Raw genomic sequence first — 144,179 nt, 5'->3', positions numbered from 1 at the left:
GTCTTCCCTCCCACTTAGTTGTGACAATCAAACAAGTCTCCAGATGCTGACAAATGTTCACTGAAGAGGCAGAAGTGCCCTGGTTGAGAACCACTGGTTAAAAGTTGTTACATCTAGGAAAGGAGAGTGGAAGGGACAGGGAGACAGAGACTGCAGTTTTTTGTAATAAACTCTAGAACTAATACATGTTTAACTTGGAAAAAAAAAAGTGTGTATTTCTGACATAGCTGACTGTACAAAAAAGTAAAACATATAGCAAAAACAACAGCACAATGAAATACCATTTTTCATACTCACTAAGAACAGATATAATAAAAAAGATGGAAAAAAAAAAAAGAGTAGGTAAAGATGTTGAGAAACTGGAACTATCATACATTGCTGGTGGGACTGCCAAATGGTACACAATTCTGGAAAACAATATGTCTCTTCTTATACCAAACGTGAACCAAAGTAATTATAGCTAACTATTAAGTCTAAATTAACAATTTTAACATCTACAGTTTTGATTATTACCGGTTTTGTGCAGTGAATGTTTCCCTCTGAGGATGAAGATCACTGTAAACAACCCTGATGAGATCATGCTGACATAATGCCCCTTCTGTCAAGGCCATGGATCCAATCGTGGAGGGCTATAAAAATAAGGTAAAGTATGAGATTGTGTCTTTAAAATAAAATAAAAATCTGTAACGTGAGAACATTTAATTCTGCTTCAACAAAAGGCAGTTTCAGACCATTTCTTCTTCTCTTTCAAAACCTCTTCAATTTTTCAATTATATATGTTCTATAGCTCCTTTTAAAACATATATACAATATATAAAACTAAAAATACACTGCTTTGGTTTTTGATATATTATGGAATGAATCTATATTTAGGACACAGAATAAGAAAAGTTGCTTAAAAGAATAATAATTAATTTGTTTGTTTCCAGAACTCAGAGCACTCTTGGGGACTATACATTCAAACCCAGAGGTTTGTCTAACTTCAGGGAGGCTGGTACTCTCATTAATCTTACATTAAGAAAGCAAGGTGTTGGAAGTTATAATTGTGTAATACAAACAAGAATAAATACTATGATCAAAAGTCTCTTTAACAGTGACATAATTGATTTCATGTTTCTACAGTTCAGTTCAATTCAGTTGCTCAGTCGTGTCCGACTCTTTGCGACCCCATGAATCGCAGCACGCCAGGCCTCCCTGTCCATCACCAACTCCCAGAGTTCATCCAGACTCACGTCCATCGAGTCAGTGATGCCATCCAGCCATCTCATCCTCTGTCGTCCCCTTCTCCTCCTGTCCCCAATCCCTCCCAGCATCAGAGTCTTTCAATTTGTAAATGTCTCACTATCCTCCATTTTATTTTATAACTTGATACACAGAACACTGTTAAAATCTAATGTTTAGAAATGTTCTATGCTAAAATCAGCCTTGGTTAAGTAAGAGGCATTCTAATGAAAAACAAAGTCCCAGGGGAATTAATTAAAAAATAAACAGCTGCATTGAGCTATGAAGCAACTAGATACTGCTTGCTGTTAAGAAAAGTGAATCTAATTTTTAGACTACTAGTGAATTAGTTAATTTAAATGCTTTCCTCACAACTTAATGCACTAAAGGGCCAACAGACAAGAAGCTTGATTTATGACATATATCCTTAAAGAGAGCAGGCAGGAGTTCAGGTCAATAGGAGCCATCTACCTACATAATTATCAGTGTTCTCACAATCTTCAACCAAATAAATACTGGAAAAATCAGAAGTGTAAGGTTATTGAATATCTAGAATGCATCAATCAGACTACTTTAAATGGAAATAAAATAATTACTGTGTTAATATTCTTCTAAGTAGTTATTTTCCTAAAAAATAATAAAAAGTAAATCAATCTAACATAGATCATTTCTAATTAATATAGATGACTTAAAAAATTTAAAGGAACATTTCTAAAAATTCATATAATAAAAAAGACCAGCGATGATATTGGTAGAAGAATAAAAAATAAACCAGAACTAGAGGAAAACTGTCCAATAATTAATTTCTATCTCTCCTGACAACAGCTCAGCTTTATATCACTAATAACAAACATCTACATTTAAAGAAACAAATCCGTAAAGATGTGTTAGGAATAATTTATCTCTAGTAAGAAACTGACTTTTGCTCAATATATTGATAATTTTTAAAAATTTTACCTCTCCAATCTTACTTACCTCATGATATATTGACGGCTTGGATAAGGAAGGGATGGTAAAAGACAGAACTTTATTGTTTCCATCTTTATCAGCAATTTCCTATGGTAGGAAAATGAAATAGTCACACAACTCTATTAAAAGAAATAATAATTGCTTTCTTAATTTAACAAATATATAATTGGCAATTGAGGAAGACTTTTAGAAATGGTAATAAAAATATTATTACCCTTCTGTATCTTTAACCAATTAGCCAATTTGTACACTTTGGTAGTTGAAGTCCTTTGGGAGACATTGAGAGATATAATAATACAGTTAATCAAAAATACCATGACAGTAAAGATATGAAATAGGCACACATATAAATCCTCATGATAAATTTGCAGGACAGCCATGGAGATTACAAGTAATCACATCTTTTAGTAGAAACTAGGTGAGTGGCAACCCACTCCAGTATTCTTGCCTGGAGAATCCCAGGGACAGAGGAGCCTAGTGGGCTGCCGTCTATGGGGTCGCACAGAGTCAGACACTACTGAAGCGACTTAGCAGGAGCAGCAGCAGCTGAGTTTAAAAGATTAATGGAAAGATAACACAGACGATTAGCATAGCCCTGGCCCTAGGATGACATGCAAATTTGTGAAGTGTTCCACATTTTTGGAATAGGAGAAAATATTTGCAAATGATGTTACAGATAAAATATACAAAAGCTCATACAACTCAAGAACAAAAAAACAAACAACCCAATTGAAAAAAGGGAAGACCTTAATAGACATGTCTCCAGTGAAGACATACAGATGGCCAGTAGGCACATGAAAAGATGCTGGAAGTGCAAGTGAAAGTGCAAGTCACTCAGTTGTATCTGACTCTTTGCGACTCCATGGACTGCAGTCCATGGAATTCTTCAGGCCAGAATACTCAAGTAGGTAGCCTTTCCCTTCTCCAGGGGATCTTCCCAATCCAGGGATCGAACCCAGGTCTCCGGCATTGCAGGCAGATTCTTTATCAGCTGAGCCACAAGGGAAGCCAAAGAATACTGGAGTGGGTAGCCTATTCCTTCTCCAGCAGATCTTCACAACCCAGGAATCAAACCAGGGTCTCCTGCATTGCAGGTGGATTCTTTACCAACTGAGCTATCAGGGAAGCCTCAACATCATTAATTTTAGAGAAACGCAAATCAAAACTACAATGAGGTACTACCTCACACCAGTCAGAATGGTCATCATTAAAAAGTCTACAAATAACAAATGCTGGAGAGGGTATGGAGAAAATGGAACCCTTCTACACTGTTGGTGGGAATGTAAGTTAGTAAAGCCACTACAGAAAATAGTATAGAGGTTCCTCAGAAAACTAAAAATAGAATTCCCATATAAAAGATTAAAATTAAAGGTCTTAGCCAAGACAGCTACACTTATTAAAAGAAAATCTTACAATTATTCAGTAATAAATTAATGACCTGAAATAAGCTACATATTAACATAATTATATGGTACTAGTCCAAGTGATTAATCATAAGTTCATACTTAATAGTTTTTACTGAACTACAGAAACATCCCTGTGGTTTTTAAAAAGCATTTTATCTTTCACTGAAAAAGTCATGGCATTCATTTCTACAGTCGTTGGCACCTCCAGTCTTCTACAGCTATCAGTAAAAACCTGCCTACAGACACCAGCAATTAAGAGGGGTGAAATGCCCCTCCTGCACCAATCCTTTTGTCTATTGTCTTATTTTAATCTGTTTCTTTTAAAACCATATTAGTATACATGACTGGCATAAAATCCAGAGAGAGACTACCCTTAGTAGACCTAGAAGGAAGGTGGTCAGAGAGATGAGTGGTTGTACAGCATAAAAGGAAGAAACAACAATAAAAAACAACTATCATCACCAAAACACAAACCCAAAAGAACTTTTTTCCTTGAGAACCAGTTTCTGAGTTTAACATGTCACAGGAGAGTATCAGTCACATGTGAACAAAGGCTATACCTCTAATTTTGGCAGGAAAGTGGTTTAAAAATCCCTAGAGAAATCATTTACCCACTCTGTAGTCAAACTAGTTACCACATCTGAGCCACAGTGTCTCAGAGAAAGTCTATACTAAGATCAATGGGCCTGATTTAAGTTAGGTGATAAAATTTTAATTTTTATCCCTAAATTTCAAATTAAGTCAAATACTTTTGATTTTTATCCATGTATATCTGTGGAGAAGGTGTTGGCTACTGTAGCAAGGGAGAAGTGCTGGGGTGAGAAAAGAAGAAAAAAGAGAAATGAATACACGAAAGAAATCCAGGGTGGTAAGAAAAACTGAGAACCACAGAGATGAAAGAACAAAGATATTAAGGGAATTAAAAGATGACAGAAACCCGAGGTTACATTTATGATACATAATTGAGTGTTTTTAAAATAGTACACTATTTTTAAGATACCAAAAGATAATTAAATCATAGCACCAACAAGTACTGTCAAGAACTTGTTAGGCATCCCCAAATTTTTTGCTTCATTTGTTCCACCACTGAAGTTTATTATACCAAACAATACAAATAACTTACATCAATAAACATTTACTAAGTGCCTGTGCTAAGCACTAGAGACATGATGATAGATAAAACAAAATTTCCTATTTTCAAAGAAAAATCAGGCAAGGTAGCAAAGTAATTTTATACCTACACCAGCTTTTCATTAAAACAACTCACCTTTAATTATGAGACCACTTCTATTACTACTACTACTTATAATAATAGTGGTAAACATTCAATAAACACCTCAGGCAACACACTGGGTACTTCTAATCGCTTTTAATACTACTATCAATGTTTTATTTGTTTTACAAATGAGGCAACTGAAATCAAGGTATGAATTAACTTGCTTAAATTTAAAATAGCCAGCAAGTGGCAGGGCCTATTTTTAAACAAAATACAAGTGACTTCAAAGGCCAGGTTTCTTCCTTCAGATTTCAATGATGGAAATGCTCTTTAATGATTTTTAAAGAGATAATGCTTAAGAGAAATGGGTACTGGTGCAAAAGAATATTTTTTGTAGACTCAAATGTTTTGTGAGGTACTTTAGTTGAGGTACCTCTCATCTACAAACATAGTTTTATTATGCAAAGTGTTTGTTTACAGGGAATACACAGAATACTAGGATTCAAGGGGCTGGAATTTCAACACCAATGTTCTAAACGGGACACCATGAGAAAAAAAACAACCAGAATGTTTAAGGTACCTAAGAATTCCTTAAAAGAAAACAATTTCATGAACAATACAGTATCAGATACATAATGTTTTATCAAATGATTATTAAAAATAAATTTAAAAATTTTTAATGTAAGGCATTACAAATATTAGTCAATTTAAAAATCAGAAAAATAAGCCATAAGTAATTTTATCAATTATAATAGTTTCACCTACTTTATAAAACGCATTACTAGCATACACTGAACACCTATGTACTCAATTTAATTAATTCAAATAAGTTATTCAACAGACATTTAAATTTCTTTTCCTCTAACTATTCTGTATTATTTCAGAAGACTTAAAAAAATATATTTGACATTTTCCAAACTATTACTTTCCACTTACCAAATTGTAAATTCCTAACAGAAGTGCTTCAATGCAACCATTACTCTGTCTGTCTCGGCTAACTGTAAGCCGTAAATAAACCCACATCAATTCTGGCAAGAACTGCAGTGTGAACCTCTTAAGTCGAACTTCAGAGCTACGATAGAGCTCAAACAGCTGGTGGCAGACAGGCTCCAGGAGCTAAAAAGAAAATAAAGTGCATCAGCTATTTCTATTCTTTTGGCTGTATTTTTTTACACATATATTTGTATTTTAAAAATAAATTATATGTTAATTTTTGCTTATTCGAAATCAGTGCAACCAAAACCTCAATCTCTATTTACACAGAGACGACACATTGAACTGACCAATTCTGTAACTATAAGAAGTCCTTCATGCCCATATAATATCAACATCTCTTTCAACACACTGTACTATTTAACTTCTTAGATAATCAGTCCTTTAATATACTAGTTTACAGTTAGTGAGTTTCTTTTTCTGTTCTTACCAACCCTTACAATCTTCCATTTTTAAATTCTGATTGGAAGAAAAGAATGTCAAATGATATTGTCGGAAATAAACTTAAAATTTCAACTTTCAGTTCAGTTCAGTTGTTCAGTCGTGTCCAACTCTTTGCGACCCCATGGACTGCAGCATACCAGGCTTCCCTGTCCATCACCAACTCCCAGAGCTTGCTCAAATTCATGTCCATCAAGTTGGTGATGCCATCCAACCATCTCATCCTCTGTCGTCCCCTTCTCCTCCTGCCTTCAATCTTTCCCAGCATCAGGGTCTTTTCAAATGAGTCAGTTCTTTGCATCAGGTGGCCAAAGTACTGGAACTTCAGTTTCAGCATCAGACCTTCCGAAGAATATTCAGGACTGATTTCTTTTAGTATTTACTGGTTTGATCTCCTTGCTGTTCGAAGGATTCTCAAGAGTCTTTTTCAACACCATAGCTCAAAAGCATCAATTCTTCAGAGCTCAGCTTTCTTTATGGTCCAACTCTCACACACATACATGACTATGGGAAAAACTATCTTTGACTAGATAGACCTTTGTTGGCAAAGTAATGTCTCTGTTTTTTAATATGTTGTCTAGGTTGGTCATAGCTTGTCTTCCAAGGAGCAAGCATCTTTTAATTTCATGGCTGCAGTCACCATCTGCAGTGATTTTGGAGCCCAAGAAAATAAAGTCTGTCATTGTTTCCACTGTTCCCCCATCTATTTGCCATGAAGTGATGGGACCAGATGCCATGATCTTAGTTTTTGAATGATGAATTTTAAACCAGCTTTTCCACTCTCCTCTTTCAGTTTAATCAAGAGGCTCTTTAGTTCTCCTTTGCTTTCTACCATAAGGGTGGTGTCATCTGCATCTCTGAGGTTATTGATATTTCTCCCTGAAATACTGAATCTCAACTTTAGATTATGATTTAAACAAATTATATACCACTTAGTAGATAAAGGCACTTTGCAATACATAATATTTGGACATCTAAAATGCTAGTGAATATTTTAAATCAGTTCAGTTCAGTCGCTCAGCCGTGTCCCACTCTTTGTGACCCCATGATCTGCAGCACGCCAGGCTTCCCTGTCCAACGCCAACTCCCGGAGCTTACTCAAACTCATGTCCATTGAGTTGGTGATGCCATCCAACCATCTCATCCTCTGTTGTCCCCTTCTCCTCCTGCCCTCAATCTTTCCCAGCATCAGGGTCTTTTCAAATGAGTCAGCTCTTCACATCAGGTGGCCAAAGTATTGGAGTTTCAGCTTCAACATCAGTCCTGCCAATGAACACCCAGGACTGATCTCCTTTAGGATGGACTGGTTGGATCTCCTTGTAGTCCAAGGGACTCTCAAGGTTGTCTCCAACACCATAGTTCAAAAGCATCAATTCTTCTGCGCTCAGCTTTCTTTATAGTCCAACTCTCACATCCATACATGACTACTGGAAAAACCATAGCCTTGACTAGACGGACCTTTGTTGGCAAAGTAACGTCTCTGCTTTTTAATATGCTGTCTAGGTTGGTCATCTGCATATCTGAGGTTATTGATATTTCTCCTGGCAATCTTGATTCCAGCTTGTGCTTCTTTCAGCCCAGCATTTCTCATGATGTACTCTGCACAGAAGTTAAATAAACAGGGCGACAATATACAGCCTTGACGTACTCCTTTTCCTATTTGGAACCAGTCATTGTTCCATGTCCAGTTCTAACTGTTGCTTCCTGACCTGCATATAGGTTTCTCAAGAGGCAGGTCAGGTGGTCTGGTATTCCCATCTCTTTCAGAATTTTCCAGTTTCTTGTGATCCACACAAAGGCTTTGGCATAGTCAATAAAGCAGAAATAGATGTTTTTCTGGAACTCTCTTGCTTTTTCCATGATCCAGCGGGTGCTGGCAATTTGATCTCTAGTTCCTCTGCCTTTTCTAAAACCAGCTTCAACATGTGGAAGTTTGTGGTTCATGTATTACTGAAGCCTGGCTTGGAGAATTTTGAGCATTACTTTACTAGCATGTGAGATGAGTGCAACTGTGTGGTAGTCTGAGCATTTTTTGGCATTGCCTTTCTTTGGGATTGGAATGAAAACTGACCTTTTCATTTAAAGACATATAAGTAAAATAGATTACTTTTATATTTTAAGACTGACTTAAGTCTTGCTAATTGTATTTACTGGAAAGACTTTGAAACGGAGGAAATATATAGAAATAGCTTTTCCAATGTTTAACTTGATAATTTTTCATATAATATCACAAAATATGACATAAGGAACTTTATAATCTTAAGAAGAAAATGAGCAGTTTAAATAAACCTCTTCCTTCCTCCTAAACTTGTACTGTTAATTTAGAATGGTGTTGCTTGAATAACTTCACAAAACTGCTAGACTATACAAAACTGCCTATGATCTTAAAATGCAGATAAAACACTGAGAGGAAACTATAAAATAATGTTTAAATTGAAATTTAACACCAGTTTTTGTTTTTTAAAAAATTTTTATTGGAGTATAGCTGATTTACAAGGTTGTATTAGTTTGAGGTATATAGCACAGTGAATCAGTTACACATATATATATACCCACTCTTTTTATTTTGCTGAATCCTTTTCTTGTATTTATTAACCATCTAAAATTTAAAGAGGGCCTACATCATTCAAACTGTAAGATTTAGGAAGTAGCTTCATGGTTTAAGAAGGATGAAACATACGATCTTGGCCCTTGGAAGTTCTCACAGAACTGTATTTAAATCAATTTGTTAAAGTTTGACAGACCTAAGGGATAAGCTTTGGCTTCCTTGGTGGCTCGGAAGGTAAAGAATCTGCCTGCAGTGTGGGAGACCCAATCCCTGGGTTAGGAAGGTCCCCTGGAGAAGGGAGTGGCTACCCACTCCAGTATTCTGGAGTTTTGTAAGACAGAGGAGCCAGGTGGGCTATAGTCCATGGGGTCACAAAGAGTCAGACATGACTGACTGACATGACTGAGTGACTGACTAAAGGATGAGCTTAGGTGTAATAGTGGAAAAAAATTACTGGACTAAGTCAAAGGTATCATTTAACATACTAAAGGAGGAGTATTCACTGTTAATGGTTGTCATGAGAGACATTCTTCAAATTAGACATTTTAACAAAATATCCACTATTTTTTAGATTCTTTTCTCATATTGGTCATTACAGAATTATTGAGTAGGGTTCCCTGTGTTATACAGTAAGTCCATATTAGTTATCTATTTTACATATAATAATGTAATAGTAGCTTTAAAAAAAGGAATAATTCAATAATTTATACACTTCTATTCTAAATGATAATATATATACACCCTTGTAAAACTGCTTGAATGTAGATATATATGTTTCTAATAATCTAACATTTCAGAATAAAGTCATTACTTTCACAATAGTAAATTCAAGTCAACAAATCCTATATTGATTGTACAGTTAATATTATTCAGATGACTTAAGCTTAACTCTTAAGAACTCTAAAGCTAAAAAAAATTTACATACTTTATAGTCTACTAACCACCAAATGCTTTATATGAAATCACTATCACAGGATTTAACATCTTAAAAAAATGCCAACTCTCCCCTTACACTGAAGTCTAGACCAGTCAGACAATTTGTCCAAGGTCACAGAAATTAGTGGTGGAGAAAGACACCAGAATTCAGATCTTTTGACACAGATGATGTTTTCACTATACGACTCTTCTTATACCAGAAAGGAGGTGGAGGAAGAGGTGAGGATTGCTTAATTTCAAGCAGTACAGTCTATGCAGTGCCAATAATGAAGTAATGAACTTTTGAAAATGGCCAACTGCTGGTAACTTTTTAAAGTACTGAATACATTCAGCTCTTTAGGGGAATTAAACATTGTTGCCTTCATAAATTTATGTATTAAAAATATATGTCCATGTTTTAAATCTACTTTCCTCTTTAGTAAGACTCTAAAATTGCCTTCTGTAAATTTCATTGGCTGTGGTACTATTATGATTTGTCTATGTTATAAAGACCTTATTTCCTGTCCTCAGTAGCAAGTACATTAGCATGTAGAGACTGTATTTTAATAAGCACTGCAAAGAAATATAGATTAACCAAAATTAGTACTTTTTTGTTTAAAAGGAGGGCAGGGGAGTGACTGGCAATCCAGTAAATTTTCAGATACCACTGCAAATAAGACTATTAAAAACTTGCCAATGTACTGTTAAAATCTTTAATTCCAAGCATATGTATCATGCTATCATGTTCTCAGTTTCTCAGAATCAGAAATGACCTCCCCACAGAATTTGAAAAAGAGAAAGGTGCTTCCCTGGCAGTTCCCGTGGTCAGGACTCTATGCTTTCACTGCCAAGGGCCTGGGTTTAATCTGTGGCTGGGGAACTAAGATCCCACATGCCATGTGGCACAGCATATAAATACGTAAATAAATAGACAGAAATATAGGTAGATAGGGTTTCCCTGGTGGCTCAGATGGTAAAGAATCCTCTTGCCAATATAGGAGATGCAGGTTCAATCCATGGGTTAGGAAGATCCCCTGGAGAAGGGGATGACAACCCACTCCAGTATTCTTTCCTGGAGAACCCCATGGACAGAGGAGCCTGGTGGGCTATAGTCCATGGGGTTGCAAAGAGTCAGACACAACTGAGCAACTAACACATACTTAAATGGTGCTATCACCTACAGCAAAAGATGTTAAGAATAATTTACACTTTCCTCAAACTTAGCAAATAGTTTTGACATGATAATTACTAAGAGGCATGCCATAGGATGAATGCATTGAGAGCCGTTTGGGTGGAATAATGGAGACTGAATCCAAATATGAGTGGGTAATGAAAAAATATGAGGAGAGGAAATGAGCACAAGTAGGCAGAGGCTGAACAGGAATACTATAAAGTTCACTGGGAAGGAGGACAGAAAAATGGTGTAGATAATAAAATAGGAGGCAAATCAAGGAAGGTTTTTTAAAAATAGAATATTGTCGTTTATCATATTCCTTTCATCAAGAAAGGAAAAAAAATCGACAGAAGAAAAAGAGCTGGCAATTGCAGGAGCAATCTTTGAGGTGGTTAGAGAAGATGAGATCCAGGCCCAAGTGGAAGAGATAGTTTTTGATACAATCTGAGACACTTCATCCACTAAATAGCAGAAATAGCAGGAGAGTCTGACTAGAGATGCTGGCAGAGCGGCAGAGTTGAGTAGGAAAATAGTTTCCAACTATTTCCTTCTTTTATAACGACATAGAAAGTAAACTGAAAATGAGGAAGGGTGATAAGTGTGAGGAAAAAGAAGGAATAAAATGAACAGTGGGAAAGTGTACAATGAAATATGCTCATTTTTAATTTTCAGTCCTGCCTTTAAGTGGAGAAAGTCAACAAAACTGTTTTCTCCAGGTACGCTGAGTTGCTCAGGTACAGGCATGAAGTAGATGGATGGGTAGATTTTATCCAGTGTTGAGATTTTGCCCAAAAAAAATGAATTAAGGGAATGAGAAGCAAAGAAGCTGAGAATGTGTGCAAGGAAATGACTATAATGATGGACCATGAAAATGTAGCTAAGAAAAGAGGGAAGTGAGACATCTGCAGGGAGGCAGAAGAATAATTAAATCATAAAGAAGCAGTAGGGTCAATGGTTTTCTGGAAGCAGAAGAAGCAGAACTGCTGCAGTGACTAAGGGATCTGGAAGGAGGGAAAGCAGAAAAAGTAACATGTTGGTCTAGAGATTAAACAAGTTATAGTACAGGTTGGCCATGATATGGAATATTAAACTTCTACAGGAATTTCCTGGCAGTCCAGTGATTAGAACTTGGCCAAGGAATTCCCTCCATGTATTTCACTATTCTTCTAATCAATATTTACTAGTGATAAAATACTACATTCTAGGGAATTAACATACATACATATATATATATATAAACAGGTATAAAAATATATAACCCCTGCCCATGAAGAACTTACAATTTAAAAATAAAGCATAAAACAAATATATTTTAATAAGCAAAGCTTCATGTTAAGACAAAACAAGGGAATACATACATTCAATATTCACACAGAATTCTGAAAACTCCTGACCAAGAAAGATATGCATATGTGTCCCTTATCATACCTAAAGTTACAAAACATTCAAAAATACACAGCAAGAGAAAAAGAAGCAAATGAGTCCTGCGGTTGCTGCTACAAATAGCAACAGATGCAAGCCCAACTGAGAGCCAATCCAAGTTTAGGAGATAGGAAAGAAAGAGGTCAATAAGCAAGCTTTTAGTGATAGGACAAAAATGAAGATGCACTTTAAGTTAAGCTGCTGGTTAGGAGATGATTACCTGAACTTCTTCAAACTCACTCCAGTACACAGCAGAGGCACTCTTGGAGGCTGTATCTGGGAAGATAAGAAGCTACTTTCCTGTGTGTTCCTTTCATTTCATTTTAAAGCATACATGAATCCAGTGGTGATAAAACTGTATGTCATACTATTATGTTAATGGAAAGGTAATGTGTGTATTTTGCATAAGTTAACATATAGAGTCAATAGCTGCACTTTTTTCCCCCTTCTAGCACAAGGCTAAACAACAGCAAACTCTTTTTCTAAGTTTATTTATTGTGATTATTTAGGCTTTCTCTGGTCATTTTCAAGCTAAGTTTACTAGCAGCAGCATTTCACATTACCAGTTTGACTGAATTCTCTAATTAGAGTGATTACACAGAGTTCTATATTGTCAATAGAAGGACTGCAAACAAATAAATCTCAAACCGTGTATGGCTAAAATTTAGATTCCAGGAAAGGAAACATTCCAAAATAGGAAACAGAGTAAAGTTTCAAATTAAATAAATACTCTCCTAAGATGGTGGTCACTCAAACCAAGAATCAAAATGTATTGTCCTCAACCATAACAAATTTAATCAAAACATTAAAAAACATGGAGAGGGGGGTCATGGGGAAAGCCAAAGCAACTATCAGAATGAAAAACAGCAGAAAGAAAGTTTTCCAGTCCCATTGGAAGGATTAAACAAAACTTAAAGAAAACTACAAAACTTACATATATGTGTTTTAGTACACGTATTTCTTATGTAGTACAATAAAATCATTTTTCTTATAAACTGTCCTACCTCATTATTTGAGTCTTGAATAACTTTATAGAGGGCTGGTACCAGTGTTTTTTTCCGGTGTAAAGTTGCCGCATAATTGGTGATCTGAGTGTCAGGTAATGCCTAAAACAAAAATCAAAGGAAACTTAAAGTGAACTTAATATTTGAGAAGTCAAAAACTTAAATTTATGAGTCCTTCTCAAAAAGATTTATAACAGAGTCAACTAAGTAAAAAATAATTAATACATGAAATAACCATGAGCTAATAAAACAAATAAATTAGGATGTTATACAATTCTTCTAACTAGTCAACCATGAGAAATGATTAGAAATCACGTATTACACAAGCTTTGCTGAAATGAATCACTTTAGTCTAAAAAAAAACAGTGTGGGATAACTTCAATTCCTGTATTTTATTTTCACAAAACACATATATCTATAGTGTTAATAAATTATACAGTTTTTAGTCAAATTAATGAGTGATTTTTAATCACAGGAAATAAAAATATAAGGCACAAATTTGATTTCTGTGCCTTATTAAAGCTTGGAGGCTTCCCTTCTTTTATTGAATATATCTTAAAATTTATATATTACCTTATCAATCCTAACAACTAGATTCATTTTTACATATTATCTTCTGGCCATAATTCACATTTGTTGTTGTTGCTGAGTTGCTAAGTCATGTCTGACTGTTTGTGACCCCATGTACTCTGCAGCACAGCAGGCTTCCCTGTCCTTCACTATCTCCCACATTTGTTCAAACTCATGTCCACTGAGTCGGTAAAGTCATCCAACCATCTCTGTTGCTCCTTTCTCCTCTTGCCCTCCATCTTTCCCAGCATCAGGGTCTTTTGCAATTATTCACATTAGTGTCTTTTTAAAGAGGTTTAATTACAGAAACAAGTTATTTCATATATTGCCATTCCCACTTTATAACTTTTGTTTCAGTTTCTCCATGAACATATATACACTGAATTACAACATACAAATCATATAACACATTCTCATCCTCAATGCAATTTACCTTGAATTCTGATAACCATTCTTCCACAACACCACGTTCAGATCCCAGCATCTTCTTCTACCTTCTATTCCTCTTTTCTGGAAGAAAAAAAAAAAAGCACTGAATTTGAGGACAGTGTTACTTACAGAAACTATCAAAGTAAATGATGTGTGCCTTTCATTTAAGGAGAAACTCATCTAGTGCATATTTTAGATAAGGAGGCTTACTTTTAGACTGCCTTCCTGGAAGTAGCTTCAGTCATGTCTGACTCTTTGCAACCCATGGACTGAAGTCTGCCAGACTCCTCTGTCCATGGAATTCTCCAGGCAAGAATACTCGAGTGGGTTGCCATGCCCCACTCCAGGGGACCTTCCCGTCCCAAAGACCGACCTGTGTCTCCTGCAGCTCCTGCATCGCAGGTGGATTCTTTACTGCTGAGCCACTGGGCAAGCTCCAGTTTCAGACTAGTGTTCAATTAAAACAAAACTGTTTATAAAGAAATAAGTTCTATCTTTAACGATATGTTTGAAACCTAATTTCCTAATGCTTTTATATTTTCCCCAACAACTATATTCCAAAGTAACAAAAGCTAGTTTACTAAGTAAAATCAAACTGCATATTACCCAAGACAAATGTACAGTCCATGCCTAGTGTGTGTGTTTAGTCGTTCAGTTGTGTCCGACTCTTGTGACCCCACAGACTGTAACCTTCCAGGCTCCTGTGTCCATGGGATTCTCCAGGCAAGAATACTGGAGTCGGTTGCCATTTCCTTTTCCAGGGGATCTTCCCAACCCAGGAATCGAACCCAGGTCTCCTGCATTACAGGCAGATTCTTTACTGACTGAACTAAAGGGAAGCCTTGCTTTTACCAAATATACAACTGGAATAAGTTATACATAATAGAATAAACAATGGGACAGATTTTTACAAAGGTAAAAAAGTTAGAAATCAAGGGTCATATATGTACAGCAAAATGATGATAAACATACACATATATACACACTATACAAAATAAGGCCATTGAAGAAGGTAGATTTATGTTTTCTAAAATGGAAAAATGTCCAGGTAGAAAAAGCAAGTTGTATAATAGTATATAAGTTATAATTCCATCAAAAATTATATAAATGTGAAAAGCTGGGAGGAAAAATATATAAACTACTCAGTGTTTACCTCTGAGGGAAGGATTAACTGAGGATATTCTAGTTGTCTAATTCTGAATTACAAAAATGTAACAATACATATGTATTATTTTTTAAGTGAGGCAGACAACAAAGATTTGGGGTTTTTAATTTATGACTCAAAAGGGTAACCAAAAGAAAAAAGAAATTTCTTGAGCAGGGAGGGAAATGTCTCCAAAGCAACTGAAATGAAAGTTCCTTTACTAAAAAGAAAATATTTCCTGAATGTGTAACATTTCATAATAAATTTCTATCCAAAAAAAGAAACTGGATTTTCTAATCCCCCCAACATTCCCTAAATACCCATATATAATGCACTGTAACAAGGAGTACAAAAAGGAATAAGAAATGCTCCTTATTTTCAAGTAGCAAATGCTTTTAAGATAGGCTGACAGATTTATTCAAATAAACTACAAAAGGAAAATGAGTGGATTAAAAGGGATGTTAAAAAAAATCAATAACCAAAATATGAATCTTATTTGGATTCTGATTCAAACATTAAAAAAGAGCTTAACATAATTGGAAAAGGTTAAACATGACTTATTGTATGACTTATTACTTAATACTGGATGATACTAAATCAAGGAATGATCAATTATTTTATATTTAATAATGGTATTTCAGTTAGGAAATTTCCCATACCCTTATGGCATCACCAAGTTAATGGACATGAGTTTGAGCAGACGACGGGAGATAGTGAAGCACAGGGAAGCCTGGCGTGCTACAGTCCCTGGGGTCACAAAGAGTCGGACACGACTTAGCGACTGAACAACAACAAAAAGTCCCACATATATTTGGAACTATTTATGAGCTGCTATTCCCAATTTTGTACCAGGACTATAGTATTTTAATTACTGTGGCTTTATAATGCACTTTATACACTCTATGGACAGGGAGGCCTGGCGTGCTGCAATTCATGGGGTTGCAAAGAGTCAGACACGACTGAGCGACTGATCTGATCTGATACACTCTATGGGGTCACAAAGAGTTGGACACAACTGAATGACTAACACTTTATAATAGTACATGTCCCATATTTTTTCCTAAAAATGTATTTCATTATTATTGCCTGCTTTATTCTTCCAGTTAAATATTAGACTTGTACTGTAAGTTTTTTTTTCTATACTCCATCCTCATAGGAATTAAATTTACAAATTAATTTCAAATGACATCCTCACATCATCGAGTCATCCAATACAGAAGCATAGCATTGCTCTTTATTAAAAATCTTCTTTTTTATGCCTGTATAAATTCTGTGTTTTCTTCATACAGATCAGAACATTCAAATTAAGTTGATTCCTAAGTAAAATCTTCTCTGTTGGTTGGTTCCAGATCCACTGTGAAAACCAAAATCCAAGGATACTCAATTCCCACAGCTGGCCCTCCCTATCAGCATATTCAACCAACCATGTACCATGTAGCACTGCATCTATTTACTGAAAAAATCTGAGTATAAGTGGATTTGCTGAGTTCAAACCAGTGTTGTTTAAGGGTCAACAGTTTATAGTTTCTTGCTGCAACTGTGATTCTTTTTCATCATTTCAAACTAGCTATAGTTACACACACACAAATAAATACTTAAAAAAACAAAATGAACAAGTTTTTAGATAAATATTTAAAATACTGAAAATGACTTAAATTATGATTATTTATATGTTTTAGGAAATATCTATACTTTGACTACACTGACTTCTTTATAGAAAAGGAAAACAAAAAGCAACTACAATTAATCAAAAAATTTTCAAATTCTTTACAAAGAACATCAACAGCTTTTAAAAATTAAAAAGAAAATCAAACATTATTTTTTGAAAGAAACACAAAACTTTTTAATCTGATATATACTGCACTGGAATCCCTAACTGATACAGGGCCCGGAATATACAGTTTGAAAAAGTTCCCCAAGTAATCCTGATGACTACCTTCAGTTTAAAAAAAAAAAGTATTACATCCAAGTTAAATTTCTCATTTTAAATTTCTATATGATATCTCCCATAAAAACAAATTTGCAATGTCAAATCACTTTGATTTCTATCAATACTGTTTTTTTTTTAATGTGACTGCAAGTTAATTAACTTTAGACAGAAGAATATAGTGGTGTTAATAATAATTATAACCAAAACATCATACTTACCTGATTTTATGATACTAATTTTAAGACAGTAGTTTATTAACAAATATAAGTAGAAAATAAGAAATAACCCTTTATTAAAATGAAACAAAATGCTTAACTAAAGGATAAGAGCACAAGCTTATCCATATAATCCCATAAGACTTTTAAAAATTATCCTTTACATTTCTGGCCACCTTTAGTCTCTTTACACTTGCCACATTCTCCTAGTTCTTTGTATATGGCTGTTCAATGTTAACCTCTTCATAGAAGTCCCCTGTGTCTATTTATACTGGCTGCCTCTATACGCTCTTCCCTCCAACCCTTAACACTCTGTCCTTTCCTTCATATCATTTTAGCAAAATCTGTAAATAATCTTTTTTTTTAATGAGGCATAGTTAACATACAATATTCCAATTATTTACTTATTATTGGCTTTCCCACTAGAATTTGTACGTCACAAGGACAGGCACTGTGCACATAGCAGGCACTCAAACATCTGATTTAATTATCTGTGCTTATGAACTCAATTTACTTAGCACCTTTGTAATGACACTTATTTTTGGTCATAACAAAACCTGAAATATCTTCTGCATTTTCTGTTTAATTAAGCTTAATAATTTTATTTTTTCCAAATTAAATACAGATGGAAGCTAAGAGCCTCTTTCAAAATCATCCAGAAACTTCTGACAGGCAGATATTCTCCCAGATGTAGGAGTCATTCATAGTAACCTTGCTCAGGTGTGAAATTAGAGACAGAGATCTGGCAATTTTGCCGTCTTTGAATTAACTGCCATGCGTCAGGCAATCTTCTACTGAGAAAATTATTACTGCAAAACTGTATTATACTGTGATATTTTGTAGACATTTTAAGTAACAATTAGGGGCAAAAATTCAGTTAACAATTCAACCCTATGTGGTTTACCTAAGATCAACTGAAATGATAACTGAATAAATGATTACACAAAGCTAAATTCCCAAAACACCAAATATGAATGATTACTGCTATTTCAAAATTACTTGCCTGGCTGATGAAAAGCATATTTGGACAATATACATCTTGATTTCAAAAATGTGAAAAAATGTGTCTTGAAAGTGAGAAAAAAGAAAGTTATCAGCAAGCCTTTTAAGTATAAACACTGTATCAGCTACTTTTTGGACTTTATCTGATTTAATGACAGGAAATAGAATGTAGTGGTTTAGACTCAATTTTTTGTCTCAGTAGACACTGTTTCACTCCTACATTTTATAAGCTTATTAATTCATTAAATTCAAGTTTATTACATAAATCCATTAAATTCAAGTTTATTATATAAGTCCATTACATGTTAACAAATAACATTTTAAAAAGAAACTTTATTTTTCCAAAACAAAAACAACTCTAGTGACAAGAACAGTGCTGTTTTACAATTTCTGCAAATTTTATACTTGCCTCTGCATCCAATCTGTTGCTGGAAATCTTCAAGGTATATTCACCAGAGAATGATGGTGAAGAAGTCAAATACTATCTTAGTATTAATATGAAAAATAGTTTTAACTCCACAGATCCACTTAAAGGATTCCCAGGACACATACTGAGCACAGACTCTGGAGCCAGATTAGGCTTTAGGTCACTAACTCTAGCTATGTTTATTTTTTTAAATTGAGTTATAATTAACATACAATATTATACTAGTTTCAGGTTTATGTCAGCAATTTGATATTTTTATACATTATGAAAAGATCATTGAAATAAAACCAGTTACCAACCCTCACCACACAAATTTGCTACGATATTATTGACTATGTTCCCTATGTGTGCATTACATACCTATGACCTATTTATCTTTGAACTGAAAGTTTGGACATCATTCTAACTATGTTTAAATCATCGTACCCCCTTACCAGCTATACTTAAACCTTGTGTTTCATTTCTTGCACTTCAAAAAGACAGGTAATAGATGTCTTAAGGTAAACACTGTATAAGTATCTACTACGAGCAGTACATAATTAATCTTCAGAATACTATATACTATAAAATAGCTGTTATCCCTATCTAACAGATAAGAAAATTAAAGTGTAAAGTTTGAGTGATCCACACATGGCAACACAATTTAAGTGGCAGAGCTGGAATTTGAATTTAATACCTACTAAAATCTATAGTTGAAAAATGTAATTGTCCCTTTCTTACAGCTCATACTTCTCCCCCCAGGGCTTTCTGTTCTGATCATATTCACTTCTCAGTGTCTCTATCACTTCATGCACACCTTCACACCAGGGATTCTGTTCCAGCCTGTAGTGCTGTCCTACAATAACTATTCCAATCCTGTTAGTCTCAGCAGGCCTTTCTTGACCACTTATCTAGACAGTATTCCCCTTCTCCAGTATTTTCCATTCAAACAAATACAGTTCATTTTCTTCCTATGGACATGGATTTTATACCTTGCTTACTAAACCTTACTACTTGTTGTCTATCTTTCCTAACAGATTACAAATCCCATGAGAATAGAAGGGTCATTTTCTGTTCTGCTCGCAATTAAGTGCTCACTATGAACTCCAAGCTAACAAGTATTTTATGGTATCCAGACATATAACAGGTACTTAATGTCTATTTAGAACTTCCCTGGTGGCTCAGACGGTGAAGCGTCTGCCTGCAGTGCAGGAGACCTGGGTTCAATTCCTGGGTCGGAAGATCCCCTGGAGAAGGAAATGGCAATCCACTCCAGCACTCTTGCCTAGAAAATCCCATGGACAGAGGAGCCTGATAGGCTACGGTCCATGGGGTCGCAAAGAGTTAGACACGACTGAGCGACTTCACTTTCACTTTAATGTCTATTTGCTGAATCAATGAACCACAAAGCTTATACGATCTTGGACAAATAACTTAAACCCTTTGGGCTTCAGGTTGCTACAATAATAAGTTACTTTCTAAATCTAAAATCCTATAAATATATTTTAGTACCTTCTTTTGTAACCAGTCGGTTACAAAGAAAAAATTTAAATATATGTCTTCTAACTAGAATCAGCATCTTTTAGCATTTAGAGGTGGCTATGAACATAGTTATTAACATACTGCAAGTACTCTTTTTATTTAAACAGACAATACAGAATTCTGAAAATAATTTCTTCTGCTGCATATTATACTCATCCCATCACCTGGTATATAAAAGCTATATTTAAAAGCAAAAATCAAGCTGATATTCTAGCATGCAGATCAATTCAGGCCCATACTGCCTCACTTTCAGAGTATGAAACAAATTAAAAAGTCTATCACAGAAAATGATTATCTTTTTGGTGACCATGGAAATGGCAACCTTTATTAGCAAGATCTGAATAAAACAAAATAAAAAAAAATAAAGTGCTGAAATATGATCTTAAAGAGGTCAATAACTACTTGTCAGAAAGCAAACTCACAATATTTGTACAAGTACAGTAAGTTCTTCACTACCTAGACAGATATATATTGTGTCTTAGCTGATCATCAGTATATGTATTCTTCTTTAGAAACTGACAATTTAGAGAGAACTAGGCTTCCCTGGTAGCTCAGATGATAAAGAATCCACCTGCAATGCAGGAGACCCCGGTTCGTATCCCTGGGTCAGGAAGATCAGGAGAAGAGAATGACTACCCACTCCAGTATTCTTGCCTGGAGAATTCCATGGACAGAGCCCCCTGATGGACTACTGTCCACAGGGTCACAAAGAGTCGGGCACAACTGAGTGACTTGTTAGTCACTCAGTTAACAGGCAGTATGGCCTACTGGTTATGAAGAGTACAGGCTTTTGCTCTAGACTGCCTGAGTTTGAATTCCAGCTCCATGACCTTCAAGTTATATTGAGAAAGTTACTTAACTAATCTGTGGTCTCAAATCCCTCATTTATAAAATGGGAATTACCTATGTCAAATAATTTTTTTTAAAGATTAAATAAGTTAACAGACAGCAGTGAGCTAAACGATGATAACTGCTCTCAAGAATTTCTAATGGACCAAAATTATTGGATAAACAAAGCTATACAATTATCAGGGTGACATATGACAGTAAAAAATGGTTTTGTTATTGCAAATTTTCAAACAAGGTCAACAATTATCTATATATTTCAAGGTGTAAGTATGAAACAAAGCACTTAATGCATGCTACTATTGTAAATACCAAATTCTAAGTAAAACATTAAAACTACACTGTCCGGTTTTAATTAATTAAAATAAAATAAAATTTAAAAATCAATTCCTGAGAATTTCCTGGCTGTCCAGTGGTTAGGACTCAGAGCTTTCACAGAAGAGGGTCTCAGTTTGATCCCTGGTCACAGAACTAAGATCCTACAAGCCACATGGCATGGCCCAAAAAATTAGGAAAAAAAAAAAAAAAACACAAAACTGTACTATTAAAAAAAAACCCACCAATTCCTTACTTGCACTAGCCACATTTCAAGCACTTAATAGCTGCATGTAGCTAGTGTCTCCTGTATTAGAAGCACAGATGTAGAACACAGACATTATCAAAGAAATTTCATAAACAGCATTGATCTAGATGTAGTTAGAAAATACAATTATGCTGAGTAAATTCAATAATTTAAGAGCTGCAAAGTTTAGGAAACAAAACATTTTAAAGACAACAATTAAAAAGGAAACACTTTCAAAAAGTAAAATTAAAAGGCAATAATTAAGATGTGATTATTTCAAGTCTCCTAGGTAAAAACTCCTTACAAATAGCTGTGAAAAGAAGGGAAGGGAAAAGCAAAGGAGAAAAGGAAAGATATACCCATTTGAATGCAGAGTTTCAAAGAAGACATAAGAAAGCCTTCCTCAGTGGTCAATGCAAATACAGGAAAACAATAGAATGGGAAAGACTAGAGATCTCTTTAAGATAATTGGAGATACCAAGGGAACATTTTGTAAACAGAAGCTACCCACCAAAAATTACCAAAAATTCCAACATGTCTAACTATGGGAACTTCATTCTTTATCCTTTAAAAAGTTAAATTCTATGATTTTACCTCTGTTGTAAGATCAGTGTTCTAATGGAGGAGGTGGCACAGGAATGCAGCAGAGTTCAAGTATGGAATTCATTTGTTGAGACTTAAATATTTTCCAACTCTACAAAAAATGAAAATGAAAAACTGTAAAATACTGAGAGAAAATATTATCAAGAATGTAAAATAAAGGAGAAAGAATAATTTTGAAAATACATTTATAATACAGTGTACCCAATTTAAAAAATAATTAGGATTATTTTTAAGTTTTCTATAAGAACCAGGAGATACTCAAATACCATTATCAAACTTATTTTAAAAACATCAGATTTGGAGAAAAGTCTGAGTTTTAGTTTCAAATTTACCATTAAATATCTGTAAAGACTTCGAGTAAGCTATTTAAAATTTCTGGAGCTGAACCTGAATAATCTACAAAAATAAGTTACTTCCTAGTCAAAAAGCCTATAAATCCAATTTTTGAAACATTACAGTGATCTCACACACACACACACGTAACAATCAATAAAATTTTAACATGCAGCATAAAATAGAGCTTAAATAATAAATATAAATAGCTACATTACAATTTTGCATGGATTTCACAGACTGAAAAGTTTATCGTTTTGAGAAAGAATACAGAAAATGCTATTACTTGAAGTTCTGGCACAAAACCATTAAAAGTTATTTTCAAACTGCTTAAAGTATACTTTTCTCATGAAGTCATAACTACTATCATGCAGTTGCTGACCACATTATACTCTACTTCTTTGATTCAAAATTCATCACAACTTCAGAATCTAAAACATCAAAAGTAAATTAACATTTTAAAATAGTTCATCACAAAATACTTTTTTAATATAAGGAATACTGCAATAAAATTCTCTTGGAGTTAAATGATGTTATCACTTTAAAGTCCCCAAAGTTTTTCAAACTGAAGACGCATCAGGAAACCTCCTACTCCAAGAATGGCAGCTGACTTTTCATCTCTTACACACTGGGCTATCGCATTAAATTTTTTATTTCATGACAAGTTTTGCCATGGGGAAAAAACTTGAAAAGGACTAACAGAATGTCTCTGGAAAGATATACAAGAAATTGGTAACCCTTTGGGAAGAGACATTTGATGTTAAGGAGACTGTCTTTTTAACTTTGGGAATTTGGAACCACCGAGACATTTGCCAGATTTTGAAGCAGTGCAGGCAGGCAGACTTGATAGCTATGCTGGGAAGCTCTGTGGAGATAGGTCTCTGACAGACTTTCAAGGTTAAGGGTACAGATACTAGGCTCTCTATTGAGGAAAACAAAACCAAACAAGAAAACACAACAGGGCAAATGATAGGAAAACTAAGTAATTCAGAGTATGTTCTTTAACTACAGTAAATAATTCAGAGAATGTTCTTTAACTACAGTAATTAATAAATAACAATAATCGCTCAGTCATGTCTGACTCTTTGTGACCTCACAGACTGTAGGCTGCCAGGCTCCTCTGTCTCAGAATTCTTCAGTCTAGAATACTGGAGTGGGTAGCTGTTCCCCTCTCCAGGGATCTTCCCAACCCAAGGACAGAACCCAGGTCTCCCTCATTGCAGGCGAATTCTTTATCAACTGAGGCACCAGGGAAGCCCATAATTAACAATAACTAATGATAATTAAAATAACAATAATAAATAAAAGGGCTTCCCTCGTGGCTCAGCTGGTAAAGAATCTGCCTGCAATGCGGGAAACCTGGGTTTGATCCCTGGGTTGGGAAGATCTGCTGGAGATACCATGGGAACATTTCATGCAAAGATGGACTCGATAAAGGACAGAAATGGTATGGACCTAACAGAAGCAGAAGATATTAAGAAGAGGTGGCAAGAATACACAGAAGAACAATATAAAAAAGATCTTCATGACCCAGTTAACCACAATGGTGTGATCACTCACCTAGAACCAGGCATCCTGGAATGCAAAGTCAAGGGGGCCTTAGGAAGCATCACTACGAACAAATCTAGGAGGTAATGGAATTCCAGTCGAGCCATTTCAAATCCTAAAAGATGATGCTGTGCAAGTGCTGCACTCAATATGCCAGCAAATCTGGAAAACTCAGCAGTGGCCACAGGACTGGAAAAGGTCAGTTTTCATTCCAATCCCAAAGAAAGGAAATACCAAAGAATGTTCAAACTACCACACAATTGCACTTATCTCACACACTAGCAAAGTAATGCTCAAAATTCTCCAAGGCAGGCTTCAACAGTATGTGAACCGTGAACTTCCAGATGTTCAAGCTGGATTTAGAAAAGGCAGAGGAACCAGAGATCAAATTGCTAACACCCACTGGATCATCCAAAAAGCAAGAGAGTTCCAGAAAAACATCTATTTCTACTTTATTGACTACGTCAAAACTTTTGACTGTGTAGGATCACAACGAACTGTGGAAAATTCTTCAAGAGTTGGGAGTACCAGACCACCTGACCTGCCTCTTAAGAAATCTGTATGCAGGTCAAGAAGCAACAGTTAGAACTGGACATGGAACAACAGACTGGTTCCAAATTGGGAAAGGTGTATGTCAAGGCTGTATACTGTCACCTCCTTATTTAACTTACATGCAGAGTACATTATGTGAAAAGCTGGGCTGGATGAAGCACAAGCTGGAATCAAGACTGCTGCGAGAAATACCATAGCTCAATTGGTAAAGAATCTGCCTGCAATGCAGGAGACCTGGGTTCTATTCCTGGGTCGGGAAGATCCCCTGGAGGAGGAAATGGCAACCCACTCCAATATTCTTGCCTGGAGAATTCCATGGACAGAGGATCCTGGCAGGCCACAGTCCATGGGGTCACAAGAATTGGGCACGACTTAGCAACTAAATGACGACGATGATGCAGATGACACCACCTTACAGCAGAAATCAAAGAAGAACTAAGGGGCCTCTTGATGAAAGTCAAACAGGAAAGCAAAAAAGTTGGCTTAAAACTCAACATTCAGAAAACAAAGATCATGGCATCCAGTCCCATCATTTCACAGAAAATAGATGGGGAAACAATGGGAACAGTGAGAGACTTTATTTTTGGGGGCTCCAAAATCACTGCAGATGGTGTCTGCAGCCATGAAATTAAAAGATACTTGCTCCTTGGAAGAAAAGCTATGACCAACCTAGACAGCATATTAAAAAGTAGAGATATTACTTTGTAAACAAAGGTCCGTCTAGTCAAAGCTATGGTTTTTCCAGTAGTCATGTATGGATGTGAGAGTTGGACCATAAGAAAGCTGAGCACCAAAGAATTGATGCTTTTGAACTGTGGTGTTGGAGAAGACTCTTGAGAGTCCCCTGGACTGCAAGATCAAACCAGTCCATTCTGAAGGAAATCAGTCCTAAATATTCATTGGAAGGACTGATGCTGATGCTGAAACTCCAATACTTTGGCTACCTGATTGCACCTCATCTGAAAAGACCCTGATGCTGGAGAAGGGGACGACAGAGGATGAGACAGCTGGATGGCATCACCAGCTCAATGGACATGAGTTCAGAGTAAGCTCTGGGAGTTGGTGATGGACAGGGAAGCCTGGCGTGCTGCAGTCCATGGGGTTGCAAAGACTCAGACACGACTGAGCGATTGAACTGAACTGAACTGAACTGAAACATCTATGGGTCAAAGAAGATATTAAAGCCAAAATCAGGGACTTCTCTGTCGGTCCAGTGGTTAAGACTCCATGCTCTAAATGCAGGGGACATGGGTTTGATCCCTGGTTGGGAAACTAAGATCCCATACACCATAAAGCATGGCTAAAAAACTTAAAAAAAAAAAAAAAAAGAAACTAAACAAATAAATAAAAATGCAACTCCCAATAGCATTAAAAAAAGAGAGAGAGAGAAAAATCTAACAGAAGATATGCAAGACCAGTATACTGAAAACAAGAAGACATTTCTGAGAGATAAACTGAAGGCCATATCACGTTCACAGTTTGGCAGCTCACAGTAAAAACATCAGTTCTCCCCTAACTGATTTCTAGTTTCAAAGCAATCTTAATCAAAATCCCACTGCTCTCCTTTAAAAGACAGATTGACAAGCTGATTCTGAAATCCCTATGGAAATACAAGGAGCCAAGAATAACCAAGGCAACCTTTAAAAACAAAAATTGGAGGACTCCACTCCAAAATATTAAAACCTACTGTAAAGCCACAGTAATTAACTGTACAAGTATAGTAACTAAAACTTACCAATGAAAAAGTAAAGCCTAGACAGTCACATACAAGTAAGATTGTCTGATTTATGACAAAGGCAAATTGCAGTGCATTTGGGAAAAGAGTCTTTTAAATAAAAGATGCAGGGTCAACTGGATATCCCTATAGAAAATATTGTATCATGATCTCTAACCTTACACAATTCACAAAAATAAGTTCCAAATAGAATGTAGATCTAAAAATGAAAGTAAACAAACCAAAAAAACCCATAGCAAAATATCTTTGTGTCTTTGAAGCAGGCAATTTTTTTTTTTTTACAATGTTGTGATAGTGAAGGTGAACAGCAAAGGGACCCAACTATACATATACATGTATCCATTCTCCCCCAAATTTCAATTCCATCCACTGCTAAGTCACTTCAGTCATGTCCGACTCTGTGCGACCCCACAGACGGCAGCCCACCAGGCTCCCCCATCTCCGGGATTCTCCAGGCAATAACACTGGAATGGGTTGCCATTTCCTTCTCCAATTCATGAAAGTGAAAAGTGAAAGTGAAGTCGCTCAGTCATGTCCGACTCTTTGTGATCCCTTGGACTGTAGCCCGCCAGGCTCCTTTGTCCATGGGATTCTCCAGTAAGAAAACTGGAATGGGCTGCGATTCCCTTCTCCAGGGGATCTTCCCAACTCAGGGTTCGAACCCAGGTCTCCTGCATTGCAAACAGATACTTTACCATCAGAGCCACCTGGGAAGCCCTTCAGGAGAGGAGACAGGGAGGCAAGTATAAAGATTTACTAGTTCCCATCTGATACAGATCCACACTCCATTTGCAATGATCTAGTCTATACTGTCAGCTAAAGCTATTTCTGAATCTTATTTACAGCTATATATGGCCAAATGACTAAGTTTTGGTCATCAAGATCAGAGTTACAGAAATGTTTCTCTCTTTCCTTTTTTCCCCCCTTGGCCACGCCACATGATTTGCAGGATCTTAGTCCTCCAATCAGGGATTTAACCCGGGTCCATGGCAGTGAAAGCACCGAGTCCTAACTACTGGCCTACCAGGGAAATCCCTAGAAAGGTTTCTTAAAAGATGAAAGGTATGCCCCTTTTATCTTCTGCTTTTTTCCTCCTTTCTTCTGCCTAGATCATGGATATGACAGCTGGATATACAGCAACCATTCTGTGATCTTGAAAACAGAAGCCACATGCTAAGGATGGCAAAGGAAAAAGACAATGAGACTGGTCCTTGACAAGCCTATGGTGCTGCTCTATCAGTCTTAGATTGTTATTTTTGAATTTGTTTTTACAAGACAAAGAAATTAACTACTATCTTATTTAAGCAATGGTTATTTCTTGTCTCTCTCTCTAGCAGCCCAAACAATTCCTATCTGGTAAGGTAAGAAAGAGATTCCAGCAACACATCTATGGTCTAAGATACCAATAAGCCATCTCAGTTATGCTTCAATGCTAATAAAGTGTTCATCTCCACTGAAATGGGGGGTGGGGTGGGCAGTTGTGGGGGGAGTATAGGAAGCAAGACTGACTAAAGAATCCACTCTGTGAAAGTACACCACTATTATAGCTCAGATGGAGGGTGTTTATAATAGTTTAGTACACTTTAAAGACTGCCTAGTACAGTACTATAATTTCTTGCCAACATTTAGGAGTTATGTTCTAGAAAAGTAATGTGACTTATGGTGACTGGCCAAAACCAAATTATATGAAAATAAGAGGTTAGGAAAAATAAGCATTTTAACAGAAAATGTTAAATCAGCTATTTAAAACCTGTTCAAATAAAAACCAGTGAATTTTCTACATATTAACCCCTTCAAATTTCCAAGAAATACTACTGTAGCACAACAGTTTGATAAGGCTGATTCTCTCATATTACGATCAATATTCTACTTCATAAAGATTTTGAACCTGTTCTTCTTGGCTTGCCATTTTATGTCACTGGTAATTGTGTTTTTATTTTTGTTAAAGCTACAAAAATTTTCACATTTTTATAGTGACTGTATAATTTTTGGGGTTGTTTTTCATCCATACATTAAGAAAATAGAAAATAACTGGTTTCTCTGTGGACTATTATAGACTGAATTTTTGTGTCGCAAACCACTTCAGTATTCTTACCTTGAGAACCCCAAGAATAGTATGAAAAGGCAAAATGATAGAATACTGTAAGAGGAACTCCCCAGGTCAGTAGCTGCCCAATTGGCTACTGGAGATCAGTGGAGAAATAACTCCAGAAAGAATGAAAGCATGGAGCCAAAGCAAAAACAATACCCAGGTGTGGATGTGACTGGTGATAGAAGCAAGGTCCGATACTGTAAAGAGCAATATTGCATAGGAACCTGGAATGTCAGGTCCATGAATCAAGGCAAACTGGAAGTGGTCAAATAGGAGATGGCAAGAGTGAAAGTCGACATTCTAGGAATCAGCGAACTAAAATGGACTGGAATGGGTGAATTTAACTCAGATGACCATTATATCTACTACTGCAGGAATCCCTTAGAAGAAATGGAGTCACCATCACGGTCACCAAGAGAGTCTGAAATGCAGTACTTGGATGCTATCTCAAAAACGACAGAATGATTTCTGTTCGTTTCCAAGGCAAACCATTCAATATCACAGTAATCCAAGTCTATGTCCCAACCAGTAACACTGAAGAAGCTGAAGTTGAACGGTTCTATGAAGACCTACAAGACCTTTTAGAACTAACACCCCAAAAAGATGTTCTTTTCATTATAGGGGACTGGAATGCAAAAGTAGGAAGTCAAGAAACAACTGGAGTAACGGGAAATTTGGCCTTGGAATATGGAATGAAGCAGGGCAAAGGCTAATACAGTTCTGCCAAGAGAACGCACTGGTCATAGCAAACACCCTCTTCCAACAACACAAGAGAAGACTCTACACATGGACATCACCAGATGGCCAACACAGAAATCAGATTGATTATATTCTTTGCAGCCAAAGATGGAGAAGCTCTATACAGTCAGCAAAAACAAGACCAGGAGCTGACTGTGGTTTGGATCATGAACTCCTTATTGCCAAATTCAGACTTAAATTGAAGAAAGTAGGGAAAACCACTAGACCATTCAGGTATGACCTAAATCAAATCCCTTATGTTTATACAGTGGAAGTGAGAAATAGATTTAAGGAACTAGATCTGAAGATAGAGTGCCTGATAAACTATCGACAGAGGTTTGTGACACTGTACAAGAGCCAGGGATCAAGACCATCCCCATAGAAAAGAAATGCAAAAAGGCAAAATAGCTGTCTGAGGAGGCCTTACAAATAGCTGTGAAAAGAAGAGAAGCAAAAAGCAAAAGAGAAAAGGAAAGATATAACCATCTGAAAGCAGAGTTCCAAAGAATAGCAAGAAGAGATAAGAAAGCCTTCCTCAGTGATCAATGCAAAGAAACAGAGGAAAACAACAGAATGGGAAAGACTAGAGACCTCTTCAAGAAAATTAGAGATACCAAGGGAATATTTCATGCAAAGATGGGCTTGATAAAGGACAGAAATGGTATGGACCCAACAGAAGCAGAAGATATTAAGATGAGGTGGAAAGAATACACAGAAGAACTGTACAAAAAAGAGCTTCACAACCAAGATAATCACGATGGTGTGATCACTCACCTAGAGCCAGACATCCTGGAATGTGAAGTCAAGAGGGCTTTAGAAAGCATCACTACGAACAAAGCTAGTGGACGTGATAGAATTCCATCTAAACTACTTCAAATCCTGAAAGATAATGCTGTGAAAGTGCGGCACTCAACATGCCAGCAAATTTGGAAAACTCAGCAGTGGCCACAGGACTGGAAAAGGTCAGTTTTCATTCCAATCCCAAAGAAAGGCAATGCCAAAAAATGCTCAAACTACTGCAGAATTGCACTCATCTCACATGCTAGTAAAGTAATGCTCAAAATTCTCCAAGCCAGGCTTCAGTAATACATGAACCGTGAACTTCCAGATGTTCAAGCTGGTTTTAGAAAAGGCAGAGGAACCAGGGATCAAACTGCCAACATCCGCTGGATCATGGAAAAAGCAAGAGAGTTCCAGAAAAACATCTATTTTTGCTTTATTGACTATGCCAAAGCCTTTGACTGTGTGGATCACAATAAACTGTGGAAAATTCTAAAAGAGATGGGAATACCAGACCACCTGACCTGCCTCTTGAGAAACCTATATGCAGGTCAGGAAGCAACAGTTAGAACTGGACATGGAACAACAGACTGGTTCCAAATAGGAAAAGGAGTACGTCAAGGCTGTATATTGTCACCCTGCTTATTTAACTTCTATGCAGAGTACATCATGAGAAACGCTGGGCTGGAAGAAGCACAAGCTGGAATCAAGATTGCCGGGATAAATATCAATAACCTCAGGTATGCAGATGACACCATCCTTATGGCAGAAAGTGAAGAGGAACTAAAAAGCCTCTTGATGAAAGTGAAAGTGGAGAGTGAAAAGTTGGCTTAAAGCTCAACATTCAGAAAACTAAGATCATGGCATCCAGTCCCATCACTTCATGGGAAATAGATGGGGAAACAGTGAAAACAGTCTCAGACTTTATTTTTGGGGGCTCCAAAATGACTGCAGATGGTGACTACAGCCATGAAATTAAAAGACGCTTACTCCTTGGAAGGAAAGTTATGACCAACCTAGATAGCATACTGAAAAACAGAGACATTACTTTGCCAACAAAGGTCTGTCTAGTCAAGGCTGTGGTTTTTCCAGTGGTCGTGTATGGATGTGAGAGTTGGACTGTGAAGAAAGCTGAGCGCCGAAGAATTGATGCTTCTGAAGTGTGGTGTTGGAGAAGACTCTTGAGAGTCCTTTGGACTGCAAGGAGATCCAACCAGTCCCTCCTAAAGGAGATAAGTCCTGGGTGTTCTTTGGAAGGAATGATGCTAAAGCAGAAACTCCAATACTTTGGCCACCTCATGCGAAGAGTTGACTCATTGGAAAAGACTCTGATGCTGGGAGGGATTGGGGGCAGGAGAAGGGGACGACAGAGGATGAGATGGCTGGATGGCATCACCGACTTGATGGACGTGAGTTTGAGTGAACTCCGGGAGTTGGTGATGGACAGGGAGGCCTGGCCTACTGCAATTCACGGGGTCGCAAAGAGTCGGACACGACTGAGCGACTGAACTGAACTGAAAATTCATATACTGAAATACTAACCCCCAATGTGATTAGGAGGTGGGGCCTTTGGTGGGGGGGCGATTAGCTCATGGGGTAGCATCTCATGAATGGGATTAGTGCCCTTATAAGAAAGATCCCCAGTGAGCTCTCTCACATGTTAAAACACAATGAGAAGGCAGCCATCTCAGATATAGGAAATGGGTCATTAAATTTTCTGACAGTCTGCCAGCTGCCGTAAATTTTCTGGCACCTTGATCTTGGACTTCCCAAGTTCAAGAACTGTAAGAAATAAATGTTTGTTGTTTAAACCACCCAGTCTGTGGTACTTTATTATAGCAGCCTAAACTGATGGAGAGAAAGGTCCTTTTCTATTTCTCCACTCCCTTGAATTTGGTCTAGCTTAGTGAACTTCTTCGACCAATAGAATATGGTGGAAGGGCTATTAAATAAGTTCCAAAGCCTAATCCTCAAAGAGGCCTTGCAGCCTTACAGATTCCACCTTTACCTTATTAGAAGGCTACCTTAAGAATGCCCTGTAAGGATGCCAAACTAGCCTTCCAGAGGATGAGAAGCCACACTGAGAAGAAATGAAGCCCTTTAACGAACAGCCAGCACCATGTGCAAACATGCGAGTGCAAACATTTGCAGGTTGGCTAAACAGTTCCTTGGTTTCACTTGGCTCTCTCATGCAGCTGAATCCACCTGAAAGGTTGACTGAGTTAGAAGGTCCAAGATGTTTGCACTCATATGTTTGAAAAACATTTGGGTTGTTTCCAATTTTTGGAGATTAGGAATAAAATTGCTATGAACATTCAGGTACAGGTTTTTATATGAGTTTACGCTTCAATTTCCCTGGAATAAATGTTCAGTAGTGCAGTTTCTGGGTTGTACAACTCTGTTTTTTCAAAGAAATTGAAGCTATAAATGGTGAAGCTGGGATTCTAATCTAGATAATCTGCCTCTAGGTCCTAACTCTTCACACTGTTTCCAGCGGTTGTAGAAACTGAGAGAAATAAATGGAATCAAAGAAACAGTATGGAGGTAGAGTCAACAGAACCTAGCATTGCTCAGATGAGGGGTATATGAATAAAGTGTCAAGACTAACACTAGGTTCCAGCTTCAGCACATTAGATAGATGATAAAATATGAATCGAACTTTAGATATGCTGTATTTAGGGGATATGCAGGGTTTCCTAGGTGCCACAGCAGTAAAGAATCCACCTGCCAATGTAGGAGATGCAGGTTTGATCCCTGGGTCGGGAAGATTTCCTGGAGGAGGAAATGGCAACCCACTCCAGTATTCTTGCCTGGAGAATCCTAGGGACAGAGGAGCCTGGCAGGCTACAGTCCATGGGGTCTCAAACAGTCAGACATGACTGAGCACACGTGCACAGTCTGATCTGCATGATCATTCCCATCTTGCAGGCAATTAGATTACAAAACAGAACTAGGTATCAAGAAAAACTCTGGTTAGAGACAGAGATTTGAGAATCATCACATTTATATGCTGAGTAACATCAGAGAGACAGGGTAGAAAATGACAAGAGATCTGACAACAGAACCCAGAAGAACAGAAATAATCATTCCCTTTAGTTTTTCTCCCCACAAACAATAAAACAGTAGGTACTGTGACAGACCGCAAATTCATATTAACTTTAGATCTTACAGCACTTCATGTCCACTTTATCAGTTTTACAATGCTATTATAAAGTATAAGGTATAGAGTAATATACTTTCCCCTCCCCCACTCTCTGTCTCATTTAAAAAGAAATATAAAAGGAATACAAGCTGATTAAAAAGTCTTAATATGTCAGTATACATTTGTCCAAACCCATACAGTGTACAACACCCAAACTGAACCCTAGTGTAAACCATGGACTTTGGGTGATGTCAATGTGGGCTCATCAACTGTGACAAATGCACCACTCTGTGGGGTGTATTGGAAGCCATGCATGTGTGAAAGGGTGTATAGGAAATCTCTGTATTTTATACTCAATTTTGCTATGAACCTAAAACTACTCTAAAAAGTCAATTAAAAAATAAAATTAAGCCTCAGTACAAAAGAATACGTAAAAAGCATAAATTTCACTCCTCTCTCAGCATCCAACTCCCTCCACCCATTTTACCAAAAAAAGATATGTAGAAAGGAATTTAAAGAGGTAAACTGACAAATCTTAGGAGCTAAATAAGAATCAAGCAATACCAAGGGTCAATGGATAATGTCAATTATACCCCAATAAAAAAAGCCAAGGATTCATAATGATAAAAGTGATAGATAAGTTTGATTCAAACCTTTTTGGAAGTTCAGTATTTTGCAATAGAATAAAATAACTATTATGGAATTCATGCTTTGCCATTTAACAATTTAAGTGCCACATACCATTATTTTATGACTACATTTTTTGCAGTTGTATCTCAAACTGAGAAAGAATTATAATTTTATAAACAAAGTCACACCTCTTAATATATTACATAATTGAGTTTTTTACTCCTTTCTCCAAAAACAAAGTCCACACATTTATTTTTTCTCATACCTGTCATACCTGTTAGGAAGACAAACACCTAAATAGAACATCTAGGATTTATAAGGATGAATCATGAATTTCTAAACATATCCTGTGTCAAAGTCAACACATTCACAATTTCAAGTTTTTATATATATATATATATATTTTTTTTTTTACCAAAAGATAAGTCTATATCTTCATCATATCATAGCAATATTGCAAGAAAATCCCTTTCATCAAGAAAACTTCCAGGCTTCCCTGGTAGCTCAGTGGTAAAGTATCCACCTGCCGATTCCAGAGACAAGGGTTCGATCCCTGATCTGGGAGGATCCCACATTCCGCAGAGCAACTAAGCCCTTGCACCACAACTATTGAGCCTGTGCTCTACAGCCTGGGAGCCACAACTACTGAAGCCCTAGAGCCCACACTCCAAAACAAGAGAAGGCACTGTAATGAGAAGCCCTCGCACTAAAATTAGAGAGTAGCTCCTGATCTCCACAACTAAAGAGCCTGTGCAGCAACAAAGACCCAGCACAACCAAAAAGAAGAAACTTCAAATTCTTATTTCTCAATTCTAGTTTTAGAACTAGATAGCCTTCAGAGACATTAAGAGAACAGGTTTGAATAATGCAAGAAATTAGATTGGTTTATGTAAAGGAGCTAAGTGCCAAGTAAAAACTAATTCCAACCAAAACATTCAGCACAATTTTTATTTCCGGCAACTTTAGCTCCTGGCTAGAAAATCCATCCCAGTTATGACAATAAGTGGTAAAAATTTATTGAGCTATAATATATTGATAGATTTAGAAGCCCTTTGTCTCAAGCTAAAACTACTGTTCTGGTTCACACCACATTGGGAGAGCCTTAAATGAGATAAATGATTCTCAAGTGGAAGCCTGTGGTAAACTGTATTATCTAGGGGATTTATTTTTCCTTCAAAATATATCTACCTTCCTCATATTCTACCTACTACTAAGATTCTTCAGCAAAGTGGAGATGATATAATGGATATGCATGTGTACCTTTTTTTCTTTTAACTCTTAAGATTATTCTGATATATATGTAACTCCTCACTTTCATGGAGAATTCCTGAATTAGGTCCAACTCTGCTTTTTAAAATTTTTTGAATATTTTCCAATCGTGTTTTTAAACATTGTATCAATAGCAAACAAAAGAAGCAGAGCTACAAAGCGGCAAGAGCACAGCAGAAAGCATAGCAGGTAAGGGGCTGTACTAACAGCAGCCCTAAGCAGCCTAGAGTTTTCTGTGCCAGCTCCCTTCAGAACCCATTATATTACATTTTAGATGAATGTTCAGCCCATCATCCTGAGAAAAACACACAGTCTACTAGTCAGATAAAAATGTAAAAAGAAGCTATTTTGGACATCAAAATAAACTAAGCCATAGAAAAAGAAAGACAAAAATTCCTCTGTTCCTGCATTAAAAGAACAATAACAAAGTATTATTTTGTGCAACTGATAACCTGTTTGGAGACTTCCTGCTCATATTTTATTATTTTAGTTTTTCATTATGTAGCATTATTTTTCTATTATAAAACCCAGTCAAGCTAAAAACCTTAATCGTTCTAAAACCTAATAAACTACTACAGAACACCAAAACTGTATGAAAAAAAAAAACAATCCTAATCCATATTGCTTGTCAAGACAGTTTAAGAGCTGGATTAGAAAAACAGGCTTTCAAGGTCCATTTTCGAGCAAACAATTATACTTCTTCACGGCCTTTGTTTCAAATCCCTTACAAACAGCTTCAATACTGAAATGTACTAGAAAAGATAATTTCTAATCACATATAAATAATCAGCCAGTTATTATTATATTCTAATTTGGATTAGTGTCCCTTAAATCACTTGCTTTTTTCCTATTCAATGTTCAACTTTATTGCATTCAACAATGACACCTACTGGCCATTTAGAATCAGCCATTCTCTAAGACATCTCTAGTAGGCTGGTTACATAATAAGAAGAAACACATACATATACACACAAGATACACATAACCTGCATGAAAGCAGAGATTTGTTCATAGGTACTCACACTACAGAACTGCACCTAAAATAGAAGCAGAACTGTTCTTTGTGACTGAGTATTATTCCTGCCAAATGATAAAGAAGAATGAAATACCAAGTATCAAAATTTTATCTGAAATACTGATAAATATCCTTAAACATTTCGGAACAAACTCTTAATGATCCAACACTCTTTACCAAATGACAATTAGAGAAAAAAAGTTTCTAATTTAGTTTCTGGGATATACTAATATAAATCATCAATAATAGGAAAAAAAAGAATTTTGGAAAGTTCTTCTGACGTGCAGTATTAAAAAAAGCTCAGGAAAATTATATACTTGCTAATAAATACATTAGTCTTTATAGTCTTAAGCTAAAAGCAACATTTCAATCAGCTTACATTTTAGAAATGTACAATGCCTCTTTTAAAACTGCTTTCCAATAAGCTATAAAAAATCAAGTTTTTAACATAGTGTGTCATTCCATAATACACAGTGAATGGAATTCCATTTTAATTCTACATTTCAAAGTGCAAATGAGTGACAGAAACTTAGAATTATATCTGTAAACACAGTTTACCTCTATCGGAGAGGGTCAAAGGACATACTTTTTAAACCTAATAAATAAATAATTCCTAACTAGTTTCCCAGACTTACGGAGCAAAGTACTTAAAATAACTTCCCCTTCTCCCCCAACCCCCCACCAAAATCAGACCACCATCTCATTTTCAGTCTCTAACGTCCACAATATTTAGGGAGTAAAAAAAAAAAATTACCAACTAATTTTCTAGTCATTTTCCAAGTTGCACTTACCTTCTGCTATAGATTTTTGAGCGTCTCCACTTCCCTTAAGATTTGGGGAAAAAAAAAAAAATTGTAGTCAGTCCTGACCCTTAAAACAAATTCACGAACTACAAAACGTGAACCTGGCCACGCTCATCTCAAACTAACACATCTCTCAACCCAAGTCCATATTTGGGATAAGCTCTTCGTGACTACTCTATCCTTCATGGTTCTTCGCCCACAGAGCCTGCCGGGATAGAAAACAGTCAAACCAACGGGAAAAAAAAAAAGAAAAAAGAAAAAACTACTCAGACACATTAATAGGTTGCAAGACCTCCTCTTCCCAGGAGGGACAACCTAGTTGTTTGGGTAAATAACAGCCAAGGGTTACATAATGTATAGCTATAAAGAGTCTCAAGTATCTCACCGTCAATATATCTTTCTTCACCGCTACCCCCGTTTCCACTCTGAGAAATGGCCCTAGTAGAAGCAAACCCTAGGATTTCTCTCAGGTGTCTGCAATGCCGCGTCCTCTTCTCTCTCTGAGCTCCATACAAGAAATTCCTCCAGCCTTCACAACACCGTCTTGCTCCCGCCTCTCTCCGGTCTCCGCCAGCGCCACCGCAGCCCCCCACGCCCGAGGCTCCCACGTCGCCCCGCAGGGCTCAGCCTCCACCCGCCTCGGCTGCTTCTCCTCGCGACCCTTCCAAGCGGCTACCTATCTCCTAGTGGTTCCGGAACCACCAAAACTAGGGCTAACGCCTTCCCAGACCACTCTCGGCAGATCCCGTCTATAGCTCCTGTGGCCGGAGAAGAAGAAAATCCTCCCTATCTGGCACTCCGCGTCCCCCAAAGACAGCGCCGCCGCCTACCTGTCACCCCGCTGCCTCCGGCTTCTTACCGCCACCGCCTCCCGCAGCAGCCTGCCAACTGCAGCGCAACAACCCGCCCTCTCATTAGGTGATTCCACGCTCCAACAACGGTGCCGCTGATTGGTAGCAGAATGCCTGCGGCCCTCCCCCTGTGCAGCGTCTAAAGATTCCGGCCTCCTAGCAAGGACGACGTCGCGTCTTCCCCACCCTCTGTCCTCCACAGTTTCCCTTACCTCGGACAAACTACAGATACACAGATATGCGGGGGAAATGTCCACTTCAGGCCTGCTTCATGTCACCTCCACTGGTCCAGGAATCAGTGACCCAGGGCAAGAATGTTTAATTTATCCTCTGGTTTCCTGCCGTAAGTAACTCGAGGTGACAACTTCCGTTTCCGGTTGCCTCTGGCTAGAGGGGTGAATCTTGAGTGTCCTGAGAGGTCAGATTGCTGTCAGGTAAATTGGGGAGCTGTTGGGAGATCTCTCGCTCGGGAATAAGAACGAGACTCTATTCTGAGGATTGTCAAAAGGGAGAGACTAAATGGAGGATGATGAGAGTGCTCAAGAGGGAAAGAATCGAAGAACTAGCAGGAGAGAACTATGAAGTCCTGGAGTAGTGAGGGGTGGCTGTAGAAGGATGCAGTGAGAAATCAGTGTAGTTAAGTCCAGACCCTTTTTTCCCTCCTCTGCCACCCTCAACATCCCTCACCCCGTGTTTTTTGGTTTACCTTTGAATCGAATGATGGCACAACCATCCTCGAATTGAAAGTTTGTAAATTTACAATGCCTGCCTCACGAACCTGTGTTTGTTGTTCTTTAGTCGCTAACTCGTGTCCGGCTCTTTTGCGACTCCATGGACAGTTGCCACCAGGCTTCTCTGTCCATGGAATTTCCCAGACAAGAATACTGGAGTGAGTAGCCATTTCCTTCTCCAGAGGATCTTCCCGACCCAGGACCCGCATCTCCTGCATTGCAGGAGCCGCTGAGCCACATGGCAGTTGCTCAATTGTCTCTGGCTCTTTGCGACCCCATGAACTGTAGCCCACCAGGCTCCTCTATCCGTGGGAGATTTTCCTGACAAGATTACTGGACTGGATTGCCATTTCCTCCTCCAAGGGGTCTTCCTGACCCAGGGCTCCAACACGCATCTCCTGCATTGCAGGCGGAGTCTTTACAGCTGAGCCACCTGGGATGTATAGTATAATTTGATTTATTTGGTTTTTTTTGAAGATTTAATATTTATTTATCTGGTTGCAGTCGGGCCTTAGTTGCAGCACATGGGATCTTTGTTGTGTCATGCGTGACCTTTCGTTGCAGTGTTTGGGGTCAGTGTTGTGGCAGTCAGCAGTTGTGGCACACCAGGCTTAGTTGCTCTGCATTGCATGGCAGATTCTAAACCACTGGACCACCAGGGAGGTCCCTGTAGTAACTTTTAAATAAGATTTTTCTGGCATGAATGTTTATGATACAGAGTTAAAGTGAAAAGGCGATACAAAGTCATCACATTAATGTTTAGTGTGATTACACTTTTTAAATGCCTATACACAGATGCAGGGACTGGAAGGGACACTAAAGGTGAAACCAGTTCATTTGTCTTTAATTTTCTAATTTTCCTATGGTAACCACAATTTTTTAAATGAGGAGAAATTGAAACATATACTTCAAAGTCTTTAGTAAACTGTGAAATTATGTATATTGTAAGTGGCATTACCCATTTATTTCCTTCTTAGGGAAAGTATGCCTGCACTCTTCCTGTACTAGAGCCAGCTCCCTTTAGTGGAGGTTGATCTTCACCAAACTTATAGGTTCACTTCATACATAGATAGAATGAGGTGGGGAAAAAAAATTAGTGATTACATGTTCTTTCCTTGTTGAACTAATTTCCATGCTGTTCTTATTTGAGCAGCTCTGAAATGGAAATTAATCACTTCTTACTGACTCCTTGACACAGTTTAAGTCACTTTATCTAATTTTAATTTTTATTGTGACATATACATAGCAGATGGTGAAGGAAATGGCAACCCACTCCAGTGTTCTTGCCTGGAAAATCCCATGGACAGAGGAGCCTAATACATATAAGAAGGCTATATAAAGCATAAGTACATGTAAACATTATAATCAAGCAAACAATTGATCCCGTTCAGTTCAGTCGCTCGGTCGTGTCCAACTCTTTGCGACCTCATGGACTGCAATACACCAGGCTTCCCTGTCCATCACCAACTCCCGGAGCTTGCTCAAACTCATGTCCATCGAGTCGGTGATGGCATCCAACCATCTAATCCTCTGTCGTCCCCTTCTCCTCCTGCCCTCAATCTTTCCCAGCATCAGGGTCTTTTCCAGGGAGTCAGTTCTTTGCATCAGGTGGCCAAAATATTGGAGTTTGAGATTCAGCATCAGTCCTTCCAGTGAATGTTCAGGACTGATTTCCTTTAGGATGGACTGGTTTGATCTCCTTGCAGTCCAAGGGACTCTCAAGAGTCTTCTCCAACACCACAGTTCAAAAGCATCAGTTCTTTGGCGCTCAGCTTTCTTTATGGTCCAACTCTCATATCCATACATGACTACTGGAAAAACCATAGCTTTGACTAGACGGACCTTTGTTGGCAAAGTAATGTCTCTGCTTTTTAATATGCTGTCTACATTTGTCATAGCTTTTCTTCCAAGGAGCAAGCATCTTTTAATTTCATGGCTGCAGTCACCATCTGCAGTGATTTTGAAGCCCAAGAAAATAAAGTCTGTCACTGTTTCCATTGTTTCCCCAGCTATTTACCAACCTTCAGGTTAAAAAATAAAGCATTGCCAAAAGTTTAAAATATGCATTCTCAACAGAGATGATTGTCTTTAAGTCAGTGAAAATTGGTTCTTGTTGGGTAGGGGGGAGAGGGAAAAAAAACCCCTTAGAGATATTAACAATACAGTGGTTTATGGCCCTCCAAAAAGCCATAGTACATAAATTGGAGTATTAAAATTTCATGTGGAGGGGTAAGGTGAGAACATGATTAACAGGGACAAAAAGGTCTAAAAAAGCTCTTTTAGGGTACAGTAATTACAATACTTTGAAAAACACTGCCTTAGAAGTTCTGTGAATGAGTTTCTGTGATTCCATCTCCACCAGGAGGTAACCACTCTCCTAACTTATAATAATCATGTACTTGTTTCACTTAAATTTTTTCCATGATGCATTCCTAAAAAATGAATTGTTAGGTTTTTTTTTCATTTATATAAATGACATTAAAAGTTATATATATTTTTTCTGACTCACTTCTTGCTCATTGTTTGTGAAATTCATTCATACTCTTCTATGGTTGTAAATTTGAGTTGTTCACAGTTTGGGGCAAGCATAAATAATATGACTAGAAAGATTCTTATAATATAAAACTGTTATACAGATGCAAGAGGTTCTCTAGAGCAGTGCTGTCTAATGCAGATATAATACTGTGGTTATTTTAAGTACCACGTACTTAAAATTTTCTAATAGCCATATTAAAAAAGTATAAAAAAACAAAATTAATTTTTAAAATTTATTTGCTTTTAATTTGAGGGTAATAGCTTTACAATGTTGTGTTGGTTAAGAAACATAAAATTATTTTTAATAGTATATTTTATGTAGCCCAGTATATATATTCAAAATACTATCATTTTAAGATGTACTCAGTATTAAAAGCTACTAATGAAATGCATTTTCTTCATGCTGTCTTCAAAATTGATGTATTTTATTTTATCCTTACAGAATATGCTGTTTATATATATAAAAACACAGTGCCTATGACTGGAATTGCTAGGCCATAAGATATTCAAGGGACTTCCCATGGGGCTCAGTTGTTAAAAAAAAACAAAACAAAACAAAAATCAACCTGCCAGTGCAGGACATGCAGATTCTATCTCTAGGTTGGGAAGATCCCCTGAGGGAGGAGGAAATGGCAACCCACAGTATTCTTGCCTGGAGAGTTCCATCGACAGAGGAGCCTGGCAGGCTACAGTCCATGGGGTCGCACAGAGTCAACACAGCTGAGCGTGCACACATGCACGATATTCAAATGTTTACTTTTCTGGTCATACCAAATTTTTTTACAGTGGTTGTGTTAAATTGCATTCTCACTACCTGAGTGTGAAAGTGTAAGTCACATCATCACAGTGTGTTCTTACAGTCTTGCAAGGTTGGTTCTAACTTCATGTTATATGAAGAAACTAAAGTTCAGCAAGATTAAAATGATTTGACCAGGATTTTGCAGCTGTTAATGGTGCACTCAGGGTTTAATACCAGATCTGTACAGCACCAAAGTCTGCATTTCAGTAGAATTCCAAGATCAGGATATCATTGTTTGATTTATGGCTATTGTGAAGTAGAAATAATTTTTAAGAGTAAATGAAGCTTCCCTAAAAATATTGTTCAACTTTTTGTTCTTTTTGAAAATTTGTTGAAATATTTAGTAAATCCCTATGAAGGGACTCTTTCTGAAGTATTTTAATTCGATAGAAGAGAAAATACATTGAATTTATTAGAGGAAATTAGTTTAGGAGAATGAGTGTTCATGTATACTTACTTTTTTTTCAAAGATTTATCTTCCAAATTAATATTTTGAGCATAGTAGTATTATAACTTTGAGATAGCCTTCATACCATAGTAATATTTCAATTTTTATTTTAAAAATCAAGTTTTTTAATAAAAAATTAACCTTTGGTTTTGTATTTTCTTCTAAAGTACATTGATACTTTAGTAGGTTTAATGTTCTAGAATTGGTATTTCCAAAAAAAGAATTTGCCTTGTAATCCAGAGATTTTTGGAATGAAACATTATTTAAATTTTTTTTTTTTTTACTCAGGGAACTCAAACCAGGGCTCTTTGACAACCTAGAGTGGTGGGATGGGGTGGGAGGTGGGAGGGAGGCTCATGTATATGTAAAAGGGAGGGGACATATGTATCCCTATGGCTGATTCATGTTCATATGTGGCAGAAACCAACACAATATTGTAATTATCCTTTCAATTAAAAATAAATTTAAAAACTTTTTTAAAACATAATCTGAAGAAGCCAACATTTTATCATTATAATTAAATGCTTCTAAAAGTATTTCTTTTGTGATAATGTATTGAATCTCAAAAGTCAGACTGAAATCTGAAACCATAATTTGTTTCCTTTATATTATTGAATCCACCGAAAGGTAATGAAATAATGGATTAAATGTTTTATTCAAAGCTGTGAATGTTGTAGTTTTAACTTGTGTTTGTTGGGTATTGGTTTTTATTCTCCTTTAAGTGAAATCATCAACATAACGTTTTAAATAAATTTAAATAATGTTTTAAACCAATTTAATGTCTATAAAAATATTAAGTGTTGGCTGATTTGTAAAAATTACTTTGTACAATTTTGTCCCCCATATTCTGGGAACTATTGTTTAATGAAATGAGTGCTTCACATAATATGTCTTTAGTATACACTATCTAATAATTACCTGTCTTCTAAAATGCAGTGTAGGAATCCTGCCTTATTATTGGGCTTGTTTATAGTTATAAATGCAGACAAAACGGTAATAATTATTTGGTTTGGTTTTATTTCTGGAAAGCAGTGATTATAGAATTGCTACTGCTAATCTTACACAAATTACAGTATAGCATTATTAATTTATACCTTCGTAATTTGAAATTCATAACAATATAGCTGGGGACTGAGCTCAAGTTTATTTCTGTATTATTTTTTAAAATAACACTAGAAAACTGAAATCTTTATATACCTATTGGGGGCAATTTTATTTAAGCAAACTTATCAATTAAAAGGGGGTCCTAAGGACTCTGTTAATGGAAGAGAATATAAAATAGAGAATACTTAACGGAGGAGCCTGATAGGCTGCAGTCCATGGGGTCGCTAAGAGTCGGACACGACTGAGCGACTTCACTTTCACTTTTCACTTTCATGCATTGGAGAAGGAAATGGCAACCCACTCCAGTGTTCTTGCCTGGAGAATCCCAGGGACGGGGGAGCCTGGTGGGCTACTGTGTATGGGGTCGCACAGAGTCGGACACGACTGAAGCGACTTAGCAGCAGTAGCAGCAGCATGTATGTATATATCTGAATCACTTTGCTGCACACGTGAAACTAACACAACATAGTGTGTGTGTGTGCGTGTGTTTAGTCGCTAAGTCATGTATGACTCTGCGACCCCATGGACTATAGCCTGCCAGACTCTTCTGTCCTTGGGATTTCCCAGGCAGAAAGACTGGAGTGGGTTGCCATTTCCTTCTCCAGGGAATCTCCCCAACCCAGGGATTGAAGCCACATCTCCTGCATTGCAGGTGGATTCTTTACCACTGAGCCACTGGGGAAGCCCAACACATGTAGGTCAACTATATTTCAATAAAAATTGTTTTTAAAAGTCTCTGTTAATCCACTACAAGAGTCAGCAAACTACAGCCTGCTGGCCAAACTCAGCCCATTGCCTGTTTTTATGTGGCCAGTGAGCTAAGAAGAATTTTTACAGATGAACATTTACAATCAATTTGATACTAAGGAACACTAAACTTTGAGCCCCAGTTAAACAAAATGTTACCCACTGAAAGGGAATTGCATTTTTTTTTTCATCAGAAGACTTGTATTACAAAAATTATACTCAGCTGTTATATTTTGAATTATATCAGTAAGATATTTATGGAAATTTGTTCTCTCCTGTTATATAAGTATCTACATAATATCCTTGATTTTATCTCGTGACCAACATAGCCTAAAATATTTACCGTGTGGCTCTTCACAGAAAAAGTTCATGTGATCTGTATATATTAACCATAGTAATACTGCAGTTTTAAAAAATTGTCTGAAGAAAGCAAGTAACGAAACAGTATGTACGATATTTTATTATACATATTCATGCACTGTGAAAGACTAAAAAAAAAAGTAGACAGGATTGCTTAAAAGTTAGGTGTGAGGGCTCTGAAATGAAGCTTTAAGGTTCAAAGCCCAGCTGTACCATTGACTGTTTTTGTTTCCCTCAGGAAGGTACTTAGCTTCTTGGAGCCTCTTTGGCTTCACCTATAAAATGAAGATAATAATAGTAATCTAAGTTCAAAGAGTTGTTTTAGGAAGACTGTAACAGAGTCGACACTTAGATCGCTTTAACATAGTGCACCTGGCACATAGGGCATGGTAAGTGTTTGCTATTATTATAATTAAGAAAGAAACCAAATAGTAAATGTTTTCTTTTAGTGATGGGCTCTTTTTATATCTCGTGTATGTACATTTCCAAACAGTGAACATTTACTAGTTATGTAATAAGACACTTTAATAAAATTTCTTAACTTCAAGTTTTCAAGTATTGGCTGTCTTTTTAAAAGTCACTTTAAATGTTTTGCCTTAAAAAAAAAAGTAAACTTGAGTACTTGATATCTGTAATGTATGTATTTCTCCCTTAAATTAACTTTTTCTATAGACATGGCCCACGGACATGGACATGAACATGGTCCTAGTAAAATGGAACTTCCAGATTATAAACAATGGAAGATAGAAGGGACACCATTAGAAACTGTCCAAGAGAAACTGGCCGCACGAGGACTAAGGGATCCATGGGGCCGGTAAGAACAGTCAAATGATTTAGATAGAATTTATCCTAGAGAAAGACTATCTATGTTCCTTTTCAATATATTCTTTAAAAAAAAAAATCAGTGAAAATGTCTTTTTACATTTAAGTTTTAAGATCAGCTTTATTAAAATATCACTTACAGTAAAATTGACCCTATTTTAAACGTATCATTCCGTGCGTTTTGACAGATATGTACGGTTATGTGACCACTACCACAGTCATGATACAGAATACTTCTAGCATACCAAAAAGCTCCCTCATGATCCTTTGTACTCAGTGCAATCCTGCCCCTGGATCCTGGCAACCCTTGATCTGCTTTTTCCAGAATTTCATGCAATTGGAATTATACAATCTATAACCTTTTGTTCTGGCCACCTTTACTTAGCATAGTGCTTTTGAGACTCAGGTACATTGTTAACTTATAGCATAGTTTCTTCCTTTTTTATTGCTGAGTACTGCTCCACTTATGCATATACGTCATTTTGTGTACTGTTCACCAGTTCCATCTGGGTTATCAGTTTTGGGCTATTATGAGTAAAGTTGCTCTAAACATTCAAGTACAAATCTGTGTGAGCATACGCTTTTATTTCTCTTGGATAAATACCTAACAGTGGGATTTCGGAATCATTTGAAAAGTGTTTTTTTGTTTTGTTTTGTTTTTTAAATGAAAAACTGCCAAACTGTTTTACAAAATGGTTGTACCATTTTGCATTCTCAACCAGCAATGTATGAGAATTTCAATTGTTCAGTGTCCTCATTAATAATTGGTATCGGGTCTTTCCTGACTGTCCAGTGGTTAAGACTCCATGCTTCTGCTTCTGTGCTTCCATTGTAGGGGGTGTGGGTTCAATCCCTGGCTGGGGAACTAAGATCCAGCATGCCCTGTGGTGTGGCCAAAAAAAAATACTTGGTATTATCAGCCTTTTAATTTTAACCATTCTAGTGAATGTGATAGTAACATCTCTTTGGTTTTAATTTGCATTTCCATGAAGAATGAAGATCATGAGAATCTTTTCATATGCTTATTTTCCATTTGTATTTTTTCTTTGGTGCAATGTCTATTCAGATCTTTTGCCCATTTTATTTATCAGAATGTTTTTCTTTTGTTGAATTATAAGAGTATATATATGTTGCTTTAAATGATTTTATTTATTTATTTATTTATTTTTGGTCCCACTGAATGTGGGAATCTTAGTTCCCCAACCAGGGATCAAACCCAAGCCTTCTGTGTTGAAGCACAGAGCCTTAACCACTGGGCCACCAGGGAAGTCCCCAAGTCCTTTATCAGATAAAAGTTTTGTAGATTTTTTCCCAGAGTATGACTTATCTTTTCATTTTCTTAATAATGTCTTTAAGACAGTTTTAAATATTGATGAAGTCCCAATTTAACATTTTTTTCTTTTATGGTTTGTGCTTTTTGCATCCCAAGATTTTCCTAATCTTTATTCTGGAAGCTTTTATAGTGTTCTTTCTTCCATTTAGGTATATGATCCATTTTGAGTTAATTTTTAATGTCATATGAGATAAGGATGAAGGTTAAAGTTTTTGCACATAAACATCCAGTTCTAGCACTGTATATTAAAAGACTGTCTTTCCCCATTAGTTGACCTTGACACCATTGTCAAAAATCTATTGACAATATCTGTGTGGACTATTTCTGGATTCTTCTTGTTACCTTGATCAATATGTCTAACTTTTGTCAATATGACACTATCTTCAGATCAGATAGTATAAAATGAGATGTCTGATTTTTAAAAAAAGGTTATGTTAGCTATTCTAGGTTCATTGTATTTATATTTACATTTTAGAATGAGCTTTTCAGTTTCTGCAAAAAACCCTGCTTGGATTTTAATTGGAATTGCCTTGCATCTTTCAGCTCGATTGAGGATGATTTATGTCTTAACAATATTGAATCATCTAGTCCATGGACAATTTAGATCCCCTTTAATTTTCTTAGCAGTTTTTATACAGTCTTGTACATATTTTGTTAAGTTTATCCTGAATTATTCCATATTTTTATGCTATGATAAATAGTATTTTTAAACTTCTGTTTCCAGGTGTTCATTGCTGGTATATAAAAATATAATTTCTTTTTATATATTGACTTTATCTTGTTACCTTGCTAAATTGAATTTTTAGTTCTAGCAGATGTTTCTCAGAGATTTCTTAGAATTTACTTCATAGAAAATGATTTCATCTACAAAGACCACACTTTTCTTTCAATTTTTTTTCTTGAGTTATTGCACTGTCTAACACTGCTAATATAATATTGAATACAAGTGGTGTATGTGGACATCCTAGTTTGTTCCTAACTGGGGAAAGCATGCAGTCTTGCATCATTAAGTAGGATGATTTATCCTTACTTGTGATAGACCTTTTTTCTCAGTAGAGCTTTCTGATTTGTTTCTCTCTGTGTTCTGTATACTCAAAAGAACTGTTGCCAGAGCAAGAAATTAATCTTCTAAAGTCAGACTTATATGACAGGGGAAAGCAATGATTCATTGAATAGTAATAGTAGTATCTAGTAGTACTTTTTGTGCCAAAATACATCATATATTACTCTGTTTAATCTTTATAATGACACTATAAGGTTGATAGTAATCATTACTGAGTAGAAGAAACAGGCCCTGACAGATTAAGTAATTTATTGAGCCTAAAAGGTGTGTATCTCGTAAAGTGGCAGAGCTAAGATTAATACCTAAGTCTCTTAACTTCCTCTTTGCATGGGCAAAGCTACACAACTGACCTGTGATGGATAGGCCAAGGTGAGTCTTGCATTTGACAATTCTGTAACATTCTGAGTATTATGACTGAAATATGAAACCATCAAGTGCTTTTTCTTGTATTTCATATATGAAATGTGAGCATATAGAGCTACTTACCTTATACCACAGAACAATTCCTGTTGTGATCCACTTGAATTATCTTATATAAGGTAGCATTTAAGTCTGTTAGAAAGGTGAAAATCAAATTTATTTTACTTAATGAATAAGTCATATGTGATTATAATTTCCCCCTTTTTTTTCCCCTCTAGCAATGAAGCTTGGAGATACATGGGTGGCTTTGCAAATAATGTTTCCTTTGTTGGAGCATTATTAAAAGGATTCAAGTGGGGATTTGCTGCATTTGTGGTAGCTGTAGGGGCTGAATATTACCTGGAGTCCCAGAAAAAAGATAAGAAACATCACTGAAGATAATACCTGGAAATATCTTTTAATGTCTTAACTTTCTTATAAAAAGATTTCTTCACTGTAGCCTACTCACCTGTGTGTTTATTCCTTAAGGAATACTAGTAAGATTTAATAAAATAAGAAAACATGTACCAGTCTGCTTTTTCATTCTTAAAAAAAGTGTGTCGAGCCATATCAGGTTTGGCTTGGAGAATACATAAGAGGTTGAGTACTGGCAGCAGTACATTCTGCAAATAACTGACAGCCAGCATATATTTGAACAAATGGATATGTTCTAATAGGTTTCTTTTTTAAATTGTTTAAAATTGTGATAAAATTTGCCATCTTGTTTTTTTTAAGTGAACAGTCAGTGACATTAAATACATTCATAATATTGTGCTACCATTACCACCATCCATCTCTATAACTCTTTTCATCTTTTAAAATTGAAAATCTATGCCAATTAATTAATAACCCCCATCCCCCCCTCAGCCTCTGGCAACCATCATTCTACTTTCTTTCTCTATGATTTTTGACTACTCTATGTAGAAACATGTGGAATTTGTCTTTTTATGACTGGCTTATTTTATTTTGTATAATGTCCTCAAAGTTCATCTATGTTACATATGTCAGAATTTCCTTTCTTTTTAAGGCTGAATAATAATTCTGTTTTATGTATATACCACATTTTGCTTATCCATTCATTAATCGATGAACACTTGGATTGCTGATGGACACTTGAGTTGCTGCCACATTTTAGCCATTATAAATAATAGTGCTATGAACATAGGTGTACTCTTTTTTTTTTTTTTTTTTAATGTGGGATCTTAGTTTCCTGACCAGGGATTGAACCCATGTCCCTTGCCATGGAAGCATGGAGTTTTAACCACTGGACCACCAAGGAAGTCCCCAGATTTTTTTTTTTTTTTTAAAGAAAAGACATTTATTCAGCGTCATAATCAGACTATTACATTTAGCAATCAACAGCATGGGTGCAAAAAATCTACATTAAAACCCTTTGTTGGAATGCTTTACACTTTCCACAGAACAGAAACTAAAATAACCTGTTACACAATTAGTCACAAGTACAGTGCAAGTTTTTTGCTCATACACATGAGTATTGTCTAAAACATGTCTTTGTAGCAGCTAGGCCCTGCCACCACTGTGCTTAGTTGAATTCACAAATCTGTTGAAAGCTGTAGCTTCCCTGTTACTTCTCTGGCTCTCCTTTCCTGCTAAGCTTTGTTTTCTGTCAGTAATTAAAACCTGCCACTGCCGTTGCTGCTGCCATAGCTACCGCCACTGCTGGAACCACCATAGCCACCTTGGTTTCATGGTTTGGCAAAGTATTGGCCTCCGCCACCATAGGGACCAGAACTTCTGCTCCGAAGTTTCCTCCTTTCATGGGTCCAAAATTTGAAAATTGATCATTGTAATTGCCAAAATCATTGTAGCTTCCACCACCTCCAAAATTGCTTCCACTACCACCACCAAAGCCACCTCCACGTCCACAATTGTTATAGCTGTCATAGCTTCCACTCCCACCATAGCCACTGCCCTGGTTTCCATAACTCTGTCCACCACTTCCATAGCCTCTGTGCTTCCTCCAGAGTAACAGGGCTGCCTCCTCCATAACCACTATCATTACCAAATCCATTATAACCACCCCCACTGCCACCATATCCGCCACCACTATGGCAGTCACAAAAGCCACCTCGACCACTGGCGTTTCCTCCACAACCAAAGTTGTTATTCCCGCGGAAATCACCTCCATGACCACCACCAAAGTTTCCAGAACCACTTCGACGTCTCGGCTGGATGAAGCACTAGCCATCTCTTGCTTAGACAGGGCTTCTCTCACTTCACAGTTGTGGCCATTCACAGTGTGGTATTTCTGAATGACAATCTTGTCTACGGAGTCATGGTCATCAAAAGTTTCAAAAGCAAAGCCTCTCTTTTTGTCACTGCCTTGATCAGTCATGATTTCAATCACATCAATTTTCCCATACTGTTCAAAATTATTTCTCAGGTGATGTTCTTCAGTGCCTTCTTTAATGCCACCAACAAAAATCTTTTTCACAGTTAAGTGGGCATGAGGTCTTTGAGAATCTCCTCTTGAGACGTCCCTCTTTGGTTCCACAACTCTTTCGTCCACTTTGTGTGGCCTTGCATTCATGGCTGCAAGGCTTCTCCACCATGACTTATGTGACAAACCCAAAGCCTCTGGAGTGCCTGGTGTTTGGATCCCTCATTACCACAAGTCTGTGAGCCTTCCCCATTACTCAAAATGGCTGCTCAGACTCTCATTGATTGTTTCAAAGCTCAATCCTCTGATGAAGAGCTTCCGCAGCTCTTCAGGGCTTTTGGAAGACTCTGACTTAGACATGACGGCAGGGCAGGGTTGGGGAGTGGAGACTTCCAACAATGCTTTCTCCGTGGCATCCACGGGCAGAAAGAAGTCCCCAGATTTTTAAGAGTTGACTTTGCTACTTTTACCATCCTCTGTAAGGGACCTAGCTTATACTATAAAATACTTGACTGCCTTGTTTATGATAACATGTGCAGCTATCGTGTTAGTTTTTCTTATGATACTTTCTACTCTTTCTTTAGTCCTAATTCTTTCACATAGTGAGAAGTTTGACATTTTTTCCTGTATTTTCTAACAATAGACATTCTCCCCATGTCATTGAATTTCCAAATTTTAATTAAATCCCTAATTAAAGTTTAGACTTAAAACTCAGCTTGCTGAAGATGGGTAATAATTCTGCTTGAAAAATAAAGCTAATATAAAACTCCAAGGTGATTTTTTTTTCTTTGTAAATTTCTTGTTTATAAATACAAACTTGGGAAATCACTAAATAAATGAAACAGATGAACTCCTAATAAGGTGTCAATGGTAAGTGGAATGTGCTAAAATGGAGTCATAAACAAGACTGCAAAAGAGGATAAGGAATGCATTTAACAGGGAACAAAGAGCAGTGGGACAAATAGAAATAGCAGAATGTTAGATTTAAGCTTAATCAAATTAGTACTTATACCAGGTATAAATGGTCTAAAAGTTAAACTAAAACATTCCAATTACAAGATAGATTGGCATCTTGGGAAAGATGCAAGACCCAACTATAAGCTGTGTATGTGAAAACCCCTTTAAAGACATAGGGTAAAAGTAAAAGAATGGAAAAAGATATTCTGTGCAAATGCTAATGAATTCAGTTGTAGTGCAAAGAACATTGAAGTGGCTACCTAATATCACACAACAGATATTACTAAGAGGAGTGTTTTATGATTCTAAAAGTCAGTTCATTAAGATGACATAAAAATTTAAATATGTACAGAACTTCATCAAGGCAAATTGGAAGTGGTCAAACAGGAGATGACGAGAGTGAATATCAACATTCTAGGAATCAGTGAAATAAGATGGACTGGAATGGGTGAATTTAACTCAAGTGACCATTATATCTACTACTGTGGGCAGGAATCCCTTAGAAGAAATGGAGTAGCCATCATAGTCAACAAAAGAGTCTGAAATGCAGTACCTGGATGCAATCTCAAAAACAACAGAATGATCTCTGTTCGTTTCCAAGACAAACCATTCAATATCACAGTAATACAAGTCTATGCCCAGACCAGTAACACTGAAGAAGCTGAAGTTGAACAGTTATATGAAGACCTACAAGACCTTCTAGAACTAACACCCAAAAAAGATGTCCTTTTCATTATAGGGGACTGGAATGCAAAAGTAGGAAGTCAAGAAACAACTGGAGTAACAGGCAAATTTGGCCTTGGAATACACAATGAAGCAGGGCAAAGGCTAACAGAGTTCTGCCAAGAGAACGCACTGGTCGTAGCAAACACCCTCTTCCAACAACACAAGAGAAGGCTTCACATGGACATCACCAGATGGCCAACACAGAAATCAGATTGATTATATTCTTTGCAGCCAAAGATGGAGAAGCTCTATACAGTCAGCAAAAACAAGACCAGGAGCTGACTGTGGCTTGGATCATGAACTCCTTATTGCCAAATTCAGACAAATTGAAAAAGTGGAGAAAACCACTAGACCATTCAGGTATGACCTAAATCAAATCCCTTATGATTATACAGTGGAAGTGAGAAATAGATTTAAGGGACTAGATCTGATAGACAGAGTGCCTGATGAACTATGGATGGAGCTTCATGACATTGTACAGGAGATAGGAATCAAGACCATCCCAAAGAGAAAGAAATGCAAAAAAGCAAAATGGCTGTCTGAGGAGGCCTTACAAATAGTTGTGAAAAGAAGGGAGGCGAAAAGCAAAGGAGAAAAGGAAAGAATGCAGAGTTCCAAAGAATAGCAAGAAGAGATAAGAAAGCCTTCCTCAGTGATCAATGCAAAGAAATAGAGGAAAACAACAGAATGGGAAAGACTAGAGACCTCTTCAAGAAAATGAAAGATACCAAGGGAACATTTCATGCAAAGATGGGCTCAGTAAAGGACAGAAATGGTAGGGACCTAACAGAAGCAGAAGATATTAAGAAGAGGTGGCAAGAATACACAGAACTGTACAAAAAAGATCTTCACGACCCAGATAATCACGATGGTGTGATCACTCACCTAGAGCCAGACATCTTGGAATGTGAAGTCAAGTGGGCCTTGGGAAGCATCACTACGAACAAAGCTAGTGGAGGTGATGGAATTCCAGTTGAGTTATTTCAAATCCTGAAAGATGATTCTGTGAAAGTGCTGCACTCAATATGTTAGCCAATTTGAAAAACTCAGCAGTGGCCACAGGACTGGAAAAGGTCAGTTTTCATTTCAATCCCCAAGAAAGGCAATGCCAAAGAATGCTCAAACTACTGCACAACTGCATTCATCTCACACGCTAGTAAAGTAATGCTCAAAATTCTCCAAGCCAGGCTTCAGCAATACGTGAACCATGAACTTCCAGATGTTCAAGCTGGTTTTAGAAAAGGCAGAAGAACCAGAGATCAAATTGCCAACATCCGCTGGATCATGGAAAAAGCAAGAGAGTTCCAGAAAAACATCTCTTTCTGCTTTATTGACTATGCCAAAGCCTTTGACTGTGTGGATCACAATAAACTATGGAAAATTCTGAAAGAGATGGGAATACCAGACCACCTGACCTGCCTCTTGAGAAACCTATATGCAGGTCAGGAAGCAACAGTTAGAACTGGACATGGAACAACAGACTGGTTCCAAATAGGAAAAGGAGTACGTCAAAGCTGTATATTGTCACCCTGCTTATTTAACTTCTACCCAGAGTACATCATGAGAAACACTGGGCTGGATGAAGCACAAGCTGGAATCAAGATTGCTGGGAGAAATATCAATCACCTCAGATATGCAGATGACACCACCCTTATGGCAGAAAGTGAAGAACTAAAGAGCCTCTTGATGAAAGTGAAAGAGGAGAGTGAAAAAGTTGGCTTAAAGCTCAACATTCAGAAAACTAAGATCATGGCATCCGGTCCCATCACTTCATGGGAAATAGATGGGGAAAGAGTGGAAACAGTGTCAGACTTTATTTTTTGGGGCTCCAAAATCACTGCAGATGGTGACTGCAGCCATGAAATTAAAAGACACTTACTCCTTGTAAGGAAAGTTATGACCAACCTAGATAGCACATTCAAAAGCAGAGTCATTACTTTGTCAACAAAGGTCCATCTAGTCAAAGCTGTGATTTTTCCAGTGGTCATGTATAGTTGTGAGAATTGGACTATGAAGAAAGATGAGCACTGAAGGACTGATGCTTTTGAACTGTGGTGTTAGAGAAGACTCTTGAGAGTCCTTTGGACTGCAAGGAGATCCAACCAATCCATCCTAAAGTAGATCAGTCCTGGGTGTTCATTGGAAGGACTGATGTTTAATCTGAAACTCCAATACTTTGGCCACCTGATGCAAAGAGCTGACCCATTGGAAAAGACCCTGATGCTGGGAAAGATTGAGGGCAGGAGGAGAAGGGGACGACAGAGGATGAGATGGTTGGATGGCATCACCAACTCACCAGACATGGGTTTGGGTGGACTCTTGGAGTTCGTGATGGATAGGGAGGCCTGGCGTGCTGCGGTTCATGGGGTCGCAAAGAGTAGGATACAACTGAGCGACTGAACTGAACTGAACTTCAAAGAGTATAAAGCAGAAGCAGAACTGACAGAGAAATACACAAGTCTCTAGTTAGAAATTTCAACAGTGCTTTCTTAGTAATTGAACTTCTTAAGTAGATAGAAAATTAGTAAGGTTCTAAAAAACTTGAACAACACTAACATCTTTTTTTTTTTAATTTTTATTTGGCTGCACCAGGTCTTGGTTGCAGCACACAGTGTAGTGTGCATGCAAGCTCTTTTAGCTGCAGCATGTGCAATCTTTACTTGGAAAGTTCCATGGACAGAGGAGCCTGGCATCGATAGTCCTTGGGTTTGAAAAGAGTTTGACACAACTTGAGTGATGAATTTGTGTGTGTGTGTGTGTGTGTTTGTAATCTTTAGTTACAGCTTGCAGGATCTAGTTCCCTGACCAGGGATCGAACCTGGGCCCCCTGTATTTGGGAGCTTAGAGCCACTGGACCACCAGTGAAATCCCTTAAATATCTTGATACAATATTTATAGACCACACCACCCAGTGGCAACCTACTTCAGTATTAGTGCATAGAGAATCCCATGGACAGAGGAGCCCAGGAGGCTACAGTCTATGGGGTCCCAAGAGTTGGACATGATTTAGCAACTAAACACCACCCACCCAAAAAGAGTAGAGCACTCTTTTCAAATGCTCATGAAACATTTACCACAATAGACTATATTCTGGGCCATAAAATAATATATTTAAGAGGATTGAAACCAAACAAAATATATTCTCAGGCTATGAAGAAATTAGCATAAAAATAGCATCTGAAATCTACAAATATATGGAAATTGGACGGCACACTTATAAATAACTCCCTGCTCAAAAAAGTCTAGGGAAATTGGAAAATATCTTTAATTGAATGAAATGAAAACACAAATAGCAAAATTCATGGCATACAGCTGAAAAGATTGATCTCTAGCTCTGCAGGGTTGGAAAGAATCAGACATGACTGAGCCACTGAGCACGCATGCACTAGTTAGAATGATAAGGGGAAAGAAAGACACGGGTCAGGAATGTTAGTAAGGAAAGAAGAGACACCACTACAGATCCCATAGGGACATTAAAACAACAATAATATTTATTGGCAACTTTATGCCAATAAATTTTTATGAAACTGACTATGTCCTTAAGAGACAAACTGCCAAAGCTCACTCAAGAAGAAGATAACCTAAATAGCCATATCTATATTAAAGAAACTGAATTTCTTGTTAATTATAAATTCATTTGCTCTGTTAGGTAGAGAAAAAAATGGAAAATTCAGTGCTTGATACATTTATGGTAGAGAATAACAGTTTTGTTCTCCAGTCTTAGAATTGATTTCCCTTGTCCATCATAATTTTTGCTGGAAGCAAGAAGTTTTCTTTATACTTTAATTTCAAAATTATTGCCTGAATTTCTAAGGAGTTGCAAAGCTTACAAGCCACTGTCATCTTAGCTGTTACCGTTACTTGAACTAGAGCCAATTAAATGTGATTCTTGTTCTTAAAATGAAAGTACATTTGAGAATAATGCTAATTATATGTTTACTAGCCTCACAGGTAAGCACTGTTGTTGTTGTTGTTCAGTCCCTCAGTCGTGTCTGACTCTGCAACCCCATGAACTGCAGCACTCCAGGCTTCTCCGTCCTTCAGTATCTCCTGGAGCTTGCTCAAACTCATGTCCACTGAGACAGTGATGCCATCCAACCATCTCATCCTCTGTCGCTCCCTTCTCCTTTGCCCTCAATCTTTTCCAGCATCAGGGTCTTTTCCAATAATCAGCTCTTCGCATCAGGTGGCCAAAGTATTGGAGCTTCAGCTTCAGCATCAGTCCTTCCAGTGAATATTCAGGGTTGATTTCCTTTAGGATTCATTGGTTTGATCTTGCTGTCCAAAGGACTCTGAAGAATCTTCTCCAGCACCACAGTTTGAAAGCATCAGTTCTTCGGTGCTCAGCCTTCTTTATGGTCTAACTCTCACATCCATACATGACTACTGTAGATGATTATTAAAAGTATTATTATCCCTTTTTGTATGTTGGCCAAGTCCATAGTAAAGTAACAAAACCCAAGATGACATAGCTAGTAAGTTCTAGTGTTAGATTTTGAATCCAGGTCGGACTCCATAATCCAAAGTTACGACTAAATTATGTTACCTATCATGTATCTGATAAGTACTATAAAATGCCATTAAAGTATCCTTTTGGATCTTTTCTCAGAGCTACTTTCTAATTATGCTTGAAGTAAACAGTAGGGATTTTTAAAAATCTAAAGTATGGAATGTAATATTTCATTGAAAAAGGAAATAATGAATATAGTCATTTTACCATATACTTGTACTTTGAATGGAACTGTTTTGATACACCTAATGAAACAGATTCAGACATTTTTTTTAAAGTAACATGAGGATGCTGGGGGACCATAGAAAATGTATACAAAGACAAAAACATGAAAAGAATAGGAGTTTATCCAAGTGGACAGTTACTATAATGGAAGAAACAGGAGAAAATAAAAAAAGGAAAAGAAGGGATTGCAGAATATAGACAAGATGGAACAGCAGAAATGAACACTACTTGTGTAATAGGATGTATTTACAATTATCAACTTGCTACTTCAATCAAATATAGACCTTAATGATACTTGGAAAAAGAAGGTGCTTTATATATATATTTAATTGTACTATTTGCTTTATTGCAATGATCTTGAACATTACTTTACAGGAACCGTGAACTTCCTGATGTTCAAGCTGGTTTTAGAAAAGGCAGAGGAACCAGAGATCAAATTGCCAACATCTGCTGGATCATGGAAAAAGCAAGAAAGTTCCAGAAAAACATCTATTTCTGCTTTATTGACTACGCCAAAGCCTTTGACTGTGTAGATCACAAGAAACTGTGGAAAATTCTGAAAGAGATGGGAATACCAGACCACCTGACCTGCCTCTTGAGAAATCTGTATGCAGGTCAGGAAGCAACAGTTAGAACTGGACATGGAACAACAGACTGGTTCCAAATAGGAAAAGGAGAACGTCAAGGCTGTATATTGTCACCCTGCTTATTTAACTTCTATGCAGAGTACATCATGAGAAACGCTGGGCTGGAAGAAGCACAAGCTGGAATCAAGATTGCCGGGAGAAATATCAATCACCTCAGATATGCAGATGACACCACCCTTATGGCAGAAAGTGAAGAGGAACTAAAAAGCCTCTTGATGAAAGTGAAAGTGGAGAGTGAAAAAGTTGGCTTAAAACTCAACATTCAGAAAACTAAGATCATGGCATCTGGTCCCATCACTTCATGGGAAATAGATGGGGAAACAGTGGAAACAGTGTCAGACTTTATTTTTTGGGGCTCCAAAATGATTGCAGATGGTGACTGCAGCCATGAAATTAAAAGACGCTTACTCCTTGGAAGGAAAGTTATGACCAACCTAGATAGCACATTCAAAAGCAGAGTCATTACTTTGTCAACAAAGGTCCATCTAGTCAAAGCTATGATTTTTCCAGTGGTCATGTATGGATGTGAGAGTTGGACTGTGAAGAAAGCTGAGCGCTGAAGAATTGATGCTTTTGAACTGTGGTGTTGGAGAAGACTCTTGAGAGTCCGTTGGACTGCAAGGAGATCCAACCAGTCCATTCTGAAGGAGATCAGCCCTGGGATTTCTTTGGAAGGAATGATGCTGAAGTGAAACTCCAGTACTTTGGCCACCTCATGCAAAGAGTTGACTCATTGGAAAAGACTCTGATGCTGGGAGGGATTGGGGGCAGGAGGAGAAGGGGACGACAGAGGATGAGATGGCTGGATGGCATCACTGACTCGATGGACATGAGTCTGAGTGAACTCCAGGAATTGGTGATGGACAGGGAGGCCTGGCGTGCTGCCATTCATGGGGTTGCAGAGTCGGACACGACTGAGCGACTGAACTGAAGAGTATATAAATCTGATATATTAACTAATGATGGCATGTAGTCATCATGATTAGGAAAACACTTAAAATTATGTTTTACAAAAATTACTAAAATTGACTGTGGTGAAGGTACAAATATCTGTGAATATAATAAAAAATCACTGAATTAAACACTTAAAAATAGGTTTAATTTTTGTATTACCCTTAATTTCTATATTTTTGTATTCCTAATGCAGGTGATATTACATACTGTATATAAAATGTTAGGACAAAGATGGGGGATTTACTGTACTTTCTCCTCAGAGTATTCAGCTATCACTAGAAAACAGCATTCAGAGGACTCATCAGATTAAGTTTTTGTTTTTAATGTATTGTTGAGGCACAGAGTCAGACACGACTGAAGCAACTTAGTAGCAGCAGCAGCAGCAGCTTATTATATAAAAGCTTAGTAGTTTAGCAACAAAAATTAAATGTTATTTCATGATGACCTCTCACTCATTTGGTAAGATGAGTTTCAAATTTTGAAATAATCCTCATAGGTCCTCAGAATTTCTAGAATTTCAAGATATTTAAATTAAACAGCTGTACTATTGAGATTACAGTCCTCCATGTGAATCCTGATTTACCTCAATATCAGTTAGCAACAAGGAAATGGTTTCTTTGTTTTTTTGCTTGTGTTTTTATTTTTCTTTTGGGCAGAAAATCAGCTTTAGGAATTTAGAAACTAGACCACATAATGGAAATTGCATTACCTGCCAATAGTTCTATTAGAAAGGGTCTACTGTAAAGAGTTTTATTTTAACATGTTATGTTATATATAAAATATGTAATGTATTTTATTTTTATATAGTATTACATTTATCATATATTATAAATATAATTAACTATTCAAAATGCTAACTCATTAAATTATTAAATATCACTTATTAGATTGAATTACCTTTGATACATATAAACAATTTAAAACAAGCAAATTTAGCTATTTAAAAAAACAAGCAAAATCTTGTCTCAAGGTCTGCATATTTTTCTGGTAAATATCACATACAGAATTTTTAAAAAAGTAACTCTTTTGAAATGTGGCCCCAAAACTGACTAAAAAGGATTTTTGTTATGGCTAAAGACTTAGGTTTCTGGAACTCCCATGTGAAATAAGAACATTGAGTACACTTAAGAAGTAAATCAAGGGAAAAAAGAGATGTAAATCTGAAGATTTTGTGTCATTTGGAAAAGTCTTATATTTTCAATTTTTGTTTTAAAACTGAAAGAGTAATTCTTAATCATGTTTCAAACAGTGCTCTGCAAAGCAAATTATGTCTTGAAAGAAATATTTTTCATTTGGATTCTTACCAATTATAGTATCTGTAATTTATTAGTTAAATCTAATTATAAATAAAACATTTAATACCCTCTGCAAATGTTTCACCTGCTTTAATTACTCAGTTCCCAAACTGAATTTGGAAATAACAGCATTTAACTTGCATTTTCCTGCTGACTTGATAATTAATCAAATATCTTTGTAAATGTACTTATTTTAAATACATTGGTCAGAATTTTTTATGTTATCGTAGAAGAGCGAAGAGATTTTTTAAAAATCTTTGCATTATATATTTAAATGCTGACAATTAAGTGCATGTTTTCTGATTATAGCTTTTCTTGTGTTAAATGTATGATATATTTCATTTCATTTATTCTCTCGCTACACAATTTCTGTGGGAAATACTAGCTGTTCAGAGACATAGTACTGAAGGCCAACTCTTCAGTACTATGGTTCACAGTAACCATAGCAATAACTGTCCTAAAAATAGAGAGTCCCTATATCAGCACAGATGGAATCATCTTACTGAGGAAGAATCAGGTTCACAGGCAGTGGTATCACCTGGACCCAGGAATCCCATGTGATAGTAACATAATCCAAGAGCATGAAGGTTTAATAAAGATATAAAAGCTTAAAATTAGATTTTATATTTAGACCAGGCTTTATAGTGAAACATAACTTAAAACTAAAACTGTATCTGTAGATGCTAAATGATTTTCCAACAAGGAAACATCACAATTCATATTTTTAGCCACACAAGGATTAAACTCAAGGTATTAATTCCTTCATTCATGGCTTGTAAATGTTTCCTTATATTTGGAACTGATTCTGAAGTTTGAGTCAGTGAGATTGATTCCTGACAGTGATCTTTCACTCCTGAAAATTGCACAGAACTTTGTACCCTCCTAGTAAAAATATATCTTGCCTTATCTTGTAACTCAGGTATTTTTATACTTGCTTTATTCTCTAGCAGGTTATAAATCCTTGAAAAACTTGCCTTATTTATTCTTTTATCTCCTACACAGTGCCTTACACATGATATAAGTTCAACAAATGTTTGATTTGGACTTAATTTGAGTTTTTTTAAATTGAAGCATAATTAACACATTCATTTCAGGTGTGTAACACAATAATTTGATATTTGTATTTATTGTGATATGATCCACAATCTTTAGTTCATACCCATCATCATACATAGACACAGAAGTTTTTTCTTATGATGAGAAAGAACGTTTAAGACTTACTCTCTGGTAAACTTTCAAATATACAATACAGTATAGCAGCTATAGTCACCGTGCTGTACATTACTTCCCCATGACTTGTCTATTTTATAACTGGAAGTTTGTCCTTTCGACTCCCATCACCCATTTCACCCATCCTCCACCCTATACCTTGGCACCCACAGATCTGTTCGCTGTTATCTATGAGATTGGCTGCCTTTTTTTTTTTTGGTCTTTTTGAATTGCACATATAAGTGGGATTGCACATTTGATATTTTTGTTTCTCTGTCTGACTTGTTTCACTTAGCATAAAACTCTCTCTCTCAAGGTCCATTTTTGTTGTCACAAATGACAAGATTTTTGTTTTTTGTAACTGAATACTGTTTCATTTTATACATATATATACCACACTTTATTCATTCATCTGTCAATCTTTCACGTACCTTTTGGCCATTTGTATGTCTTCTTTTAAAAAAAATGTCCATTCATTAATTCTGTTTTTTAACAGATTTTATCACAATTCTTATAATGAGTATAAATCCTCATTTAAACTATTTATACACAATTACACTTCTTCTTTCACAGTACTTTGTGAAAAGGAAACCCTCAATATTTGCTGAATTGAACTGAACATATTTAAAGTAGTTTTACTTAAAATTTTTTCAAAATCAGTTTTTATGAGGACTATAAATTTCTCTTTTTGCCTAACCACCTAAAATATATCCTTTAAAGGGGGAAGGAATAAAAGTAAGTGAGGGGACTTCCCTAGTGGCCCAGTGGCTGACTCCATGTTCCCAATGTAGGGGACCCAGGTTTCACCCCTGGTCAGGGAACCAGATCCTATATGCTGCAACTAAGTGTTCACATGTCACAAGTACAGATCCTGCATGCTGCAACGAAGACCTGGCACGGGCCAAAAAAAAGAGTACATGAGGAAATAAAAACATAACCATCAGATTTTGAGAGTTTCATAATATGTCAGAAATCTTCATCTTGATCAAGCTAGAGAATTTCACCCAATTTATATATTGATCTCTTCTCTTTTTTATCTTCATAAAAGCATTTACCATACTTACTTCATATATTACATCATTTCTTCCCCCTTTCTACTATCCTGCAAAGTCAATTGATTATTCTTGCTAAGGTTAATGAATAGCATAATAAAACGTATGATTCCAAAGAGTTACAAAAGCTAAAATCACCTAGTGGCTTACTTTTGCAGCTATGTAGTGGGTTTGTGTGGCAGCCTGGGCTGTGTGAGAGAGTTGTGAATGCTAGAGTGGGACTGACCTGGTCTTACAGATTAACAGGAAGCATTCTTGTCTGTGCTCAGGGTCCTGTGGTCTCCACAGGCCACAGGAGACACTGAGACATGATCTGTTTGCTCAGGAGACATGATCTGTTTGCTCAGCCATGAACCACATCCATTTGGCTGCAGTGCCACAAGAGTTTCAAAGCTCAACATCTAGCCAACTCCTTGAAGCCCCAGGCTGTTTTCTCTGATGTCCCACACTCCTTTTCACTCTGTCTTACTTACTGAAACCTAACTCCTGCCACATATATAATAAGCCCCATTTCTTCAAGCCCTCAGCACAATGCTTATACTCAATTTACAATTTACCTCATTCCATTTTTGTTGTTGTTCAGTCACTAAGTCATGTCCAACTCTTTGGACCACATGATTGCAGCACACCAAACTACCCTATCTTTTGGAGTCTGCTCAAATTCATGTCCATTGAGTGTGTGATGCTATCTAATCATCTCATCTTCTGCTGTCCCCTTCTCCTTTTGCCCTCAATCTTTCCCAGCATCAGGAGCATTTCCAGTGAGCTGGCTCACTGCATCAGGTCGCCAAAATATTGGAGCTTCAGCTTCAGCATCTGTTCTTCCAATGAATATTCAGTATTCATTTAGGATTGACTGGTTTGACCTCCTTGCAGTCCAAGGGGCTCTCAAGAGTCTTCTCCAGCACCACGATTTGAAAGCATTGATTCTTCAGCACTCAGCCTTCCTTATAGTCCACCTCTCATATCCATACATGACTACTGGAAAAATCATAGCTTTGCCTAGACGGACCTTTGTCAGTAAAGCAATGGCTTTCTAATACACTGTCTAGGTTTGTCATAGCTTTTCTTCCAAGGAGCAAGCATCTTTTAATTTCATGGTTGCAGTCACCATCCACAGTGATTTTGGAGCTCAAGAAAATAAAATCTGTCACTGCTTCCACTTTCCCCCCATCTATTTGCTATGAAGTGATGGGACTGGATGACATGATCTTATATATGTTTTTTATATTGAGTTTTAAGCAAACTTTTTCACTCTCCTTTTTCATCTTCATCAAAAGGCTCTTTAGTTACTCTTCACTTTCTGCCATTAGAATGGTATCATCTGCGTATCTGAAGTTGTTGATATTTCTCCTGGCAATCTTGATTCTAGCTTGCGATTCATCCAGCCTGGTATTTCGCATGATGTACTCTGCATATAAGTTAAATAAAGAAGGTGACAATATACAGCCTTATTGTACTCCTTTCCCAATTTTGAACTAGTCTGCTGTTCCATGTCTGGTCTAACTATTGCTTCCTGATCTGCATAAAGATTTCTCAGGAGACAGGTAAGGTGGTCTGGTATTCCCAACTCTTTAAGAATTTTCCACAGTTTATTGTGATCCACACAGTCATGGGCTTTTTGGCATAGTCAGTGAGGCAGAAGTAGATGTTTCTCTTCTGGAATTCCCTTGCTTTTTCTATGATCCAACAGATGTTGGCAATTTGATCTCTGGTTCCTCTGCCTGTTCTAAACCCAGCTTGTACATCTGAAAGTTCTTGATTCACATACTGCAGAAGCCTAGCTTGAAGGATTTTGAGCATAACCTTACTAGCATGTGAAATGAGCACAACTGTATGGTAGTTTGAACATTCTTTGGCATTGCCCTTCTTTGGGACTGGAATGAAAGCTGGCTTTTTGGCTCAGCAGTAAAGAATCTGCCTGCAATGCAGGAGTCACAGGAGACACAGGTTTGAACCTTGGGTCAGGAAGATCCTCTGGAGGAGGAAATAGCAAACCACTCCAGTATTCTTGCCTGTAAAATCCCATCGACAGAGGAGCTTGGTGTGCTACAGTCCAAAGGGTTGCACAGAGTCAGACATGACTGAGCATGAGCAGCCTAATTCTACTTTGCCTGACTGTTATCTTGCCTCTACCTTGTTAATTCCTTGAGACTAAGACCAGGTATTTTCATCTTTATCTTCTCACTATTGCCTTGTCATCCCATTCTTGGTCCAGATGGATCCAAAGGTTCACCAAAATAAAAATGAAGTTGTGTTTCAAAACTTCTTTGGTTTTAGCCTCCTTTGGGACCAGTGAAGCTGCACCACCCATTCTGACTTATTTTAGGATTGAACACATAAGCTACATGTGACTACAGGTAAGCATTTTTTATACAGCAGAAGTGTGACCAGGTGTTTTTAACAAAGAGCAACATGATTAGAAATTCACTGTGAGAAGGAAAATTTTTTAGTAACAACTATAAAAGCCATCAATTCCAAAAACTTAATCCTTTCAGTAATGTAAAAGCTGCCCAAATACTTTCTTCAACTTTATTTATACAAAAATGCCCTATTGTAGGGTTAGTATTTGTGCCAATAGCATTAGCATTTATTGCTCAATTATGATATCAGCAGCAAGAATACAGGTATTTCTCTTAAGGCATATTTGATGTGAGGACATATTTCAATTCATTCTCCAAATTTATATAACAAATGCTATTGAAATTCCCAATTTTCAACCTGCTGAAATTTTCATAACACCCAGGTGGATCCCAACATTGCTTGCTTAGCATTTGGTCACATGATTAGAAGGTTTAAATTATTTATGGAAATATTTTTATTGAGATATGATGGATATATAACTTTGTATTTGTTTTAGGTATACATTATAATGATTTGGTTGTTGTCATTGTTCAGTCACTCAGTTGTGTCTGTCTCTTTGTGACCCCACGGACTGCAGCACGCCAGGCTTTCCTGTCCATCACCATCTCCCTGAATTTACCCAAACTCATATCCATTAAGTTGGTGATGCCATCCAACCATCTCATCCTGTGTCATCCCCTTCTCCTCCTGCCCTCAATCTTTCCCAGAATCAGGGTCTTTTCAAATGAGTCAGCTCTTTGCATCAGGTGGCCAAAGTATTGGAGTTTGAGATTCAGCATCAGTCCTTCCAGTGAATATTCAGGGTTGATTTCCTTTAGGATAGATTGGTTTGATTTCCTTGCAGTCCAAGGGACTCTCAGAGTCTTCTCCAACACCACAGTTCAAAAGCATCAATTCTTTGAAACTCAGCCTTCTTTATGGTCCAATTCTAACACCCATACATGACTACTGGAAAATCATAGCTTTGACTATATGGACCCTGGTTGGCAAAGTAATGTCTCTGCTTTTTAATATGCTGTCTAGGCTTGTCATAGCTTTTCTTCCAAGGAGCAAGCGTCTTTTAATTTCATGGCTGCATTCACCATCTGCAGTGATTTTGGAGCCCTAGAAAATAAAGTTTGTCACTGTTTCCATAGTTTCCCCACCTATTTGCCATGAAGTGATGGGACCAGATGCCATGATCTTAGTTTTTTGAATGTTGAGTTTTAAGCCAGCCTTTTCACTCTCTTCTTTCACCTTCATCAAGAGACTCTTCAGGTCCTCTTCACTTTCTGCCATAATGCTGGTGTCATTTATATATCTGAGGTTATTTATATTTATCCCAGAAATCTTGATTCTAGCTTCTGCTTCATCCAGCCCAGCATTTCACATGATGTACTCTGTATATAAGTTAAATAAGCAGGGTGACAATATACAGCCTTGATGTATTCCTTTCCCAATTTTGAACCAGTCTGTTGTTCCATGTCCAGTTCTAACTGTTGCTTCTTGACCTGCATACAGGTTTCTCAGGAGGCAGGTCAGGTGGTCTGGTATTCCTACCTCTAAGAATTTTCCACAGTTGGTTGTGATCCATATAGTCAAAGGCTTTAGCGTAGTCAATGAAGCAGAAGTAGATGTTTTTCGGGAATTCCCTTGCTTTTTCTATGATCCAACAGATGCTGGCAATTTGATCTCTGGTTCCTCTGCCTTTTCTAATTCCAGTTTGAGCATCTGGGAGTTTTGGGTTCACATACTTTTGAAGCCTAGGTTGGAGAATTTTGAGCATTACTCTGCTAGAATGTGAAATGAGTGCAATTGTGCTATAGTTTGAACACTCTTTGGCATTGCTCTTCTTAGAGATTGGAATGAAAACTGACTTTTCTAGTCCTGTGGCCTCAGCTGAGTTTTCCAAATTTGCTGGCATATTGAGTGTAGCACTTTAACAGCATCAACTTTTATGATTTGGTGTATGTATATATTACAGTAAGTTTAGTTAACATCCATCATTCACAGTTAAACACTTTTTTTCTTTGCTATAAGAACTTTTAAGACCTATTCTCTTAAAAATTTCCCAGAAACTTTTCATAGAAAAACTGGTAAAAATGGTCGTGGCCTGTCTGGTTTAGCTCCTGAAGACTGGGGTAGGGGACATTTCCAAGTCAGGTCTGAACAGAGTGCTGAGAGCCAGAAATAGGAAATCCTTTCCAAATGGATTGTGTAATTACAAAGAGAGTGTACATAGATTAAAATTCAAGGGGACTGTCAATCCAGGAAGGCAAAGAACACAAATAGGACAATTCTGGACAGTAAATGACAGACCATCTGAATGAGAGCTGGAGACAGCTGGTATTGCCTGAGACTGGATCTCATGTTTTAGGGCTGATCTGATTCATTTAAAGAGTCTGGAATGGAGCAGACCCTAAACTTCATATTTTGTCAAAGTTACAGGAATACCATGTCTATTGTTCAGTCAGTTTTGGTCCAAAAGGAAAGTTGTGGGATAGGGTGATCAGTCAGTCATTTCATATCACTGGTTTAAAGCAACTTTTCATGTTATTTGGTACCATTTTATTCATGTTTCCTGTATTTGTGTTTCATTGAGTTTCTTTGGTCTATGGGTTTATAGTTTTTATCTAATTTGAAGTTTTCAGTCACTGTTTATTCCAGTGTTTTTTTCTGCCCCAATTGCCTATATTTTAGGTTGTTTAAAGTTTTATTAAACTTCCCTGATAGTTTTTTTTTTCCTTCATGTGTTTCATTTTGGATAGTTCTGTTGTTTTGCCTTCAGATTCACTAATGTTTTCTTTTTGCATATTTCATCTGCTGCTAACCTCATGCAATATATTTTTCACCTCAGACATTGTAGTTTGCATCTAGGATTTTAATATGGGTCTTTTAAATCTTTCATATCTTGATTGAACATGCTCAATATTTCCTCTACCTTCTTAAACATATAGAATAGTATCTGTTTTAATATCCCTGTCCTCTACTTCTATAAGCTATGGTTTTTCTGAGTCTGATTTTATTGATTGATTGTTGTCTTCCTTATGGTTTGTATTTTCCTGTTTCCTTGCATTTTCTTGTAATTTTTGAGTTAAGTGCTAGACATTGTGAACTTTACATTTCTAGGTGCTGGATATTCCTGTATTTTTGAGTTTTGGTCTGGAAATGCAGTTAAATTATTTATAAATAGTTAACTCTTTAAAAAATATTTATTTATTTATTGGGCTGACTCAGGTCTTAGTTGCAGCATGCAGGGTCTTTGTTGTGGTGTGCAGACTTTCTAGTTGCAGACATTGCAGAGCTGCATAGGCTTATTTCCCTGACCAGGGATTGAACCCACATTCCCTAAATGGCAAAGCAGAGTCTTAAGCACTGGCCCACCAAGGAAGTCCCAAAGAGATAAATCTTTCTGAGGCTTGCTCTTCAGCTTTGTTTTATGGAACTGTTAGTCTAGGACTAATTTTTCCCTACTACTTAATGAAACACAAATTAAAAGATTTTCCATTTTGTGTGATATGAATTTGAACTATTTTTGTCCCTGTATGAGCTTTGAGAATTGTTTCCTTTGTTCCTGTCAGGTAGTTCTTCCCCAGAATTGGATGATTTCTTTCCTCATATGCACTAATTCATATTCAGCTGAAAACTTGAGGGACACTCTCATCTCTGGGACTTTGCCCTGTGAACTCTAGCCACTCTGTCTCCTCAATTTAAAGAGACTACCAGTAGAGGGATATATGACCATTAAAACAAAAGATAATTAAATTCTAGTTGACAAAAAGAAGAGAGTCAAAGACAGAACCATTATTTAAGGGACAAACGAAAGAAAGTCTGTAAAGAGATTGAGAAGGAAAGATCAGAGAGGTGGGAGATATATCTGGAGAGAGTTGGTTCCTAGAAGTGAAGAAAGAAAGGGTTGTTTCTGGTTTCTTCCCCTGACGGATGAGGTTGGTTTGGTGGCTTCTGAAGGCTTTGTGCCTGCATCCTGGTGGGAGGGGAGTTTTTTCCCTCTGATGGGCAGGGCCATGTGAGGTGATATGTTTTGGGGTGTCTGTGGGTAGCCCTGTCTGCTGGTGGTTGGGTGTGTGTTCCTGTCTTGCTTGTTGTTTAGGTGAGGTGTCCAGTGCTGCAGTACTGCAGGCAGTTGAGTGGTGCCAGGTCTTGGATTTGGGTGGAGGTCTTCGTGGGAGTTCTCTCTGAGTAATACTCCCTGGGGTCAGAAGTTCTCTGGTGATCTAACATCCTGGACTCAGCGCTCCCATCCCAGAGGCTCAGGCCCAACTTCTGGTCAGGGAACCAAGACCCCAGAAGCCGTCATGGCAATAAAAGGGATTAAAACAAACAGACCCCGCCTCCCACCCCCCCCCCAAAAAAAAGCAAAATACAAAACCCAGACGAAGGGTAAAAGAAAAACCAGGCAGATAGAAACAAAAACAAAGGAACATACATACACACACACCCATATATACACAAAAGAAATCAAAACAGACCAAGGAAAACAAAACCCAAGAGTCCAACAAAGTCAGGTCAGTTCTTTTGACCCGATGAACAAAAGAAACAAAAATTAAATCAATCAGTTAAAAACAAAACTAACTAAAACAGAAAACAAAACCAAAGCAGAGTGCCAACTGAACAATAAAGCAAAGAAAACAAAACAAACAAAAATGGTGGGGGTAAAAAAGAAAAAATAGAAATGCAAAGTTAAACAGAAGTATGTAAAAAAGATCCACATATATTAAAGAAAAACAACAACAACAAAAAGAACCCCCAGAAAACAAACAAAACAAGCCAAAAAAGCACAGAACAGCAGAAAGCTAAACAGAAATAAAATATATAAAATAAAAAGTAAGATTTAAAAAAATCTCAAAAACCTAAATAGAAATAATAATAGTAATAAAAATAACAACCACAACAGAGAAAATAGAGAGAGAGAGAAACAAAAACAAAAACAACAAAAAAGGAAAAAAACCAGAACCCACAACAGAAGGAATCGAAACATAAGAATAATAATAAATATTTTCTCAGGTCTCAGCTGTCAGCATCCTTTCCCCTCACTGTGAGCCACAGCCCATCTCCACTTCCCTAGGAGGCCCTCCAGTGCCCGGGGAAAGCTGGTCGACCTGCTGTGAGGACAGACTCTGATCTGGCCCTACTGCTGGGTATGCTTGTCCCCAATGTCTGCAGCTGCCAGAGCTAGAGGGTTTTCTTTTCAGGGAACATTCTGTGTCTTCAAATATTCCACAGACACAGAGTCTACCTAGTTGATTGTATGGATTTAATCTGCAGCTTGTGCGGCTGATGAAAAGGTTTTTGATCTTCTTCCTTAGGCACTCTGCCCCTGGAGCTCAATTGTGGTTTTATCCCCACATCTACCTGCTGGCCATCCATAAGAGTCTACTCCCAAGGCTGCCCTGGAGGACTTGGGTCCGCCCGAGTGATGACCAGAAGTGGAGATGGCATGGCTGCCTGGATCGTGGAGACTCCCATAGCACCAAGCGCACAGGGAAGCCGGTGGCCATGGGCACAAGAGATATGACTCTATTAGGAGTCTTTTCTAGCTTCTGGCAGCTGGTGTTTGAAGGGCTGCCCTCGCTGGGATCCTTCTCTATTGCTCAGGGGCCAGTGCTGGGGAAGAGAGAGCTACATTGATGGCTCCTCCCCCTGCATGTGAGTCAGCAGTAGCGCCCTGCTTCCAGAGCCGCCCTGTTTCCCTTAAAAGGCATTCCCTGCTGCAGAGTTCCTCCTTTTCTTCAGGTCATCTCCTCGCAATCAGCAGCAGTCCTCACCCTGGGTTTGCTCTCCAGTCTGGCAACCCACTCCACTACTCTTGCCTGGCAAATCCCATGGACGGAGGAGCCAGGTAGGCTGCAGTCCATGGGGTCGCTAGGAGTCGGACACGACTGAGTGACTTCACCTTCACGCATTGGAGAAGGAAATGGCAACCCACTCCAGTGTTCTTGCCTGGAGAATCCCAGGGACGGGAGAGCCTAGTGGGCTGCCGTCTATGGGGTCGCACAGAGTTGGACACGACTGAAGCGACTTAGCAGCAGCAGCAGCTACATGCTCCAGCTCCCAGCTGCCATGTGCCATCGGTGGACGTGCATCCTGGGACAGGTTATGTAGGGCCGCGGCTCGGATTGTCTGTGTGGTTTTCACTTTATTCAGGCTGTCATGGATCAGCTCCTTCACCCTCTGACAGCCTCAAATGCTTTCCTTTCTGTCCCAACTGATTCCTCTGGATGTGGGAATCTCTCCTCTGCTTCAGCTCGCCCAGTACTGACTCTCCTCTTCCTTCTTTCTTTCTTTTGTCCTACCCAGATATGCAAGTATCCATATAATTCTTTCCAGTGGTCAGGGACTCCTGCTAGTATTCAGGTCGTATTCTGTGAGAACTGTTGCATCTATAGATGTATTCTTGATACATCCATGGAGAGAGATGTACTCCATGTCCACCTACTCCTCCACCTTCTTGAGCCCCTTCTGTTTCTTCCTTTTTTACTGCTGACTACTGTTCCATTTTATAGATATACTCACATGGTTTATCCATTTGCCTTTAGGCGAGTATTTAAGTTATTCCTAGTTTTGGATTATTATTAGAGGAGCTGCTATAAAAATTAATATGCAAGCCTTTGTATATATATTACATATTATTTCTCTTGAGTAGTGCTTAGGAGGGCTTTTGTTTTATTATATGCTAAGTGCAGCCATGAAATTAAAAGACGCTTACTCCTTGGAAGGAATGTTATGACCAACCTAGATAGCATATTCAAAAGCAGAGACATTACTTTGCCAACAAAGGTCCGTCTAGTCAAGGCTATGGTTTTTCCAGTGGTCATGTATGGATGTGAGAGTTGGACTGTGAAGGAGGCTGAGCGCCAAAGAATTGATGCTTTTGAACTGTGGTTTTGGAGAAGACTCTTGAGAGTCCCTTGGACTGCAAGGAGATCCAACCAGTCCATTCTAAAAGAGATCAGTCTTGGGTGTTCTTTGGAAGGACTGATGCTAAAGCTGAAACTCCAATACTTTGGCCACCTCATGTGAAGAGTTGACTCATTGGAAAAGACTCTGATGCTGGGAGGGACTGGGGGCAGGAGGAGAAGGGGACGACAGAGGATGAGATGGCTGGATGGCATCACCGACTCGACGGACGTGAGTCTGAGTGAACTCCGGGAGATGGTGATGGACAGGGAGGCCTGGCGTGCTGTGGTTCATGGGGTCGCAAAGAGTCGGACAGGACTGAGCGACTGAACTGAACTGAACTGAAGTGTACTTTATAACAAATAGCTAAACTGTTTCCCAAGTTTTATTATGTTACATTTCTGCCAGTAACGTATGTTGTAGTTATTTCACATTCTTACTGATTCTTCGTATTGTCAACTGTTTGGATTTTAGCCATTCCTGTAGGCTTTTAATTTTCATTTCTCTGATAACTAATGATATTGAGTAGTTTCTCATACACTTATTGGCCATTGTGTATCCTATTTTGTGAGGTGTCTGGGCAAAGTTTTTGCCCATTTAAAAAATGAGTCATTTGATTTATTATTCAGAGTAAGAATTCTTCATATATTCAGGCTTTATGTCCTTTGAAGATATATATTGAAGCCCAAATCTATGGTTTGCCTTTTCATTTCTTTAAATAAAACAAAACAAAACATTTATTTATGTATTTGGCTGCTCCAGGCCTTAGTTGTGGCACCCAGGATCTTTAGTTGTAGCATGCAAACTTTTAGTTTTGGTGTTTGAGATCTAGTTCTCCGATCAGGGATCCAAATCCACGCTCCTCAGTGGAAGTGCAGAGTCTTAACCACTGGGCTGCCAGGGAAGTCCTATTTTTATTTTTTTTCAATGAGGATATTTTCAAGGAAAGATTTAAAATTTTTGATTTGTAAATGTTTTCTGCTATGAGTTTGTGCTTGTTTGTGCTCTAAGAAATCTCTGCCTACTCCAAAGTTTCAAAGATTTTTCTACTCTGTTTTCTTCTAAGAATTTTATAGAATACAGCAATGAAAATCAATTGAGCATAAAAAGAAAGGCACAAATGAATATGGTTTGTTTTCATCTGTATAGAGCGCAAAAATAGTAAAAACTAAGCTATATTGTTTAGAGATGCATATGTAAATGGTAAAACTTATAAAGTCAAGAAAATTCTTATCTCCAAATTTGAGATAGTGGTTACCTCTTAGGGGAGAACGTGGGTTATGATAAAGGATGGGCACACAGGGGGCTCTGAAATGATCCTATTTTGCGCCTTTGGGTGGCAGTTACATGGATGTTTGATTTACCATTCTTTATTAATGTATGTATTTATGTTTAGTGCACATTTCTGAATTCTTTTGCATTTCACAGTCTTCAAACATTCAAGGAGCCTTAACTACATTATTATTCTTAACTCTGGGATTAAAACAAAAGAAAAGAAAACCTTAATAGAAGGGTTGGAAAATAGAAAAACAGAAAAATAGAGATGAAAGACAAAGAAAAAATAGGACAAAAAGCACAGAGCAAGTTCAGGAGGGGCAATGTAAAAAAGAAGGAAAAAATGAAAGGAAGGAAGGAAAATAAAAGAAACAGAGAAAAATGGATAGGACAGATCACCAGCTAAATATTTAAAGTCTCCTAGAACTTAAGGATGTATTTCCAGATTGAAGACTCTGAGTGTGAAGCACAGTGAAGTCAAATAGTGGATGTACAGCATGTACTGTGAAATTTCAGAGTACCTAAGAATAATGAAAAGATGCTACATACTTCTTATACTAGTCATAGTCCTCCAGAAAAATAGGACCAATGATGTATAAAGAGATTTAAAGTGATTTATTTTGAGGAATCACCTCATTGGTTATGGAAACTACATCCTATGATTTGCAAGCTAAAAACCCAGGAAAGCCGGTGGTATAAGTCCCAGTCCAAGTCTGAAGGCCCAAGAATTGGGAACACTAACATTCGAAGGCAGTAGAGGATGGGAGAAAATAGTTGCAAGTGAAAGTGAAAGTGTTAGTCATTCAGTCATGTCCAGCTTTTTTCGACCCCATGGACTAGCCCATCAAGCTCCTCTGTCCATGGAATTTTCCAGGCAAGAATACTGGAGTGGGTTGCCATTCCCTTCTCCAGGGAATCTTCCTGACTCAGGGATCAAGCCAGAGTCTCCCACATTGCAGGCAAATTCTTTACCGTTTTCAATAAGGGACTTGTATCCAGAAAATATAAAAAATTCTGACAACTCAATAATAAAGAGACAAATAATTTTTAAATGGGTAAAGGATCTGAATAGATATTCCTCCAAGAAAAATATACAACTGACCAATAAGCTCATGAAAAAATGTTCAACATCATTAGTCATCAAGGAAATGCAAACTAAAACGACAATGAGATACCATTTAATACTCACTAGGTTGGCTAGAATCAAAAAGTCAGATAATAACAAGTGTTGGTATGGATGTGGAGAAATTGGAAACTTCATATACTGTTAGTGGGGATGAGAAATGGAGTGGTCACTTTAGAAAACAGCCTGGAACTTCCACAAATGATTAAATTAGAGTTACTGTATAAACCAGCAATTCTACTCCTAGGTATAAACTCAAAAGAAATGAACGTATGTCCATGAAAATACTTATACACAAATGTTTATAGCAGTATTCTAGCCAAAAACAACCCAAATTCCATCTACTAATGAATGTCTAAACAAAATGTGTTATATTCATACAAAGAAATATTACCCAGCCATAAAAAAGAACAGAGTTACTGATACATGACATAATATGGATGAATCTTGAAAAATCCTACTAATTTTATGGGTGTGTTAAACCTACCTTGCACCCCTGGGATAAATCCCACTTGGTTGTGGTGGAAACCACACTTATTTTTAAATGTTACTGGATTCAGTTTGCTATTATTTTGTTGAGGACTTTTGCATCCATATACATAAGATATTGCCTGCAGTTTCCTTTGCCGTGATGTCTTTGTCTGGTTTGGGTATTATAGTAATAATGGTCTCATAAACTGAGTTGGAGAGTGTTCCTTTCTTTTTATTGGTTAAATTGTGTCCTACACCCTTGTCCCTACCCCAGAGCATATATTAAAGCCCTAACTCACATTCTGTAGGTTGTCTTTTCATTTTCCTGATTGTATCATTTGAAGCATGAAAGGTTTTAATTTTGAGGACGTCACATTTATCTATTTTTTCCTTTGTTGCTAAGTCTTTGGGGTCATATCTAAGAATCCTTTGCCAAATCTAAGATCATTAAGTTTTACCCCTATGTTTTTCCTAAAAATGTATAGTTTTAACTCTAATGCTTAAGTCTTTGATTAATTTCACATTGATTTTTATATATGGTGTGAAATAGTGGTCCAACTTTATTCTTTGACCCATGGAAATATATTTGTCCCAGCACTATTTGTGGGAAAGACTATTTCTCCCATTGGATAATCTCAGCACTCTTGTCTAAAATCAATTGACCATACACATATGGGTTTATTTCTGGGCTCTTCATTTTGTTTCATTGATCTATGTATCTATCCTTCTGCCAGTACCACACTATTTTATAATTCTTTTTTTTAAACTTATTCCTAAGTTTAGATGCCCTTTATAAAGTTGTGGATTCCCTGGTATCCATAGCCCTAATTCCTAGGACCTCGCAATGTTACTGTAGTCACAGATAAGGTCTTTAAAGAGGTAAAGTTAAAATGAGGCTTTTAGGATGGCCCTAATCCCTAATCTTATAATTCCTTATAAGAAAACATGCAGAAAGACACCGGCATACAGAGGAAACAGCTTGTTGGGACACAGCGAGAAGACTGCTATCTAAAGTCCAGGACAGAGGCCTCAGAAGTAGCCAACCTTACTGATGTCTTGGCTTCAAATTTCTAACCTCTACAACAGTGAGAAATAATTTTCTGTTGTTTATGTTTCCTAGTCTGTGGTGTTTTTGTTATAGCAACTTGTTTTGCAGTGCATCCACTCCATGTGTGAGACTTCAGATTGTGGGGGGCTCCCACGTATAATCCCAAGCTGCAAATTGATATCATAGTCAGTTTGCATGAAAAAACGCAGTTCTGGCTTTTCTGTAACTTTTACAATGCTGTTTGTTTCACCTTGTGAGCCACAAGATTTTCCAGACCCCAGAGGCTTAGACAGGTCCACAGGGCTCAAGAAATTCCAGAACCCACTCCTTTTCTTATCTAAAGTGCCACTTGATTTGGTGGTAACAGTTGGTATGCTTGCAGGCAGGTATGTAGTCCAGGAAGGGTCAGAAGTCGGTCAGAGGCCTGCTCTCCTACTTCTGAAGCCTGAACAAAACTGTTTCCATTTTAATTTGTCTAACACAACCCCAGCAAACTAATACACTCCTCTTCTGCTTTTTGGAAGAGTTTGTAAAGATTATTCTTCCTTAAGAGTTTGGTAGAATTTACAAATGAAACTGAGTCTGAGCTTTTCTTTGTGGGTAGATTTTTAAATTTCTTCACCTTTTAAAAATTAATTAATTATTTTTTTATTTTTGGCAGTACTGAGTCTTCATTGCTGCACAAGGGCTTTCTCTACCTGTGGAGAATGAGGGCTACTCTCTAGTTGTATAGATCTACAAAGTGACAATCTGAGTAGTTGTCTATTTCTTCTTGAGTCAGTTTTGATAATTTGTGTCTTTCTAGGAATTTGTCTATCTAGGTTGTCTAATTTGTTGTAGTACAATTATTCATAGTGTTCCTTTATAATCCTTTTGATTTCTGTTGGATCAGTAGTAATGTACCCTATTTCATTTCTGAGTAATTTGAAATTTCTTTTCCTCTTGGTCAATGTAGCCAAAGATTTGCAATTTTTTTCACCTTTTCAAAAAATTATTTTTGGGAACTTCCTTGGTGGTCCATTGGTTAAGAATCCACCTGCCAATGCAGTGGACATGGGTTTGAGCCCTCCTCTGGGCTCCACGTGCTTCAGGGCAACTAAGCCCAAGAGCAGCAACTACCGAAGCCCAGGCTCTAGAGCGCGTGCTCGGCAACAAGAGAAACCACTTCAGTGAGAAGTCCACACAACACAGCTAAAGAGTAGCCCCCACTCGCTGCAACTAGAGAAAGCCTGAGCACAGCAATGAAGACCCAGCACAGTTAAAAAATTAATAACTAAATTATTAAAAATCAGCTTTTTGCTTGTTTAATTGATTTTCTCTATTGTTTTTCTATTCCACTTTAATCTGTATTATTTTCTTGCTTCTGGCTGCTTTAGGTTTTGTTTGCTCTTCTTTTACCCATATCTTAAAGTCGAAGTTTAGGTTATTGATTTGAGATCTTTCTTTTTGCTTAATATGGACATTTAAAGTTATAAATGTCTCTCTAAGCACTGCTTTAGCTCTACTTCAAAAGTTTTGAAATGTTGTGCTTGATTTTCATTCACCTCAAAGTATTTTCAGATTTTCCTTTTGATTTCCTTTTTGACCCACTGGTTACTTAGGAGTGTGTTATTTATTTTCCACAGATTTGTTATTTATTTTCCACAGACTTGTAAGTTTTACCCATTTTCCCTGTTATTGGCTTCTAATTTCATTTCACTGTGGCCAGAAAACATACTTTATATTATTTCTGTTCCTTTAAATTTATTGAGGTGTGTTTTAGAGCCTGGCAGATGGTATAGCCTGGATAATATTCCATGTACACTTGAATATATATTCCTATATGGTGATAATGTACATTCTATTGCTGGGTGGAGTGTTCTATGGCTGTCAGTTAGGTCTAGCTGGTTTATGGCATTGCTCAAGCCTTCTATTTTTCTTTTTGACTATCTGTCTCATTCTGTCCATTATTGAAAGTAGAATGTCAAAGTTTTCAACTGTCATTGTTGATTCTTCTATGTCTTATTTATTGTTGTAAGAACTGTTGGACCTATGGAAGTCTCCATAGATTTTTTATTTTTTTAAATCCAGCCTAGCAAACTTTCCTTTTGGTTGGATCATTTAATCTATTTTAATTTAATGTTATTATTGTTACTGGATTTGCATGGCTCATTTTTCTTTTGGTTTTCTATTTGTCATATGTCTTTCTTGTCCCTCTGTTCCTCTTTTGTTGCTTTCTTTTACATTAAGGAAATATATTCTAATAAAGCATCTTAATTTCTTTAATTATTTTTCACTATATATTTTTCAAATTGTTTCAGAGGTTGCTCTGAGGTTTACCATATATAGCTTAATTTATCAGAAGCAGCTTTGGATTTACACCAGTTAATTCCAGTTTTATATAGAAACATTACTCGTGTATAGCTGTACTCCCTTCTTCCTGCGTGACCACCACTTTGTGGCATTTTATTATATATATATATATAAAGCATCAATTAATGTTATACAACCAACAATGCATTGTTATTATACTACTTTACAGTCTGTAATCATTTCTTTATCCCAATGTAGCTTTTCTCCCACCCACCTCTTTTGTGCTGTTATTAGCAAATACATTACACGTATTAATTTTATGTTACAGGCACAATCATTCACTATTTTTTTTAAATAAAAATTCATTTATACTGTCTCTTCTTATTATACAATTGCCTTTTCTGATGTTTTGTTTTTCTTTTGGTATAAATTTGAATTACTGTCTGGGATTATTGCTTTCAACCTGTTATTTGCTTTTGTCCTTTAGTATTCTTGTAAGACACATCTGCTAGCAAAAATTCTCTCAGTTTTTGTTTGTTTGGGAAACCATTTAACCTTATTTCACCAACTTATTTTCATAAGATTGTTTCTTGGAGCACTTTGAGTATGTTATGATATTGCCTTCTGGTTTCTCTTGTTTTTCCTTAAAAGTCAGTTATTAATCTTACTGGCATTAACTTGTAGGTCATGAGTCATTTTTCTCTTGCTGATTTCAAGATTTCTTCCTTTGACTTTCAGCATTTTTGCTATGTTGTGTTTGTAGATCTCTTGCATTCATCCCATTTGGAATTTGTTGAGTTTCCTAGATATGTGAGATAGTTTTTCAATAAATTTAGAAAGCTTTTAGCCATTAATTTTTGAATATTTTTTCTGTTGCTTCTTCACTCCCCTGTCCTTCTAGTACTCCTACTATGCACATGCTGGTGTTCTTAATGATGTCCACATTTCTCTGAGGCTCTTTTTATTTTTCTCTGTTCTTGGGAACATAATCTCTATCTATCTATCTTCAAGATAGCTTATTCTTTCTTCTGCCAGTTTGAGTTTCCTGTTAAGCCTCTAATAAAGTTATTTTAGTTATTGTACTTTTCAAATTCAGAAATTTGTTTGCTTCATTTCTATAATTATAAAGTCACATCCCTGCTCTAGGGGCTAAATATATCTCTATTGATATTTCTATTTGGTATGACATTATTGTCATATTTTAATCATGCTTTTCTTTAGTTTTGTGAACATGCTTATAATAGCTACTTTGAATTATTTTTCTGATAAATCCAACATCCTGTTGCTCTCAAAGGCATTTCCTGTTCCCTATTTTCCCGATGGTTGGATCGTACTTTCCTGGTTCCTTGCATGCCTCATAATTTTTGTTAGAAACTGGACATTTTATTTTATATTTAAAAAAATTTAAACAGTTTATTTTCTATTGGGATATAGCCAATTAACAGTTTTGTGATAGTTTCAGTTGAAAAGCAAAGGGACACAGGCATACATATACATGTATCCATTCTCCCCCAAACTCCCCTCACATCCAGACTGCCACATAACTTTGATCCACATGCTATACAATAAGTCCTTGCTGGTTATAAGTTTTAGATACAGAAGGGTGTACAGAAAACTGGACATTTTAGATAATATAGCAACTCTGGGTACTTGTTTACTCCTCACTCACCAGCCTCCAGCAACCTCTTTTATTTATTATAAGCGTGCATGCTTATTTGTTTAGTGCGTGACTGGATTACTTTAGTGAAGTTTATCCCCTCCCACCTCCAACCCCCACCCCTTAAATTTTGCTAAACCTCTTCTGATGTTGTTATCTGGTATTATAGAAATCCAAGTAGGGCTCTGGGAAATGGAATATTTCCATTTGCAGTTATTTTTGCAACTTTCCTGTAAGTTTAAATATTTTTCAAGAAAAGTTCAGAAACTTAAAAAAAAAATCAGAAGAAAGTAGTTGTGAGCATTAAAGCATATAGCGCTTTTACATTTGCTATTTATTATTTTCCAGTACATCAGCAACAAAACTGCTAGTGCTTGTTGCTAGAGACAACTAGAACTGCTTGGTAAGCAACCGCCCAGAGTTCATAGCAAACACGTAGAGAAGTAAAAACAGGAACTAGACGACAAGGGGGCTGTGGCCTGGCACCGGTTCTACTGGAAGGGCGGGTGAGTGGGGTCTAACACAGTGAATGTCGGACCATCAGACTTTCATAAAGTGAAAAGTTTTTATAGGATCAGAGACAAGTCCAGGGAGAGGAAGCCCAGAGCGCTTGCGGACTGGACAGGAAAGCCACGTCTGCTTTCAGACTTTCGGTTTCTTTTTCTCCATCTTGCCTGCGGATTTTCAGGCGTCGGAGTGAAGTCTGGGCTGCAGCCAGAGGAGAGCCTCACCGCAGGCTGGACGGTAGGTGCACCCCCCCACCCCCACCCCCGACCCTCCCACGTTGCCTCTCGAGTTCACCCGGACTGGCGCTTCCTGGCACTGCGCCTGGGCGGGGGTGTGGGGCAGGGGGCAGGGGAGGGGTGGGACTTCTAGCAGGTGACTCAGTCCTGTAGAGAGAGAGAGAGAGATATATATATTATGTTCATGAATTTTTAAGTTTTTAATTGGAGGACAGTTGCTTTACAGCGTTGTGTTGGTTTCTGCGGAACAACAACCAAGAATCAGCCATAAGTATAGAACATCCGCTCCCTCTTGAACTTCCCTCCCACCCTCCAGGCCCCCATCCCACCCCTCTAGGTCCTCACGGAGCGTGGGGCTGAGCTCCCTGTGCTATACAGCAGCTTCCCACTAGCTGTTTTACACATCGTAGGGTATAAATGGCAATGCTACTCTCTCAGTTCCTCCCACCCTCTCCTTCCCCTCGTAGATCTGTTATCTTCGGTTTGCCCCCTGGGCCCTAGACCAGCTGGAGCTGCCCCAATTCTCTGGAGGGCCGCCTGAGTCTCCCAGGATCCCAGGTACCCGTTTGGGCGCGGGATCGCCCAGACCCAGAGACTCGCCCAAGAATGAAGCCCCAGGACCGCAACTTTGGTGGCAGATCCCCAGTGTTTTGCAAACTTTGCTTAGGGACATCCCGAGGGTTGCTCCCTTCGGCGTGACCTGATGAAAAGTCTGGCAGCTTTCCTTTGGCAAAGTTGATGAGAACTGGGACTTTCTGTCCTGTAGTGTGTCTCCGCGGAAGCGTCTGCTAGGACGGGAATTTTTACTCTTTTGCAATAGCCTGGTGAAGTAGGTTAGGGCTGCCCTTTCTTAAAGCAGTGTGTGATGTGTGTTTTGGCAAACTGGAAGAACAGCTTCCCTTAGGAAAGTTCGCAATGACTGATGGATAAGACTTTTTGTAGAGCCTTGAAATAAACTTGTTCCTTCCTCCCCCGCTTTTTCCCTTAATAGGACCTGGGGAATGTCTGGTCAGGGCTTTTTTTTTTTTTTTTTTTTAATATTAACAGTGGAAGGCAACAGAACAAAGGCCACTGAAATTCAGAACAAGTTTTTAGTTGAAGGTTACAGGAAGTAAGTTCAAGGACGCCAAGGTTCTCCAATAGTTTCATTTGTTGACATTTGAAATTTGTTTACACATTGAGACGAAGAGCCAGTAGGGAGCTTGTTGGACACCGACAAAAAATGATTTAAAACTAGGATAGAGCTCTCAGGGTTGACCTGCTTCAGGTAAGAGATTTCAGATAAGATAAACGGAGTTCTGGGTAATTTCCCTTCAGTGATTCCCCTGAATAATCTTTAAAAAGTTTCTTTGGGAGAGCCAAAAAAAGAAAAGAAAAGAAAAGAAACTTGGCCTAACTCCAACACTTAGAAAAAAGACTAGGGTTTGTAAGGGAATTTTGAATGTGTTTGCCCTACAGAAGTTGCATTTTTAGTGTTAACACTTTTGTTCTACTTATAGCTTCTGGGTTGGACATCCTGATTAGAATGGTTTTTCCTAAGGACTTCATGTTTTATATTTGAAAGTGACATTTGCACTTCATTTAACACTGTTATTTATCATCTGGCACCCGCTCTCCAAGGTGAATCCACCTGCAGGCCCACAGGGGCCCCTTGCCCCTGCCCCCTGGAAATCTTGCACAACTGGAGAGTTGTGAGGGGATAGTCATGGGTAGTTTTTCTGAGTGGTGGCAGTGGACTTGTTCATAACTGAAAAGGAAGTATAGGTTTGGTCCCTGGGGTGACCTCAAGTCCCATTACCAGCAACGGCCATGCCCACTGCTGTCTTGGTTTGAGACAAGTAATCCCCCCACCCCCTGACCAACGCCAGGTGGGTTCTTTGCCCACACAAGGCAGAGTCTATTGTCTGGAGAGACAGCATGTAATGTGTACCTGTAGAGTTTTTAAGGTGTGGGGGCAAAGCGGTCTGGAGCAGGAAGTTTGTTTTGGGCTGTGGTTTCTGGCAGGCTGCCAGGCAGGAAGCCCACAGGAGCTTAATGCTTGCCTTGGAAGCCACAGCTAGGTGTGTCAGATGTTGTCCTCCAGTTTCTGTTCTGTCCGAAGTATAGTAAATCCTCAAAGTTCCATTCAGAGAGAATGTTGGTAGGTCCAGTTCGTTCCTAAGTCCAATAAAGTTAGCCTGGGTACCCAACTAACACAATTGGCTCTACAGTGGTGGTGGTGGTTTAGACGCTAAGTCGTGTCTGACTCTTGCGAACCCATGGACTGTAGCCTGCCAGGCTCCTCTGTCCATGGGAATTCTCCAGGCAAAAATACTGGAGTGGATTGCCATTTCCTTCTCCATGGCTATACAGTACTGTACTGTAATAGGTGTACAATACTTTTCAAACAAATAATACATAACAAACACAAAACCAAAGCTTTCTGTTTTGTTGTTGCTCTGGGGTAAATGATATAGTCATTAATCTTTTTTCTTCTTTGGTTTTTTTAAATCATCCATTCTTCAGTTTCTTTTTTTAAATTTTAATTTGTATTTTTTATGATAGGTCAAGAATTCTCTTACTTTCTTTTCTTTTTAATTTTGACTGCACCGAATGGCATGTGGGATCTTGTTCCTCAATCAGGGTTGGTATGATCTCAGGTGGCCTCAGCCTGCAGTGACTTGTAGGGGGGCTTCTGTTCTCCAGCCAGAGATTGAGGCTGGGTCACAGCAATGAGAGCACCAAATCCTAGCCACCTGACCAGCGGTCAGTGACAAGGCCCTGGTCCTTTGGTTTTGAGGAAAAGAATTCCCACAAAGACAGAAAGTAATGAAACAAGTTAAATATTTATTTGGAGGAAAAAGAGTACCATATGTGTGAATAGACACACGGGCAGACTCAGAGTGAGAGTCCCTGAATCTTGCCCTTGTGGCAGTTTTAATCACTGTTATGAGACATTTCTTCTGGGTTTCCTTTGGCCAGTTATTTTGACTTGCCTGGTTCAGAGTCTGTATTTGGTATATCTCAAGATCCTCCTCCCATGTGTGTGTATGCATTCTTAGGTAAAATAGATTCTATCACAGAGGTGTTTGGGTAGACTATCTCTTGGCCTTCTTCTCTTTTGACCTCTAAGTAGCCTTTCTGCGCATGTATAGTCTAAGAGGTCTCCTGACTTTGAGAATGAGAAATGTGTGGCCTGCACAGGGCCCAGCCTCCTCGCTGTCTCTTTTTTTAAGGACTAAGTGATATCATTTATATAGTAAACATATACTAGTCTATTCAGGAGATTTATGTGGGCTGGAATCATTCAGGGAGCCTCAAGGAGTAGAGAAACCTGAATTAGAAACCTGAATTAGGCTTTGAGAAAAGTTTGCCTGCGTGCTCAGTCGTGTCCAGCTCTTTGCGACCCTTTGGACTGTAGCCTGCCAGGCTACTCTGCCCATGGAATTTTCCAAGCAGTAATACTGGCATGGGTTGCCATTTCCTTCTCCAGGGGATATTTCTGGCCCAGGGATGGACCCCATGTCTCTTGAGTCTCCTGCATTGGCAGGTGGATTCTTTACCACTATGTCACCTGGGAAGCTGGAGAAAGGTTTAGATATTAATTTAGAGGTGGAGAGTAAAGAGGACATTCCAGATGGAGGCAAATATTCTTGCAAAGTTACAGAGTTAGGACAGAGATCAAAGTATTAGGGAAGGAGTGGGGGACAGTCCAGCTACATTTAGGAGTTTACCTGCTATGTAAGTTTTCTGTGGCTGCCCTCAGTCTTCCTTTCTTAATTGTCCTGCTATTCTTGTCTTAGAGTTTCTGTTCACAGGGAATGACTGTCCTATCACTTTACTCATCTTCCTCCTGCTTCAGAACCCAAGCCTCTTGCACTGAAAGCACAGAGTCGTAAACAGTGGACTTTCAGTGATGTTCCAAGAAAACATTTTAAAGCTTACAGTACAGTACTTTGAAAGTACAGTAGTCCAGTAAATAGTTGGCCTACGGGGGCTGGCATCAAGTGAACGTCCTGGGCTTGTGATACTGCACTACCGTATTCGATACAGTGTGTGCCCTCAGTCACTCAGTCATGTCCGACTGTTTGTGACACCATCGGCTGTAGCCACCAGGCTCCACTATCCATGGACTTTTCCAGGCAAGGATACTGGAGCAGGTTGCCATTTCCTACTCCAGGGAAGCTTCTCAAACCAAGGAATTGAACCTGCATCTCCTGCATTGGTTGGCAGATTCTTTACCACTGAGCCAACAGTGAAGCCCCCATTGAGCCTCTCCTAGTTCTTAAACAACAACATTGTTACCCCATAGAATTGCAAAATCTTCCTTTCACAAGCTCTGTCTCCTGGATCTGACAACCAGGTTCTAAGCTTGTTTCTCATTCTACCACCATCTTCATCTTGCGTCCTTGTAGATGATGTAAGGATGAGTAGGCATGACCCAAGTGCCCGCCTGCTGGGGCCCTGTGATGATGACCAGTCTGTTCAAGGCCTAGGAGGGTGAACTTGGCAGTCCTGGCCAGGACTCCTCTACAACTTAATGTAGATGAGTGGGAGCTTACCACATATGACAATACTCAAGAAGAAAGTAGGTAAGGGAGGGGAGATAATTTTGGGTGCTTGCGCTCTCTAGGGGAAGTTTGCCCTAGTGAAAATTTGCTTTGATTCAGGAGGAGTGGGGCCACTGCATTAAGTAGTTTTCCCTAGTGACTCTGCTCATGTTTCAGTATGGTTAGATGACTCACCATCTCCTTTTGGTCTAGATTCTTTCTCCTTCTGGGATTCTTTCATTCCCGCATTTTCTGCAGCCTGTATCCAGCTATTGTGAATCAGAGAAGTGATGTGAGGTAATGTTATGTTGAAATTTGTAGGAGTTTCCATGAGAGTCATGGGGCTGAGCTTCATCAAAGAACTTTATAAGATATACCTTCTAATTTTATGTCATTTTATAATTGAGATCAACTATAATTTCTGGGCAATTTGCTATAATTAAAATGTATGATTGGGAAGCCAAATATAATAATTTTTTAATGCATCCTCTTAGTCACTGATGGGCTTCCCTGGTGACTCAGTTGGTAAAGAACCTGCCTTCAATGTGGGAGACTCGGGTTCAATCCCTGGGTTGGTAAGATTCCCTGGAGAAGGGCATGGCAACCCACTTCAGTATTCTTGCCTGAAGAATCCCCTTGGACAGAGGGGCCTGGTGGGCTACAGTCTGCAGGGGTTGCAAAGAGTCGACACAACTGAGCGACTAAGCACAGCACAGCCACTGATACATTATGTATTTTCATATACATAATGTATCAGTGGGTAAAAGTATGCATTAAATATTAAATTTAAAAAATGAAACATATGAAAAATTTAAAATGCGCAATAAATAATTCCAAAGTGGAATGCATTTATGCTTCTGCTTTAATACATGGTCTTCTAGACCGTTTCTGCAGCATTCCAGAAGTCAGGACCCACGTGACGATCTGTTACTAAGCATGTTATTTTAAATAGTGGGCACAAAATGCCATCTTGTGTACTGTCTTAGGGTTAAAATGCCTATGGATGGAGAAAAGCTGCTTTTGTTATATTGGCTGCTCAAATTGCCACACACAGAGCCCACACCCACAGGTCCTGTACACAAATGAAGGAGGAGGAGCATGGGTCCTGTGACGTCCAGCGTGGACGCACTGCACTCCCATAACGTGGTCGGGAGCATGTGACCCTGGGTCCTGTGACGTCCAGCGTGGACGCACTGCACTCCCATAACGTGGTCGGGAGCATGTGACCCTGGGTCCTGTGACGTCCAGCGTGGACGCACTGCACTCCCATAACGTGGTCGGGAGCATGTGACCCTGGGTCCTGTGACGTCCAGCGTGGACGCACTGCACTCCCATAACGTGGTCGGGAGCATGTGACCCTGGGTCCTGTGACGTCCAGCGTGGACGCACTGCACTCCCATAACGTGGTCGGGAGCATGTGACCCTGGGTCCTGTGACGTCCAGCGTGGACGCACTGCACTCCCATAACGTGGTCGGGAGCATGTGACCCTGGGTCCTGTGACGTCCAGCGTGGACGCACTGCACTCCCATAACGTGGTCGGGAGCATGTGACCCTGGGTCCTGTGACGTCCAGCGTGGACGCACTGCACTCCCATAACGTGGTCGGGAGCATGTGACCCTGGGTCCTGTGACGTCCAGCGTGGACGCACTGCACTCCCATAACGTGGTCGGGAGCATGTGACCCTGGGTCCTGTGACGTCCAGCGTGGACGCACTGCACTCCCATAACGTGGTCGGGAGCATGTGACCCTTTCTTCCTTTATCTCTTTAGAAGCTTCTGGATGACTCTCTCAGGCACTTCATCTTCATATCTCAGTGGGGATTCCCAGACACCTGAAAGTTCCAGGTTTACATGCTGCTTTCTGCAGCTGGGAAGGCAGGCTTCTCCACATTGCTACTCAGTGGTTTTGTATTGCTGGGAAATTACATCTGCTTGCATGCTGTGGGTCAGTGAACATGACTTGCTCTCCTGCCTCAGTGAACATGACCTGCCATGCCATGAGCAAAGCTGTACAAAGAAGGGAATACTAAGTGTATCTGTCCTGGAATAGGTTTAAGTATGCCGGGGACCAGTCATACTGGCAGTTATGCTACTGGGAACGTTACGTGCTTTTGATACCAGATGGTTTGCTGGCAAAGCTGGCATTCTGTGAGAAACATTGAAAAGCCTGATAAAGTGACATTTTACTGTCACCTACTGGGGCTATGCTGGGTGCCACAAAGCTTTATATACATAATATGGTGATTGAACAAAGGAGCTACTGACCAAGTCTGGGTGAGTTCTTCCCAGAAAAGCTTTACATGTAGGAAACACTTCAGCTGGCCCTGCAAGCTGAGCATGGTTTTGCCAGGTAATCCAGGCAAAGGTGCAAAGGTGTGGGTAAGAACTCCTTGTTGAGGTTGGTTTGAAGCCAAATGTGCGAGGTGTGTGTTAATGAGAGGTAAAGGCAGGTGCCAGACCTGGAAGAGTCTTGAATGCAAAGGAAATTGGAACCTGCGATGGGAGATAGGAGTCATTGAAAGGTCTGAAGTTAGGACAGTGCTTTGGTCCAAGCATGAACTTCAGAAAGTTCATTCTGATAGATCTCTTTGGAGATGGGGAGGCCACAGGCAGGAGGAACAGACAGGCCAGCGAGAAAGATGGATGCTAGGGCACCCCCTCATTTAAGAAGCAGGTACAGAAAGAGTGCTGAGGGGTTGGAGAAGGTTAGAGGGAAACAGTGTAAAATGTAGTGGTGTGAAGTCAGCCAAGGGAGAAGAGTTTCAAGGAAGAGTATCTAAATGCTTGGGTAAAAAATAACTTCCCTGTGACCATGGATTTGGCCACTAGGAGGCCACCAAGGCCTCTAGAAGAGCACCATCAGGTGAGGACACTCGGGTGAGGCGAGTGAGGCACTCATTTCAGGCCCATCATTTAAGGGGGTGTGAAAAATCGAGATAAATAATATTTTAATGCAAGATTTTGAAAAAATTGACATGAATGCCAAAAATCCATGATGAAGAAAATATCAGAATTCTCACTAAAGACAGTATCCACATTAATGAAGTTTCCTTTGTTTCAGGTTCCAGTATGGCACTGAGTCTCACTGTGTAAAGGGTGTGGGGTGGAGGGGACACCTGTGGAGGCATCTTGAGTTAATTGAGACACTGAAGGACCTGAAGCACGTGTTGCAGTCTCTCCCTTTCTGAAATCCCAGCTTCACATGAAAGGAGAAAGAGCGAAAGACTGGTTAAGTCCAGGGGATCTCAGGCGGAACGGGTTTTTTTGTTTTCTTTATTTTTAAGATGGAAGAGAATGAACATGTTTACAAGCTGAAGGAGGAGGAGTCCCTGAAGGTAGAGAGAGGTTGATGAAAGGGTGGAGACAAGAGGGCAAATGGGGAGTGGATGGCCCAGGAAGGTGTGGGACAGCAGGGGAAGGTGGAAGGTTGCAAGAGATCACTCAATCAACTGCAAGGTCAGTCGATGAGAAGTGGCTCCAGCGTGTGGTGTTTGGATAGAAGAAAGCTGTGAGGGTGGAAGGGGTGAAGGGGCTTTTGAAAGGAACTGACCGCAGTCCTGAAATAGCATGCCAAGCAGCAGTAAGGGGCCAGCTGATGTTGAAAACCACAAGAGTGTGGGATGATTTTTCCCATCCATTCAGCACGACTTCTACTCTAAATCTGTGAGTGGTGGACGCTCACCATCTGAGGATGGGATGCTGGCGTGACCATCCCGGTTTGCTGATGAGGAGCTTTGTGGACAGTGGAAATTTTAGTGCTCAAACTGGAAAGTTCTGGCATACCAAGGTATTGCAGAGCTGGTGGTGAGGAGGCAAAAGGGCAAGAGAATTGAGCTGCTAGCCAGAAAAGGGTTTGTAGCCCTTGCTTCTAGGTCCTATTTGGGGAGCTAAGAAAGTGAGGCCGTTGCCTTGAAGCGAATTCTGAAACTCTTTTCACTCATTCAAATACTAATTGAGTGCTTACTAGGAGTCAGGCACTGGGGTCTGTGCAGAAGATCTAACCACAAAGAAGACAACAGTGTTCTCTTGGAATATCCTTCTGTCAGTTGGTGTCAGTTGGTGCTCAGGACCCGTTCTCACTTAGGTCTAAAGAGTGGAAAACCACAAACTGCATTTCCCAGACTCCTTTATAACGTACATGTGGGCAGGATCTGTAACCAAGTGGAGGAGAGACCAAGTAGCTGGCTGCTCTTATTGGTTTCCCTGCTGGCAAGCAGGGCAGTGGTGATGGGGTTCAAGCAGCACATTGTTAAGTCCAGTCACCAGCTGTGGGGACAGAGGAGGCAGATGGGGGGCTGATTGACCCTCTGATCTTGGGATCATTGACTGAGCTGTTCTTTTTTTTTTTTTTTTAAGATTTCTTTATTTTTGGCTGTGCTGGGTCTTCCTTGCTGGATGCGGGCTTTCTCTAGTTGTGGTGGGTGGGGGCTACTCTTTGTTGTGGTGTGCAGGCTTCTCATTGCAGTGGCTTTTCTTATTGCAGAGTCACAGGCTGTAGGGCACATAAGCTTTAGTAGTTACAGCACATGGGATTAGTTGCTCCCTGTGGGATCTTCCTGGACCAGGGATCGAATCTGTGTTCTCTCCATTGGCAGGAGGATTCTTAACCACTAGGCCACCAGGGGAGCCCCGAGGTGTTCTTCAGCTCTGTGCTACTGTTGACAGCCTCCTGCGTCCCCACTGCCTTGGCCAAGACGAGGTCTTTCTGGGAGCCCTGGGAATCTTCCTCAGAAGCTCAGTTAGGAGACCATTCCTCAAGTCCTTACAGCACTTTTGTAAGCTCCTGTATCCACCTATATCAATGTTTTTCAAAACACCTGGAGTGGTTTCTTCTTCTAGAAGCTGACACCCTTCCCTTTCCATTAACCAGTGGAAAGGAACCCTTATGACTTACATCTGCTTTATTTGGTGTATTCAGTGATCATTCGCAACTATTGAGAAGTGAAACTGAAACTGCTCTGACTCTGAAGGTGGGGGACAGTTTGTACCATTGTGGAAATTTTGTGTGGGTGAGGAAATGAAGGAGAGACAGTCATTAAATTAAAATTTGCCAGAGAGGGGGTGCCAGAAAGGGGAATTCCTTAAAAATTCTAGAAGCACACACACAGCTGCCAGTTTTGCCCTGCTGGGAAAGGTGAATGACTTAAGACAGTGGGCGTGAAAGAACACTAACAGAAGTCTCAGTCACTCGGAGGGCTGGGTTTTTGAAAGAAGGAAGGAGAAAGAATTGGGCTTGGACAGCTCCTTTGTCTCTGAGTGAGGTGAAGCCGTTGACTTCAGAGGAGGTGTGTGGTGCTGAACTAGGCAGCTCAGGCAGGACGGGGCTGGTAAGTAATGAGCACTCTCCTTTCCCCAAACTCTAAAGAACTCATTCTACCTGCCACCCCCCTCCCCATCCCTTCTACCCTATCTTTTTAAAATATATATTTATTTGTTTTTGGCTGTGCTGGGTCTTCATTGCTGACTTTTCTCTTGTTTCGGAGAGCAGGGACTATTCTTTAATTGCTGTGCCTGGGCCTCTCATTGAGGTGGCCTCTCCTGCTGCAGAGCATGGGCTCTCGGGCACTTGGGCTTCAGTAGCTGGGATATGTGGACTCGGTACTTGCAGCTCCCGGGCTCTAGAGCACAGGCTCAATAGTTGTGGCCCAGTGGCTCAGTTGCTTTGTGGTATGTGGGGTCGTCCCAGATCAGGGATCAAACCCAAGCCTCCTGCATTGGCAGCTGGATTCTTTATCACTGAGAAACCAGGGAAGCCCCCCTTCTACCCTATCTCTTGAATCATGTTAAATAAAATTGGACTTGTTCTTTTTGATGGTAACTTTGGGATGCTTCTAGGCTTTCTTGTTCTAAGGATTGTCTATGTATACACCAAAAAAGCTCTGAAGCATTTTCAATGCTATGAGATAGTTTCTATATGGCATGCTCTGGTTGTTTCTATGCAGTACTTGTTAACTGAACTGGTAAGGGCTACATGCAGTAGAGAGAAAGAGAAACTCCTTTTTTTAGTTCAAGAACATATAGGGTTTCCTTTTAGCTAATTATTGTCTTCTAATTTTGTTGCACTGTGGTCAGAGAATGTGGTCAGAGGTGTATTTATTTTACTGTCTGTATATCTATTGCTGAGCATATGTAGTAAAATATTACAAATTTAGTCACTTCCCCTCTGAATTTTTATCTAGTGATGTTTTGTTAATCCCACAACAGAAACCAATTTTCTGTGTTAATTATTCATCATTATTATATGTTTTAATATTTTAATACACATATCCCTAAACAATATATGGTATTGTTACTAACATTTAGGGTCTTATGTAAGTTGAGAGTGCTCAGCATGTGTGCATGCTCAGCTGCTCAGTCGTGTCCAGCTCTTTTGCGACCCCCATGGACTGTAGCCTACCAGGCTCCTCTGTTCATGGGATTTCTGAGGCAAGAATACTGGTGTGGGTTGCCAATTCCTTCTCCAGGGGATCTTCCCGACCCAGGGATTGAACCTGCATCTCTTGTGGCTCCTGCATTGACAGGTGGATTCTTTACCACTGCGCCACCTGGAAAGCCCCAAATTATTACTAACATTAAAGATCTTCAGTTCAGTTCAGTCACTCAGTCGTGTCCGACTCTTTGCAACCCCATGAACCGCAGATGCCAGGCCTCCCTGTCCATCACCAACTACCGGAGTTTACCCAAACTTATGTCCATTGAGTTGGTGATGCCATCTAACCATCTCATCCTCTGTCATCCCCTTCTCCTCCTGCCTTCAATCTTTCCCAACATCAGGGTCTTTTCAAATGAGTCAGCTCTTTGCATCAGGTGGCCAAAATTTTGGAGTTTCAGCTGCAACATCAGTTCTTCCAATGAACACCCAGGACTGATTTCCTTTAGGATGGACTGGTTGGATCTCCTTGTAATCCAAGGGACTTTCAGGAGTCTTCTCCAACACCACAGTTCAAAAGCATCAATTCTTCTGTGCTCAGCTTTCTTCATAGTCCAACTCTCACATCCATACATGACTACTGGAAAAACCATAACCTTGACTAGATGGACTTTTGTTGGCAAAGTAATGTCTCTGCTTTTTAATATGCTCCCTAGGTTGGTCATAACTTCCCTTCCAAGGAGTAAGCGTCTTTTAATTTCATGGCTGCAATCACCATCTGCAGTCATTTTGGAGCCCCAAAAAATAAAGTCTGACACTGTTTCCCCATCTATTTCCCATGAAGTGATGGGACCAGATGCCATGATCTTCGTTTTCTGAATGTTGAGCTTTAAGCCAATTTTTTCACTCTCCACTTTCACTTTCATCAAGAAGCTCTTTAGTTCTCCTTCACTTTTGGTGTCATCTGCATATCTGAGGTTATTGATATTTCTCCCGGCAATCTTGATTCCAGCTTGTGCTTCTTCCAGCCCAGCGTTTCTCATGATGTACTCTGCATAGAAGTTAAATAAGCAGGGTGACAATATACAGCCTTGACGTACTCCTTTTCCTATTTGGAACCAGTCTGTTGTTCCATGTCCAGTTCTAACTGTTGCTTCCTGACCTGCATATAGGTTTCTCAAGAGGCAGGTCAGGTGGTCTGGTATTCCCATTTCTTGCAGAATTTTCCACAGTTTATTGTGATCCACACAGTCAAAGGCTTTAGCATAGTCAGTAAAGCAGAAATAGATGTTTTTTTCTGGAACTATCTTGCTTTTTCGATGATCCAGTGGATGTTGCCAATTTGATCTCTGGTTCCTCTGCCTTTTCTAAAACCAGCTTGAACATCAGGAAGTTCACGGTTCACATATTGCTGAAGCCTGGCTTGGAGAATTTTGAGCATTACTTTACTAGTGTGTGAGATGAGTGCAATTGTGCGGTAGTTTGAACATTCTTTGGCATTGCCTTTCTTTGGGATTGGAATGAAAACTGACCTTTTCCAGTCCTATGGACACTGCTGAGTTTTCCAAATTTGCTGACATATTGAATGCAGCACTTTCACAGCATCATCTTTTAGATTTGAGATAGCTCAACTGGAATTCCATCACCTCCACTAACTTTGTTCATAGTGATGCTTCCTAAGGCCCACTGGACTTCACATTCCAGGATGTCTGGCTCTAGGTGAGTGATCACATGATATGATATGCATGCTTTAGCAACTTTTTGCTTTAGCAGAAATATTTGTTTTATTTTTTGTCTGTTTGTGAGATTCATTCATAGTTCCTCATTTTTCATGGCTGTATTGTATTTTACAAAGGACTGGGACATTTTATTCAGTCTCTTTTAGTAGACTTGTAGGTGGTTACCATTATTGTGTGCTAAGATTTACTGATGCTTGGAACATTATGTACATGTCTTGGTGTTCTAAGAATTTTAAAAGCATATTCATTTAGGAATAAAATTTTCATGTCATAGAGTAACATATGCTTTCATCTTTATCAGGTATTGCAACTTGTTCTTTAAAGTGGCCAAATCAATTTATAATTCCTCTAGCAATGTGTAAAGTTTCTAATTTCACTATATTTTCTCTGACATGTAGTAACAGATTTGACCAATGTGAAATAATATCTCACTGTAGTTTAAATTTGCATTTCTCTGAATACTATTTTGCCTTCAATATCTTTTCATATGGTTTGTGGCTGTTTGGGGTTTCTTCTTCTGGGAATTGCCTATTGCCTATTTTCTCCTTGGGTTGCTTGTCATATGCTTATTGATTTGCAGAAATGCTTTCCATATTCTGGCTACATCTACAAAATCACTTTTGTATTTGTAGGTTATAATAATGTTCTTGGAGAATCTTTTCTAGACATTTTATGTCCAGGACTTTAGTACTTGTGGAATTGGCTTGTATATGGTATGAGCAAAGGATCCCAGTTTATCCTTTTTGTATGTATGGAAAACTGTTGTCTCAGCACCCTTTCTGGACATTAATATTCTTTCCCTCTTGATTTACAGGACCACCTTAGTTGTCAGTGTGTGGATTTATTTCTGAGTTCTCATCTGTGTATTGGTTGTTTTATTACCTATTCCTGTGTCATATTACTATACATTTATAATAAATCTTGATATCTGGTAAGGCAGCTTCATTCAACTGGTTGTCCTTAAAGCTTGTACTGGCTATTCTTGGCCCTTCTTCTCCATATAAGCTTAAAAATCAGCTTGCCATGGTCCATGGCAAAATTTTTTCAGTGTTTGATTGGACTTAAATTTGTATAAATTCATTTGGGAATTGATATCCTCATGATATTGAATCTTCTGTCCATGATTATCATACATTTCTTCAGTTATCTTTGTCTTAACTGAAGTCTTCCTTAAGGTTTTATAATTTCTTCTTTAATGTCTTGTGTATCTTTTGAAAGGTTTTTTTTTTTGTATACCATATAAATTTTGCTGCTTTTGTAGATAGTATCTTTTTTAAAAAATTTACATTTTCTTCCTATTTTTTTGCTAATGGATAGAGATATAATTGACTTTCATTTATTAATCATATATCTCCAAGCCTTAACCTCTTATGAATTCTAGCATTTTGTCTGTTGGTATACTTGGGTTTCCTATGTAGAAAGTCTTACTGCTTGTGAAGATTGGTATTTGGTTCTCTGGTTCCTATGCTAATGCTCTAATTAAGGTTTTTTCTTATTTTAGTGCTAAGCTCTGTCCTCTAGTACAGTGTTGAATAGAAGGGTGATCATTCTTGTCTTGAGCCTCGTTTTTAAGGGAATGTTGCTAACATGTCACCACGAAGTATAATATTTGCTGCTGACTTTTATTTTTCTCATATTAATAATTACTATTAAACTAGTTATAAATTGCTGCCTCATAAGTCCCTTGCTTTAGATCCATAGATCACTGATTTTAGAGAATTCACATGTTTATTATATTCAGTCTCCATACTCACAAGCAAGGTAAAACTGTCCGTTTATTTAGGTCTTTATTAATGTCTTTCCAATAATGTTTTATAGTTTTTTTTCTGTTAATGTTTTGCGTATCTTTGTTAGACTCATTCCTACATGTTCTCTGTTTTTATACTATTGTATGTGGCACATCTTAAACAGCTTATCACTGGTTTTTAGCTGTTTTATCCTTTTGCTTTCCTACAAGTTTGCTTTCTTACATGCTCAACTGTATATTTGAGCAAACATTTTTTATGTTTTCTTTAGCATTTCGGTGTGTATTATAGTCATTTTTTCCATATTATCTAGTGCAGTTTCTCAGTTTTGGCACTGTTTTATTTAGGGCTGAATAATTCTTTGTTGAGGGGAATATCATTGTGTAATATTTAACAGCATCCCTAGCCTCTGTCTTGTAGATGCCAATAGCCCCACCTGGTTATGATGACCAAAAATGTCTCAAATTGAGTAAAAATTGTCAAATGTCCCTGAAGAGCAAAACTGCCCCTGATTAAGAACCATTAAGTTGGCCTGTCAAATTTCAAAAATTGCCCTTATCTTCTTGAACCTTTGAAAATACTTATTTTTTTGTTTTTATTTTTTAAATTAATTAATTTATTTTAATTGGAGGCTAATTACTTTACAGTATTGTGGTGGTTTTTGCCATATATTGACAGGAATCAACCATGGATATACATGTGGCCCCCATCCTGAACCCCCCTCCCTCCTCTCTCCCCATCTCATTCCTCTGGGTTGTGCCAGTGCACTGGCTTTGAGTGCCCTGTTTCATGCATTGAACTTGGACTGGTCATCTATTTCACATATGGTAATATACATGTTTCAATGCTATTCTCTCAAATCATCCCACCTTCACCTTCTCCCATAGAGTCCAAAAGTCTGTTCTTTATATCTGTGTCTCTTGCTGTCTTGCATACAGGGTCATTGTTACCATCTTTCTAAATTCTATATATATGCATTAATATACTGTATTAGTATTTTTCTTTCTGACTTACTTTGCTCTGTATGATAAGCTCCAGTTTCATCCACCTCAATAGAACTGATTCAAATGTATTCTTTTTAATGGCTGAGCAATACTCCATTGTGTATATGTACCACAGCTTTCTTATCCATTCATCTGCAGATGGACATCTAGGTTGCTTCCATGTCCTGCCTATTGTAAACAGTGCTGTGATGAACATTGGGGTACATGTGTCTCTTTCAATTCTGGTTTCCTCATTGTGTATGCCCAGCAGTGGGATTGCTGGGTCGTATGGCAGTTCTCTTTCCAGTTTTTTAAGGAATCACCACACTGTTCTCCATAGTGACTGTACTAGTTTGCATTCCACCAATAGCATAAGAGGGTTCCCTTTTCTCTGCACCCTCTTCAGCATTTATTGTTTGCAGACTTTTTGATAGCAGCCATTCTGACTAGCGTGAGATGGTACCTCATTGTGGTTTTGATTTGCATTTCTCTGATAATGAGTGATGTTGAGCAGAAGATACTTATTTTTAAACTCTTTCAGACACAGGTTCCTAGTATGTGAGTTTTACTTTGTCTACTGTCATGGTGCTTTTTTTGTTTATGCAGGTGATTTTTAATCATAGACTCACCTTCAGCAGAATGTATGTCTCATATCCTCTGGGTTGGGAAGGTGACCTTATGGGGGTGGCTTGGGTTTTGCCTCTCAAGACCTTACTGAACTTCCTTAGTCTGAAAGTAGTTTTTATGTTAATTTCTTGGTTTGGGATTAAAAGAAACTGTAACAAAGTAGTGAGTATTTGGACTGTAGCCCCACTTCTCCCTTTCATGCTCCCTTCTTTCAAGTGCCAATCGCTGCTGGCCTCAGTTCACTGTCCCCAGCGCTGCCCCAACACATAAGCACTGGTATTTTGCTGCATCTGGTTGGCCTGGGTCAGCACAGGATCTGTAGTTTTCCTTTTGATATTTTCTTTGACTATGCCAGATGCTACCACTGAATAATTTGGATTTTGCTGCCAAACTATACTTCCATTAGTACAGAGGGAAGACAGCACGCCAGTTCTCTTGCTGAGTGTGCGTGACTGGCAGAAGGCAGCCTTGGGTGTAATGGCTAGAGGAAAGGAACTGAGCTGATCATATTTTAAGAAGCAATCATCTAATTTTGTTAACTCTTAATGGTATTATTATATCATTGATGGTTATGAATTATAAAAATTACTGTGTTTAAAAAGGGAATTGAACATTTCTTTTCTAATAGCTCTGTTTGATTCTTTTTCAGTATGTCTAGTGAATGTACATAACATCTCATTCCTTTTTTAAAAAAATAGTTTTGTTTACTTTTGGCTGTGCTGACTTTTCTCTAGTGGCAGCATGAGGGAGCTATTAGTGGCTTCCCATGGCAGTGGCTTCTCTTGTGGTGGAGCACAGGCTCTAGGGCTCACAGGCTTCAGTAGTTGCAGGGCATGGGCTCAGGAGTTGCGACTCCCAGGCTCTAGAGCACAGGCTCCATAGTTGTGGTGCATGGGCTTAGTTGCTCCACAGCATGTGGAATCTTCCTGCAGCTGCTGCTGCTAAGTTGCTTTAGTCGTGTCTGACTCTGTGTGACCCAATAGACGGCAGCCCACCAGGCTCCCCCGTCCCTGGGATTCTCCAGGTAAGAACACTGGAGTGGGTTGCCATTTCCTTCTCCAATGCATGAAAGTGAAAAGTGAAAGTGAAGTCACTCAGTCGTGTCCGACTCTTCGCGACCCCATGGACTGCAGCCTACCAGGCTCCTCCATCCATGGGATTTTCCAGGCAAGAGTACTGGAATCGGGTGCCATCGCCTTCTCCGGAATCTTCCTGTCAGGGATCAAGCCTGTGTCTTGGATTCTTTACCAGTGAGCCACCAGGAAAGCCCCTCATTTCTTGTTGTGTTTACTTATTTTATACTTTCTAGTGTGTATAAGTATTTTACAGATTAATTTATAATAATAGCAACTGCAGAATTATGACTTTTAATGAATAGAAAAAGAACTTTCCTTCCTTTTTTGGAAACTAATAGGTAGGTTTAAAGTCTTGTTAGCCTGTGAGTAGAGTACAGATTTAGCCTCTGCAAAACACATAAAATTAGCATTAAGCTTTCAGATTAGAAAAATAATGAAGTAGTCTGAGTACCAGTTTTTCTACTTTGAGTAAACAATCATTTTAAATTTCATTTCTCCAGTTATTCAGAATGGCTGTGTTTAAGTGAGGCTTGGATGAATGAACATGGGATTGGCATAGACACATTAATACTTATTAACAAGCCTACATTAACTGAAGTGTCTATTTTATTAAAAACTAACCCTTTTAGACTATCAAGAGGAAGGCTAGTGTGAATGGTGTGCATGAATGGCTTATTTTAAAATAAGATATTTAAAATTTTTTTAAAATAAAATTTTAAATAAACATAATTTTGTTAATTTCAGACACTAAAGTACTCCTTAATATTTCCATTGGTGGGGAACTTCGGAACTCTAGGGAAATTGTCCTTCCTCTAAGAATCTTTCAGTTTTTCTTATTTTTGACAGCAAGGGCTATTTAACATCCCATATATCCCTTTTTGCTTTGATTACCAGGAAGCTCAGGACACATTCAGGGTCTGCTAAAATCTGTTTAGGCCTTCCTGGCCTGCATATTTGCATTGTATTCTTTATCCCTCCACCTCATTTTGACTTTCTAATCTAATTATTTTCCTCCTTGTTCTCATATAAATTTTTTTTCTACTTATGTGTTTGTTGTAAGATGCTTCATCTTTTGTAACCCGAGATTGTATATTAATAAATAAAATAGAATTGGTGTTCCTTTCAGTAAATCCTGCTAGTTTAATACACGTGTACACAAATATGCAGCAACAGTTATCAACCTACAGTTAGGTTATTTCCAAATTATTTTTTGCTAAGGTTAGCTTTTAATCTGAAATGTTCTCTGCTAGAAACCAACAGGGTATTGTACCAGAACATAAGAGCTTATTTATTTATTTATTTAAAAAATTTTTTATTTTATTTTATTTTTTAACTTTACAATATTGTATTGGTTTTGCCATATATCAAAATGAATCCAGCACACGTATACATGTGTTCCCCATCCTGAACCCTCTTCGCTCCTCCCTCCCCATACCATCCCTCTGGGTCATCCCAGTGCACCAGCCCCAAGCATCCAGTATCGTGCATGGAACCTGGATTGGCGACTCATTTCATATATGATATTATACATGTTTCAATGCCATTCTCCCAAATCATCCCACCCTCTCCCTCTCCCACAGAGTCCAAAAGACTGTTCTATACATCAGTGTCTCTTTTGCTGTCTCGTATACAGGGTTATTGTTACCATCTTTCTAAATTCCATATATATGCGTTAGTATACTGTATTGGTGTTTTTCTTTCTGGTTACTTCACTCTGTATAATAGGCTCCAGTTTCATCCACCTCATTAGAACGGATTCAAATGTATTCTTTTTAATGGCTGAGTAATACTCCATTGTGTATATGTACCATAGCTTTCTTATCCATTCATCTGCTGATGGACATCTAGGTTGCTTCCATGTCCTGGCTATTATAAACAGTGCTGCGATGAACATTGGAGTACATGTGTCGTAAGAGCTTATTTAAAATAAAATATAGCTATGAAACTTTAAACAGTGATCCTCATTTATAACTTAAATTTTGAAAGAAAATAGGTTGAGTTCCAATGGAAGAAGTTAAGAATACACCCATGGCATGAACATCCCACCATTCCCACCCAGTTCCTGCATCTTTCTGCAGATCTGCTCAACCTCCTTTTTTCTACTGATGCACTCAGCAATGCTAGTGACAATTGCTGTCCAGCAATGTGTTGTGAGTATGGGATTCTGACCCTCCTAAGGGGCTCAGGGTCCAAAGAGGTGATCAAAACTTGGCAAGGCTCATGTTCAGCCATGGTGGCAGGTCCTGTGAGCAGTCATGATGACACTGTGTAAAGTGCCTGTGACTTTGGGAGGATGGCAGCAGGTGTGAATGAGGGGTTTCCAAGTAGAACAACTGGGAAAAAAGGGTGAGGTAGAGACAGAAACCGGTTTTCTCCCATCATTTTTGACACCTTGCAGAGTCCCCTTTGCTAAGATTTGTGTTTGTTCAAGCCTACTGGGAGTTCACCAAAAAGGGGTTAACCCCCGTGACCTCAGTTTCTGTGGTCTAGAGAGCAGCCTAGTCATTGGGCTCTTCCTCTGCCCCTCACCATTCATCTGTCACTTCGTCATTAATTCCTTAGTAGTGATTTTCCACTTACCACACTTTATACTCTGATAAATTCTGATAAAGCACGTGGGATTTTTTTTTTTTTGAAATAATGTCTCTGGTTTCATTTCTTTTAAAATGTAGGTTATCTTCTTTGTCTGTCCTGATTTTGGGATCAGTTGCTTTGTCTCCGGAAAGGATCACTTCTGCAGACTTAACAACATGAGTTTAATCTGCTAAATTAGACCAGCAAGAAAAGAAGAGCCTATACCTGGACTTTGAGGCATATGTTATTTTGCTAGGAGGATTAAAAAAAAAGTTCCCTTTTAACCACAGAACTCCTCCATTGGAAAGGATTTTGAAAGAAATGAAGAAAACCACCAGAAATGAAATCAGTAGCTTCATGGCCTTCTATTGACTGGACTAGACTTTTCTTCCTGCCATTCCTTGGAATGACACTGTACAGGATGTCTGCTGAAGTCATCCATCAGGTAGAAGAAGCACTTGATGAAGAGGAGAAGGATACACTCCTTTTTTTGTGCCGAGATGTTGCTGCAGATGTGGTTCCACTGAATGTCAGGGATCTTCTGGATATTTTAAGAGAGAGAGGAAAGCTGTCTTCTGTGAGCTTGGCTGAGCTGCTGTACAGAGTGAGGCGGTTTGACTTGCTCAAGAGGGTCTTGAATATGGATACCCCGACAGTGGAGGCCCTCCTGCGCAGGCACCCACATCTGATTTCAGACTATAGGTAATTCATCAGCCCCTCCCGAGGCTGCACCAGTAGAAGGGAGGGAGGGAAGAAGATCTAGACTTCAGAACCATAGAAACATAGAGGACATTAAACAGGTTCATCCCTTTATCTACCCACCGATCTTATTGCCCTGTTGATGTTCATTCTTCTGAAATGTTTGAATCCTTAGTACATGTTTGCTTAAAGTAACTGTGTAGAAGGTCAGATTGAAACTGGAAAGGACAGATGGTATGTGTTTGCCCAATGGGTAGAATGGTAGAGAGACAAATGACTAAGATGAGATCTGCTGTGTTCTTTGCTAGCCTGTGATGTCAGAGCTGGGCAATTTCCTGTTCTGAGAAAAGAAAACAACAAGCCTGACAGTAATCTTCCTGACCTTTGAGAGCTTTGTGATCCTTCCTGAATTTCCTCCGGTCTTTCCCCTGCCAAGGAAGTTAGTGGGTGAGCTAGCTTTCAGTGAGTTTCTGTGAGGTTCCTACTCCCGGAGGCTCTGGAGAGCCCAGATTGAAGGTTTCTTCAATTAACCACATCTAGACTCCCGTAAGTTCAGAGAGGAATGGCCGTTGGAGCTCCCTTTCGTTCAGACAGCCTTTGAATTGTTCCTTCCTCCTGGTCTGTCTACAATGCAGAAGACCCGGGTTCGATCCCTGGCTCGGGAAGATCCCCTGGAGAAGGAAATGGCAATCCACTCCAATAGTATTGCCTGGAAAATCCCATGGACAGAGGAGCCTGGTAGGCTACAGTCCATGGGGTTGCAAAGAGTCGGACACGACTGAACGACTTCACTTTTACTTTTCTGGTCACAGAGCATTCTCTTGAAGGCTCAGAGGAGCACAGAAACGACAGGAAAGGCTGCATTTCTGGGGAAAGAAAGATAATTTGTAACCTTAAATTTGTGATTCTTTTTTTCTCTGGACCACTGGATCTTTAGTTATATCATTATTTGGAGATATCATCATTTGGAGATGATATACATGATTAAAAACTGTATTAAAGAGAGTTGCAATCAGTGTGGCCCTTGGAACGTGGATGAGACTTGAGATTAAAGGTCTGTTTGAAGCCTCAGAACCAATAGCCTCAGCCACATAGTCTGAGCCAGCCACTGCCATCAGTTGGGCCTTCATTTTCCTACTTGTGAAACTAAGAATAATGTCTGATTTCACAAGTGTGTTTGTAAGGATTGATTGTGATAATTTAGTTTGTGAAGTACTTTTAAAAATTATTATATTTTAAATTATGTAAAAAACTTTTTAAAACCAGGTAGCACTCTACCAATATAAGGGTTAATTATCGTTGTTGCTGTTTTTCTTAATCATCTTCCATTTCTCCAACCATTATATGATGTCAGAAATCTTAAAACTTTTCAGGAGGCACTGACTGGGTTTTTGTGAAAAAAGTCAGGGGACTGTCTCCATCTTCTGTTTCCTTGCTGTAGTGAATGGAGGCAGTTTGGGGACCTTTGAGTAGAGAGGCCAGGGAATGCTAGATTCATTTATTCATCTATTGAGTGGGCTTTATTGTGGGTTGACATATGCGAGGTGTTTGGTAAGCGCTAAAGCAAAATGAAGAATCTTCCATCCTCAAGAATCTGAGAGTCTAATTGGGAAAATGGGCTTCTAAGCAGTGATGACAATGACCAGGCACTAATGACAATCATGAGATGTCCTTGGGAGCCCTGATAAAGCTTGCTGGTACTCCAGCTGTAACAGAGGTGACTAAGTGAGGAGGGGCTTTCTACACAGTCACAGTCTCCAGGATATAGATGCCTTTTACCTTTTGAGTTCTGGAGCAAGCCAGGGCAGCTTACACGTTACTTTGATTCATGATCTTGTGATTCAAAGTATTGTCCCTGTATTAGCAGCTTCAGCATCACCTGGGAATTTGTTAAACTGAGGGGATGAGATCATTTTGAATTCTATTTATGTCTTTCATCTTAGTCATTTAGGTTCTTCATTTATTTCACTTATAACTTATGGGAGAGCTAGGGGATTCTTTGGGGAAGTTTTTATTCTCTTGTTCTTTTCATAGCAGATGGAAAAAGAGGTACCATGTTCTACTGAAAACTCAGAAGGGATAAGTTTCCTTTTTGAATTTGCTTAAGATCTCCTGGGGTGATCTATGCTTTCTGTTTTCTGGGGGACACATTCAAAATAGGGGCAAGAATTAGTCTTTTAACCAGTTTTTGGCCTAGAGGAGACCTACGCTCTTAGTATTCTCACTAGGACTTGTGTCTGAATTTACTAAAGAACCTTGTCTGGTTTTCAGGGTGCTGATGATGGAGATTGGTGAGGATTTGGATAAATCTGACGTGTCCTCATTAATGTTCCTCATGAGAGATTATACGGGTCGAAGCAAGATAGCCAAGGATAAGGTGAGTTTTCTTTCTTTTTCTTGATTCATGTTCCCAGGAGTCTTATCAGAGGTTGGGAGTTGTTCTCTATGGTATGAAGAGAGGGAATCAGGCACTTAAGCAAGGAGGCCCAAATTGAGGGTGAAGGTGGGAAGGGAGAAGAGTATGAGGGTTTTTTCATAGTAACACTGATGGGAAGAAAATTGGTTCCTGAATTGAGAGGCAATAGAGTGATGTTGGCTGGTGTGGCCCTGGGTGTGTGTTTCCTCCTTGTATTTTATCCTTTATTTGTATAAAATCATAGGCCTGGCTTATCCTTCAGCTTCTCTCCCTGGTTTGGCAGATCATCTGGGAAGGTTAGGAAGTCCCATCTGTTCACGCTGAGCAGAAACAGATGGGAAGTGCTGGCCCGCTGCCATCTTGCTCTCTGCTGTTCCCCTCTCCTCAGCCAGTTCAGGGTCAGTGTGGAGTCATCAGGCTTTGGGGGAGATGGGCAGGGGAAGGTCCTTGAGACTGATGAATCCACAGAGTGGCAGAAGTATAGATTTGCAGTTCAAAATGAGCTAGGGGTGAAATCTCAGGGATGCTGTGGTCACTGGAAAAGTAGATCCCAGCTGGCCTGATATGTACTTCCGACCTGTGGACAGGCCAGGAAAAGCTTGGGTCTCTAGTATCAAGGATCTTCTTCTGAGGACTTTGGTAAATCATTGCTTAAGAATCTCCTCATGTTTCTTAATGATTGTTGTTTCATTTCTGAGATCTAGGAATATAGGGCAACTGTGTGCCCCTATTATCAAATGCAAAATGGAAAGTAAAATTAAAAAACAAAACAAAACTCATTTTTTGGCGTCCCCTAGTCCACTTGTTTCTCAATCATTTATGTAGATTTAATTATGATTATTAATTGAAAAATAAAGATAGCACATTAGTAACCAAATGTTAAACAGAAAGAAAGTAAAACCAAAAGTGATGCCTATTTCTGAAATGTAGTTCTTTCACAATCCCTATGTTCCAGGCTGAACAAATAGCAAAATACCCTCACCTTGTAATTTTACCACCTCATGTCTGTCCACTGTATCAGAATGAACTGGAATTTCCAGCATTGGTTAAAATATTTTAGGAACTTCAGGGCTATATCATTTAGAATTTTTCTAGTAAAAACATTTCCCCAGCTACCGTCTCACTTCCCTTTTTCAGTAAATCCCTTAGAGTTTTTCAGTATGACACCAGCCTGACTTTTGGGAAGAGAATTAACACAGGAGGATTTTATTTTCAGGCCTGCTTTCTTAATCCTTCATGCAAAAAATGACTCATGCATCTATTCCCAACCTAGGTGCAGGTTGGCCCCCTCAAAGACTTACCTCTTTTCTGGGTAAATTCCAGGATTGTAATTTGCTCATGGTCTTGGAGAGACAATAAAACAAAGCACTCTGGTTTAGGATCCTTGAAGGTCACTCAGAGGACTCCTCTGGTCACATTTTCTTATTGTTATAAATTTTGCAGCCTGAGGTTTGCATATGAGGCCTGATGGTCAGCCGTACTGACATTTGTTTTTTGTTGATGGTTCTCTTAGAGTTTCTTGGATCTTGTGGTTGAATTGGAGAAGCTAAATCTGGTTGCTCCAGATCAACTGAATTTATTAGAAGAAAGCCTAAGGAACATCAACAGGATAGACCTGAAGACAAAAATCCAGAAATACAAGCAGTCAGGTGAGCAGCATTTTGGCCCTCTCTGTGGCCTAATGAAGTACCTATGTGTAGTGGGTTAGGTTGGTAGACATTCATGTGTACAATGGGTGGATGGAACAGAACCCGAATGTCCATGGCCCTCACCAGCCTGAGGCTAGCAATCAGAATCCTTTATATCCTCTATACCCTATATCTGTCTGCTAACTTTATCAGCAAGCACCCCTGACCACAGAGTCTTGGCCCTCTGCAAAATGCCACCAAGCAGTTCTTAACAGTCTGGTCTTTAAGAAGGAGTCTGCACCCCAACTTTCTGCACTGGCTGGTGGCACTGTGTGTACTCAGGGCTTCTGAGTCTATGCCAAGCCCTGCTGCCTTGCCTGACCACCATCCAAGCTCTGGAGACATCCTGTCCCTGGGGTCCTGTAACTGCCTTGCATATAACCTCCTCATGGAAAGGGGCATCTTTTCTGCTGAACCCCTTCCATAAAGGGGACCAGCACACATTGGCCTTCTCTCTCACAGCACCCCTTCCCATGTCTTTTATTTATTTATTATTTTATTTTATTTTTAAATTGGAGGCTAATTACTTGACAATATTGTGGTGGTTTTTGCCATACATTCACATGAATCAGCCATGGATGTATGTGTCCCCCATCCTGACCCTCTGTCTCACCTCCCTCCCCATCCCATCCCTCAATTCCCCTGTCTTTTAGACTCACACTCAGTATGGGCTCTGCTAGCAGTCTACCACCACCATAGAGCCTGAGGGCATGACTGATACCCAGTGATCTGCACACAGCCCTCCCCCATGCCCATGAATGATTCAAGATCAAGAATAGGAGTAGCACTTTTAGTCTGTTCTTAATGACATTGGGAGAAGAGTCATCTGATCTGACATTTTGAGTTCAGTAAGTGGCTGGAAAGTTTTGGGTATTTTGAAAGATCATGACTGACTCTGAACTGAGCCATTGTGGAAGATTCATTTGATGATAATTTGTCAGTCTTAACTCAGTGCCTCTCTTCTGCTTGCAGCTCAAGGAGCGGAAACAAATTATGTAAATGCTCGCCAGGCATCTCTGCCAAACTTGAGTGTTAAAGATCCTTCATATAACCTAAGGGTGAGTCTGGAGCAAATGTGTGGAATCCTGGCATGAAACAGTTTCAGAACTTTGACAAAAATGTACATATTCTCCTAGCATGTATTTCATTTAACATCTGAAAAAAATTGTGACAAATACGCATTTGTTTATAAAATATGTATAAATTCTTATAATTTCAAAGCTAATGTGTTTATTGAGATAACTTGGAAAATACAGAGAACTATATATAAAGGAAAGAAGATAAATCACCTCCATGTTAACAGTTGTTCCCCTCTAGTCTTTTTTCCCTCTGTGTTTATGTATCCCCATACACAAACATTTTTTCCATTGTTTGTGTGTTCCTTTGAAAATTTACATTTTTATTTTTTAATATTTATTTGTTATTTACTTGGCTGCACCAGGTCTTGGTTGTAGCATGTGAACTCTTTGTTGTGGCATGTGAGATCTAGCTCCCTGACTGGGGATCAAACTTGTGTCCCCTGCACTGCAAGACAGATTCGTAACCACTGGACCACCAAGGAAGTCTAGAGAATTTAACTTTTGAAATAAAAATAGGTAGGACATGCCCATGGACAAAAAACTCAAAAGGTGCTAAAATGATTTTTAAAGTCCGTTTCCTCTTACCCAGTTCCTTTCCCCAGAGGCAGCTGTTGTTACCCATTTTCTTCTCTGACCATTTGGAGGTAGTCTATGCACATATCATATTAATTTTTACTTTTTTTCTTCTGTACAAATGGTAGCATGCTATGCCCACTGTCCTGACCTGAGAATTCTTAGAAATTTTTTCGTATGAATCATATGGGACTGCCTCTATTTAATCATTGTTTTTAGAGATTGGACATAGTTTCCAAGTGATACTTTCTAGCTGTATCGCAATATGTTTTATAAATATGGATGTAGATTTTTTCTAATCTTTTGTTATATGACAGTACTTCAAAATAAATATCCTTGTGTTTACCTCTTTGTGCATTTGCTTTTCATTGAGCTTATTTTAGTGATTTCAACAAAAGTGTAAAAGTGTTTTTGTCACTGAGTGACTGATTTGTGACCGTAAATAACAGATAGTCACTTCTGGTGATTGTGTTAGTCAGTGGTGCAAGGTCATCATCAGAAAAATTGTTTGGTTAATCTTTTATACTGAGGATTTAATCTCATTGTAATCTCATCCTCATGCACATATAAGGATATATGGAATGTGTAGTCAGGACCACAGTTTATCATTTGTGATTAAATCATAAGCACTTTCATAAAAGTATGTGATGAAAATATTGACTATACCTATAATAAAAATAGTTTTGTGGAGGAGATAAGTTGTAAGACAGCATTAGGCAATAGAATTTCTGAACTCAGATGGATGGTGGTAGGGATTAACTGCCCAACCCTCTCATTAAATAAATAAGGACATTTAGGCCTAAGTAACCTAAGGGCCTCCTTTGAAGTTGAACTGATAAAAGAATCGGCCTGTAATGCGAGAGACCGGGGTTCAATCCCCGGGTTGGGAAGACCCCCTGGAGAAGGGAAAGGCTACCCACTCCAGTATTCTGGCCTGGAGAATTCCATGGACTATATAGTTCATGGGTTTGCAAAGAGTCAGACACGACTGAGCAACTTTCACTCAGGCCTAAGGAACATTGATTGCCCACCGTACCTGCCGCCAGACCTAGGCCCATCCATACTCCTTCTACACTGTGGTGCATTTTTTCCAGAATTAAATATGCTTTTCTTCGTCCTTCTGAACCTCTGTGATACCAAATCATGAGAGAAGACTGATTTAGGATTCAGATCCCGATTTTCTGAACTTTCTTTGCTATGGCGTATCTAACAGAAATTATACTGTCATTCTTAGTTAAAAGTCTGCTGTATTTTTATTATTGCCTTTCTATTTTGTTAATGCAAGTAATTGGATTCACTGTCTTTGTGGCTTTTTAGGAACCCACATGGTCTGTAAATTTTGCCTTAAATTTGCTATATTAATCTGTGGCCTTGGTCATTCATTCATTTAGTTAGCAGGCACCATGGCGTATGAATTCCATGAATTCCTCACAAGATTTAGGAGCCTGGATGTTAACTCATACAAGTTTGCAAAGGTGCTTTTAAAATTTCAGTAGCATTTGCCATCCCAAGTTCCAAAGATTCCTGAGTGCCCTTAGAGAAGTCTTACCCGCTTATCCCACCCTCAGTGTCCTATCTCTTTATTCTAAATGCCCCATCTCTTTATAAATTTTGTCCAAATTTAGCCCCTGAGTTCAAATACTTCCCTTTATGTGACAAAATACCTTTGAAAGTGTTAAAGTTGATTTCCAGAGATATAAACATTTCCTTGTTATTATTTATTTATTTATTTATTTTTTATTTTATTTTATTTTTAAACTTTACATAATTGTATTAGTTTTGCCAAATATCAAAATGAATCCACCACAGGTATACATGTGTTCCCCATCCTGAACCCTCCTCCCTCCTCCCTCCCCATACCATCCCTATTTATAATTTAATTCTGTTTTGGTCAAATAATTGCTCTGTATGATTTCTGTCCTTTAGAACTTATGGCACATTATACAGTCTACTTTGGTGAATGCTATATGCACTTTGTAAAAAAAAAAGAATGTTCTCAACTATTGAGTGAAATGTTTGATACATTGCAGTTAGTTCAAGCTGGCTGAATGGTTTTCAAATACATTCTTTATCATTATTATTAAAAAAATTACAGTGGCATTGTAGGATATGTGATACCAACAGATGAATTAACAAATTGTGGGACTTTTCTGGCTGTCTAGTGGTTAGGACTCTGTGCTTCCACTGCAGAGGGCACAGGTTTGAGCCCATGTTGGGGAGCTAAGATCTTGCAAGCCACGCGGTGCAGCCAAAAAAAAAAGTTGTAACTCTGTACTGTAATGTTTTTTATATTTATCTAGAGTAAATCTAGCTTTGATTTGATGTTATATCTTTAATCGTATGTAAAAGTGAATGCACACCCATGTGGGGTTTCAAATTCTAATATCATTATCCTCTGGCTAAGTCATTGGTTATTACTAATAAAAGCAATTTATGTGTTTTCTTTGATTTAGATGCACAGACTTAGCTATAGACACAGCTTAACAAATAGTGTACTTCTCTCTTTTGGCTAGGATAGCTTCAGAGGAGAGCTGTCATTTGAAAGCTGAGCGTATCAGATGGTTGACAGTGTGTGTTATGTGTGCCTTACACAGGACCTGTCATCTGGGAAGAGAAAGGGTCTGTTCAATCTTTCATTCTCTGATTCATCCCATTCTGGCCCTAAGAGAGGGTGGCTAATGTTCAAGAGCCACACCCACATGTGGCTTATGCATAGCTAGGCATTTTAGAAAAATAAAAACTGGACATTTATTAAGCACTTCCATATGCTTAAAAGTCACTGTGCTGAGTGTCTTGTATACATTTAATCCTGAAAAATATTTATAAGGTAGGTACTATTATTGTCCTCATTTTGAAGATAAAGAAACAGACATATAGTTAAAGAATTTGCTCAAAGTTACATAGCTAATAAGTGGCAGAATTCTACCCCCACTCTTAATCATACCTGTACCTTGCCTCTGTGTTAAAGATCAGGCTGAATGACGTGATCTTTAACACAGAATTTTGAACGTTGCAAGTTCCAACAGCTTGTTCTAACTTTGAGTTATTGTGGCAACTCTCCTGTACCATGACGTCTGACTTTATTGAGCTGTTTTTGAAACATTCTAATATGCTAGTTGAATATATTTACACATTTATTGTATTTTCACTTTGAATTGCTGCTTTGGTTATAGACTATAGTTTTATGGAATTAATGTCTCTTGCTAGTTTTCTTTAGATAATTTAACAGTGAATGTGATACTTTAATTTATTCCTAAGAATCCTATCAAGATATTTAAAGAGGTGTAATATAATATGCCTTTGAAAAATGAACGGGGAGTGTGACCTTGTTTTTTATGTTTGAAGCTCCAGAATGGCAGGAGTAAAGAACAAAGGCTTATGATGGGACCACCTGACATTCAAAGTAAGACCAGCTTTTCTTTATATTCACTTTTAAAAATGCTTGATAATTCAAGTACAAAATGTTGCATGTTTAGAGTTGGCCATTCCTATATCTACATATTTTAATTAAGGTCTCAAAATGAACAGTTAAACTCTCAAAATATATTCATTGGCATTTCTAGTTATCCATCAAATTAGCTTCAGTTCAGTTCAGTCCCTCAGTCGTGTCCGACTCTCTGCGACCCCATGAATCGCAGCACGCCAGGCCTCCCTGTCCATCACCAACTCCTGGAGTTCACCCAGACTCACGTCCATCGAGTCAGTGATGCCATCCAGCCATCTCATCCTCTGTCATCCCCTTCTCCTCCTGCCCCCAATCCCTCCCAGCATCAGAGTCTTCCAAGGAGTCAACTCTTGGCATGAGGTGGCCAAAGTACTGGAGTTTCAGCTTTAGCATCATTCCTTCCAAAGAAATCCCAGGGCTGATCTCCTTCAGAATGGACTGGTTGGATCTCCTTGCAGTCCAAGGGACTCTCAAGTGTCTTCTCCAACACCACAGTTCAAAAGCATCAATTCTTCGGCGCTCAGCCTTCTTCACAGTCCAACTCTCACATCCATACATGACCACAGGAAAAACCACAGCCTTGACTAGACGGACCTTTGTTGGCAAAGTAATGTCTCTGCTTTTGAATATGCTATCTAGGTTGGTCATAACTTTCCTTCCAAGGAGTAAGCGTCTTTTAATTTCATGGCTGCAGTCACCATCTGCAGTCATTTTGGAGCCCAAAAAAACAAAGTCTGACACTGTTTTCACTGTTTCCCCATCTATTTGCCATGAAGTGATGGGACCGGATGCCATGATCTTCGTTTTCTGAATGTTGAGCTTTAAGCCAACTTTTCGCTCTCCTCTTTCACTTTCATCAAGAGGCTTTTGAGTTCCTCTTCACTTTCTGCCATAAGGGTGGTGTCATCTGCATATCTGAGGTTATTGATATTTCTCCTGGCAATCTTGATTCTACCTTGTGCTTCTTCCAGCCCAGCGTTTCTCATGATGTACTCTGCATATAAGTTAAATAAACAGGGTGACAATATACAGCCTTGGCGTACTCCTTTTCCTATTTGGAACCAGTCTGTTGTTCCATGTCCAGTTCTAACTGTTGCTTCCTGACCTGCATACAGATTTCTCAAGAGGCAGATCAGGTGGTCTGGTATTCCCATCTCTTTCAGAATTTTCCACAGTTCATTGTGATCCACACAGTCATAGGCTTTGGCATAGTCAATAAAGCAGAAATAGATGTTTTTCTGGAACTCTCTTGCTTTTTCCATGATCACATTAGCTTATTTGAATGTAAATACCTCTGACTTCATTGTTTTGGCTATATATTTTAAGGCATGTGACATTTATACCTCAAACAGGACTCTAACCAGGCCATGTTAAACATTAATCTAGCCATGGTCATAAACCATGTTAAACCAATTACCTAGGAGCAGAAAGAAAAAAGGTTACTAGGATCTTGTTTTCAGAGAAGGCAATGGCAACCCACTCCAGTACTCTTGCCTGGAAAATCCCATGGACGGAGGGGCCTGGTGGGCTGCAGTCCATGGGGTCGCTAGGAGTCAGACACGACTGAGCAACTTCACTTTATTTTTTCACTTTCATGCATTGGAGAAGGAAATGGCACCCCACTCCAGTGTTCTTGCCTGGAGAATCCCAGGGACGGGGGAGCCTGGTGGGCTGCCATCTACGGGGTCGCACAGAGTCGGACACGACTGAACTGACGCAGCAGCAGCAGGCTCTTGTTTTATAGCCCATTTAATAAATGTAGATTCTGTAAGATGACATTCTCCACCTCTATAAATAAAAGAATTAAAAAAAAACCCTAGTCATCTGGTCCTATCACTTCGTGGCAAATACATGGGAAACAATGAAAACAGTGACGGACTATTTTCCTGGGCTCCAAAATCACTGCTGATGGTGAGTACAGCCATGAAATTAAAAGATACTTGCTCCTTGGAAGAAAAGCTCTGACCAACCTAGACAGCATATTAAAAAGCAGAGATATTACTTTGCCGACAAAGGTCCATCTAGTCAAAGCTATGGTTTTTCTAGTAGTCGTGTATGGATGTTAAGAGTTGGACCATAAAGAAAGCTGAGGGCTGAAGAATTGATGCTTTTGAACTGTGCTGTTGGAGAAAACTCTTGAGAGTCCCTTGGACTGCAAGGAGATCCAATCAGTCCATTCTAAAGGAAATCAGTCCTGAATATTCATAGGAAGGACTGATGCTGAAGCTGAAACTCCAGTACTTTGGCCACGTGATGGGAAGAACTGACTCATTTGAAAAGACCCTGATGCTGGAAAAGATTGAAGTCAGGAGGAGAAGGGGATGACAGAGGATAAGATGGTTGGGTGGGATTACCGACTTGATGGACATGAGTTTGAGCAAGCTCTGGGTGTTGGTGATGGACAGGGAAGCCTGGAGTGCTTCAGTCCATGGGGTCACAAAGAGTCGAACATGACTGAGTGAGTGAACTGAGTCAACCAAAAGATTTAAGGGATGTAAGATCTCTCTCATCACTCTTAAAACATCAGCTCTTGATGCTATCATTTTCAAGAAGGGTGCTTTTTGCTTGTCTTGAGTTCTCCTTGAAAAGAGGGCTGAGTCTTACTGTAGTGGATATGATTGTACTTAAGATGCGGGGCTGCTTTGACAGGTAAGGAGGGCTCAGTCTTCCCTGAGGAGCTTGGAATTTGTCCTATGTGCAGTGGCGATCCTGAGTGTACTGAGCAGGGTGGTGGCCTGATGGAAGCTTCCTTTATGTGGCAGGCCCCTTGCCAACATCCCCTGACTCAGCCCATATACTGTCTGTGTGCACCTCCAAACATTCTGCCCACGTCAGCCAGATGGAGCAGGTCATGCCCATCATTCCATGCATAAAAGTTGGCCCTCCAGCCAGAGCTGTTGAAGAGTGAGTTAATTTCTGACAGTATGTTTCTTAAAACACCGGTGAGGTGGTAAGAGTTAGCTGTTTAAATTGGGAGAACTGGTAGATTTGGATAGGAGTTTAAAATAATCAGAGCTCTTTCCACTGGGCTCTGTGATGGCTGGTTTATCCTTGATGGTAATTATACAGGTGAGGTAGATGAAGCTCTCAATAGCCCTGAAGATCCTTAGGAGAGCTGGTTGCCTGCTCTTGCCTGGATATGGTTCATTTGCTGGTAAAAGAGAAAAGCATCCTGATAACTTGCCCTCAGTCTAATAGAAGTTTAATCAAACCAAGTGTTCCTATTATTTCGGACTTCCAAATAGATTTCAACTGGATGATGATTACAATAACTGCAATTTATTAACACTTTTAGTAAGTGCTAAATACCCTGAGAATTTTCCTAAAAAAAGGCAATGCCAAAGAATGCTCAAACTACCGCACAGTTGCACTCATCTCACACGCTAGTAAAATAATGCTCAAAATTCTCCAAGCCAGGCTTCAGCAATATGTGAACCGTGAACTTCCAGATGTTCAGGCTGGTTTTAGAAAAGGCAGAGAAACCAGAGATCAAATTGCCAACATCTACTGGATCATCGAAAAAGCAAGAGAGTTCCAGAAAAACATCTATTTCTGCTTTATTGACTATGCCAACGCCTTTGACTGTGTGGATCACAATAAACTGGAAAATTCTGGAAGAGATGGGAATACCAGACCACCTGACCTGCCTCTTGAGAAACCTATATGCAGGTCAGAAAGCAATAGTTAGAACTGGACATGGAACAACAGACTGGTTCCAAATAGGAAAAGGAGTATGTCAAGGCTGTATATTGTCTCCCTGCTTACTTAACTTAGATGCAGAGTACATCATGAGAAACGCTGGGCTGGAGGAAACACAAGCTGGAATCAAGATTGCCAGGAGAAATATCAATCACCTCAGATATGCAGATGCCACCACCCTAATGGCAGACAGTGAAGAGGAACTCAAAAGCCTCTTGATGAAAGTGAAAGAGGAGAGCGAAAAAGTTGGCTTAAAGCTCAACATTCAGAAAACTAAGATCGTGGCATCTAGTCCCATCACTTCATGGGAAATAGATGGGGAAACAGTGAAAACAGTGTCAGACTTTATTTTTTTGGGCTCCAAAATGACTGCAGATGGTGACTGCAGCCATGAAATTAAAAGACGCTTACTCCTTGGAAGGAAAGTTATGACCAACCTAGATAGCATATTCAAAAGCAGAGACATTACTTTGCCAACAAAGGTCCGTCTAGTCAAGGCTGTGGTTTTTCCAATGGTCATTTATGGATGTGAGAGTTGGACTGTGAAGAAAGCTGAGCGCCGAAGAATTGATGCTTTTGAACTGTGGTGTTGGAGAAGACTCTTGAGAGTCCCTTGGACTGCAAGGAGATCCAACCAGTCCTTCCTAAAGGAGATCAGTCCTGGGTGTTCATTGGAAAGACTGATGCTGAAGTTGAAACTCCAATACTTTGGCCGCCTCATGTGAAGAGTTGACTCATTGGAAAAGACCCTGATGCTGGGAGGGATTGGGGGCAGGAGGAGAAGGGGACAACAGAGGATGAGATGGCTGGATGGCATCACCGACTCGATGGACATGAGTTTGGGTAAACTCTTGTAGTTGGTGATGGACGGGGAGGCCTGGCGTGCTGTGGTTCGTGGGGTCGCAAAGAGTTGGACACGACTGAGCGACTGAACTGAACTGACCTGAAGTACCCTGAACTAAAATGGACATATTACATAGATTATTTTGTGTGTTTTCTTTTAATTCTGTTAAGCCATGATTATTAAAATATAAAAAAGTGAAAATTTCCTCTTAATTCTGAGTATCAGACATAACCACTATTAATGTTTGATCTATGTACCTCTAGTAAGTATATGGAATATACACACACACATACATGATTTTAAGTACATTGACTCAATATTAAACATATTATTCAGTAATCTGTTTTTCACTTAATATATCCTGCATATCTTTTCATGTCAAGAACATAAAATCTCTGTTATCTATTTTAACATTGCATAGTATTCTATGTACCATTATTTATTTAACCAGTTTCTTGTTAGTAGACTTTCAGGCTCTTTCTAGCTTAGGGCCGTTACAAACAGTCCTTCAGTACCTCTCCATGACATTTTTGCACACTTTTTCTGTTATTTCTTATGATAAACTTCTAGAAGCAGAACATTGGTTTAAAGGGTATTGCTAATTGTCCCTTAAAAAGTCTGTTTCAGCTTATACAGCATTACCATTTGAAAGTGCTCATTTCCCAAACTTGACCAACACTGGCATTTTCTTTGCCTGTCTTTAGATATTATTACTCATTTGTGCAGCAATCTTATAAATTAGGTGCTTATCTCAGAGATGAACAAAACAAGACAAAACAAAACCCCAAGAAACCCCAAGACTTCAGGAAGAAACTTGCCCCAGATCACAGAGCTTACTAGTGATGGTGCTAGGGTTTCAGCCAGCCCTTCATGGCTTTAAAATGGGTGGCTTCTCCACTTCCCTGGGACTAGTAAAGTCATTTTTTATCTACTTTGCTTTAAGCTCATCTACATTTGCTAAGCCCACTGTCTGATATCTTGCTGTTGACATTTTATTTTACAATCTTCCATTGACACTGGATTAAGAAAACGTGGCCATCTCTTCCATTAAGTGGTAAACTCACAAAAGCTTTTCCTTCTCTGAGTCTCTAAGGCTGCTCCCTTGAGGCATTGTGTGCAATTTCAGCACATGCAGTGAAGTTATTGATATATTAATTGGGAAGTAAGTTTATCAGATTCTCCCTATCAGGTTAAAAACTCCCCGTCACTGGGTTCTTACCTGGAAGAGGGCAAGGGAGAACCTTCTTTACTTCTATTTAGGTGGTTTTTCTACACAACCCGTTTGGCATGGGGACTTGTGTTTTGTTATCAGTTAGTTAAGTGTTTCAGTGTGAGGTTAGAAGCTTGGGGCTGAGTATAGCTGGGGAAAGAAGAGATAGTAGCAGGGAAGAAAATTGGGAAAGAGAACAGGTGTGACATAAAAGCTAGCAGGGACTAGGAACAGCCTTAGTTCTCCTTCAGTTTTGTAAATGATTTCTCTCTCACCCCCAGGAGAACCAGTGAAGAGACCCATTCAGGAATCAGGAGCATTTTTGCCTCAGGTACAGAATAAATGATCTGACTTGGTAGTGTAAGCACAGTATCTGTGGAGAACACTGATGGCTTTACAAATATCTGTCTATTAAGAATTCTTTGTGACAGTAGGATGCTGAGGATGCTATTCTGAGAGCGCTTCTGTTCTAAAGGGGAACCTTGGATGTAGCAAAGAAAAAGATGTTGAAGTGGATTGCATTAGTGAACTTTGGAATACAGGAAAATTCCAAGTGGCATTTCTCTTCTCAGCTGAGTGATTGCTGAGTAAATAAGTAAGCAATGACTCCGAACCTTGACTTGTTATGACTTTTTCTATGCTGGTACGTCTTCTCCATAACAGAAGGCAATAAAAGGCCTCCTTTTGTGTTGGTTTGGAAAAATATCACTTGTATAAATGCAGGTTGCTGTGGAAACTTATGACCAATCTTTTCTCTGTGTTTTACGTTATCTTTATCTCACAAAGCTAATGCGTAAAGGGACTGCAGGTTTCATTAAAGTTAATTAGAAACTAAAATAACTGGTTGATGTTGAAGGGAAATGTCAGTCATGGTGACTTCAGCCTGTGCCTATTGAGTAACTCATCTGCCAAAAGGAAATTTAAGGAAATCCAAAAGAAAAGATAGTATGGGGGGATGACCTTGAGGTAAGAGAACAATGTTTAGCTTCTTTGACAATCCCTGCTTTCCTTTCCAGCACATAGTAGAAGAGAGATATAAGATGCAGAGCAAGCCCCTGGGAATCTGCCTGATAATTGACTGCATTGGCAATGACACAGGTAGGTGTGAAGGCTTCAGATGAATTGATGCTCCATAGTGAGATTGAGGCACACACAAGCAGTATTCATCAGAGGCATCAACACTAGCTGCTGTTTAACAAACCACTGCCCAAAAATGTGGTTTCACACAGGAAGGGTAGTTTCTTACTCATGTCTGGTGGGGATGGGGCTGGGGAGCTTCGTTGCAGGTGTACATCAGTGGTGTCATTGTCTGAGGGCTTGGAGTTGTCTTTGGAACCTCTATATATGGCTGGTGGATGACGGAAGTGAACGGAGAAGCTCAGAAGGACTTTAGGGACAGGCTTGAAAGTGATATGTATCATTTCTACCCACAATCCTTTGGTTAGAACTCATGGCCCCATCCAACCACAGTAGACAAGGAACTGAGTCTAGCTGTGTGTCAGGAGGAAAATGAAAGGGAGTTGGAGGAACCCATAGTGCTGTCTCTGGCACAAAGGCAAATTTTGTGAAAGTTGGGAAGGTCTTTTCTTTTCATGCTAGATGCTGCGGCAGGAAGGAGTCCTGAAATCCAAGGAGGGGTTAAAAATGGAAGGTTTTTCTGGGCTTCAGTATTATCAGATGCCCCATCATTTCACCTAGATAGGTCTTTAAAGCTTTTCTGGGGAATATTAAAAATAGGATAAATTTGTGCTCATTTAGAGGCACTGTGTCTACCATCCTGAACTTTGGTTATTGGCCTGAGTCTATACTGCCTGTTTATCCTTGTTTGGATCTGAATGGATTTTTTTTGCTTAGCTGTTGGATGTCTGACTCGAACTGAATCAATCACTGGTGATGCATCAAAAAATAATGAGAAGAGCTTATATAAGTGCAATAAAATTTGGTTCCATTTTTTATCTCTTTCTTGAAAGGATTGATCGTTTTATTTCCAGTTTTCCAGCTTCTCAACATTCTCTTAGAATGAGTCAGAACTGTGTTTTTTTAGGCTCACTTAAAATGTTACCATGGTGGAACTTGCCTGGTGGTCCAGTGGCTATGACTCTGCTCCCAGATCAGGGGGCCTGGGTTCGATCCCTGATTGGGAAACCAGGTCCACTTGCCTTAACTAAAGATCCTGCATGCCCCCCGAAGATCAAAGATCCTGTGTGCCACCACTAAGACATGGTGTGGCCAAATAAGTAAAAATAAATACGTATATATTTAAATATTACCATGGTGAGTTTTATGGGAAGAGAATCCAAGAAAGGTCCAATTAGCAACTATTACACTGAATTTCCTGGGATTTCAGATATGATCTTACTTTCTCCTGTCCTGTATTTAGTTAGATGTGAGAAATGCTGTCTCTTGAGCTATAGATGGGTCCTGTATTTATTTATTTTATTTTTCTTAAATTGAGGTGTATTTGATGTACAAGATTTGTTCTTTCTGTTTTAGCCCTTGCTGCTGCTGCTAAGTCGCTTCAGTCGTGTCCGACTCTGTGCGACCCCATAGACAGCAGCCCACCAGGCTCCCCCGTCCCTGGGATTCTCCAGGCAAGAACACTGGAGTGGGGTGCCATTTCCTTCTCCAATGCACGAAAGTGAAAAAATAAAGTGAAGTCGCTCAGTCATGTCCGACTCCTAGCGACCCCATGGACTGCAGCCCACCAGGCCCCTCTGTCCATGGGATTTTCCAGGCAAGAGTACTGGAGTGGGTTGCCATTGCCTTCTCCAGTTTTAGCCCTTCAGTTCAGTTCAGTTCAGTTGCTCAGTCGTGTCTGACTCTTTGCGACCCCATGAATCGCAGCACGCCAGGCCTCCCTGTCCATCACCAACTCCCAGAGTTCACTCAGACTCACGTCCATCGAGTCAGTGATGCCATCCAGCCATCTCATCCTCTGTCGTCCCCTTCTCCTCCTGCCGCCAATCCCTCCCAGCATCAGGGTCTTTCCAATGAATCAGCTCTTCGCATGAGGTGGCCAAAGTACTGGAGTTTCAGCTTTAGCATCATTCCTTCCAAAGAAATCCCAGGGCTGATCTCCTTCAGAATGGACTGGTTGGATCTCCTTGCAGTCCAAGGGACTCTCAAGAGCCTTCTCCAACACCACAGTTCAAAAGCATCAATTCTTCGGCGCTCAGCCTTCTTCACAGTCCAACTCTCCCATTCATACATGACCACAGGAAAAACCATAGCCTTGACTAGACGGACCTTTGTTGGCAAAGTAATGTCTCTGCTTTTGAATATGCTATCTAGGTTGGTCATAACTTTCCTTCCAAGGAGTAAGCGTCTTTTAATTTCATGGTTGCAGTCACCATCTGCAGTGATTTTGGAGCCCAAAAAAATAAAGTCTGACACTGTTTCCACTGTTTCCCCATCTATTTGCCATGAAGTGATGGGACCAGATGCTATGATCTTCGTTTTCTGAATGTTGAGCTTTAAGCCAACTTTTTCACTCTCCACTTTCACTTTCATCAAGAGGCTTTTGAGTTCCTCTTCACTTTCTGCCATAAGGGTGGTGTCATCTGCATATCTGAGGTTGTTTATATTTCTCCCGCCAATCTTGATGCCAGCTTGTGTTTCCTCCAGTCCAGCGTTTCTCATGATGTACTCTGCATAGAAGTTAAATAAGCAGGGTGACAGTATACAGCCTTGACGTACTCCTTTTCCTATTTGGAACCAGTCTGTTGTTCCATGTCCAGTTCTAACTGTTGCTTCCTGACCTGCATACAGATTTCTCAAGAGGCAGATCAGGTGGTCTGGTATTCCCTTAATATTCACTTAAGAATAAGGAAATGCTTTCTCAGAAAGAGATTGTGTGATCGTCCTCCCATTTTGGTTGTAACCAGTTTTGTTTCATTCATTAGCAAGAAGTTCCCAACTGGACTTGGTGCAGAATGTATAGCTGTTGTATGAGGAGAATCACAAAGATAAAGCCATGACCTGTGATTTTCATGGCTAAATTCCAGTGTCCACCTCCCTTGTTGAGTTATGAACCTCTTGTGGGCCGGGACTGAGTGTGTATTTGTATTTTTCTGTGTTATAGAGATGTGATCAGAGTTGAGCCCTGGGATACCACCATGTAGGTGGGAATCATGGCTTTGCCGTGTCCTAGTTTGTTACCTGGGGCACTTTTTCTAGACTCTCTGTAGCTCCATTTTCCTTCTGTAAACTGAGTTCATAACAGGACACACCTCATAGGGAGATTAGGAAGAGTGAGTGAGTCGTACTTGTAAAGAACTTAGGGCAGTGCCTTAAACACACACACACATACATTTAGCAGGCATTAAAATATCCATTTTGTGGACATTAGTTAATGTTACTTGTCCATTTTGTTTGTTTAATTTTAGTTGTAAATTGCTGGGCTAGAACTTGCCGTGGCTTTGAGCTTAGCACATGGAGCCTGACCCCAGATCAGTGAGGGACCAGAGAACTGGGATCCAGAGGCCTGTATCAGTATCTGCAAAATAGCTCAAAGATATTGTCTGTTGATGGGTACACAGGACTTTGCCCCAACACTGTTCTTGACTTTGTTTCTCCCTGGTCTCACATTCCCTCCATTCCTTCCTTTCCTGATTAACAGCTGCTTGAATCTGCCCATTGGAACTCAGGGAGGGTCATGGAAGCTGGGTGAAGGCTGTTTTCTGTAATCAAAGAAATGCAGGGCCCCACAGGGCCCTGCACGGTATCACTCCTATCCCCATTTTCAAGATGAGCAACCAGAGCACAATAAACTCCCTTTCTAGCTTTTCTCATTAAGTAATAGAGCTGGGATTTGAAAGCTTGACTGCAAAGCCTCTGTTTTTAGCCACTTTGCTGTAAGTGCCATGAGGGTGGTAAGCTTCTGCTGTGTGTCTTCAGAACCTGAAACTGGGTGGCACATTAGAGTTCAGTAAATATTTGTTGGGTGAGTGAACGAAGGAATAAGCTCTATTGGTCATGGTATGTTTCTAAAACCATTCCTTTGTACCTGTAGAATTTAGCAGACTCCCTTACACCTATCTGTTCCTGTCCTCACAAAAAAGTGAGACTTCTATCCAGAGTATGTGATTTCCCCAAAGCTTTATAGATTTATTCTTCCTTTATTCCATAAGCGTTTATTGAGCACCTACTATGTGCAAATCACCACGCTTGGCCCTATGTGAAGCAGGTATAGAGGCCACAGGTAGAGACTGGCCTCAGAGCCATATTGTGAACAAAGATAAGGTTATCATTTGGCGGCTCATTCTTTTTAAAAATTTTTTTAACTTTTTTTTTGTTTTTAAGTGGCTCATCCTTGAGAAGAATCTTTAGAGAAGTCAGTAGCCTCTTCTTGGAGCAGATGTGGAGGCTTAAGGATTTGGGCTAATCGTCTCCGTTCAGTGGCTTTGTGCTTGGTGTCCTCAGGGTTGTGTCACCTGTGTCAGAGACCTAGCAAAGCTGGACTTACACGAGCTCCTGCTTCAAGGTGCCCTGACAGAGCATCTTGTTAAGGAGGGGAGAAGTGAAAGCCCCAAATCACAGACACGTGGACTCTGGACCTTGACCTTGGGCTCTGGCTGGGGTTTTTAGGCTGAATGAAAGATGGTGTTTGCAGATTTTAAGAGGATGTATTTATTCATCTTTTCTCCCTCACTGTTTCTGAAAAGCTTGAAGATTTTTGTGTGCTCTTTTAACTAGGCTAAGATGTAGATTTCTCTAACAGATGCTGCACATTTTTCTGGGAAATTTGCGCAAGTAAACTTTCTCTTCTAACAGAGCAGCAGTGGTTCTGAAAGCCGAAAGTTGATCACAGAGAGAGCTTCGCAAGGGTGTTGACTGGAGCTTGGCTGCTCCTTGGGGTTATGCAGCCCCTTTCCTCGATTTCACTTAATGGAATGGGTGACAACCCAAATCAGCAGCATTTTCCTATACTGATAGATATAAACAAATCTCAGCAAGGGGAATCAGAGCAGCCATGGTGGCCTCTGCTGCTGAGCTTTGAAAACATGTGGAAGTCTGACACCTGAGATGGTGATGGAGGCTACATTCCCTTAGAGCAGCCACTGTTGCCTGCCAGCTTGAGTGCCAAGGAAGAGAAGCCTCGCCCTCTTAACTCCCATGGCATTAGCAGACTATTAAAGATCCTTCCCTGGGAATTGGGCAGGGGGAGAGTGTATGGAACCAGGAAGTCTGTGGTGTATGCTTTTTTTTCCTGGGCATTCTTTTTTAGTGTGGCTGTGCTGGGTCTTTGTTCCTGGGCAGGCTTTTCTCTAGTTGCAGTGAGCAGAGGCTACACTCTAGTTGCAGTGCACTGCCTTCTTATGGCAGTGGCTTCTCTTCGTGAGGAGCATGGGCTCTAGGGCATGTGGGCTTCAGTAGTTGCAGCTCCTAGGTCTAGAGCACAGGCTTAATAGTTGTAGCACATGGGCTTACTTGCTCTGCGGCACGTGGGATCTTTCCAGATCAGGGATCGATCCTGTGTCTCCTGCATTGGCAGGCAGGTTCTTTACCACTGAGCCACCAGGGAAGCCCTTTCTGAGCATTCTTATCCTCTGAGACTTAAGCAACCATTCAGTTGGAAACCTAGAATCACTAATGAAATTTCCCTTTAAATCAATGTGTGTGTGTGTGCACGTGTGCCCTCAGCCATGTCCAACTCTTTGCGAACCCCTGATCTGCAGCCCTCCAGGCTTCTTTGTCCATGGAATTCTCCAGGCAAGAATTCTGGAGTGGGTTGCCATTCCCTTCTCCAAGGGATCTTCCAGACCCAGAGATCGAACCTGCGTCTCCTGAATTGGTAGGCAGGTTCCTTACCACTGAGTTACCTGGGAAGCCCTTTAAATCAGTGCTACATAGCAAACCCTTTTTTCACAGACAGCACAAATCTAGGATATAAAGAAGAATTTTAGGACCACAAGCCCTTGTTGGAGACCCTTGTATTTCAAAATTTAAAAGTTCAGAATGATGATATGGTACATATACTGCAATTTATAGAACATTCCAGTGGGGTCTAGGGTAGTGCCCCATAATCTGTGATTATTTCTACAGCAAAAGAAATGAATATTTGCGCTAAGTGGAATAAAGGCTATAAATAGCTTTTCATTAGTTCAGGAAAGATTTTGTTACAAAACAAGTTAGGGAAAAGAACTTAAGTTCTTCAGAGCTTCTGGAGTTTTGGGATCGTGGAAAAGGTGTGGTGGGTATGTGGAAAAGCAGAGGACTTTAAGGCTGCCTAAGGAACCACAGAAGCCTCTCTTGACATGCACTTGACATGTTTATTATTAATATTGTTTTCTCCTAAGAAAAGCTAATCCTGAAGGAATTACTAGTCATCATTTGTAGCTTAAAAAAAACGTTTGTAAAGTAGCTTATAATTTTGTGTGTCCAGTAAATGGATTGTCCAGTAAAACCCCTGATCGGTGTATCTGAACAAATGGAAAGTCAGGTTTATGCAAGCCCTACCCCCCTTCACTCCCCACTTCCTTTCTCACTCTTCTGTCTTTATTCACCATTTTCCTTCCACTTGGAGGCCTGTCCTTTGCCCTGCTGTTTTTTGGGGGGGAACCACAGCTGAATTACATCTTTCCCATAATTTCCTCTTCAGGTGTCTCGGACCACACTGACTTTCCCTACTCTGATCTCTTATTTTACCTAAACTCCTGCTGCTCTATGTGACATGTCAGTCATTGTTTTATGCACATTTATACACATCCGAGCACTCTGAGTCCAGCCTCCCAGCACCCGGCTCACTGCCGCCCCCTCTCCTATGTGATCATTCTGCTCCATGCCCTGACACACGTGGGGTGGCCACCAACCACGGCCGCAAGCACCTTCGTCCCACACTGTCCGCGATCCACACTGATGCCCAAGGCCCCGGCAGAGCTGTCGAGGAAACCTCCTGCGGCAATGGCAAGCACCCTTTGGCCCATGGGGGCTCCTTTTCCGCAGGGGATTCCGCCGTTACCCCATGTTGGTGCACTTCACTGGCCGTCCACTTCACCTCCGAAGAAAACAGTCTGTAAACAGACATGAAACCCTTTGGTGATAGAGGAGCCCAAGATTGGGCTAAAAGGAGACTGTGGTGTGCGATTACCCCTGGGGAGAATTCCTAAGGGAAGTTGATGACAGGTTGGGGAGAGGGAATGGAGTGTATCCTGGATAGATAGTTTGGAGGGAATGGGAAAGTGTTGGATGTCATACCTAGGTGAGGTGTGTGTAGAACAGGGAGCTGTGTGTGTGTGTGTGTGTGTGCCCACGTGCCCACCTTTGGTTAGGAGTTGGGGAGGGAGGTCTTCTGGGTAAATCTTGCATCACTGTCATAGGACTGAGAGCCGTGGTCAGGCAGGTGGAATACCGTGTTGGTTGGGTAGTCCACCCTGGCAGGCATCTCTGCCTAGAGCATACCTACAGCCTCCCATCTGGTTGGCAAGGTTTTCCCTGCTGGCCCCACTGGTATCTGCGTGCTCTCTCACTTCCACTGCGCTGTGGTGTAACTACCAGCACAGGTCCACATTCATCTTCACTCCTATGCCTCCTGGGTGCCTTGGTCTGCCTCCCAGAGCCCACTTAAGACCAGGACCCTCTTGGAGCCACCACCAGTGCACGAGAGTCACAGCCAGCCCAGGACCTGGCACAATGTCTAAGCCTCCCATAGCAGTTGCTGGCATGAGGCACGTGGTAAGGAAGGTGTGCTCGTGGCCACTGGCCCCACTCGTAGATGTAGATACCCCTCCTGCACCTCCTGCTGTGGCCACCATCGTGCAGCTGCTCACACCCACGGCGACCACCCCAGCCCACACCAGCCCACCCCTAACCCCACCCTATCCAACCCCACCTCCTTACCACCACCAACAGCAGGAGCCCTAGCACAAGCCCAGGAGCATCACTGCAGCCACGAGGGGCACCAGCCACAGCCCCTCAGCAGGGAGGAGGGCAGGCACTGGGAGGCCCCAGGTGGGTCATGGTGGAAGCAGTGCTGCTGAGAGGCCAAGCAGTGGCGAGGGCATCCAAGACGGAAGAAGCTGGTGGTAGACAGCTTGGAGTGGGCAAGGTTGCCACTGTGGCCAAAAGGTGTGTCCTGGGGACAGTGGAGGTGGCCTGATCATGCTTGGGCTAGAGCTGCAGGGCCCCAGGGGGCTGCTGTCACAGTGCTGAGGCTGGCGGAGCAAGCGTGAGCTAAAAGGGTGGTAGGGTTGTGCCAGGGAGATCAGTAGGTGGCAGGGGGAGAAGAAGAAAGGCTTCCTTGACCGGGAATCAAACCTAGGCTGCAGTGAATCCTAACCACTGTACCACCAGGGAGCATCAGGGGTTTGTCCCTGGCCTGCTCCTGCTGAACCCAGCACCTCCATGCCACCCGCTCTGTGCCACCTTGGTGCCCACACCTGGCCCAAATGAAGTAGGACAAAGGCCAACAGAGTTTTGCCAAGAAAACCCACTGGTCATAGCAAACACCCTCTTCCAACAACACAAGAGAAGACTCTACACATGGACATCACCAGATGGTCAACAACGAAATCAGATTGGTTATATTCTTTGCAGCCAAAGATGGAGAAGCTTTATACAGTCAGCAAAAACAAGACTGGGAGCTGACTGTGGCTCAGGTCATGAACTCCTTATTGCCAAATTCAGACTTAAGTTGAAGAAAGTAGGGAAAACCACTAGACCATTCAGGTATGACCTAAATCAAACCCCTTATGATTATACAGTGGAAGTGACAAATAGATTCAAGGGGTTAGATCTGATAGAGTGCCTGAAGAACTATGGACAGAGGTTCATGACATTGTACAGGAGACAGGAATCAAGACCATCCCAAAGAAAAAGAAATGCAAAAAGGCAAAAGATTGTCTGAGGAGACCTTACAAATAGCTGAGAAAAGAAGAAACGCCAAAGGCAAAGAAGAAAAGGAAAGATACATCCATTTGAATGCAGAGCTCCAACGAATAGCAAGGAGAGATAGGAAAACCTTCCTCAGTGATCACTGCAAAGAAATAGAGGAAAACAATAGAATGGGAAAGACTAGAGATCTCTTCAAGAAAATTAGAGATACCAAGGGAACATTTCATGCAAAGATGGGCACAATAAAGGACAGAAATGGTATGGACCTAACAGAAGCAGAAGATATTAAGAAGAGGTGGCAAGAATACACAGAAGAACTGTACAAAAAAGATCTTCATGACCCAGATAATCACAATGGTGTGATCACTCACCTAGAGCCAGATATCCTGGAATGTGAAGTCAAGTGGGCCTTAGGAAACATCACTATGAACAAAGCTAGTGGAGGTGATGGAATTCCAGTTGAGCTATTTCAAATCCTGAAAGATGATGCTGTGAAAGTGCTGCACTCAAATATACCAGCAAATTTGGAAAACTCAGCAGTGGCCACAGGACTGGAAAAGGTCAATATTCATTCCAATCCCAAAGAAAGGAAATGCCAAGCAATGTTCAAACTACCACACAATTGCACTCATCTCACATGCTAGCAAAGTAATGCTCAAAATTCTCCAAGCCAGGCTTCAACAGTATGTGAACCAAGAATTTCCAGATGTTCAAGCTGGATTTAGAAAAGGCAGAGAAACCAGAGATCAAATTGCCAACATCCTTTGGCAATTATAGAAAAAGCAAGAGAATTCTAGAAAAATATCTATTTCTGCTTTATTGACTATGCCAAAACTTTTGACTGTGTGGATCACAACAAACTGTGGAAAATTCTTAAAGAGATGGGAATAGCAGACCACCTGACCTGCCTCCTGAGAAATCTGTATGCAGGTCAGGAAGCAACAGTTAGAACTGGACATAGAACAACAGACTGGTTCCAAATTGGGAAAGGTGTACCTCAAGGCTGTATATTGTCACCCTGCTTATTTAACTTATATGCAGAGTACATCATGAGAAATGCCAGGCTGGATGAAGCACAAACTGGAATCAAGATTGCCAGGAAAAATATCAATAACCTCAGATATGCAGATGACACCACCCTTATGGCAGATACTAAAGGGGAACTAAAGAGCCTCTTGATGAAAATGAAAGAGGAGAGTGAAAAAGCTGACTTAAAACTCAACGTTCAGAAAACTAAGATCATGGTATCTGGTCCCATCACTTCATGGCAAATAGATGGGGAAACAGTGGAGACAGTGACAGACTTTATTTTCTTGGGCTCCAGCATCACTGCAGATGGTGACTGCAGCCATGAAATTAAAAGACACTTGTTCCTTGGAAGAAAAGCAATGACCAACCTAGATAGCATATTAAAAAGCAGAGACGTTACTTTGCCGACAAATGTCCGTCTAGCCAAGGCTATGGTTTTTCCAGTAGTCTTGTATGGATGTGAAAGTTAGACTATAAATAAAGCTGAGTGCTGAAATATTGATGCTTTTGAACTTTGGTGTTGGAGAAGACTCTTGAGAGTCCCTTGGACTGCAAGGACATCCAACCAGTCCATCCTAAAGGAAATCAGTCCTGAATATTCTTTGGAAGGACTGATGCTAAAGCTGAAAGTCCAATACTTTGGCTACCTGATGCGACCCTTGATGCTGGGAAAGATTGAAAGCAGGAGGAGAAAGGGGACGATAGATGATGAGATGGATGGCATCACTGACTCGATGGACATGAGTTTGAGCAAGCTCCAGGAGTTGGTGATGGACAGGGAAGCCTGACGTGCTGCAGTCCATGGAGTTGCAAAGAGTTGATCACAACTGAGCAACTGAAATGACTGATATTCTTTGCTTCTCCAACAAGGGTGTGGGCTTCTTGAAGAATAGGAACTACATGGTTTACTTCATCTGTATCCTGTAACCATAGTGTTTCTCTAACACAGGAAGAGGAACTTTGTAAAGCATGAGTTTTGAGGTCAAGCGAGTTTTAATAGATGAGAATAATTTGTTCCCCTTTAGGAGCTTTGCGATGCATGTTGGCCTTAAAGCTTCTGAGCAGTCTTTACTTCTGAGTAAAGAAACCTAGTTAAGTCTTGTCAATCTTGCATTTGTCCTTCATGTTTGACCTCAAAACTCCCCTTTCCACTAAGAATATGATGCACACTTGTGTTGCATTCATCTGCTTTGTAATAACTTGAGCTTGGTTTATTAAAGTTACTCAGTAAGTGATTGTAAATAGACTGGTGAAGCAGCCACCCTTTCTTTTATATTCTATACATTTATTTAATGAATCCCAGTTTGTAGGTAGTATTAAGATAAATGTGAGCTCATTTCAGTCAAAACACATTCTAACTGAATGGAGTCATGACATTTTACTATATTTGATTTTTTGGATTTCATCTCAGTAGTCCCCAAACTGGTGGGCAGTGCTGATTCTAGCTTTTCCCTAATAGCCCTGTACTGTCAGGCCAGAAGAAACCCCTTTCAGGAAGTTAATAAAGGAACAGCTGAATTTTACAGAGCTAGGGCTGGGTCAGGTGTGGAGTTTCCAAGATGAGTAGGAGAAGTGGGACTTCTACAGTCGGTTGAAGTTTTATTTTCCAAACTCAACATCCACATTTTTCTTCCTCTAGTTGCAAAGAAGGACAGGGAAGTTACTGTTGATGCATGGGGGTGCAGAATCTGAATCTGGCTACTGAGTCCCTTTTAGTTAGCTTTCACCCTAAGGGGCTTCCCAGGTGGCACTAGTGTTAAAAGAACCTGCCTGCCAATGCAGGAGACATAAGAAACATGGGTTTGATCCCTGAGTTGGGAAGATCTCCTGGAGAAGGAAATAGCAACCCACTCCAGTATTCTTGCTTGTGCAACCCTGTGGGCTGTAGCCTGCCAGGTTCCTCTGTCCATGGAGTTGCACAGAGTCAGACACGACTGAAGTGACTTGGCACACTGGTTTCTAAGGAAGTAGATTTCATGCAAGAGAGGCATTGCAGGCAGGCTCTATGATTTGCGGTGAAGTGGCTGCCTTTATATTCTTTAAAACTAATATCTTAAAAATTTTTTTATTTACTTACTTTATATTTATTTTTGACTGTACTGGGTCCTTGTTGCTGCACACGGGCTTTCTCTGATTGTGGTGAGCAGGGGCTGCCCTGTTGTGGAGTGCTGGCTTCCCGCTGCAGTGGCTTCTCTTGTTGCGGAGCACAGGCTCTAGGCACACAGGGTTTGGTAGTTGCAGCACGTGGGGTTACCTGCCCCATGGCATGTGGGATCTTCCTGGACCAGGGACCGAACCCATGTCCCCTGTATTGGCAAGTGAATTCTTAACCTCAGGACCACAAGGGAAGTCCCCAAACTAATATCTTATATTTGAATAAGCACTCACAGTTTGCAAAGCATCTTGACAGAAATGTCAGTGAATCCTTACAGCCACCCTCTGGAGGACATGGTTTAGTCACTGATCCATTTTATAGATGAGTAAGTTACAGATGTCATTTCTTCAAAGCCACACTATCATGAACTTCATCCTGCATACACTGGCTTATATCCATGTTCTTGCTGGGTCAAGAAAACACAACAGCTAGCCTCAGTCCTCCCAGAGAAGGCAATGGCAACCCACTCCAGTACTCTTGCCTGGAAAATCCCATGGACGGAGGAGCCTGGTAGGCTGCAGTCCATGGGGTCGCTAAGAGTCGGACACGACTGAGCGACTTCACTTTCACTTTTCACTTCTGTGCATTGGAGAAGGAAATGGCAACCCACTCCAGTGTTCTTGCCTGGAGAATCCCAGGGATGGGGGAGCCTGGTGGGCTGCCATCTATAGGGTCGCACAGAGTCGGACACGACTGAAGTGACTTAGCAGTAGCAGCCTCAGTCCTCATCATCTGATAGAGAAAAAGGTGTGTTATTAATGGGAAATGCCAGCTGGGATCTCTTCAGACTGTGTCCATTGGGTGAGTGTTGCCTGAATATTTTAAGGGATCCTCTGTCTTTGTCTGAGGCCCATCCAGGTCTGGTGTTCTGATTGGCCTTATGCTTGGCCTTGAGGACCTGTATGGCTTTTGGATCCACTTCCAGCTTTATTCTTTTTCCTTCTCTTCTTCTAGACCGCAGATTCCCATCTCCTTCTTAGCTCTTCTGTTAGTGTAAGTTAGCCTTCTCTCAGGACCAGACAAGGTTTAGACCCGTATGTGGGTGGAAGAGTCAGGACTGAAACTTAGACCTTGTGATTCCAAGGCTTCCTCTTTTACCCAGTTTCATGCAGTGGCCTGCTGACTGCCTTGCGACAGCCCAGCCAGAGCCTGCAGGCAGCCCAGATCAAAGCAAGAAATTAAGTAAGGTGCAGGATAGCATGGGTTCTGTTCAGCCCCTGCATACAAGGATGGAAAGGGAGGAAGTGGCTTTCTTTCAAGGGCTTTGATAATGGAGTCAATCTATCAGTGAAAAGAGGCTTTTGAGGAGACTAACAAGTAAACAAAAGAGCTTTGAGTCTGGTGTTTCTCTGTTTGCTTCTGCCCCCTAGAGGAGAGAATGCTCCATGATTGGAGAGTGACTCCTGAAAGGGAGAGTTTGGAATAAAGCAGAGGGGATAGCACTGGGGTCCCTGTCCAGGTTCTCTCATGGTACAGCCCCACCTGAGCACAGAACTGGGCACCGAAGCCTTGCCTACACCCTCAGAAACCTTGCCTAGCGAGAGGTGCTGCTGCGCCTTGTCTACCACTCCGGGACCCTATGTAGACAAGTGAGGTTGCTTGTCATAGGATTTTAAAGAGATTGGCATCTTCTTTATATCTCTTCATTATGGCGTTTTGTACACACACACACGCACACATATATACATATAATTCATTGGGTTTTTTGCCCTTACCTCCTGGTCTGGCAGAAGGACAACAGTGAATAGCTTAACTACATTCTTGCTGCTACTACTGCTGCTAAGTCACTTCAGTTGTGTCCAACTCTGTGCGACCCCATAGACGGCAGCCTACCAGGCTCCCCCGTCCCTGGGATTCTCCATGCAAGAACACTGGAGTGGGTTGCCATTTCCTTCTCCAGTGCATGAAAGTGAAAAGTGAAAGTGAAGTCGCTCAGTCGTGTCCGACTCCTAGCGACCCCATGGACTGCAGCCTACCAGGCTCCTCCATCCATGGGATTTTCCAGGCAAGAGTACTGGAGTGGGGTGCCACTACCTTCTCTGCTCAGGACCTTTAAAGCCTCAGAAAAGAAAATGTTAGTTGCTCAATCGTGTCCAACTCTTTGCAACTCCATGGACTGTAGCCCTCCAGGCTCCTTTGTCCCTGAAATTCTCCAGGCAGGAATACTGGAGTGGGTAGCTATTTGCTTCTCCAGGAGATCTTCCCAACCCAGGAATAGAACCTTCACTGCAGATAGATTCTTTACCGTCTGAGCCACCAGCGTAAAGCCTCAAACTATGACACAAAAAGCAGAAACAGACAAGTAGTGGAGATGAGACCATGTTTAGAATTGTGATCCAGTGTCTCTTGAGCTTTCCTTACTCCTGTGTTTTTCATCTTTCTTTTTCCAGACATTCTTCGGGACACCTTCACTTCCCTGGGCTATGAAGTCAAGCATTTCTTATATCTCACTGTGAAAGATATAACCAACATTCTACGCCAAGTTGCCCAGATGCCCCAGCACCAAGACTCTGACAGCTTTGCGTGTATCCTGGTGAGCCGAGGGGGCTCCCAGAGCGTGTTTGGCGTGGATCAGACTCACTCTGGGGTCCCTTTGGATCATATCAGAAGAATGTTCATGGCAGACACGTGCCCCTCTCTCTCAGGGAAGCCAAAGCTCTTTTTTATTCAGAGCTATGTGAAATCAGAGGGCCAGCTGGAGGACAGCAGCTTCCTGGAGGTGGACGGGCCATCAGTGAAAAGTGCAGACTCCAAGGCCAGACAGCCTGGGCCCTACCAAGATTTGATTCACCGAGAAGCTGACTTCTTCTGGAGCCTGTGCAAAGCAGATGTGTCCCTGCTGGAGGGGCCCTCTAGCTCACCCTCATTGTACCTGAAGTGCCTCTCCCAGAAACTGTGGAAAGAAAGGTGAGCTGCCCAATCTGTGATGGATCCTGGCCCCAGTTGTTTATTTTCTGCTGCCAAGATGGAAGGGCCTTCCCAAGTGGTGCTAGTGGTAAAAAAAACCCACCTGCCAACACAGGAGACATAAGAGATGTGGGTTCGATCCCACTGGGAAGATCCCAGTGGAGGAGGGCATGGCAACCCACTTCAGTATTCTTGCCTGGAGAATCCCGTGGACAGAGGAGCCCGGCAGGCTACAGTCTTTAGGGTCGCAAAGAGACGGACATGACTAAAGCGACTTAGCACGCACACATGCGCCAAGATGGAAGTGCCGCTGTTTGATGCCCTTCTCTTCAGGGGGATTTTTTTCATTCCTTGTTGAGGTTGCCTTAAGAGTCTGAGATAGATTCTGCACAGTTTATGAATGCTTTGTGCCTTAGAAGGATATTTAGTAGAGCTTGTGGTTTGGATATTTTTCTTCAAAATTAAGAAATGTTTATTTTTTCGTATTACAAAAGCAATGCATGCTTCTTACTGGGAAGAAAACCACCACCACCACCACCACCAAACCATGAGATATAGATGCTGAAAGCAGAACATAACAAGCAGTTTTAATCCATCTTACCAGAACCAACCTGTTAACCAAATCTCAATATATTACCTTCCAGATCTTTTTTGGATCCCATACAATTATACATAAACATGTGTTTTAAGCCAAAATGAAATCATAATCTACTATTACTTTATAATGTGCTTTTAGTTTGTGTAACAGCTTATTTTTACATGTCAGGAATCACATTTCTATAGCATTTTACTACCTGCAGAGTAGTCCATAATATGGTTACAGCATAATTTCCTTGGCCAGTCTTTAGTCTTTGCGCAATATTTTGCATTGGGCAATGTTTTTACATCTTTTTAGGTCAGTATTTGTGCTTATTCTTAATTGTTTTATTGAAGGGAAAATTCCAAGAAGTGGAATTACTGTATCAAATGACAAGATGTTTTTACATCTTTTTAGGTCAGTATTTGTGCTTATTCTAAATTGTTTTATTGAAGGGAAAATTCCAAGAAGTGGAATTACTATGTCAAATGACAAGCATTAAATTATTAAATTACTGTGTCAAATGACAAGCATTAAAAAATATGTTTATTTATTTATGACCTCACTGGGTCTTCCTTGCTGCACTCAGGCTTTTCTTTAGTTGCAGAGAGTGATGGCTGCTCTTCCTTGCAGTCTGCGGACTTCTCATTGCAGTGATTTCTCTTGTTGCAGAGCACAGGCTCTAGAGTACGGGCTCAGTAATTGTAGCACACAAGCTTAGTTACCCTCTGGCATGTGAAATCTTCCCAGATCAAACGCTTGTCCCCGGCATTGGCAGGCAGACTCTTAACCATTGGACCACCAGGGAAGTCCAATAAGCATGTTAAAAACCTTTGATACATCTTATCAGATTGTCTTCTAGGACAGTTAGACCAGCTTTTAAAAAAATTTTGGCCATGCCATGTGGCTTGAGGGACTTTAGTTTCTCAATCAGAGATTGAACCCAGAACCCTGGTAGTGAGAGCATTGAGTCCTAACCACCAGACTGCAGGGAATTCCCATAGGGCTGCTTTTATGAGACTGTCTACATCCCTGAGTTTTCACTAATACTGTGTGCTCTTTTATTTCCCCACGTCTTGACAGTTTGATGGGTAAAAAATGGTACCAGATAGTACAGGTTTGCAAGTCTTTGTTGCTTGGACATTTTTGATGATTATTGGCAAGAATACTTTTCTAAGGGAACCATCAGCGGTCTGGTGTTCCTTTAGGGGGAAGCAAGCCTCACTGTGCCTCAAATGAAGATTAGTAGTCCCTTTTCAGTTGCCCACTAATTACAATTTAGAGTATCTCCAAGTCACTTGTGAAAGGCATCTTTCGTCGCTTGGGGGACCCCAGGAATAAATCTCAGGGCCTGGAACACCTAGCCTCCTCAAGGATGGCTCAACAGTAAAGGGAGGGCTAGAGCAGGGGTGACTCAGCCTTCCAAGGTGGAAATGCCATGGGCCAGCCACATCGTTGGCCTGTCCTTTTACATTCATCCTGCATTTGCACAGAGTTGCCTCTTGGGGGAGGGGACTGTGGTCATCAAACCAGACTGCTGCAAACCTATTTAGATCATTTGCTAAGCAGCTTGTAGACTATTTAGAAAGGGACAGTTTTACAGCACTTTCATATCTGTGAGTTGATTTCATTCTGATGATACTCTGTCTCCTCATTGATAATTGCATGGGATTAATTTTTGCCTTCTACGTTCCCTCCAGAAAGCACTCGCTCCTGGAACTCCACACTGAACTCAACCGCCTGGTGTATGATTGGAACAGCAAAGTGTCTGCTAAGGAGCGATACTACGTCTGGCTACAGCACACTTTGAGAAAGAATCTCTTCCTCTCTCACAAATAAAAAGTCAACATCATGGCGGGTGAGAACCTGCTTCCTGTTGTATCTCCATATGGCAGAAAGCGCAGAGAACAGGCTGTCTTGTGTCTCTTTCCTTGGGCTTCCCTGGTGGCTCAGTGGTAAAGAATTCACCTGCAATGCAGGAGTGAGTCACAGGAGACGCAGGTTCAATCCCTGGGTCAGGAAGATCCCCTTTGAGGACGCATGGCCACCCACTCCAGTATTCATGCATAGAGAATCCCATGGACAGAGGAGCCCAGCAGGCTACAGTCCATGGGGTCCCAAGAGTTGGACACAACTTAGCAACTAAACTACCACCATCCAAAAACAGTAGAGCATTTTTTGCAAATGTTCATGAAACATTTACCACAACAGACTATATTCTGGGCCATAAAATAATATATTTAAGAGGATTGAAACCACACAAAATATATTCTCAGACTATGAAGAAATTAGCCTAAAAATAGCATCTGAAAAATCTACAAATATTTGGAAATCAGACAGCACACTTATAAATACCCCTGTTCAAAAAAGTCTAGGGAAATTGGAAAATATCTTTAATTGAATACAATGAAAATACAAATAGCAAAATTTGTGGCATACAGCTAGTAAGATTGATCTCTAGTTCGGCAGAGTTGGAAAGAATCAGACACGACTGAGCTACTGTGCATTCTAGCACGCATGCACTAGCTAGAATGATAAGGGAAAAGGCACACAAATTAGGAGTGTTAGTAAGGAAAGACACCACTACAGATTCCATAGGGACATTAAAGCTGAAATATTTATTGGCAGATTTATGCTGATAAACTTTTATGAAATTGACTATATCCTTAAGAGACAAACTGCCAAAGCTCACTCAAGGTGCAAAGAATCACATGGACAGAGGAGCGTGGCGGGCTACATGGGATCTCAAAGAGTTGGACATGGCACATATGCATACCTTTCCTCCTTGGATTGGAGAGCATGACCTGGAAGAGTATTATTGCTTAAAATATCCCGAAAGGGGGACCTGCCTGGCAGTTCAGAGATTAAGACTCTGTACTTCCACTGCAGGGGACTTGAGTCTGATCCTTTGTTGGGAAACTGATCCCATGTGCCACTTGCCACTTGGAGGGAAAAAAAAAAATACAAAGCAAAAAACAAAACAGCAATAAAAGTTATTTATTAAATTATATTAAATTATATTATGTTGTCTGTTTACTTTTGTCACTTTTGTTAATACCATTTGTCAGCTCACAGATTTCAAGGAGAAGAGCGTTAAGGGTTTGCTTGTGTGTTTTGCTCACTGGCAAGGGTTATGGAGTGGAGTAGAGGTACTTTGATTCCAGGAGCAGGCCTTCAAGATGAGAGGAATAAGGACTTGCCATCCCTTGCCTACTTCACAGAATTGTTCCAAGGATGACATGAGAGAGCCTTTATGATCATACCCAATGGCTGCACTGCTGATGCCATGCGCACATAGCTGTTATTATTAATAGCACACTGTGGAGGAGTTATTTTGAAAATGTTGAATCAAAGCTTGAAAACTGGTAAGGATTTTGGCAGGTTGAGATGGAGAAGAGAATACGTTGCAGAAGAAACAGATCAAATGAAGGAGCAGGGGAAATGCAAGGCATGTTTTAAAAACCGTGAGTGTAACTTTTAGCTGGAGTGTAGAATGTGAACAATGGTGACAAGCCAGGAGATGCCTGGCATGTGGTTGGCATGTGAAAAGCTGAAAAGACTAAAAGAGCTGTCTTTTAGTCAGCTCTCATGTAAGTTATTTTTCCTCACTTTAATGGTGGAGTTTGAACTACTTTGACACTTTTGTTTATAAACATTTGATTATTAAATGCCTTATTTCATTGAGTATAGTTTTTAAGTAAAGTTTTTTAGGCATGCTAAAAGAGAATTATATTAGGAGAATATAATTATATTAGAGAATTATATCAATATAATGGATATTCATGTACCCACAACCCAGCTTAAAGGAAATGTTCTAAAATCTTCAGAGAAGACTCTGAAGATATTGCTTAAGTAATAGCCCTAAATATAAGAGATAAATATATTAAAATACTTCAAACTTTATAATAATCCCCCAACTGAAAATTCATCCAGTGTTCAGTAATAGGGGCATAATTATGCTGAAAAGTCCAGTGGTTGGAATTCTATATAACTGTTAAAATTATATATACAAATAATAAAGGCTTACATAAGTTGTTCTTAGCTCATCACACAAATTATCTCATTTAATCCTCAGAACAGCTCAATGAGGTAGGTATTTTTGTACCCTTTATTATTTATTCCCACTTTATAGATGAGGAGAGTGAACACAGTAATATTAAGTAGATTATCCGTGGTCACCCTAGCTGAGGATATAAACTCAAGCCATAATCAGAGCATTTAAAAAAGTATTTATTTATTTATTTGGCTGTGCCAGGTCTTAGTTGCAGCACATGGGATCTTCAGGCTTCATTGTGGCATGCAGGGTCTTAGTTGCAGCATGCAGGAATTTTTAGGTGTGATATGTGGGATCTAGCTCCCTGACCAGGGATTGAATCTGGGCCCCCTTGGGAGTGTGGGGTCCTAGCCACTGGACCAGCAGGGAAATCCCAACAGAGCCTTTACTTTTATAGTAAGTATATTTAAAGCAAAAACAAACAAACAAATGTCTCAGGAAAACAAAAGCCCAGAAAGAAATATTCCAAAAGTGGTATACTGATGACAGGACTATGGCTGATATTTTTTCTGTTTTCCAAACCCTCATCTCTACATATTTGAGAATACTGCTTTCTAGAGTAAAGACTAGGTAATTCTTTCAACTTTTGACTCATTGGTTCTTCGGTGCTAAAGAAACAACTCTTCTCTAGTTCTGTCTTCACTTCTCTGTCTGGTCTTTAATCTTTTTCAGTAGCAGGATGCCTATTCTCAGGGCTGCTGTTCTAGGCCACTGGCTAGAAGGACTGACTCATCAACCTCAGTTCCATTGCAGCCCCCAACCCCTTCCATCCTTTTCCATGAATGAGCCATGGTTGGTGTCACTTGACACCTTCTGTCTGCAGTTTGAAATGGGGATCTCTTTGCTAAGATTCTAGGAGCAAGTTTTCAGGATTGAGGTCAGCCTTGTCAGTTTGTCTGTGTAGCAGACCCTGCTTACTGTCCCAAATACCATTCTCTTTATCCCTAGTAATAGAAGTCTTAATTTGATACTGAGCACAAAGCCTCACAGAATACAGCCTAGATGTCCAGGTTGTGCTACCATTAAAGAGTTCAGTTCAGTTCAGTTTAGTCGCTCAGTCATGTCCGACTCTTTGAGATCCCATGAATCGCAGCACGCCAGGCCTCCCTGTCCATCACCAACTCCCAGAGTTCACTCAGACTCATGTCCATCGAGTCAGTGATGCCATCCAGCCATCTCATCCTCTGTTGTCCCCGTCTCCTCCCACCTTCAATCTTTCCCAACATCAGGGTCTTTTCAAATGAGTCAGCTCTTTGCATCAGGTGGCCAAAATATTGGAGTTTCAGCTTCAGCATCAGTCCTTCCAATGAACACCCAGGACTGATCTCCTTTAGGATGGACTGGTTGGATCTCCTTGCAGTCCAAGGGACTCTCAAGAGTCTTCTCCAACACCACAGTTCAAAAGCATCAATTCTTCGGCGCTCAGCTTTCTTCACAGTCCAACTCTTGCATCCATACATGACTACTGGAAAAACCATAGCCTTGACTAGATGAACCTTTGTTGACAAAGTAATGTCTCTGCTTTTTAATATGCTGTCTAGGTTGGTCATAACTTTCCTTCCAAGGAGTAAGCGTCTTTTATTTCATGGCTGCAATCACCATCTGCAGTGATTTTGGAGCCCCAAAAAATAAAGTCTGACACTGTTTCCCCTGTTTCCCCATCTAATTGACATGAAGTGATGGGACCAGATGCCATGATCTTAGTTTTCTGAATGTTGAGCTTTAAGCCAACTTTTTCACTCTCCACTTTCACCTTCATCAAGAGGCTCTTTAATTCTTCTTCACTTTCTGCCATAAAGGTGGTGTCATCTGCATATCTGAGGTGATTGATATTTCTCCTGGCAATCTTGATTCCAGCTTGTGCTTCCTCTAAACCAGCGTTTCTCATGATGTACTCTGCGTATAAGTTAAATAAGCAGGGTGACAATATACAGCCTTGACGTACTCCTTTTCCTATTTGGAGCCAGTCTGTTGTTCCATGTCCAGTTCTAACTGCTGCTTCCTGACCTGCATATAGGTTTCTCAAGAGGCAGGTCAGGTGGTCTGGTATTCCCATTTCTTGAAGAATTTTCCACAGTTTATTGTGATCCACACAGTCAAAGGCTTTGGCATAGTCAATAAAGCAGAAATAGATGTTTTTCTGCAACTCTCGCTTTTTCAAGGATCCAGCAGATGTTGGCAATTTGGTCTCTGGTTCCTCTGCCTTTTCTAAAACCAGCTTGAACATCTGGAAGTTCACGGTTCATGTATTGCTGAAGCCTAACCCTCCTACAAATGCTGTAGACCTGAGTTCAATCCCTGGGTCTGGAAGATCCCCTGGAGGAGGGCATAGTGACCCACTCCAGTATTCTTGCCTGGAGAATCCCAATGGACAGAAGAGCTGGTGGGCTATAGTCCATGGGATCACCAACAGTAGGACACGACTGAAGTGATGTAGCACACATACACACGGTTTGGCTTATACCTTGTTATTTGATTAAAATATTTATGCCTGTTTTAAGTTTAAAATAAAAATTTGCTTAGATCATTTTAATTTGTAATTATTGTTTTAAAATGTATGTATGGTTAAAAATGTAATGTTAAAACCTGAACTGATCAGCCTGATATTCTGTGATGACCTCAAGGGGTAGGATGGTAAGAGGAGATGGAAGTTAAGAGGGAGGAGTTATGTATATACACTATGACTGATTCATTTTGTATGGCACAAGTCAACATTGTAAAGCAATTATCCTCTAATTGAAAATAAATAAAAATAAAATTTAAAAACCTGAGCTGACCTAAGTTTTTGATATGTCTGGTGGTGTCATTTATTTTCTTTTATATTTTTGTGTTAGAGAGATGGAGATGCTTTCTTTGTTAAGACATTAGTAGGACTTGGACACTGTCCTCATAGGAGAGGTAATCCTCATAACAGATGTAATCCACAAGGAAGAGTTCTAACTGAATTATTAATATAGACCACCTTTTGGACCTGGTTTACAGTGGGTAAGAGTTTGAAAAATACATACACAGAACTGGGTATAAAAAAGAAATAGTAAATCTGCACATATGTTTAGGATTACCAAAGATAATGACTCCAAAGGACCCACTGTTTGTAAATCCACAATTTCTTGTTTCCCAGCCAGACCCTTTCTTGTCTACAGCATCCCCAGAGGTGGAAATGTAGTACTCAATCAAGACCATTAAATGAAATGTCTGATTTTTCAAGAATTTATTCTCTCCTCTATTCCAAGAAACACTTACACTAAACATCTTCTTGTGCCATACCAAAGCTACCAGACCCATGCATTCAAATTTTTCCACTTTGGCTCTATCAAATACTTGATAAGCAAACATTCAAGAAATACAAATTCTCTTCAACAAATTCCTCTGCAATATCAGCTGGTATACACCAAGGACCACGGATTAATTGAACTCCCCACTAGATACATGGAGGGTCACCTAAAACGTAGGTTACAGGTGAACAAGTACGTGTATATACGTGTTCATAGCAGTAAATTCACAGCAGTTGGAAGCAACTCGAATGTACATCAGCAGATGAATGGATTAAGCATACATGGTATATCCATAAAATACAGTTATTTATCCATAAGAAAAAATTAAGTACTGATCAATGCTACAACACAGATGAACCTTGAAAACATTATGCTAAGTAAAAGAAGTCAGGAACAAAAGGTCACATATTGTATGATAGCATTTATGTGAAATACCCAGAATAGGTAAATCCATAGAGAAAAATAGCAGATTAGCAGTTGCCAGAGACTGGGGAAGGGGGTATTGGGGAAAGACTGCTTAAGCGGGGACAAGGTCTCCTCTGAGGTTCTTAAAATGTTTGGAACTAGATAGAGGTAATGGTCGCATTAACACTGTAAATGTGCTAAATGTCACTGAATTGTACACTTTAAAATAGTATATTGTATGTGAATTTCACCTCAAATTTTTGAAAAAATGGGAAAAAAAGAAGATTAAGATAATTTATTAGTTGTTCCACAAACATTTCTCCCCAACTTTTTTTCTTTTTTAAGACAACTTATTTTTTAGAATAATTTTAGGATTACAGAAAATTTGTACAGAAAGTACAAAGTTTCCATATACTCTCCCACTCCCCACAATTCTCCTCTATTAACACCTTGCATTATTGTAGTACAGTTGTTACAATTGAGGAACAATATTGATACATTTGTATTAAACTAAAGTCTACTAGCATTTATATTAGGGTTCACTCAGTGTTGTACAGCTCCTGGTTTTGACAACTGTGTATCAGGTATGTACCATTAATGTACCATACAGAACATTTTCACTGCCCTAAAAATACTTTGTGCTCCACTTACTCATCCTTCTCTCCCTCTAAGCCCTTGACTACCACTGATCTTTTTACTTTCTTTATAATTTTGCCATTTATAGAATGCCATACAGTATAATAGCCTTTTCAGACTGACTTCTTTCACTCAATAAAATGCATTTAAAATTTCTCCGTGTCTTTCACAACTTGATAACTCAGTTCTTTTTACTTCTGAATAATACTTCATTGTTTAGATATACCAGAGATTGTTCACTCACTTACGGAAGGATATCTTGGTTGCTTCTAAGCTTTGGCATTATGAATAAAGCTGTTAGAAACATTCGTGTGCTGATTTTTGTGTGAATGTAGGTGCTCAACTTATTTGAGTGAATACGCAGGAGAGAAATTGCTGTATTGTCCGGTAACCCTATGTTTAACTTCCGAAAAAATGAAAAGACTGTATTCCTAAGTGGCTGTACTATTTGGCAGAGTTCTTTTGCTCCACATCCTTGCCAGCATTTGGTGGTGTTAGTGGTTTGCATTTCAGCTATTTTAGTAGATCTGTAGACTCTTGCCTGGAAAATCCCATGGACGGAGGAGCCAGGCAGGCTGCAGTCCATGGGGTCGCACTGAGCGACTTCCCTTTCACTTTTCACTTTCATACATTGGAGAAGGAAATGGCAACCCACTCCAGTATTCTTGCCTGGAGAATCCCAGGGATGGGGGAGCCTGGTGGGCTGCTGTCTATGGGGTTGCACAGAGTCGGACATGACTGAAGCAACTTAGCAGCAGCAGCAGTGATATTATATGTATATATATATATTTTTTTTAATTGAAATATAGTTGATTTACGTGTTATATTCATATTCTTTTAATTTGCAATTATTTAATAACAAGATGATGAGTACTTTTTTAATCCTTATTTGACATCCGTATATCTTCTTCCAACCAGGAACTGAACCTGGGCCCTTGGCCCAGTGAAAGTATGGAGTCCTAACTACTAGACTAACAGGAAATTCCCCATATATCTTCTTTGTTGAGATATATATCAAAATCTTTTGCCCGTTATTTTTATTTTTAATTGGAAGATAATTGCTTTGCAGTGTTGTGTTGATTTCTGCCATATGACAATGCAAATCAGTCATAAGTATACATATAACCCCTCCTTGAGTCTCCCTCACACCCTCCCATCCCACCCCTCTAGTTGGTCATAGACCACCAGGCTGAGCTCCATGTGTTATACAGCAACTTCCCACTTGCTATCTATTTTACGCATGGTAATATATATATGTGTATATATATATATATATAACATATATACATATAATATGGATTCTTTACTGTCTGAGCCACCAGGGAAGCCTGTGTGTGTGTGTGTGTGTGTATACACATACATATATTTCAATGCTATTCACTCAACTCATCCCACCCTCTCCTTCCCCTCTCAGGTCCATAAGTCTGTTCTCTATGTCTGCCTCCATTGCTGCCCTGCAGATAGGCTCATCAGTACCATCTTTCTAGATTCCATATATATGTGTTCATATATGATATTTGTTTTTCTCTTTCTGACTTACTTCACTCTGTATAACAGGCTCTAAGCTCATTCAGATCAGTTCAACTGACTCATACTTGTTCCTTTTTATGGCTGAATAATATTCCATTGTATATATATACTACAACTTTATCTGTTCATCTGTCGATAGATGTCTAGGTTGCTTCCATGTCTGGGCTCTTGTAAATAGTACTGCAATAAACACTGGGGTACATGTGTCTTTTAGAATTATAGTTTTCTCAGGGTATATGCCAAGGAGTGGGATTGCTGGGTCATATGGTAGTTTTATTTCTAGTTTTTAAAGGTCTCTGCACACTGTTCTCCATAGGGGCTGTATCAATTTACATTCACACCAAAAGTGGAAGAATTATCCCTTTTCTCCACATCCTCTCCAGCATTTATTGTTTGTAGATTTTTGGTGGTGGCCATTCTGATCAATGTGAGGTGATACCTCATTGTAGTTTTGATTTGCATTTCTTTAATAAGGAGCAATTTGAGCCTCTTTTCATGTGTTGGCCATCAGTAAGTCTTCTTTGGAGAAATGTCTGTTTAGGTCTTCTGCCTATTTTTTAATCAGGTTGTTTGTATTTCTAATATTGAATTCCTTCTATATTTTGGAGATTAATCCTTTGTCAATTGCTTCATTTGTAATTATTTTCTCCCATTCTGAGTGTTGTCTTTTCATTGTTTGTTGTTTCCTTTGCTGTGTAAAACCTCTTAAGTTTAATTAGCTCCCACGTGTTTGTTTTTGTTTCTATTTCTAATATGCTAGGAGGGGAGTCAAAGATTTTACTGCAATTTATGTTAAAAAGTGTTCTGCCTATGTTCTCTTCTAAGCATTTTATAGTTTCTGGCCTTACATTTAGGTCTTTAATCCATTTTGAGTTTATTTTTGTATATGGTGTTAGGAAGTTTATGCATCAGTTCAGTTCAATTCAGTTGCTCAGTCATGTCTGACTCTGTGACCCCATGAATCGCAGCACGCCAGGCCTCCCTGTCCATCACCAACTCCCGGAGTTCACTCAGACTCATGTCCATTGAGTCAGTGATGCCATCCAACCATCTCATCTTCTGTCGTCCCCTTCTCCTCCTGCCCTCAATCTTTCCCAACATCAGGGTCTTTTCAAATGAGTCAACTCTTTGCATGAGGTGGCCAAAGTATTGGAGTTTCAGCTTCAACATCAGTCCTTCCAATGAATACCCAGGACTGATCTCCTTTAGGATGGACTTATTGGATCTCCTTGCTGTCCAAGGGACTCTCAAGAGTCTTCTCCAACACCACAGTTCAAAAGCATCAATTCTTCAGCGCTCAGCTTTCTTTATAGTCCAACTCTCACATCCATACATGACCACAGGTAAAACCATAGCCTTGACTAGATGGACCTTTGTTGACAAAGTGATCTCTCTGCTTTATAATATGCTGTCTAGGTTGGTCATGACTTTTCTTCCAAGGAGTAAGGTCTTTAAATTTCATGGCTGCAATCACCATCTGCAGTGATTTTGGAGCCCAGAAAAATAAAGTCCAGTTTTCCCAGCACCACTTATTGAAGAGGCTGTCTTTTCTCCATTATGTATTTTTGCCTCCTTTGTCAAAGATAAAGTGCCCATAGGTGCATGGGTTTATCTCTGGGCTTTCTGTCTTGTTCCATTGATCTATATTTCTGTTTCTGTGCTAGTACCATACTGTCTTGGTTGCTGTAGTGTTGTAGTATAGTCTGAAGTCGAGAAGGTTGATTCTTCTAGCTCCCTTGTTTCTCAAGATTGCTTTAGCTATTGGGGGTCTTTTGTGTTTCCATACAAACTGTAAAATTTTTTATTCTAGTTCAGTGAAATACGCCATTGGTAATTTGATAGAGACTGCATTGAATCTGTAGATTGCTTTGGGTAGTATAGTCATTTCACAACATTGATTCTTCCAGTCCAAGGACATGATACATCACTCCATCTGTTTGTGTCATTTTTTATTTCTTTCATCAGTGTCTTATGGTTTTCTGCATACAGTTCTTTCATTTCATTAGGTAGGTTTATTCCTAGGTATTTTATTCTTTCTGTTGCAGTGGTGAATGGGATTATTTCCTTAATTTTTCTTTCTGAAAAATTTTCTTTGTTAGTGTATAGGAATGAGAGGGATTTCTGTGCATTAATTTTGTATCCTGGGAATTCATTAAATTCATTGATTAGCTCTAGTAATTTTCTGGTGGTATCTTTAGGTTTTTCTATCTATGATATCATGTCATCTGCAAACACTGAGAGTTTTACTTCT

At 39.5% G+C, this 144,179-nt stretch overlaps 3 protein-coding genes, 1 long non-coding RNA gene, 1 other non-coding gene and 1 pseudogene across 24 annotated transcripts in view; 3 read left to right on the top strand and 3 right to left on the bottom strand.

The window, feature by feature from the left end:
• HYCC2 (hyccin PI4KA lipid kinase complex subunit 2) overlaps nt 1-38,087 on the bottom strand; it is a 65,037-nt gene extending 26,950 nt beyond the window's left edge. For 4 of the 10 annotated variants that reach the window (XM_086346175.1, XM_086346194.1, XM_086346234.1 and 1 more), the window contains exons 1-8: nt 38,026-38,087; nt 37,184-37,217; nt 22,550-22,649; nt 14,313-14,389; nt 13,310-13,411; nt 5,749-5,928; nt 2,197-2,277; nt 514-629 (exon numbers count right to left, since the gene is read on the bottom strand). In XM_086346175.1, coding sequence (XP_086202301.1) covers nt 514-629; nt 2,197-2,277; nt 5,749-5,928; nt 13,310-13,411; nt 14,313-14,363 — 530 coding nt within the window. In that variant the 5' untranslated portion in view covers nt 14,364-14,389; nt 22,550-22,649; nt 37,184-37,217; nt 38,026-38,087. Of the gene's footprint in view, nt 1-513; nt 630-2,196; nt 2,278-5,748; nt 5,929-12,525; nt 12,582-13,309; nt 13,412-14,312; nt 14,390-22,549; nt 22,650-37,183; nt 37,218-37,580 lie in introns of all 10 variants that reach the window. The other 6 variants (XM_086346212.1, XM_086346220.1, XM_086346256.1 and 3 more) reach the window with 3 other exon arrangements.
• Nucleotides 2,727-2,831, top strand: LOC147378040 (U6 spliceosomal RNA). Its single transcript, XR_015153650.1, has one exon. It is a non-coding gene; the product is annotated as a U6 spliceosomal RNA (small nuclear RNA).
• On the top strand, nt 38,017-48,912 carry NDUFB3 (NADH:ubiquinone oxidoreductase subunit B3). Of its 2 annotated transcripts, none has more exons than XM_086346558.1 (3): nt 38,017-38,389; nt 45,443-45,584; nt 48,627-48,912. In XM_086346558.1, exons 1-3 carry the CDS (start codon nt 38,296-38,298, stop codon nt 48,781-48,783), a joined length of 393 nt encoding a protein of 130 aa, XP_086202684.1. In that variant the 5' UTR covers nt 38,017-38,295; the 3' UTR covers nt 48,784-48,912. The 2 variants fall into 2 exon arrangements, with proteins under 2 accessions (XP_086202684.1, XP_086202695.1); XM_086346569.1 differs by lacking the exon at nt 38,017-38,389 and adding an exon at nt 38,416-38,480.
• Nucleotides 48,913-49,938: 1,026 nt separating this feature from the next.
• Nucleotides 49,939-51,269, bottom strand: LOC147378037 (heterogeneous nuclear ribonucleoprotein A1 pseudogene; annotated as a pseudogene).
• A 27,945-nt stretch (nt 51,270-79,214) lies between these two features.
• On the bottom strand, nt 79,215-81,056 carry LOC147378036 (uncharacterized). The gene is made up of 2 exons (XR_015144091.1): nt 80,934-81,056; nt 79,215-80,380 (listed from the first exon to the last, which is right to left on the bottom strand). It is a non-coding gene; the product is annotated as an uncharacterized LOC147378036 (long non-coding RNA).
• On the top strand, nt 79,984-138,853 carry CFLAR (CASP8 and FADD like apoptosis regulator). 10 transcript variants are annotated; one of them, XM_086345982.1, is made up of 11 exons: nt 79,984-80,234; nt 80,701-80,791; nt 99,975-100,578; nt 102,847-102,952; nt 104,505-104,640; nt 105,652-105,737; nt 109,677-109,734; nt 115,811-115,860; nt 116,546-116,627; nt 130,935-131,451; nt 133,729-138,853. In XM_086345982.1, the coding sequence occupies exons 3-11, from the start codon at nt 100,217-100,219 to the stop codon at nt 133,865-133,867; spliced, it is 1,536 nt and encodes a 511-aa protein (XP_086202108.1). In that variant the 5' UTR covers nt 79,984-80,234; nt 80,701-80,791; nt 99,975-100,216; the 3' UTR covers nt 133,868-138,853. The 10 variants fall into 10 exon arrangements, with proteins under 10 accessions (XP_086202108.1, XP_086202091.1, XP_086202126.1 ...); XM_086345965.1 differs by lacking the exon at nt 80,701-80,791; XM_086345970.1 differs by lacking the exons at nt 79,984-80,234; nt 80,701-80,791 and adding an exon at nt 81,257-81,500.
• The last annotated feature ends 5,326 nt before the right edge of the window (nt 138,854-144,179 follow it).

This window comes from Bos grunniens, chromosome 2, assembly GCF_055505025.1.
Source record: "Bos grunniens cultivar Pamir isolate PY7600 chromosome 2, Bosgru_T2T1.0, whole genome shotgun sequence".
Lineage (NCBI taxonomy): Eukaryota > Metazoa > Chordata > Mammalia > Artiodactyla > Bovidae > Bos > Bos grunniens.
Note: the sequence above shows the minus strand (reverse complement) of the source record. Positions and strands in the feature narration are given on the sequence as shown.

Excerpts from the sequence above, each read along its gene's own strand:
- NDUFB3 (XM_086346558.1), top strand. The coding sequence starts at position 38,296 with ATGTCCACTTCAGGCCTGCTTCATGTCACCTCCACTGGTCCAGGAATC. Across the intron at positions 38,390-45,442 it reads TTATCCTCTGGTTTCCTGCC|ACATGGCCCACGGACATGGA; the intron begins GTAAGTAACTCG and ends CTTTTTCTATAG. Across the intron at positions 45,585-48,626 it reads CTAAGGGATCCATGGGGCCG|CAATGAAGCTTGGAGATACA; the intron begins GTAAGAACAGTC and ends TTTCCCCTCTAG.
- CFLAR (XM_086345965.1), top strand. The coding sequence starts at position 100,217 with ATGAAATCAGTAGCTTCATGGCCTTCTATTGACTGGACTAGACTTTTC. Across the intron at positions 100,579-102,846 it reads CATCTGATTTCAGACTATAG|GGTGCTGATGATGGAGATTG; the intron begins GTAATTCATCAG and ends TCTGGTTTTCAG. Across the intron at positions 116,628-130,934 it reads CTGCATTGGCAATGACACAG|ACATTCTTCGGGACACCTTC; the intron begins GTAGGTGTGAAG and ends TTCTTTTTCCAG.